Here is a 144,179-nt window from a genome sequence, read left to right as displayed (position 1 = left end):
ATCTGATTTCATATTTTATTTTCTTGTTTGAGATCAGTCTGGTGCAGAGGTATTTCATCCCATGAAGGGGATTCAGTTCATCTTGCTTACACAGATGTGGGTAAGAGTGAGGGTTGCTGCTATTTAGACTTAAGAATGAAATGTTATTTCTTATTGATGGAATGTATTTTTATATTTCTGTGCACTGTATTGTGCTGCTTTTATGGTTGTAACAAGCAGAATAAAGTATTTATTAAACAAAAGTTATTATTTTTCCCTATACTTTACCATAGGGAGATCTCTGACCAGTGGTGGAGATCTCTGACTCCAATGAAAAGTCACATGTAGTAACTTTAAACTTGTAAACTCCATCTGCACGTAGGTCAAAATATACACACGGAAATGGTGAACACCAAAAAATTGCTGAGTAATTTCATACAAGAGTTAATATATACCTGTAAACTTACATTTGTAATTAGGGCCCTATGTGCTTTCATTACTGATTATTTGGTAGTTTTAATTGGGCTACTTGGGAGGACATGTATTTCAGCAAGAAAGCTATGTACGTTGTAACCAGGAGATCTAAATTAAAGTCCATTTCGCCACTTTTATAAAATGGTGTGGAGCAGGGTCATTTTGGTTCCACCCTTACACGTCACAAATATGCAACATATCCATGCTCTTAGCACTACATACTCTGTGTGTATTAATGTTATTAATGTAAAGTGTTGCACTTAAATTCAGTACTCAAGTGCATTCACTGTAGAACTAGAGATTCATATATACTGTGTGCCTTAGCCTTATTAAAATGAAATGGACTCCTTCTAGATTGAATAAAACCATCTTCATACTATTAAAATGTATTTACTTCAGAAACAAGAAAGATGTATGTAAACGTGTGCATTAATATTTTCATATATACGAATTTATAATGTCGTTTTCAGTCATATTTATACTCAGGTATTCATAGTTGCATTACATTTACTTAAACTGAAACATGAATCTAATTTGAATTTATGTAGTGACATTTTAATTTTTTTGTAGTTACATCTGCACAAATGACACATATTAATATGCACCATTGAATTCCGCGTTTAAGCTTGACATAAGTAGGCCTCTACTTCTTTCTGCATATAATACTGCTTTTCCATTGTAGCTTGCGTGTCTTTTTCTTTGCAGGTACGGTCACATGGTTTGTTAGTTTTTAGAGTAGTTGTAAGTGTACGAGTGACAGAGAGCCTGAGAAGAGGACCTTCACAAAGAACATGAAGAGCCAGAGCATTAACTGACAGTTCCTATTCAGTAATGTATTGATGAGTTGCAGGTACCCAAGTTCGATATTGTTCATAGAACTGGTCTGGGAGAATTTGCTAATGTTGCAGCTCACAACGTGAGAACGGAAAAGACAACTGAGCCACTGATGGCGTGAACAAGCGGGGTTACTCAGAAGATTCATGTAATATTAACTGGTGTCCTCACAAGTTGATGTTGGCCACTGTTTCTTTGGACTTTGAGAGGTACAGACCTCTATGCTTTCCCCTTGGATTATTTTGCTGAGTGTAGCTTAGGCTAACACTTATTTTTCTATCCGTTGAAGACTCTCAATTGAGGTCCTGAAATGTTGATACCTTTCTGAATTCTTCCCTTTTTCTGCATGACACCAACTTTTTTAGACCCTTTTCGATGTAACCACCCTTGATGGTGCTTACTCAAAATTAGATGACTTTAGACATTACTCATGTTTAGGAGAGAGAATCAGAAACTTTACTTTGAGATCAAACCCTATTGTTAATTTCTTGTAATGCTGTGACTGAACTTCTTTTTTTTCTCATGCTGATGCACCTGGACTTCTTTAGGAGATTTGTCTATCCCATTGTTGTCCTGTAATCTACTGCATGGTATTGAGATTTATCTACATTATCCTGACTGTTAACTTGTAATAAAACTTTTGAACTTTATTCTCTGATTGTTAGTCCTCATTGGGTAGCCAGATGGGTTACACTGTGAATTAGATGTTTTTGATCAATGCTAAATCCCTTCACCTCTCAGTCGACAAACAAAAGACCCATCAGATAATTAATGGCAAGAGATTGGCCCAGCGCTGGATCAGGTGCAATCCTGGAGAATACACCATGCAACCTTTACTTGACTCCAGTGCACCCTTGGCCTTGCCCCTGCTTTATCCCACCCTCATGTCTTAGTATGTTAGTCCCCCAAAGTTTAGGCGCTGCCTGCTCTGCTGAACACATGCACCAGTTGTTAACTTACAATTTTATCGCCTTTCTTGAATTTTATTAACTGTTAGTTTTGGTAAATAAGGTGTACCAGAAATCACCATTTCCTGACCTGTCTGCTCCAGGTGGAGGCCACTCTCAGTGAGTATAGCTATCAAAGGTTATTAGTTATTGCAAATGAATATAAAATATATTGAACAGAGATCAGATTTTATGTAGGTGGGGCTCATCTTTATTAAACTGACTGAAATCACTAAAGGTTTACTAAAAAGAGGAACAGATAAATCTAAAAGCCTGGACGGAAGTGATGAAAGAAAGGCTATCTGTTGTAAACTATTCCTAAGGAAGCAGTGGCCTAGCAAGTCTGCTATGGGCACTAAGGCAGGTAATTAAAATGCCCCATTCCCTGTTTTCATGGTAACTGCTACACCTGAGGGGCTGTGGTCCTCTATGATCCCTGACTGCACTTTCTGCGCTATTAAAAGCTACGACACTAGAACAAGATGGCTTTTTTCCAGTAAGCAGGCATTTCTGCAAGCAGCTTGAAACGTTTTCGCCTCTTTTTGCATGGTTGCCCCCACTTTTTGCCAAACTGCTGATGTAGTTTGACTGAGTGAGCCCTGGGTTTCTGCCAAACAGGTACCTGGGGTTTATGTTCTTTCCCTAAACTGCATTAAAGACAAAACCCAAGTGGCACTCTTTGGCCACAGATCAGTCCCTTCTAAATGGTATACCAGGTACCAAGGGCACTATAGCCAGGGAAGGCCTCTAAGGGCTGCAGCACTTATTGTGCCACTCTTAGAAGCCCTGTACCTTTACACCCAAAACTGCCATTGAAGGCTGCGTGTTTTGAAACAGAACAAAGTGAAGAGTCGACATGGCACACATCCCTGTGTGCCATGCCTACAACCCACTGCCCTGGCATAGGTAAGCCACCCCTCTAGATGGGTGCACTATACCAGTGGTGAGGTTACAGGTGCATGAGCCCTGTTCCCCTACAATGTCTAAACCAAGTGCAGTAATGCCATCAAGAGTATATGGTGCTGGGAGTTTGTGATTATGAACTCCACAGCAGCATAATGGCTTTACTGAAAACTGTGAAGATTGGTATCAAACTTCTCAGGACATTAAACCCACACTGATACCATTGTAGGATTTAATGAAAAATGCACTCAGAGGGCATCCTAGAGATATCCCCTGAAAAACGACCTAACACTAGTGTCTAGGCTGAGTGGCTGCTCGCCAGCTGCCACCACCAGACATGTTTCTGGAACCCTGGGTTGAGAGCCTGCTGCTCTCGGAGGTATGAAACAATGCATACTCTGGGACGAGGTGCAAAGCCTCCTCCCCCAGGATGGGCAGGTTCCACAAAGGGGAAGCTTCAAAGGCTTAACGTCTTTTTAACCTACCCCAGCCCTTTGCTGCTTACAGCAACTGGCTCCCAACGGCTTGACCCTCACTTTGGGCAGAAGAACCTGCGGGAAAACCAAGTGAGGAAGGAAAGTGTGTTCACCTTTGCCAACCCCACCCCTCATGTGGGGGAGGCGAGGTGAAGCACAACTCTCAGTCCCTTGCAGATGGGGGAACCCAGTCAACCAGAGTGAGGCATTTGCCCCCCTCTCACTAGAGGGTTGCATTATAGGGGGTGCACCCACCCCAAGGAAGGGACTCATTGGTCCCAACCTTTTCTTACCTGTAACACCTCTAAATCTAGTATTTAGGGGTAACCCTGATCCTTGCCTCCTTAGACAAGAATCGACCAGAAGAAGAGAAGAAGAAGGACCGAAGAAAACGTGCTCAACTACGAAGAGGAGGACGCCCAATGACTTGGACCCAGCCCTGCTGGCCTGTCCCCACCTCGAACCTGCTCCAGCCTAATCCCGGTGTGTCCTGCAGCCAGCAGCCTCAAGAACCGGAAGGACCTGCCCTCCCTTCCAAGCCAAAGACTTTGTCTCCCGTGAGCACAGGATTTGCTCACCCACAGAATCTGGCTCCGGCAAAATCCGCGAGTCTGCACCACTCTACACCTGATGACTACGGCCCGAGTTCGAGTGGCCCAACACCACGAGGAGGTCTCCATGGCCATCCTGACCTGAGATCTGATGATCTCTGATCTGCCTCAAATCTCCAAGCAAAGCCTGCAGCCTCTTTCTGAAGGATCAACCCGAACGCGACCGAAGCTGGTAAGGAAAACCCGACGCCTAAAGACACCCCTGCACCCGACGTCCCACTGCCATGAATGGCCCAACTGACGGTGTCCCAGCATCCCTAGGCATCCCAGCTTACCTCTCCAACTGGTGGTCACCTCCAGAAGATCTTCAGTCCGAGCCATGCAGTCTTTGTTGCACCCGGAGAATCCCCATTAAAATCAACAGGGCACCCGACGCCAAACCAGCACCCTGTACCCAGCCGCCCCTGCGCTACTGCGGGTATATTTTGGGTGCTAACTCTGATCCCTCTTTACCCTGAACCTGACACCAGGAGCTTTGCTCCCACAACCTTGTGGCCTGCTCGTGAGCATCCACCAACTGGAGGCCCCCTATCCGCAAATGGATAGCATTGGGCCTGAGCATTCTGCACCCGGTCGCCCTAGTGATGCGGTGGGTGCTTTAAGAGTGCATCCTTGACCCTGGGGGAACCCTGGTTCTAACCCCAGAATACCATCTCCCACAACCAAGTACTTACTTGTTAACCGATAACCACATTTCTCCATAGGAATACATTGACTGTTTTTTCTTGATAATTGTTCCAAGTGTGGAGTTGGTTTTGTATGAGAACTTGAAAAACTGCAAATAACTAAAAACTGCTTTACTTGTCTTTTCTCTAGGAAATGTCCTAGTGTGATATCTAGGCATATCACAGTAAGTAGAAAATATGTTCTATAAAGTGATCTGAAAAGTAATCAAAAGTAATCTAACAGTAATTTCCACTGTATTGAAAAGATTTACAAACCTGTAACAAAGACATTTTCATTCAGCTTGCTTCTATTATTCAACCTGCCTTGAGAAGTACCATTTTCACTTACCTGTACCAGACTTGCTTGGTTCTACAAAATAATACAAACAAATTGGACTGAATTCAGTGATTGAGTGTGTGACATAATTCGCTGCCTGAGTGTGTACAACAAATGCTTAACACTACCCTCTAATAAAGCCATACTGCTCGCCCACACTACCTCAAATAAGAGTGTAAGGTGCTATCTACTTTTCCCTCAGCCTACCTTTGGGGTTCCACTGGACTGTGCACACTATACCTCATTTTGGTATAGTATGTGCAGAGCCAGCTTCCTACACACTCACGTGTAGATTTGTATTTATCTAATGCCTGGTACATGGGCTTACCTCTGCTTGGAGCTAGGCCGTGGGCACATCGGATCTCCGTGCCCATTTTTGTGTGTTGTGCAGTTTTATATAGGAGGTATTGGAGCGCTTTACATGAGCACCAGTTACGTTACACAAGGTCACTTTCCCTGGCTTCTGATCCATTTCCTTTTACAACTAACTCCCCCTTCCTTTCACCTCGTGTGTGCCTTGAGACAAGATGGCAGAGAGCGACCCTCACCCTCAGTTCACTCAGATTGAATCACTCGCACTCACGATATGACACGTAAAAGTCACGTTGGCATTACATATGCCGCCTAAACACATGCCATTTAATGTCACTGATTTAGAAAAAATGATGACTTTTTTAAATTATAGAGACAAAGCTCGCAATCGCTGTATATAATTATCAGATAAATATGGTGTTCAGAGATGGCTCTGACATGCAAGTATTTATTTAGGTATCTGCGCGGCAGGAGGTAGAACGTCGGGCACGTCCAGTGCGTGCATTAACGCCGACTCTTGCTCAAGCGGCGTCTGCCAGGAAAGAGAGAAACAAATCGTCTCTTGTCACGCACGGCCCTGAAACGCGCCGATGCTGTCACTACTCGCTGCTCTTGTTGGAGCAGAGCCGTGCGGTTGTGGGGAGAAGGAATTCTCTTAAACGTCTTGTCTGGCCGCCAGCTCCGATGCGCGCGGCATTCGCAGTGTAATCTCTGCGTCTGGGAGACCCGGTAACCCCCGTGACAGCCGGAGCTCCGTCAGAAGTGGCGTTTCCCGCTTCCTCTGGGCCATAAACCGCCTCTCCTCGCTAAGCCGTGTTTATTTTTCTTCTCCTTCTCAATTTGCCTAATGGACCCGAGCCCCGAGTCTCTAGTAACACTCGGAGAACGTAAACTATGTTAATTCCCCGCAGAGTTTAGTCACAGTTAAGCGCTCTGGGTGAGTTTGTTTGACTTTCATCTCTGTTGCTGCTGCCCGGGTCCAGGGACCCCTGAGCCTGAGAAAAGAAAAGCCGAAATGCGCCTTCATTGCCCTCTCGGATTAACAGGCTGTGTCAAGTTTACGTGTTAACGGTTTAGCAAAACAACCATATTGTTTGAAAATAAACAGCAAAGGTGCTCCGACCTGTCCTAATTACGTGGCCGTCTCCTCCACACACAATCTGGCTTCGGTAATCCGATCTCATGCACACCATAATGTTCTACTGCTCTTGCTACAATAAAAATGTTAATTTAAAGCACCCTGCTGCACCCTCAGGCCAGGCCCCATTTACATTTATTACCTGAAAAACACCAATAAGACTTTTTTTCCTAAATAAATAGTGACAAGCATCCACTTGAAGTTTATAGCCCTATTATGTGTTTGTATGAGTCAAATAAAAGCAGGCTACCTCATGTAGGGTGTGTAGTTGGGAAGGTGTTGCTTTTTTGTTTTGAGCGTACATGGGCTATGTTGTCCATGGTGACCACTGAGGTGCTGTTAAGGTGTTGTGGCACGCAGTGCCTGGCGGTGTGATGGGTGAGGGTATACCAGAGATGGATACACAAATTGTAATTATAATACAGGCTAACCCACTTAGCCAAGGGGCAGTGGGATGTTATGTGCCCACACTCAAAAAAGGATAAGGTAACCAGAGACTGGCAAGTATTCCATACAGTGAAAGGTGCCAGGCAGAAATGCTATTGAGGGGTTGGCCTAGGGCGGTGGACCTCAAATCTGACAAATCTGGTTCGAGTCTCAGCAAGGACGTGCAACATCCTGTGATTCTGGGCAAATCACTTAATCTCCCCGTGCTTGACCAAAAAAACATTAAAAAAATGAATGTGTCCTCATGTAACACAACGCTCGTGTAAAGCGCTGTGATACCCGATACCTTAAGGTGTTTCAAAAGGGTCCTGAAAATCCATCTCCTTAACAAATACTTTCCTGACCAACGTCAACTAACCTAGACTTCAACATCTGAGTTTACTCCTCTCTCTTGACATTCAAGGATAGTTGGTGACCGGACTGTGTTAACCACCTTATCTTCCATGCTGTATTTTTTTTTATCCCTGGTTTTGCTTCCTTACTGCCTGCCTACTATGTAATGCAATTTCCGTCTGTTTTTCTTTACAGTATGTATGTAAAGCGCTCTGATACCTACGGGTCAAGCTAGTGCTATATAAAACTTTTAAAATAAAAAAAGGTCAAGTTTGCGCTATATAAAACTACGTAAAAGAAAAAAAAAAAGGATGCCACAAGGACAAGAATGGGAAGTGGTGACAAGAGATGTAGCCATGTATTATTTGATTGTATTTTTTTAATACTGTCTGCCGCTGAACAAATGCACCCAATGAGGCGGAAGGATGTGGAAGAGCAACAAATCAATGAAGGCAGGGAAAGGAGCAGAGAATATACAAAGTTTAAAAGGCCCAGATTCACCTATTCCTTTTGGCCAAAGGAATCTAAAATTTGAGTAGGGCTTCATGTCGTAAGGCCTTCTCAGGCTCCCTCAGGCTCTCTATGGCAGGCGATCATCAGTCGGGTGAGTTCTAGCCCGTTGTAGCTCAGTCATCAGCAAGAGGTGTACTCTTATATGTGAGGGTGAGAGATGAAGTGCATGGTTGGTTTCTGCATAGACAGTGCAAGAGCGTGTTATTCTGCTGTCCTCACCCTTCCATGCATGTCCAATTCTTTTAGTGACCCGTAGAGGATCTTGTTCTTTCTAGTTTACATAAGGAGGCATCCCCCTGAACTTCTAGAATTTACCCCCAGAACAACTTTCATTATTAGTAGTGAATGAGATTCCACGGTAAAAAACGAGACAATGCAGTGAAAGGAACTTACCCTGATTTCATTGTTTCAACCAGCCAGCAGCATGGTACCAATTTAATTGTTCTCAATTTGCTCAATCTTATATTGAACAGATGCTTGTAAACTTGTAGGAGATGCATGCGAAGTAGCACATCTCTAGCACCAGTGGCTCCTTATTTCCCAAATACAGGGAATCTAGCACTCCTGTCATACATGGGTGTGTGTTTTCTGTGTGTGTGTGTATGTGTGCGTGCACACGCAACAAACACTTCTGCCACCTGTCCTGTAATTGTTCTTTGTGCCAGGGAAACAGGCACTACTGCTTTACATGCGGTGCCTGTTTTGCATGTCAGTGAAGCTTGGTGAAACTGGTGAGCAGCTTTTCCCTTTGTAAACAAGCATGGGGAAAGCCAATAGTATTGGCTTATAACCAGTGGCGGCTCCTCTGCTAAGGTGGAGGAGCTTTGCCCCACTGCCTTCAAGCAGGAAAGGAAAAAATAAAATGACAATAACGTAATGTTATTATCAATTAATTTTGTCCTCCTGCTGCAGCAGCTTGTGTAAGGGGGCGGGGCTGAAGAGGAGGGCAGGGAAGGAGGTACAACCCTCCTAAGTGCGCAATGACTGTTTGGTCAGCCCTCTAGGGCCGCCCATAAACAGTCATGCGCACTTTCCCTGCATTGCAGCCTGCATGGAGAACATGCTCGCTCCTACAGCCCCTAGTGGCACTCAGACCAATCACAGCGCTGACGAGATGAGAGCAAGAGCAGAGACGTGTGGGACCCAGCGGGAAGGTGTTTTTTCATTAAATTGCGACCTGCATGCCCCTTACTCCCCCACACCCACCTACACCCCCCACATGCTAGCCACACCATCCGCGAGCCGTGCCGGCTACAACTGCTTATAACTGAAGTGTTTCTTCATTGATTGTTGTGTTTCTTTGTGTGATTTTATGGACTGATGAGTGGCGAATCCAAGAATATGAGTGGGTGAAGGGATGCATGAGTGCAAGAAAGAGTGAATGAGGGCGCGCTTTAAGAGTGACTGAGTGTCTATAGTCACCATTCAATGAAGAAACACGTTCAGTTATGAGTCAGACCTATTTGCTTTGCTGATGTTGATTCATATATGTTTCAAACTGTATGGCTGACTTCCAAGAAGAGTTGAGTGTTCTTTCTCTGTGCCTGCTCTAGATTTGAGCACTGTGGAAAATGCTGCTGGAATGGAATGGATGATCTGGAATAGCAATGATGTGTAGAAGAATAGGTGTTCTTTTAACATGACTGTTCTGGCTCGTATGGACTGTGGAAATGGCAGAGTAGCCTTTTCCCACCTGTGCCATGGAAAACCATGAATTCTGGAGAAGATGGTAAGCTCTTGTCATATCCCCGTCTTTGAATAGAAATGGGTGACGAGCAGATAATGAATTATTTTGGTATTCTGTATTGAATTATACAGGGTCATGAGGGTGAATGCATGTTGTTTTCACATGCTTAGCATGGAGTAGTGTATGCTAGGGAGAAGGCTTGTTTGTCTTTTCATATTCTGCCTTGAAACATCCAGGGCTGTTGAGAAGCCTGATTTTAGGTCAGGTATCAGACAGCTTTATCTGTTTTGAAGAACTATTGTCGTAATTTCACAAAAAAGTACAAAAAGAACTAGTATAGAAAATGGGTGGGCTTTCTGTCATACCCTATTCAACTATTAGCTTGTCTGGTCAAGCAGCATTCAGGCATTGGCTCTAAGGGTTGTCCACCTCAACTCATGGCATAGGTGTTTACACATGTTTCTGTATGTTTTCTTTTAGTGAGGAGGACAGAAGTAGGTCCTCTCATGAATTACTCTTGCCCGTTTCCAGCAGTTGGGGATCCTCTACAGTGGCAGCGACTCCACTGCTGCGACCCTGCTCATGGCAAACTCCCACCCAAATGCTTTTGTCTGATTAGAGTGCCAGGCAGCTCGTGCAGCAATTGGCAACTCCTCTTCTGCACCTTCACTTCTGCACCTTCACTTCAAGGCATACTCCCACCAGTCTGGTGTTGCTTGTTTAGTGCATTTATTGCCTCCTCTGATGCTCTGTCGGTCGGGCCTCTTGGCCCACAATAAAAAAAAAAAAATGTAAAAACAATTTGTGGCTCCCTCCTGCTGCCACAAGGCTGCTGCACACACAGTTCACTGCTCTTTTTCTACTGATGCCAGTCTGTTGCTCACACAGTAAACACTCCCTGCTGCTCTTGCACAGAGGGCGCACATAGTGGCAGGGCTGTTACTCACACATTGGACATGTCTTGCAGCACACATAATGCTTCCACACATGTTGCTGACAAATGCTGCTTAAGAATTCATACCTGTCGGCTCTTCTTCCGCAATGGCAAAGCCTTTATGTCTGCTTTTTAACTGAAAATGCTCCCTAGTTCTATTGGCTTTGCAATACTTGCTTTCTTTTTTTGCATGCTCTGGGACACAAGGTCTTTGGTGAAGGCTGGATAATGCACTGTCAGACCTCTTTTGGGGGTGACAGTACATGTCGGCAGGGACTAATGGGCCATTGCTATAGTAATTTATGTCATTTACTAATGGTGTCCTGTGGTCCACTCTACTATGGCTCTGTAAACTGTGCCAAGTACAATCCTTTCTGCATTTGACTTTCAGAGTGGCAAGGGTGAGAAGTCACTGGTTTCCTAGGGATGTGGTGCAGGTAATAAGAGCTCTTAACTCAGCAGTCACCCAACAGACACACTAACATAGTTTCCAGCTCAGTGCTTATCTTGCACGTAACAAGAAAGTACTTTAATTACACAATCCAAAGGAAACAGTTTGAATCAACATATAGGGTTGCAAACTAAGTTGAATTAAAGGGTGAGGCACAACACCCCTTTCCTCCTTCTGGCTTCCCTCTTACTCTCACTATGGTCAAGACTCTGTAGCTACTGTCCCCAACACACTATGGGGTTCAGCAAGATTTGACTCAGGTGCAGAAGAGCTCAGAATCAACAGACTCCCATATTTTATGTAAAAAGAAAGTACATTAATTACACAGCAGAACTAAGTACTACACAATTTGATGAAACAACATACAGGGTTGCAAACTAGGTTGCATTAACAGTGAGCCACGACACCCTCTTCCTCCCTGTATCCTACCAGTATCCCCCTTCCACTCACTACAGTCCCCAGCACACTACAGGTGAAGGCAGGACTAAGCACAGGTACACGAAGGCTCAAATAATTTCACAGGTCAAATGGGCAACTCAGTTTAATGTCTCTTTTCCCATCATCAGAGTGAGTAGCAGAATCAGCTGTGTGCATCTCATCGCTTGTCCCTTATGCAGACTAAGACCTGCATTTTACTTCTGGTTATTGAATTAGTACTGGGTTTGTCTCCTTCAGGGGCCATGCAGGCACCCTCTTCGGGATGAAGTTTGTGGGGGAATTGGTGTGGAAGATTGGCTTCATAGGCCCTTCATGCCAAAAGAAGACAGATGTTTTGGTGTGGCAGTGTGGATTTTTGATTGACACTCTTACAGTTATGTTATGTTATGTTACATATATTTGTAACGCGCACAGATACTCATGAGTGTCCCGGGGTGTGGTTTCTTTATGACAGTTACAGCCTCTTGGCTGATCAGTGCTTCCTGTTAGTACGAAGACATAGCTTTCACTCACAGCAACATCATGGGCAACACCAGTCAGCATCGCTGTGCCACCACACCGCTGTCTCTCTCAGCCCTCTATGGGAGCACTGGTAGGAGGACTTGGGGCGTGCCTTTACCGAACCAGAGTGGAGGGCTATTCTAGAGGGCCCCTCCTGTGTACCTCGTAATCAGTGATTCCGCCAAATACAGTTCTTTGTACTCCATTGTGCATACCTTACCCCAGCCAACATTAATAAATACTTCCATCACACAGACACAGCCTGCTCCAGATGTCACTCAGCCGATGCGGATATTTTACATATGCTCTGGCGATGCTCAGAACTCACCACATACTGGAGCGGAGTAGGCAACACCCTTTCCTAATGCACAGGGCAAGATATTCCTTTCCGCAGGGAGGCCTACATTCTTCATCTATTTGGGAGGGGGAGGAAGCACAGAGCCACTTCCCGCTTCATAGAACTGGGCCTAGTCGTCTCAAAACGCCTAATCACTAAACACTGGAAGGCACCTTGTGCCTCCCAGTTTGTGGTGTGGCGTCGCTCCTTCACTGGGCCAAGGTGGAGAGCGTTGCCCTGCACAGGGAGGATCTGTTGGGATTCTGGAGGTTCCCTCTAGACACGGAGTGGGAGGCTATTCTATCGGAGCTGAAGACCTCTGATGAACCAATGGGGGGGCTCCTCACCGGGAAGAGTCGATACCACAGAGGGGGAGGGATTGCGGACGGATGGGCCTTCCTGAATGCACCGATATAGGGGCACAGGTGCGACAATCCCACATCTGAGTCACTCATAGAGCTAGCTGGTACACTTGGGACTGGGCATGGTGCATCTACGAGGGTGGACTCGGGGTGGGCAAGGTCATGCAGCTTTGTGCATACAAGTTCTACCCTTCCTTCCTCTTACTTTGTCCTCATTCGGTTAATACCCGCCTCCACAATTCAGGATTGTATGGTATCACAAACAAAAACCGTAAGTGTTTTGAGTAACGTCATGCTGATATAGGATACATATGCCACACCAGTGTCCACCTGCACGAACAGCTCTTTGTATCCCTCTGCAACCATGCATTGTGTTATTGATTATGCGCTGTTATGTACATTGGCAACGTGTTGCATATACAAGATTTAGCTAATGGCTATGTACCTGTTGAAAAAACAAAAATAGCAATAAAGAGATTTAAACAAAAAAAATCCTGGGCAACACCAGTGTCCTAAGCTCATGGCAAACCTTCAGAAGACACAGTATACTTGTCCTGGTTCACTAGTGTGCAGCTTACATTGCAAACCCTCCCGGACAGTTTCTCCTCCTGAAAGACCAGGCACACTCCTTCCCTCTCTCAGCAGGGGACAGGCTTCTAGAGACTTCAGTCCGACCCTCAGCTCCTCCAGAAGCAAGTGTAGACTTCAGGTGATGTTCTTCACCACTGGGAGAGAGTCTGTCAGGCAGACAAGAGCCCTGGTATTCTGCAGAGCACTCTCTTTCTTGGTCCAGAAGAACTTGGATCTGGAACAAGGTGGGCTAGTTTTGATTTCCTATTATAAAACATTTTCAGGCATGGGTTGTAGATACACTGTCTAAGGTTTCAGAGGTTGCTCTCCAGACAGCCTTTGTGTAAAGTGATGGCTCTCACAGCAGGTATAAATGAGGCTTGCACTGAGCAGGAGTATCCGAAATAAGGTCACAGTGAGGTCTACAAACCATACTATCATCAGCCTTCCTTAGACAATAATCAAGAACAGGCAATAAGGTCAGGCCCTGCCTAGAAACCTTCTCACCTTGAACAGTAGAGATTGCAATCCCAGCCCTCATCCCTTCCATCTTCCAAATGACAGTGCTCAGGAAGAAGTAATCAGCAGCTTTTGCTAAATAGGTCACCATTGACCTTCTAAAGGTAGCCCTGTCTATAGCCTCCCTCACTTCAGTGTCTGGATTTCTATTCTTCAGCTACAGAAATGTACTTCCACTTTTTGGGGGATGATGTCCTCATCCTCCATCTTGTGCCATGCTAAAACCAGGGGAATCCAAAATGAATCCCACTGGCCCTAGTATTCAGACTTGTACAATCAGAGTCCTTCTACCATACACGTGCTACACATTCACTGCATGCACACGGGATGACAGTGCAAAGGTTGTGAGTTTCCATATAAGTGGAACTTTACACAAGAGCAGCCAGTAGGCTAGCCTCTCCTTAACACAAACAAAAAACTCTGGTCACTCTATAGATTCAACTAACACAGCACGCTGCCACCAACACTTTAAGTTATGCAGTAAGTAGTCTAGTGCCCACTAAGAGAGAGTGCTTTGTGCACTCCTCTAGGTCACAGAACAGGTTCTGAACATCACATTAATATTTGATTTATATTTAAAGGAGCAGCCCAGTGACAGCATCAGATGAGATGATGAGGCCGTTAAATTTATCATTTCTGGCAGATCTGCATGATATGGGAGAGGCCTGGCACCAGCCTCAGGGGAAGTAGCAGGGGCTGTCATTAGCTCGTTGCTGGGTACTCTGCATGAGGAAGAAGCAACTTGACAGCAGCTTCTGAGAGGTGGCAAGAGCTCTGAATTGCTTATAATGTTTTAATTTGCCACTGGTAACAACACAAGCTGCAAGTACAACTTAGTATAAGAAAGCGATTGTTCACACAACCCAAAAAAAATAATCCTACCATAAAGCCAAAAACAAAACAAAAATAAATGGAATATTTTTACCCTATCATCAATTTAGACTAGAAAAAACTGCAGAAAATTTACTCAATGGCGAAATGCTACAGGCTGATACCAAAATGTGATGGACAACCCTAACACCAACTTGTACTTACATACTGTTGTTCACGGTATGGTAGACATCTATTTCAATAGTAATCGAAGAACATCATAAACAAGCATTTGCAATGCAATTGATCTCGCCTTTGGGACCTTATCTGTATTTAAGCATGCAGCACATTAGCCTGGGTGAGGAAAACTCTACTGTTCTTTAACATGGTGGAAAGTAAGCACCAAACTGCGTGACATGCCAGGTATGGGAACACATGGAGAGAAATATTGCCTTTCAGAGGGAAATGGTATAGTCCAAAGATCTGTTTTTAATATAAAATCAGGGCTTTCGGTGGTCATATATCTGTAAATACAAGATTTGAAAAAAATATCATTGTCTATGGGTGCTCGTGGAAGACGATTTCTATGGACTGGAATCTAAAGATTGCTAAAGCGATTCTGGTATTTTACTAACGTCTGCTGGTCGTTTTCTATCAAGAAAGTTAAATAGAGGCAGTTGCCAGAAAAATCTAAAAAAAAAAAAAAGTCCCTCAGCAGAAAGCAATTCTGGTATTTTACTAACCTCTGCTGGTCCTTTTTTACTAAGCCAGTTAAATAGAGGCAGTTGAACAGAAAATAAGTCCCTAAGTGGAAGAAGACAAGTCCTAGGGCTGATCTCCAGAGCCCACAAAGTACATACACATATAAGTATATATCAATATATAAGTATGTACTAAAGTACATACAAGAGGTCTTGAATGCTCGACCTAAAAATATAAGGCACTCTGGTTGACTGCGGGCATTTTTCTCCCATCTGCCAATTATGCACCATGGTCTTAAGGTGAATAGAAAATTGTCCACCAGTGTAGCATGTTGAATTACTTCAAGTCCACAAGCCCTATAGGAAGGCTCGCAATGATTTGTATAATGTCGCTGATGTCATCAATTATGTAATTTGAGATCTCATCAGTGTTATTGTCAATGATATCATTTAGTATGTCATGAGCAATTGAATTGCACGAGTGCATGGCCGGGGGGCAAGTTACAGTGAGCTCAGTAAACTATAACTGGTGAATTTAATTTTTTTTGTTTTTTTAAAAACATTTTTTGTCTTGTTTCAACTCTCAACTAAGTCACTTTAGCCTTTGTTTTTTTCATTTAATTTCTTTTGTATGTTTTTTTTTAATGGAAGATGCTGTGACCATGCCTAATTTTAACATCAATTTAGCTTTTGTTTTTTTCATTGGAAACAAGATTTTTGATTTGTTTATAACTTTTGACCCCACGTACGTATTTGCACACAATTTGGCAGTCGCTTGGTATAGTCAGCCTAAGGTTGGTGTGGTAAATTTCAATAGAACTGTGTATGCAGTCGTTTTAAGGGATGGCAGGATGAGTTAAGCCCCGCTCATAGGAATTTTTGCTCGTGTCTACACATCGAACCTGTGAATGGATTTGCATAAAAGTAGAACTGTTCAGCTCTGTGAGGTAATTCAGTAGTTTTTGAGATATAAGCCTATGAAAAAAAATTGCGAGTGGGCTTTAAAGAGCTTCCACTTTTATAGATCTTTGCCATTTGGGATTCACAAATCATTCATGATTCGGGTAAATAAACAAATAAAGTGATCAGATTGGGCAAGGAATTGTTTTTTCTTCTGTCTTCTCTTTAGGAACCGCAGTTTTAAAATGGTAACTACTGTCCTGAGTTATCGAATTTGCTTTCACAGAAGAAAAACTAGTTGTGTGGCTGCCTTTTCAGTACGCAGGACACTGTCCACATATCTTGAATAGAAAAAATGGCATATGAGAGAGCAGGATGGGCAAATCCTGACCATCAGGTCATAATGGGGTGCTCGTAAAGCCCCCTTTTTACTTTTAATGAAAATAATAACGGCAAAAATATAGCAGGATTTGCAATTCTGTTTTCAGATTTCACAATCCCCAACATCTAAAATGGTGGTTAGGGACTGCAAGTCAGAAAATAGAATTGCAGTTCCAAGACAGGCTTCTGGTCATGAAGCTTGCCTAGGATTTGCAAATCAGAAATAAATATTTATGGCATGACCGAAGGTTAGGCTCCATAGGTTAACCTTATTCCCAGTGGGGGGTGACAACCGAACCCCGGATAAACCTGGATGAAGGCTATACGCAGTGGTGGGTGGCCTTCCACGGCGACTTAGAGGCGGCCTCTCCATAGGCCAGCCCGGCACCTACTCCCTGCTGTGCAAGGCAGAATCTCATGTGTACAGGGGATTGGTCTGTTTTGGGAGGTTCCGTGACAGGGATGGGCCACCTGCTGCAGGTTACAAACAAAGCATCACCCAGCGTAACATGATATATAACCGACAGCAGCACCGTCTTCCATAACGGGCATCTGCATCACCCAGCGTAACATGATATATAACCGACAGCAGCACCGTCTTCCATTACAGGCATCTGCATCACCCAGCGTAACATGATATATAACCGACAGCAGCACCCTCTTCCATAACCGAAAACAGCACCATCTTCCATAACTTAGACTGCAACTAGCACACAGCAGCTACATATTACATACAACATAACAGAGAGCTACATAAGACCTACTAGGCAACAGTAGCATAGTACGCCATAAAAGCAGCTGCATAACGTAAAAGCTATGTGACATTACATAAACTGAGGTTATGTAACATAATAGCAGCTACATGTTATAGAACATGAAATAACATAGGACGGCAGCTGCACAAGAAAGAAAACAGCTGTATAAAATTAGATTATTTTATGGACCGGTTGTCTAGGCTATGTTACTACTGACTAGATTGACAGCAGGTACATAATATTACAAGCAGTAGCCATCTTGCTGCATGGTGATGCTGCAGGGCTCTTCAGGGGCGTTGGAATCAATGGTGCAGTAGGTTTTGGGTTTAGGGTACCTTCTGGGTGCGTTTACTACTTGGCATGACATTAGAGGGGCCCATGACTCCCTTGCTGCACCACAGACGCTGCCCTGGTGCCCCGCCCCCAGCCTCCCACTTCCGGGGCTGTTGGCAGGCGGGGGTTAGTCCTGTAGCAGTGAATGTGCTGGTAATGTGGGGTGTCGGGCACACTTCTGGCTGTGCCTTTCAGGCCCATCACTGGGCGGACTGGTCTGCCTGCCCTTGTGGCCTGGCGAGGATAATCAAACATGCCCGAAAGCCCCTGCCTTGCTCAGAACAGAAAGAGAACTCAGCCGAACAGAATGGTGAACCTCTAGTGTAAGGAACTGTGGAACTCGGGATGAATCTCTGCACCCTCCAGAAACGGAAGCATGAACATCACCTGTCGAGCAGTGTCCGCCAAGGCTGCGTTGACATGTTCGTTCATTGTTGGGAACACGGAGTAGCTTCCTGAAGTGAAAGCGGCTCGCAGATGGTATAGTGAAGCCTCGCACAGAAGCTGTACCTGCTAACGCCGTCTCAGATCCGCAGGTCGCATGCTTTGCAAAATGCTGATAACTTTGCGCTCTGCTCGCTACAAATGTACCCACACAGCTGTATTGGAGGGTGTAGACAGGCAGAGGATGCTGCTTTTTTGTTTTTACTCAGTCTAAAGGCGCTCTGTGGACAGCGAAGGCAAAGCGGGAGACCTTGCTGGACCAACATGGCAGGAGGAGCCAGGGAGTGTCCAGACAGGATGCACTCTGAGCTCGCGGGATCAGAGGCCCTTGAGCTGAGCAAAGGCCAGGCTTCAGCCATCAGCGTCTCCCCATCGCTACCTGTCCACAGTAGCAGCCACACACCACTGAAGGCTGCCCCGCCCCCAGCAGCGAGCTTGCCCTGAATCTCTGCCAAGTGATGAGTAACGTGGCCTGGATGGCTGCCAGGTTTCCCAGCCTTGCCAGACGCCGAGGCAGTTGCATCAGGCTGACCTTGCGCTTCCTCCAGCGACCCCACAAAGAGTGTGCCAGTGAAGGCCGCGCTGTGTAAAGGCAGCCTCCTCTGGTGCCGGGCTGGAGGGGGCTTTGGGGAGCAGTGGCAGCGTCTCCTCCCTGCACTAGCCTACATGCCCGGGTGAATAATGCCCAGATTAATTCCCTACGGAATTGTATTTAAAGTTTCATTTACCTCTACATGCGGCCCTCCGTTGCCTCGTATCACACTGTCCAGGATGAGCCAGAAGACAAATCTTCGATTTTTCTCACCAATCCTTTTATCATCCATACATGGTTTATGCCTTTTCTGACTTTTAGTGAAATGTTTTGTAGGGGTTTACTAGGGAGCTTAGATATATAATGGTAAGTTTTGGTGTAGCAAAGCCAGGGGGGTATATGCAATATACAGGGCTTCGAGTAAAGACATTCTCAGTCAAGGTAGTAATTAGCTGCCATCACTTCTATAGTTAGCAGTTTCTCCGTCGCTTTTATGTTTCACAGTTTAAAAAAAAAATGTAGGCTAAGAAGTTGATTCTTTAAGTTGTAAATTATTTACATCCAAACTAGACTAGGCGAGACAGGACATACAAATATGAGAATGTAATCGAGCCATTTACGTAAGGCCTTGCAGATTATATTAGAAACCTTCATAGTATCTTTAACAAGTCTGTAAGCGCTCGCCAGGTTGACGTAGATTTTTCTCTTTTTCTGTAGTCCCACTTGGACGGCCTGCTTTCCTTCTGAAGTAAAAGGTTTCTTATCTTTATGGGGCCATGTGTTTGGCCCCATAAAGATGAGAAACCTTTTACTTCAGAAGGAAAGCAGGCGAGGCCGTCCAAGTGGGACGGCAGAAAAAGCCAAACTTAAACGTCACGAAGAGTTCTTTTCCAATGGCTGGCCACCGTTTAGCATAAACGGTGACGCCAGCCAATGGAAAAGAGTGGCGGGGCTTAAAGCCCTTTACAGAAAAATACCCAAAACATTCAATCTCACCAGCGAGACTGAGCATGTGCGCAGCCCACGCAGGCGAGACCTAAAAAACTAATTTACACAGTGAAAGAGGGGAGCAACCAAAATCAATGAATCCACATAGCAAGAAAAAAATGCTGGTAAAGTAACCTATTATCCAAATGAGAAAGAAATAAAAAATCGCCCATTCGGCCAACATGCTCATCATGCAACAGTTTGGTAAAGCAGTCCCAAAATTCAGCCAAAGTGGACTTTTTAACACTGAATACATTAATATTTGAACCTAATCCACAATAGGATTTGATAGAGATGCAGAGGCTTATTTATGAGAGCCTTGCTTCACTTTTGCACCACGTAAAGTGGTACATAGGTGACACAGGGCTCTCATAAAGATTTATGAAGCCACACAAAGCCACCCTGCATGACTTTGAGTGGGCTCAGAAATAATGGGTAAGGCGACACAGTGCAAATCGCTGCGTCAGCTTACTCTGCACCCGAGAGGCATTCCATGAGCGTTGCGGTGGGTTTTCCCATGCAACACACATGGAATTTGACGCTGCTCTAGACTTACAAAGTGATGTAACCCTTGGGAAGCTCCAAATTCGTACTCCTTCCGAGGTGAAACGTAACGAGGAAAAATATGTTTATTTCTCCTCATTTTTGCCTCTTTAAATTGGAGCTGCATTCTACATCACACATAGAAAGAGGAAAACGCGTCTTTGGATTGTTTTTGTAAGTGAAGGTTGTGAGAAAGTGGCTCTGTATATACTGATCTCAAATAGGTACAGTGTGCACAGAGTCCAAAGTCCCCAGAGGTTTTGCAGAGGTTAAAGTTAAATATAACCTTACTCTCTAAAGTGGTAGCTTGGTCGAGCAGTAAGGCAGTATCAGAGGACAGTGTAAAGCATTTGTTGTACACGCTCAGTCAGCAAATGGTCTCACACACTCAAGAACTGAACTCTAGGCCAGTGGTTTATATAAAAAATATATGGTTGTTTTATTTTAGAACCAACAATAGGTATCAAAATATACTTTCTCAGAATGAGATGCTTTAGTTAAATTCTTTTGCAATATGCAATTCACTTTTGTAGGTAATAGTTACAGGTTGTTGCAATAGGCAACACAATTTCAAACACAATAATACATTGAGCTCAATGGGAATTTTAAGTTATGTGCACTTGATTACTTTCAGGATTACTTTTCTAACTCCAGGACTGGATCCTAGATTCAGTCCTGGGACAGTTCTTGGAAACAAGTGAGTAAATTCGGTTAAGTTACTGTTCTGATTTTTAAACAATATTTTGCTATTTTTAAAGTTGACACTTAGAAACTTTTTCTGATCAAATTACCAATGTTATCCTATGGAAGGAAATTCACTTAGCAGGTAAGTGGGGTTATGGGTACTTTTTCTAGTTCAGTGTTGGGTCCTGGATCCAGCACTAGTGTACCAACTGTAAGCAGTTGAGAAACTGCGTTTAAGTTATACGGGCGATTTTTAACGAATATGTATAAGTTTGCAAAATCGACACAAGAAATTTCATAGAAAAACAGTCAATGGTTTCCTATGGGAGAAATTTCAAGTTACGGGTAAAGTATGTTCTCGTTACTTTTGTAATCCAGTGCTGGGCTCCTAGGCTCAGCACTGGGGCATCTATCTAAAACTGGTAAGTAATTAAGTTTTCACAGTTGGTACGATTTTTAAAGAATATTTGTAGTTTGCAAAAATCGACACTTAGAAGAAATTTCACAGAAATACAGTCAATGTTTTCCTATGGGAGAAAATTGAGTTAGTGGTAAGTACGGTTGTAAGTACTTTTCAGGGTCAGTGCTGGGCACCAAGATCCAGCACTGGGATCTCTCCTAATAGCAGGTGAGTATTTCCATTTTCGTTACTCGGTTGACTTTAGGTGAATATTTTAAAGTTTAGAAACTCCACACTTAAAAAGAAGAAATTTCAGAAGAAGCCAGTCAATGTTACCCTATGGAAGAAAAGTGAGTTATCTGCTTTTGGGTAAGTACACGACTGGCAGAGTTAAGGGTCTGGGCATAGACTCAGGGGTCTCCCAGGGTCAGGTAAGTACAGTTGGCACACCCTCAGTGGCACAGGGGCAGCCGGGTGCAGAGTGAGTTAGGCCCAATGTTATCCTATGGGAGGCAGGGGTCCTTGGTTGGTGGCTGCTGACTAGCAGGCCACGCAGCTGTGGGAGCTGAGCTCCTGGTCACTTGCTCAGGGCAAATGGGGAAGTATGTAGGAGTAGAAGTTGCACTGCCAGGGCCACTCGGGCGGTTGGGTGCAGGGTGCTTTTGAGCCTTCGGGCGCTCAATGGATTTCAATGGGAAAGCTCAAAGACGTTCAAAGGCTGCAAGCTTGGGGACGAAGATTCTTCAGGTGCCACCACCACTTCGAGAGGTAAGTTGGGTAGTTGGAGGGTAGGTAGGTACCTAGGAGTCGGGCACAGGGGGCTGCAGGGCGTCGGGTGCAGGGGTGCCTTTTGATGTCGGGAAATCTTACCCTCTGTTGATCGCGGTTGGGGGGGTCCCTGGTTCTGAGGCTGCAGGCGTCGTCAGGAGCGTCGAGGTGGGTCCTTGGGTGCCAGATTCGGGGTCACAGTCGCCAGGGGGACATCCTCGGGGTCTTTGTCCACTCCGGCACAGGCCAGGCTTGGCGGGTGCAGAGTGTGCAGGGTTCGCGGTTCCGGGCTGATGCCAGGGGTTAGAAACTTGCTTTGAGCAGAGCCACTGCTCATGGGAGTCCCAGATGCTCAGAGTCACAAGGTAGCCAGGTCCTCCGGGGTTTGTGAGGTTGCGGCCACAGGAGGTGCCGGGATTTAGCAGGAGCAGGTTTGAGGGTCGACAGGCCGGTAGGGCTGGGGCCAAAGCAGTTGGTCTCTTCCACTTCTTAGCAGCTGCACAGCAGGTCTTCTTTCTTCTTGTTCTTCTTTGCTTTTTTGGAATCTGGAATCTGAGGAGAGAAAGGTTCAGGGTGCTCCTAAATACTAGATTTAGGGGCGTTACAGGTAGGTAAAGGGCAGGGACCAATGGGTCCCTGCCCTGGGGTGGGTACACCCCCTATCCTGCCACTCTCCTGTGGGAGGGGGGCAGTAGCCTAGTCCTGATTGGGTAGGGCTTCCCATCTTCAAGATGGCGAGAGCCCGGAGATGTGCTTCACCTCACCTCCCCTACCTGAGGGGTGGGGTTGGCAGAGGCTGGCACATCCCCTGTCCTTACTTGGGGTTTCCTGGCAGTCTTTCTGCAAGAGTGCGGGTTAGAACCGGTGGGGGCAGTTGCTGGGTACAGCAAATGGCCTGGAGAAGCTCGAAAAGGCAGCATGCCTTTGAAGCTTCCCCTGCCCATCCTGGGGAGGAGACCTAGCACCTCGCCCAGGATGTGCATTGTTGCAGGCCCAGGAGAGCGGGGGCTCTCCACCCAGGGGTCCAGCAACATATCTGCTGTGTGACAGCCTAGGCAGCCTCTCAGACCAGATGTGGATTGTAGGTTTGGTTTCAGGGGACATCTCTAAGATGCCCTCTGTAGTGCTTTGTATATTAAATCCCACACTGGCATCAGTGCGGGTTTAATGTGCTGAAAAGTTTGATACCAAACTTTTCAGTCTTCAGTGTTGCCATTATGGTGCTGTGGAGTTCGTGTTTGACGAGCTCTCAGCACCATATACTCTAAAATGGCAGCACTGCACTTACAGTGCCCAGGAATGGACCCGGGTACTGTAGGGGCACAGGGCTCATGCTCCTGCGCCCACACCACTGGCATAGGGCACCCAGCTAGAAGGGTGGCTGATGTATGCCAGGGCAGTGTAGGTTGTGGGCATGGCACACAGGGATGTGTGCCATGTTGGCTCTTTGTTTTGTCTTCTACCCAGACACTCAGCCTGCAAGTGCCGTGTGTTTGTGTCAGGGTACAGGGCCTCTAAGGGTGGCACAATAAGTGCTGCAGCCCTTAGAGGCCTTCCCTGGTCACAAGGCCCTGGGTCCCTAGGGTACCATTTACCAGAGGCTGACATGTGGCCAGGGTTTGCCAATTTGGGGTTTTAGGTTTTAAGGGATGGAACATAGGCCCTGGGCACCTGACACACTCAGTCAAAGTACAGTCAGCAATTCAGCAAAAAGTGGGGGCCTACCATGCAAGAAAGATGGCACTTTCTCACACAACCTCCCCCCCCCCCCAAACGAAAGGTGATGAGACTAACCTTGCCCTATGGAGTCTTCATTGTCTAAGTGGAAGAACCTGGAAAGTCCATCTACGTTGGCATTGGCAGTGCGTGGTCTGTGTTCCACTTCAAAGTCCATTCCCTGTAGGGAGATGGACCACCTTCGTAGTTTTTGATTTTACCCTTTCATCTGCATTAGCCATCTGAGAGGTCTGTGGTCAGTTTGAACCAGGAAGTGAGTACCAAACAAGTATGGCCTCAACTTCTTCAGGGACCAAACCACAGCAAAGGCTTCCCTCTTAATGGCACTCCAACGCTGCTCTCTGGGGAGTAGCCTCCTGCTTATAAAAGCAACAGGTTGGTCTTGGCCTTCATCATTGGTCTGGCATAGGACCGCTCCTATCCCTAGCTCAGAGGCATCAGTCTGTACTATGAACTGCTTGGCATAATCTGGAGCTTTTAGAATTGGTGCTGAGCACATTGCTTCTTTCAGGGTGTCAAAAGCTTTTTGGCAACTAACTGTCCAGTTAACCTTCTTGGGCATATTCTTGGAGGTGAGTTCTGTGAGGGGAGTTACAATGGACCCATATCCCTTCACAAAGCTCCTGTAGTACCCAGTCAAGCCAAGGAATGCCATGACTTGGGTCTGGGTTGTTGGAGCTACCCAGTCCAGGATGGATGTATGACGTTACAACGCATGCTGTTACAACGCATGCTGTTACAACGAAAGTTTTACAACGCGAGTGCATTGACAACGCAGGACATTACAACACAAGTCTTTACATCGACTTGCACTAGATGGCGTGCTAACATTAAAAAAGTGTAATTTACTATTCCAACTCCAGTCCACGTAACAGTAGGGAAGGTGTTGGGATAGTAAACTACACTATTTTTAATGTTAGCACGCCATCTAGTGCAAGTCGATGTAAAGACTTGCGTTGTAATGTCCTGCGTTTTCAATGCACTCGCGTTGTAACAGTTTCGTTGTAATGGTAGTGCTTTGTAAAAGTTGCGTTGTAAAGGTTGTTCCCCGTCCAGGATGGCCTGGATCTTGGGTTGTAAGGGCTGTACCTGGCCTCCACCTACAAGGTGGCCCAAGTAAACCACAGTGCCCTGCCCTATCTGGCAATTGGATGCCTTGATAGTGAGGCCTGCATTTTGTAGAGCCTCTAAAGCCTTCCCAAGGTGGATCAGGTGATCCTGCCAGGTGGAGCTAAAGACAGCAATATCATCAAGATAAGCTGCACTAAAGGATTCCAACACAGCCAGGACATGGTTCACCAACCTCTGGAAGATGGCAGGGGAATTCTTTAACCCAAAAGGCATCACAGTAAACTGGTAGTGCCCATCAGGTGTGGAGAATGCTGTTTTCTCTTTTGCTCCTGGGGCCATGCCAATCTGCCAGTACCCTGCAGTTAAGTCAAAGGTACTGAGGAATTCGGCTGCCCCCAATTTATCTATCAGTTCATTTGCTCTTGGAATAGGGTGGGCATCTGCCTTGGTGACAGAGTTGAGCCCTCTATAGTCCACACAGAACCTCATCTCTCTCTTTCCACCCTGTTGATGAGGTTTGGGGACCAGAACTACTGGGTTGGCCCAGGGGCTCTCAGAGCGTTTAATGACCCCTAACTCCAGCATCTTGCTGACTTCAGCTTTGATGCTTTCCTTGACTTGGTCTGACTGGCGATAGATCTTGTTCTTGACAGGTGCACTGTCACCAGTGTCCACATCATGAGTACACCAGGGGTCAGGGAAAAGAGGCTAGCATACTGTTGCAAGACTTGCTTGCAGTCAATCTGCTGTTGGGCAGAGAGGGTGTCTGAATAGACTACACCATCCACTGACCCATCTTGTGGGCTGTAGGAGAGGAGATCAGGGAGAGGTTCACTCTCTGCTTCCTGTTCCTCATCAGTCACCATCAGCATGGTGATGTCAGCCCTGTCATTGAAGAGCTTAAGGCGGTTCACATGGATAACCCTTTTGGGTGTCCTGCTAGTTCCCAGGTCAACTAAGTAGGTGACCTCACTCTTCTTTTCTAGAATAGGGTAAGGGCCACTCCATCTATCTTGGAGTGCCCTTGGTGTCACTGGCTCCAGAACCCACACCTGTTGCCCAGGTTGAAATTCAACCAGTGCAGCTTTTTGGTCATACCAGTGCTTCTGAAGCTCCTGGCTGGCCTCAAGATTCGTGGATGCTTTTTCCATGTACTCAGCCATTCTGGACCTTAGGCCAAGCACATAGTAGACTATGTCTTGTTTGGGCTCTTGAAGAGGCCTCTCCCAGCCCTCTTTTACAAGACAAAGTGGTCCCCTCACAGGATGACTAAACAGAAGTTCAAAGGGTGAAAAACCTACTCCCTTCTGTGGCACTTCTCTGTAAGCGAAAAGCAGGCATGGCAACAGGACATCCCATCTCATTTTGAGTTTCTCAGGGAGTCCCATGATCATGCCTTTCAATGTGTTGTTGAATCTTTCACCAAAGGCCATTGGTTTGTGGATGGTAGGGTGTAGTAAACTTGTACTGCACTCCACACTCCTTCCACAAGTGTGTCAGGTAAGCAGACATGAAGTTGGAACCTCTGTCTGAAAACACTACCTTAGGAAACCCTACACTGGTGAAGACACCCAGGAGGGCCTTGGCTACTGCAGGAGCTGTAGTAGTCCTAAGTGGAATTGCTTAAGGGCAGCTAGTACCATGATCCACTACTACTAGAATGAATTTATTCCCTGAGGCTGTGGGAGGTTCGAGTGGACCCACAATGTCCACACCTACCCTTTCTTTCAAAGGGCACCCCCACCACTGGTAGTGGGATTAGGGGGGCCTTTGGGTGGCCACCTGTCTTGCCACTGGCTTGACAGGTAACACAGGAGCTGACAAACTCTTTCACCTTTTGGTGCATCTGGGGCCAGTAAAAGTGACCAACTAGCCTTTCCCAAGTTTTGGTTTGCCCCAGATGTCCAGCTAGGGGGATGTCATGAGCCAAAGTTAGGAGGAACTCCCTGTACTTCTGGGGCACTACCACTCTCCTGGTGGTGCTAGGAGTGGGGTCTCTTGCCTCAGCATACAGTAATCCCTTTTCCCAATAAGCTCTGTGGGTACTACTGACATCTCCCTGTGCTTCTGAAACAGCTTGCTGCCTCAGGCTTTCAAGAGTGGGACAGTCTTGCTGACCCTGGCACAGCTCTTCCCTAGAGGGTCCCCCTGGGCCCAAGACTTCAACCGGGTAAGGGTCAAGCTCCATGGGCTCAGTTCCCTCAGGGTTATCCAAGTCCTCTCCCTGTGGAGAGGGTTCCTGAGTGTTCTGCTGTACAGAAGCTGGTTACCCAGTCTTCTTACCTTTTCTCTTGGTTGGTTGGGCCATTATTTCAGGCTCCAGACCTACTTTTTCACCCTTCCTCTTGCTCTGTGTTCTGGTTTGCACACACACCAATTCATTGATGCCCAGCATGGCTGCATAGGCCTTTAGCTCAACCTCAGCCCAGGCTGAGGTTTCCAGATCATTTCCCAGCAGACATGCAGCTGGCAACTTTAGAGAGACCACTACCTGTTTCAGGCCAGTAACCCCCCCCCCCCCCCAGCCTAATGTCACCCTGGCCATGGGGTGACTAGTGGTAACAGAGAAAGCATTGGTGACTGGGTAAGACTTCCCAATCAAATATTGCTCAGGGGAAACCAGTGTGTCTCTCACCATAGTGACACTGGCACCTGTATCCCTCAGAGCTTCTACCCTAGTTCCATACACCCAGGGGTACTGCAAATATTTCTTTAGGTTGGGTGGCCACACAGCTACAGTGGCAAATTCCACTTCTCCCAGTGAGACTAGGCTTGCCTCAGTGTGTTCCCATATTTGCTCAGGGCACACTTCTGATCCTATCTGTAGACTTGCTACCCCAGGAGTAGCTGTACTGGGTGCCTTTATGGGTTTTGTTGTAGGGGCAAGATTTATACAGTTAGGTGTCCTGACCTCTTACAGTTATTACAGCAGGCCTTTAAGGGATCAAAGTTCTTCCCTCTATAGGGTTGAGGAACATAGGGAGTAGTTTGGGTCCCACCCCCCTGAACAGGTTTTTGTGGCCCTTTGGAAGGGTTTTTATCTTGGGGATTCTCACCACCTTTCCCCTGGGGAGGTTTTGTGACCACCTTCTTCTGGTCAACCCCAGTGGCTGTCCTTGTCACCCTAGTCTTGACCCAGTGGTCTGCCTTCTTTCCCAATTCTTGGGGAGAAATTAGACCTAGGTCTACCAAGTGCTGATGTAACTTTTCATTTGTGAAATTACTCAATATATGTTCCTTCATGAACAAATTGTACAATCCAGTAAAATCATGCACACCATGTTCAGCTAACCAACCATCCAGTATCTTTACTGAGAAGTCTACAAAGTCAATCCAGGACTGGGTCTGGGTTTTGTGAGCCCCCCTGAATCTAATTCTATACTCCTCAGTAGTGAATCCAAATCCCTCAATCAGAGTCTTCCTCATGAGGTCATAGGATCCTGCATCTGGCCCAGAGAGGGTCAGAAGCCTGTCTCTGCAATTACCAGAGAACAGTTCCCACAGGAGTGCCCCCAGAGAGGTTTCTTTACTCTTCTTATTTCACAAGCCCTCTCAAAGGCTGTGAACCATTTGGTGATACCATCACCTTCCTCAAATTTAGGGACAATCCCTTGGGGATTTTAGGATCAGAAGTTTCCTCTCTATCCTTGTTTTTATTATTGCTGCCACCATTGATGGGTGCTAAACCCATCTCTCTCCTTTCTTTTTCTAGAGCCAGGAGCCTGGACTCTAGATCCAACCTTTTGGCCAGCTTTGCTAAAAAGCTGTCCTCTTCACTGGTGGGTCCCCCAGTGATCTCTCTGGTACCTGGTTCACCTGTGTAAACTCTAGGTTCCCAGATGCTAATTCTTGGATTCGAGGGTATGGGGGGCCTTTCCTCCCTAGGGTATAGTGTTGGGGGGTTATTAGCCTCCTCCTCCTCTTCCCTTTCCACATCTGACTGGCCATCACCATGTTCAGATGGGTGGTCCTTAGTATACTCAGCCAAGATCTCCTGGAGCCCTAGTTTGGTTGGATGCAGGCCCATTGGTACATTTTTAAGTTTGCATAGGGACCTCAATTCCTTGAAAGACAAGTGTAAGTAAGGTGTGAGGTTGAGCTCCTCCACCAGGTCCATGTTATTATTTTCACTAATAGCTGGGTTTGTTTGAGTCATTCTAACCTGACAGTTCTAATCCTCTACCCTGACTATAGTGACTTTTATTTTTCTAAAATTCTAATGGGACTTAAGCAAGGCCCTGACAAGACTTTTAGTATTTTGGAAAAGACCAATCAGAATTCTAAAGGCAATTTTAAGAGTTCTGTCGTGTGATCAGATGGTAACCAAGTAGTCCAACAAATGAAAGTTTGTATCCCACCGCTGATCCACCAATGTGAGAAAGTGGCTCTGTATATACTGTTCTCAAATAGGTACAGTGTGTACAGAGTCCACAGTCCCCAGAGGTTTGTCAGATGTTAAAGTTAGATATAACCTTACTCTCTAAAGTGGTAGCTTGGTTGAGCAGTAAGGCAGTATCAGAGAACTGTGTAAAGCATTTGTTGTACACACTCAGTCAGCAAATGGTATCACACACTCAAGAACTGAACTCTAGGCCAATGGTTTATGTAAAAAATATATGGTTGTTTTATTTTAGAACCAACAATAGGTATCAAAATATACTTTCTCAGAATGAGATGCTTTAGTTAAATTATTTTGCAATATGCAATTGACTTTTGTAGGTAATAGTTACAGGTTGTTGCATAGGCAACACAATTTCAAACACAATAATACATTGAGCTCAATGGGAATTTTAAGTTATGTGCACTTGATTACTTTCAGGATTACTTTTCTAACTCCAGGACTGGATCCTAGAGTCAGTCCTGGGACAGTTCTTGGAAACAAGTAAGTAAATTCGGTTAAGTTACTGTTGTGATTTTTAAACAATATTTTGCTATTTTTGAAGTTGACACTTGGAAACTTTTTCTGATCAAATTACCAATGTTATCCTATGGAAGGAAATTCACTTAGCAGGTAAGTGGGGTTATGGGTAATTTTTCTAGGTCAGTGTTGGGTCCTGGATCCAGCACTAGTGTACCACCTGTAAGCAGTTGAGAAACTGCGTTTAACTTATACAGGCGATTTTTAAGAAATATTTATAAGTTTGCAAAATCGACACAGAAGAAATTTCATGGGAAAACAGTCAATGGTTTCCTATGGGAGAAAATTCAAGTTACCGGTAAAGTATGTTCTCGTTACTTTTGTAATCCAGTGCTGGGCTGCTAGGCTCAGCACTGAGGCATCAATCTAAAACAGATAAGTAATTACGTTTTCACAGTTGGTGTGATTTTTAAAGAATATTTGTAGTTTGCAAGAATCGACACAGAAGAAATTTCACAGAAAAACAGTCAATGGTTTCCTATGGGAGAAAATTGAGTTAGTGGTAAGTACGGTTGTAAGTACTTTTCAGGGTCAGTGCTGGGCACCAAGATCCAGCACTGGGATCTCTCCTAATAGCAGCTGAGCTCCTGGTCACTTGCTCAGGGCAAATGGGGAAGTATGTAGGAGTAGAAGTTGCACTGCCAGGGCCACTCGGTCGGCTGGGTGCAGTGTGCTTTTGAGCCTTCGGGCGCTCAATGGATTTCAATGGGAAAGCTCAAGGACGAACAAAGGCTGCAAGCTCGGGGACGAAGATTCCTCAGGTGCCACCATCACTTTGAGAGGTAAGTTGGATAGTTGGAGGATAGGTAGGTACCCAGGAGTCGGGCACAGGGGGCCGCAGGGCGCCGGATGCAGGGGTGCCTTTTGATGTCGGGAAATCTTACCCTCTGTTGATCGCAGTTGGGGGGGACCCTGGTTCTGAGGCTGCAGGCGTCGTCAGGAGCGTCGAGGGGGTCTTTGGGTGCCGGATTTGGGGTCACAGTCGCCGGGGTGACGTCCTCGGGGTCTTTGTCCACTCCGGCACAGGCCAGGCTTGGCGGGTGCAGAGCGTGCAGGGTTTGCGGTTCCGGGCTGATGCCAGGGGTTAGAAACTTGCTTTGAGCAGAGCCACTGCTCATGGGAATCCCAGATGCTCAGGGTCACAAGGTAGCCAGGTCCTCCGGGGTTGTAAGGTTACTGGCCACAGGAGGTGCCGGGATTTAGCAGGAGCAGGTTCGAGGGTCGACAGGCCGGTAGGGCTGGGGCTAAAGCAGTTGGTGTCTTCCTCTTCTTAGCAGCTGCATGGCAGGTCTTCTTTCTTCTTGTTCTTCTTTGCTTTCTCGAAATCTGGAATCTGAGGAGGGAAGGTTCAGGGTGATCCTAAATACTAGATTTAGGGGTGTTACAGGTAGATAAAGGGCAGGGACCAATGCCACTCTCCTGTGGGAGGGGGGCAGTAGCCTAGTCCTGATTGGGCAGGGCTTCCCATCTTCAAGATGGCGAGAGCCCGAAGATGTGCTTCACCTCACCTCCCCCACCTGAGTGGTTGGGTTGGCAGAGGCTGGCACATCCCCTGTCCTTACTTGGGGTTTCCGGGCAGTCTTGCCGCCAGAGTGGGGGTCAGAACCGGTGGGGGCCAGTTGCTGGGTACAGCAAATGGCCTGGAGAAGCTCAAAAAGTCGGCATGCCTTTGAAGCTTCCCCCTGCCCATCCTGGGGGAGGAGACCTAGCACCTCGCCCAGGATGTGCATTGTTGCAGGCCCAAGAGAGCGGGGGCTCTCTACCCAGGGGTCCAGCAACATGTCTGCTGTATGGCAGCCTAGGCAGCCTCTCAGACCAGACGTGGATTGTAGATGAGGTTTCCGGGGGCATCTCTAAGATGCCCTCTGTAGTGCTTTGTACATTAAATCCCACACTGGCATCAGTGCGGGTTTAATGTGCTGAGAAGTTTGATACCAAACTTCTCAGTCTTCATTGTTGCCATTACGGTGCTGTGGAGTTCGTGTTTGACGAGCTCTCAGCACCATATACTCTAAAATGGCAGCACTGCACTTACAGTGCTCAGGAATGGACCCGGGTACTGTAGGGGCACAGGGCTCATGCTCCTGTGCCCACACCACTGGCATGGGGCACCCAGCTAGAGGGGTGGCTGATGTATGCCAGGGCAGTGTAGGTTGTGGGCATGGCATACAGGTATGTGTGCCATGTCGACTCTTTGTTTGTCTTCTACCCAGACACTCAGCCTGCAAGGGCAGTGTGTTTGTGTCAGGGTACAGGGCCTCTAAGGGTGGCACAATAAGTGCTGCAGCCCTTAGAGGCCTTCCCTGGTCACAAGGCCCTGGGTACCTAGGGTACCATTTACCAGGGGCTGACATGTGGCCAGGGTTTGCCAATTTGGGGTTTTAGGTTTTTAGGGAAGGAACATAATCCCTGGGCACCTGATTGGCAGGAGCCCAGGGCACACTCAGTCAAAGTACAGTGAGCAATTCAGCAAAAAGTGGGGGCATACCATGCAAGAAAGATGGCACTTTCTCACACAGGTGCCCTCTGCCTAAATACGGTGCATTCCTGCCCTTTCACTTTGGGGTAGGGTAGCACAGCAAGGTGCCTTGCTGCACTATCCTAAACCAAAAGGCCATAAATGAGGCCCTAAATGTATGTCCTTTCTTCACAGGATTAGTAATTAAGGGGCAATGTTTTAGTTTTTTCTTTATTGTAAGTGAGAACAATCTATTTCCATCCATCTGTAAGATGTACCACAAAGAAAGCAAGATTAAGTTGCAGTTATGTTGTTGTAGTGTTGTTTCTTAGCTCACAAAAATATCATAGGATATTCAGGGGTTGTGTGAAATAGGTCTAGTAGAACTGGTGAAAGAACTAGAGATATATAGATTACAAGCAACAAACTAGAAGTGAGAGAACTTTCAGGAGTTCTTGAAATTAAAAAATGACAGTTTCTGAAAAAAGGAACTTTTAAAATGATCACTAAAGTCAGTTCCGGGATGTTTTAAACTGAAAGCAGGATATAATTGCACATATGTGAATGTAAAGTTCTCCTGGTCAGGAGGAAGGATGGCACTGTACTGATGGACAAATTGTTCCTGGCACTGATTTTGCCACCTCTGAGGCTAAGGGTCGCAAATGTAGTGCCAGGGGTCGCAGCTGCGACCCTTTTTAACCTCCTAAACAACGTCCATGTTTTCAGGCTGTATTCAAATGATAAAGTTTGGAACATGATAGTGTTATTTGTTGGACAGAGTACTCTAAAATTTTGAGTTATTTTCGTTTTCAGCAGATGGCCAAGCAATTCCTAGTTTCCTTCAAACGTAAGACATATTGAAGGTAACATCCCTTTTAGTCCGTAAGAGTGAAATTAATAGGAGAAAAAAATTATACAGGCCCGGCTTTAGGACAGTGCGGCTGATGAGGCTGCACTGGGCGCTGACGTGGAGGGGGGTGCTGACCTCAGGGGGGGGCGCTGTGTTTGGCAATAACTTATGACTGGAGAGACGAGGGGCACTTTTGTCAGGAGGTAGTAAGAGAATCCGAGGAGGAGGTCATGTGGGAGGTGCCAAAAACTATTGTCGCACCAGGCGCCACCAGTGCTAAAGCCGGCCCTGAAAATATATCCTAGTGAATCTGACAAGCAGGTATAAAATAGTTTCTAGGTTATACTGTGGTGAGAGGATTGTGGCGTAAGGGTGTTGTACTGGACACGACCTGAATAAGTAAAACAGGGGAGTAGGAGATATGTGTGTCTAGAGCACACAAAACTGAATTCCTGAGTAAATTCACGAGGTAGAAAGCAATAGTTTATTTATAGTACAATATTTTTTCTGAAAAAATGTAAGTCCGAAATAATTTATATTCAAGCCCTGGGAAAGTTTAACGCCTTTGAGAATTACTATTTTAGTGCTTGCATAGGATTAACTGTCCTAGCAGGACTAATGCTGGTAGACTAATCACTATCCCAGTATTATTCACTCGACAGCTTTTAGTGCAACATTGATTTGTTTACAAATTGGGAGCTGAGTTTCGTCAAATTGTTTTTGCTGTTTGTCTGTCTGAGTGACAGATGTCTGTGGAGTGTTGTTCAGAATGACCTTGTAACAGCCAGAGCTGAATCACTTTTTCACTGATTTCCCTGATGATTTCTTCATTGCAATGTAGTGTCTGAAGTGGATGAAAAAAGAAGAGTTCAGTCAGTTTCAGTCAGGATTTGGGAGAGATAGGGGTGAGTTAGTGGAGAATGTAAAGGACAGAGGCCAGTAGCCACAGGTTATGTAGGTGACCCTGGCAGAAGCCTTTGCATAAGTAGCCCTGGAGTAGCTCATATTTTGAGAGCTATATGTTCAATTTTTTTTTTGTTTGAGTTAATTAAAACCACAACAATACACTTTCTGATAAAAATGGAAAACTGCAATAAAAAAATAGTTTTTGTATAAATCCTAAAAAAGTCAGAAAAATCTTTTGTTTGAGTTATTAGCCCTCAACTTTGTATAAAATATCTTAAATCTATTAATTAATCTCTTAATAATATACTGAAGTTTTCAAAAGTACATAATTGACGATTAATTAGTCCGAAGCATTAATTAACACATAATCCGCTGTAGGAGCGAGAATGTTTCTCCAGACGTGCTTGCCCTGCTCTCCATTATTGTCAAAATACAAGGTTCTGTCTCAAGACCAATCAGTCTTATTTAATGTTAGGGTACAACGCTCAAGATTCATTTTTAGGTCTCGGCTAGCGAAGGCTGCGCTTGCGCAGGCTCGCTCGCGAGACATAATGACTTGGAGAAGAGGGGCTTGAACCCGCCCCTCTTCTCCCCTGTTCTCCATTGGCTGGCCTCTTCAATGCTGGCCAGCCATTGGAGAAGAGGTCCGTCACTCCGAACAGGCCCCGTCCTTTTCGGATTCGGAGGCGTGTTTTTTCCAACTTTTCTAATTATCTCCTCCAGCCAATGGCAAGAGGAGAGAAAAGCAAAACACGCCCCCGAAATCGAAACCGCCGCTGCCTTTCTCCGAGACATTTCTGCTTCGCCTCGGAGAAAGGCGGTGGTGTGTTTGTACTCCGGGGTTACTTTCATTTTAAACACGCATAACTAGAGGCACCAGGATGCGAAGCGCTGACAGCTGAAAAGCCAGAACCGGCTATATATCTCGCAAACACGAAACTGTGCTTCACCAATACTGCAAATCTGAAATAGTAAACCCGTGGTATATACAATTTACCGTGTGAGAAGAACACGGGTCTCTTGTTGGCTGAATGCACTAGAAACGCCCTTTCATTAATTGACGGAGGTGTTTTAAAGCCCGAGTCTTCGAGGCCGCGGGCCTTAGCACACCTGCGGGTTCTGAGTGCCGGCTCCTGCGCGCCGTTTCCTCTCGTCATGAGGTCTGTCTGCTCGCCCCGGCACCATGGCTGTCTTCGGGGCCTGCCTATGCGGGCGAGGCGGCCTACATGGGTGCCTGTGCATCCCGCGGAAGGTGTTTCTGGATCACATTGTCCAGGTAGGAGAGCCCCGTCTGTTCAGCTACGAGGGGGGAGGGGAGGGTGTGATAAGATAGTGCTGCTGCAAGAACATGATGTTTAAAGGGGCCTGTACTCACAGGTACTGAGTATCGGCACTTATTTTTCTTCTGAGTACCGGAACTTCTCCAGGCCTGAGGAGAGTGCCCGTACTCACCCTGGTCTGTCAGGTTTTGGGCACAACGGTCACATGAGCTTGCACCCGCGGCCAGCGAGCAGGGACTGCTTCAAATGTGGCGTGGCGTCACCCTCGACCCTGCAGGGTGGCAGACACAAATGGAATTACCTGTAAAGCATTAGTCATTGTATATTTTCCCTGATAGAGCCAGTTTTGCTTTTGCTCTGAGGACCCTAAATAATTCTTAACCCATTTTTAAAAATAAGTTTTCTTTAATTTATTTTTAGCGTGGGTGATGTATTGGAGTCTGTTGCAGACATATGGCACAAAAGTGTTTGTTTTTCAATACCATGTGACAGCCATAAAACCAGTTTCTTTTAGACCAAAACAGGACCTCACATATCAGAAATCGCAGGAGGTCTCACAGATTATAAACAATAATGTCAGTGAACTGCTGCTGAATTATAATCCTGAAAGCACACGTCACTATTCATGAATATTAGATGTAAATAAATTTTGAATTTCGACGTGTGCCTGTGCACTGTGAGTAACCTGGCCAAGGACGGCATGAAAGTGCTGAAATTGTAGCATACGTTTCAAAACTGTTACAAACGAGGCCTCCCAAAATACGAGTGGCCGAGGGCCCCCAAAATTTAAAATGCCCCTGGGTGCAAGCGAACATCTCGAGGACCGCTCGCCACTGCTAAAGGAAAGCCAGGGTCCGTACTCACTGGTTCCTGCAGCTGCTGCTCCCCAGCCATGGCAGGGTCCAGAAACAGGCCCCTCATCTCAATAGCGACTGGAGAGCTTCAACATGGCGGAGTGCATGGGACCTCGCTGCCGACAGACGCGGACGGGCTCTTGAGGACAAGATGCTGCGCCGGCTTCGGGAGTGATGAGCAACACCTTCCCATGGCCATATATATGCTCGTGCCCTGGCACTGATGGAGCGCAGATTAAGCTGCAGTCAGTCATTTGAGACATCTGATGCCTCATGCGAGATTAAACTCCAGGAAAGCATGTTATGTTTCACTGTGAAACAGTTTCCTATACAATTTTCGCGTTCTCGGCGTCATGCACAATAAAGAGAAAGGACATCCTTTTAATTGTCTTTAAATGTCAGTCAGGCGGTGTTTCTTACGCTCTTTCTGGGGAAGAAAGCCTTAGGAGCCAAATACAATTTTTTATGTTTAAAGGTCGTTTTTAGTTTGGTACACTATAAACAAGGATTCACCTGGGGAACAGTGTCGCTTAAAAGTAGCTAGACTAATCAAGTAAGAGAGGAATGCATTGGCCAGTACTGGTCACAAGGGCATTTTCTTGCTAGAGCCCTCTGCAGCAGTGTGGGCGGCCTCCCCTCCGAAACAACATATTGGGTCGCACTGAGGTTGCTGCATGACGAGAGGTCCGTCAGACCACGCATCACATGGCCACAGAACTGGAGCTATCGGCATAAAACATCCCAGAGGAACAAGCATTTACAATGCAATGGTCTCGGCATTGTTTTTTTTTTTTTTTTTTTTAAAACCTTTATTAGAATTCCAGAGAAATACAAGTATGGGCCTACAACCAACAGGCCGGCCGCTAAAATGCAGTGTAACCCTAGGCACAGCTGAACATTCACATCGATGAAGCAACAAAAAAGGGGGTCACTGGAGAGTTAATCATCGCAGTCGGCCGCAACCGCAGTCCATAAACAAACAAGAAAGGTTTCACATTTTTAGGAAACGAAAAACAGCAAACACACAAGGCAGAGGAAATTAATAGCAGTAGCATGTGCCCCTCGTATCGAGGGAGTAATCCAACCCGGGTAGACAGAGGGGGGGGGGGGGGCAAGGCCGAAGAAACCAAATTCGCATGTCGCAGGAGCATACAGGAATGCGCGGGCTAGGGAGACAGAGCGGCATCTATCTCACACATCTGAGGCGGGGCGCATATACCTCCACGATAGGAGTTCCAGGGACCCCACACCTTAATCCACTTCCCAGGCTTGCCTCTCGCCACATACACCGTTTTCTCTCTGAACATACACCAGTCCATGTGTTCTTCCCACTCGGAGACCGTGGGTGGCCTCTGGGAGCCCCACAATTGTGCAATGTCACGCTTCGCTACCATATAGCCCAGAGTCACCCATTGCGTCTGCGTCACATTGTAATCAGTCGGCTCCCAGACATTCAGCAAACATCTTCGTGCCTCCGGCAACAAGGCAACATGCGTGACTTCTTCTAACACCGCATGCACTCTGCACCAAAACCGAGTCACCTCCGGACACTCCCACAGGATATGGAGGAAACTCCCCAGGAGTCCACAGCCTCGCTTACACAAACCATCCACCGAATACCCCATACGCATCAGAGCAGGCCCCGTGACGTACACTCTATGGAGTATTTTAAGCTGGACGAACCGCAACCGGGCCGGGATAGCCACCTCTTTCGGGGAGGCCACCGCCGACACCCAATCCTCGTCGCCCAGTTCTAAACCGTCGGCAATCCATGTCTCCCGCAATGAAGCCAGCAAACCCATCCGATCATTAATAAGCTTCTTATAAATCAGCGAAATGATGCTATCCGGCACATAGCCGTCCAATATCCTGTCCTCCAACGGGGAATGCTCCGGAATAGCCGCCACGTCCGAAAACACGGAACACAAGGCATGATGGACCTGAGCATACCGATAGTATTCCCTATCATTCAACTGGTATTCAGTTTTCAGCATGTCGAACGTCTTAAATTTCCCTTTCGTCCAGAGATCCCCTACGGTGCTGATACCAATCGTATCCCACTTATCAAAGCCTTTTGTAGTATACAGATAACCCAAACGCTGGGACGCATACAATGGCGTAGCCCGAGTCAAACGATCCCTCTACCCCGTCGCCGCATTTGCTGCATGCCACACCTGTACCGCGACCCGCGTCGGGCCCGTCAACCGCGCATCAAGGGACCCCGAGTATAGCGCTCGATTATAGTCTCCGCCCGGCAATAGCAATTTGTCCATCTCAAAGGCCGGGTTCAAAGCAGGGCCATACATCCCGTGATTGACGGCAGCCAACTGGGAGGCCCAGTAGTATCGCTTAATGTCAGGGAGGGCGACCCCCCCATCATACCACGGTAAAGTTAGTTTGGCAAGAGCAATCTGCGGCCGCCCATCCCAAAACAATCGACGCTGGAGACACTCCACCTCCCGAAAATAATGGGCCGGCACTACGTCCATGGTGTTCTGCAGGGCGTACAAAAAGCGTGGCAGCGACATCATTTTGAACAGTGCTGCCCGGCCAAGTGGCGAGAGCGGCAACCGCCGCCAACCCGCCACATCCACCCTTAGGCGCTGAAGGGGGGGGAGGAGATTCCGTTCGTAGCGGGCCACCGGGTCCAGTGTTATAAAAATTCTCAAATACGTAAATCCCGAAGGCGCAATCTGGATAGGGCACCCCCGCGGAAGGGGGGGGGGGCCTCCCCGGAAAGAACGTATACACAGGACTTAGCCCAGTTGATGACCAATCCGGAATTGCGACCAAAGGAGCTCAAAACATCCACCAACACAATGAGCGATTTGCGCGGTGATGCAAGATACAAAAGGATATCGTCCGCGTATAGGGAGACCCGATCCTCGTATTTCGGCGTCCATCTAAGGCCACGCATCGAGGGTTCCCACCGCAACCACTCCGCAAGGGGCTCCAGACAAAGCGCAAAAAGAAGAGGCGACAGTGGACATCCCTGTCGGGTGCCCCTACCCAAAGCAAAGGGAGCCGAGACACGTCCGTTGACCACCACCTGTGCCAGTGGATTGTCATAAAGCAATTTCACCCAACCGATAAAACCCGGGCCAAAACCAAACTTCGCCAATGCTGCCCAGATGTACGGCCATTCCAAGGTATCAAACGCCATGGTAGCGTCCAAGGACGCCAAAATGGCCGGCTCACGAATGAATGGAGCGCGAGCAAGGACGCCATGCAATCGCCGCAGGTTCAAAGCGGTATTGCGATGGGGTATAAAGCCGGATTGATCCTGATGAATCAGGTCGCCCACAACCCGGATCAGACGATTGGCCAGTACCTTGGCGAGGATTTTGGGCTCCGCGTTTAACAAGGAGATGGGCCTGTAAGAAGTACACCGATCCCGCGGCTTCCCCTCCTTATGGATAACCACAATAGTAGCAAGACGTTGGTCAGGGGGGAGGGAGCCCGCCGCCTTAGCCTCAAGGAACATGTCTCGGAGATAAGGCGCAATCACATCTGGGCGCAACTTGTATAATTCGATGGGAAGTCCGTTAGGACCCATGGCCTTACCCGAGGCAATAGAGCGAATGGCCAAAGCAATCTCATCTGGCGACAGGGCCGCATCCATCAATACTTTATCCTCATCAGATAGGGAAGGCAGAGTAATGTCTCGAAGCAGCAGTCGAGAGTCTTCCTCCGAGCGCTCTGAGACCGAGAGTAGACCCCGTGAAAATACTCCGCGAAGCAATCAACTATATCACCGGGGTCCGTCACACACACACCGTCCACCCTCTCAACCTCCGGTACCACTCGACTCGCTCTCTCCTTCTTATCCAACCAAGCAATCAACTTCCCGGCCTTATCACCCATATCATACAAAGGTCTTGGCATTGTTAAAGGTGGAGCTATTGGCATTGCTCATGACATTATTTTTGTTTTTGTTTTTAAAACATCTCTCTCTCTCTCACAAAAATAAGACTTATTTTTGTGAGAGAGAGAGATAGAGAGATGTTTTAAAAACAAAAACAAAAATAATGTCATGAGCAATGCCAATAGCTCTAACTTTAACAATGCCGAGACCATTGCATTGTAAATGCTTGTTTAATACATGTGCATGTACAGAAAGGAACTTTGGGTCCAAGCCCGCTATAATTGCGGATCTGCATGTCCTTATACCTCTGGTGTTGATGGCGCGTTTTAAAAAAGTGGCTCGTGCTTGTGATAGTTTTGGACATATGCAGACCAGGTGAACGAAATCCTCTTTGCTGCACCCACATAGTCTACATTCTTTCGGCCCTTTGTAGACCCATGTTGGCTGATCCGCGATGGACGGCAGTTTGCCTAGACGCAAGGCCATTAGTTGTAACTCTTGATAGGCCGAGAATATGATATTTAGATACTGGGCTTGGGTAAGTGTCTTATAATTGGTGATTACCATCCAAGCGTGTTTTCTCTTACTGAGGATGTTTTTGTTGACTAGCAAAGAGTGAAATTTTGCTGATTTATTTATAGCTTGCTTGAAGGGTGAATAGGACAAGTTGGTTTCCCAGAGCTCACGTGTACAAGTTTCTCAGAATGCTTTTTTTAGATATTGGTTGTATGGAGACTTTTCATCTTTCTCTACTTCCTCCCACAGAGCCTTATTCAATTCCGATTCTCCTGCATTTTGCTTCAGGCTATACCATTGCTTAATGGTTGCATACATTCTCCCCAGCGTTTCGTTGGTTACCCCAAATTCTTAACCTCACCTGCGCTGGAGATGCAGCCTGATGAATTTGAAAAACTCTTTTATAAATTGAAACTTGAGATTTGTTTAGCAGGTCGGCATCTTTCCCGTGTAATGCCGTATTGCCATACGATAATGTTGGTCGCATTTTGGCTTTTATTACTGCTAATAAGTGTTTAAATGATGGTCCCTTCAGTTGTTTTGCTGTATTTTGAGAGCTACAATAGTTCTCTCTCAGGCATACCTGGAGAGCAGTCCAAGGACACTGAGCTGAGACCATAAAGGTGTTTCAGTGAATCACCCCTCACTTAACAGTGGAAATGTTGCTGGATAGCTGGTGGAATCTGAGTAAAATAGTTCCTCAGGTGGTCTGCCAGGATTCCACATGACTGAACAGCATATCAGTGGACAGTTAGATAAGGCTGAAAGATGATGATGGATGAGTGTCAGGAACCAGAGCAGGAAAAGAGCAAGAGCAATATGTCAGCAGTATTGGACTAGAATTTCAGACAGTCTTACACTGCCAGATGGGCAAGTCTGAAATGGGCAGTGTGGGGGCCATTTGATTTTAGGTAGAGCCTGGGCAGCGCATGCGCTGCTCTGGGAGGCATGCTGTATTTAGGCAGGGACATGAAGCTCCGCCCACTCTCTGTTCATATTTTTCATTGGCTTCTGTCATAGTCCACTGTAAACTGTGGCTGTTCATTGGTCAATAGGCTTAGTAGTCCGTCCTTAGTACCGCCTTGTCTCATTTTGTAACCTCCCATTGCGACAACCCCTGTTACATGTTTTGTTACTCAGTAGGCTTTCATTACAGCCTCCAAGCACTATTTTCTCAAATAGCTTTATCAGGCAGGACACGCTCTCTCCTAATGCTTCTTAATTTTTAAAAAATATTTTATAGCACGGGCGCCGAACGCATTTGCAATACAATAGGTCTTGCATTTGTAAGAGCTTAAGCTATTGACTTTGTAAATGACAATGCCTTTTATTTATCTGTTTTAGAAACAACACACATATAAAAGTTATTGTCATTTACAATGCCAGTAGCTCAAACTCTCGTAAATGCAAAACCGATTGATTTTCAAATGCTTGTATGGCCCTGTGGCTGTTACGGGCCAAAAAAGCAGCCCACACACTTGCTCTTCAAGCTAGCCATTCTAGGATGTGCCAGACCTCCAGACTGACTGATATTCAAGTACAACTCTGCCTGTTAAATTCACCACAAAACTGGCCAAGAACTGCTGTGCTACAACCAAGACTGGCAGAAGCCATCCCTCCTAGTACAAGGATTTTAAAAGAATTAGGCATACTGGCAACTCCCAAAGAAATGGTTAGCGAGTTTAATAGCCACCTTAAATACCAACTGACAAATATTGGCACGAGTCCTATCCAGTCAACTCATGAGGTTGTTCAGTCAGATCTCTGGGTGATATTTACCTCGCTCCCTAGTACAAACACCAGGATGACATTTTCTATATCCTGGAGTCCCAATCCCCGGACATATTATTACTAACGGAGACGTGGCTCACTGAGGAGTCCTCACCGGACATACTCTTGGAAATTCCCTATCAGTATTATAGTCTGATAACTAACAGGACCACTGGGAAGAAGGGGGGGGGGGGTGCGTGGAAGCCATTATTAAGAAAAATCGTCGATTTCTTAAAATGACCCCCCCTAGATTTACCCTTGGTGGAGAACTTGGTCCTCCACCTGGAATCCACGATTTTGTCCCTTAATTGGTACTGGTATATAGACCTTCTAAGTATATGCAGGAATTCTCCTAGACCTTTGCAGAATCAATTGCACCTCTAATCATAGATAAGGCCAATGTCATTTTGATAGGAGATTTCAATTACTGGGATATTGAGGAAAATGGGAGGCAGCAACCTAAGGCTCTTACTGCTGCCCTCAGCGATTTAAAGCTGGAACAACCAGTAAACCTCCCAACTCACATCAAGGGACACATTCTGGATCAGATGTGGACCACTAGATTACCGGTAAGGGATTTGTGCATAAATCCATGTTGATGGTCTGATCATCATCTGATTTCATTTTCTGTGCTCCTGCCTAACTGTAATAGCCCTTCCTCTGGAGCGGACATCAGTCCGAGAAATTGGCCTCGGGTCAACATCAAGGCATTTTGCTAGGAACTCGGAAGATCCTTGCCTGGATTTAAAGAGGATGTTGAGATTTTTTAGCATGATATCAGGAACAGGCTGAGGGAGGCCAGCAATGATCATGCCACACTCTATAGAACTAGACCATCAAGAACACATGAGGCTAATAAATGGTTTTCGGATGATCTGAAACTAGACAAACTTAAGCTCCGCCAAGCAGAAAGGAAATGGCGGTCTAAGTACTCACCTGACCTTAAAATTAAGTACATTCAACATCTGAATAGTTATAAAACCGTTCTAAGGCAAACCAAAGTGAGCTTTTTTACAAACAAATCATGAATGCCTCTAATAAAGCTAAAGAGATATTTAAGATTGTCAGCATCAGTTGCACCAATCTACAATGAGTGGTGTCCCTCCTGCAGCACAGCCACTAATGTGCAACAAAGTTGCAGTTCAATATAAGTCAAGAGTTTCAAATAAGTTGAAAATAAATGGTTTATTGATGATAATTCACCAAACGATAATCTTCATTGTAATCATGAGATTTTCAGTGGTACAAAAGTTTCCAAGATTCAAATTGTTTAAAGCAACTGGAAAATAATCCTCAATGCATTTCGGGAATATAATTACCCTTCATCAGGAGGAATCCTGAAAGAACGTAAAAATAGGAGTGAAATGAGGCGACTTTATTTAAGATTGTCTCAGATTTATCCAAGCCAGACAGAGTTACTCTCTCAGTCACTCCTACCCAAAATCTGTGTGACTCTCCCAACGCGTTCTTTGTGAATAAAATGGAGGCTATTAAAAATAGCATTCCTCCTGGCCTCTCACACAATCACTTACCATCAGATGATGGGAATAGCCACATGATCTCTTGCTTCCCTCACATATCGTTAGATGATCTAGTGAATTTACTGACAAAAGTCAAATCAGGCTCACCAAACAATATCTGACCCACAAAGGTCCTGAGGGCGGTTTGTACCCTATTCACTGACCTAGTAAAGCTACTACTTAACCAGACCATCGATATTGGGCTGGTGCCCAGAGCGTTTAAGAGAGCGATGATTGTCCCTATCTTAAAGAAAGCAGATCCTACGGATTTGAAAATCTACCGCCCTGTCTCCCTCTTGCCATACCTGGCAAAATTACTTGTGGCTCATGTAGCCTGCCATCTTTTCTCTTTTATAGAAGAGTCCGATTTCCTGGACTCAAGTCAGGCAAAATTTAGGCCACCACACTCCACAGAGGCAGTGATTATGTCAGTTGTAGATGACATGCAGAAGGAAGATGACAATGGCAATACTCAAGCCTTGGTGCTATTGGACCTGTCTGCGGCTTTTGACGAGGTCAAACATATCATTCTGGCTGACCGGGTCAGGGCCATAGGTTTTCAGGACTCAGCCTTGAACTGGATCATCTCTTTCTTGAGTGTGAGGTCAAAATCGGTTAGGTTACCCCATTTGTGTCATCTGAGATACAAGTGAATTGCGGGGTACCACAGGGCTCCTTCCTTTCTCCTCATCTTTTTAATATTTATATCCGCCCCCTTGGTCAATCACCTTACGAACAAGGAAATCAACATTTTCAATTATGCTGATGATATGCAATCACTATTCACAATTAACGATAGCCCCATGTCTAAACAACAATTTCAGGACAAAATACTGTTCATCTGAGATTGGATGAACAGTAATCATTTGAATTTGAACTCCGATAAAACGGAGAAAATTATCACAAAACGTAAGATAGATTATTGGACCCCACATTTTGGCCCAGCGAGAAAGGTCCCACTCCATTTCCTGAAAAGGCGGTAAAAAGCTTCGGGGTCATCATCGATGAGGAATTATCATTTAAGCAGCAGATAGGAGTGGTGACCTTGGCAAGCTTCTGCCAATTACGGCACATGAAAAAGATAAAGAAGTTCCTCACTAGGGAGGCTCTGAGCCAAGTACTAATAGTCCTAGTCATATCTAGAATTGACTATGCCAATTCTCTTTACCTGGGTCTTCCTAAAGCCCTGGAGTGCAGACTCCAGTTAATCCAGAACCAGGCCACTCGGTTGATATATTATCTGCCCAAATATGGCCACATCACCCAAGTGACGAAGGACCTTCACAGGCTGCCAGTCACACAGAGAACAATGTTTAAGGTGTGCTGTATGGTCTTTAAGGCCTTATATCTGAATTGCCCTGCCTTCGTTAAAGCGCAGATCATCAAACATTGCACCACCAGAGAACTGAGATTCAGTCATCTATATTACTTGGTGGTGCCCTCCTGTTAAAAACTGAGGACTGAAGGGCGTAGGTTCTCTGTCACGGCCCTTCGAGTATGGATCTTATGTCCACTTCTAATTACACAAGTTTAGGCAACTCTTGAAAACATGGCTATTCAAACAGGCTTACCAGTGACGTGGAACAAGGCCATATCAGCAACCCCACAAATAATGGGACACCCAATAGACCCTAGATGGCTTTGGCAGTTCAGTATTAGCAGGTAAATGTGCCTACAAGGGATTTGTTCAAGGATATTTCAACAATAGTTTACACAAAGCAAACAAGTTCAAACAGTTGATGCTCGCGTAGCAGCTGCCGACTGCTACGCGAGCATGAACTGTTTGAACTTTTCAGCATTGTAATGCAGATTTGTTATCTGTTTTCACTCTAAGGAGCCCGAAAACAGCTTGGTCGTTGCTTTAAGTGCCTACGATTACTTTATGCTGTAATCAACAAATCGTTGTCGTCCAATAAATTGTGGTTCTAAAATACTAAATAGAATCACTACCTAATGTGAAGGGTCTTTTTTAATCAACATATTCAATGTCCTGAAGATGGTATAACGGACAGAGACATAATGAGACTGAAACGTCGACTATTACTCCTATTATTTACCTCAAATATACTGTAAGCAATGTTTGCTTTGAGTAAACTCTTCAAATTGCCTTGAAAACATTTTGTGAAAAGGTATCCACAACTGTCACTGTGAAGGATATTTAATCTCACGTAATCCTTACTTCCCGGCTACATTGTGTTGTTTACATGTACCCTGTATAATTGAAAAATTTGAATCAATACTAAATCATTTTTTGAATATTAACATCCGTGTTTTATTTAATTCTTTTCTTAATGATGTACTTATTGATAAATTGATTGAATTGTTTTTTGAATAAGTTAATTGTGAGTTACTTGAATAGAACTTACCTAAATCGATTTATTCAACTATTGTTGAAATATCCTTAAACAAATCCCTTGTAGGCACGCTTACCTGCGCATATCAGCAACCCAGCGCCTAGAGACCGTCTGGTGAACGTACGCTCTAGAAATTGCCCTTAACATAACATAACATTAAAAAAAGCACAACAGTCACAGGGAAGAAAAATGGACTTAATGTGGCATAATGAATAACCACATATCCCTGAACGTGAATATGCGTTTGGTTTGTTTGGAACATATACAAATCAAAATTGCAAACATGTTTTGAAATGTCCAGTATTAAGAAATGTTGCCCAAACTGGGGTAACACATAGGTAAAGAGGAACGGTTAAATACATGTTGAGGCCTTCAGAACCTGCGGCATTTACAATTCAGTTGCCTGCTAATGTTTAATAAACAGTCAAGAGAATGTTTTATGTCCAAAGAAATTCGTGAGAACAATTATATTTTTATGAATTATACAGCACTTAATGCAGCTTATGTTCAGTAAGAATGATTTTTCTCATCATGCACAGAATGGAAATAAAAAAAATGACAGTATTTGAAAAAGCAAAATAAGCAAATCAAATCAAGGTTTTGTCATCCGGGGTTAACACAACATTATTTCTTAGACATGACACATAAATGCTATAACATTCCCAATGAGTTCAGGTAAACGTAGCCTCAGAGATATTCTTGACAGTGACTTCCCATCTACAGTTATCAACTATAAAGCACCAATAATTTAAAAAGAAAGGGATTGGAATTCACCAGCACTATATGTAGCACAAAGAATTTTAGTTTGTGGGTTGGAAAGCTTTTTATAAGACAGCCTGTAGCATTATGGAGGAAATCCACCATTTTTGCATGGCCACTTCCGATTTGTCACCTTTTTCTGGACCAAAATTGTGGCTGGTATTAAGATTGCGTATTGTGACACTACAACTCAGTACCACAGTGCATGCACCCTTGCCCTAAAATATTATTGGTAAAATTGTTTTCACCCAATTGATCTATTTAAATTTCCTGTATGGGTATAGTAAACAGTGCAGAACATGCACTAATGGCATGTGAGTTAAAATGTAGGCTGCTGCGTGTTTTCTTTTTCCAAATAAATCTCATTTAGTTTTACATTTGACAACGTAAGACAAACCAATCAAGAAGTAAGTCCCCTCTTCACCTCATCGTGATGCAAATTGACTTTGCAGGTGGATTAGAGCTGGTGATGGCTGAGTAAGAAAGTGCAAGAAAGGTGACAACCAGGACGTCTTTCGTTTCAAGTGTTAGACACACAATAAGATAGTAGTATCACAGTTGGCATGGGAGATTTCCCTCCTATTCCACTAAACATAATAACGTCAAACATCTGGGACAGTTATATTACGGGCTACTGCCCGGGAGATTAGCCACCGAAGGGGGCCATTGTGACTCAAATTTACCATCCATTTTGGCCAGGCTCCATGTCAATTTCTCCATGGAGATCAATATTGAATGGCTGCCACTCCATTCCTGTATAGAGGGTATTATTAGAGTCCTTCAACATAGCGCTAGGAGTTGCATCACCGCTAGTAACATGTTAAATATTAATATCCAGTCTACTTTAGGCAAGGTTGCCATTTCTGCTAGGAGACCCAAAACAACAATGGCGGAGTAGAATTTCAACAGATATCCCAACACCCCCATAATGTATCTAAGAATGTCCTTCCAGTAGTATGTCAACTTGGGATAGGACCACCACACATGTAGGAAATCGCCCTTCAACTTGCAACCCCACCAGTGCAAACCATCCGACATTCCTTAAATTTGCTTCCATTTAACAGGCGTGACATATCACATTGTCATAACCGTATACGTCATTTTGCTGTTCTGCACTCTCCTGCAAATTGAAGTAATGTCCGACCATAGCTTCTCCCAAGCTGCCTTGGGGATGGCGGTATGGAGCATTTTCAACCATTATGTAATGTAGGATCAATCTTTGTCAGGGTACATCTTAGATAGGAAAGTGTAAATGTGAGATATTAAGCATCTGAGGCCTCCATATCTAGTACATAGTTTCTCCCAGGCTGTTAACAGGTAGCCACCAGTTTCCAAGTCAGGTGTAGGACTCAGTGTCGGAGTTGGAAATATCGTAAGTGTTCAGTTTCTTGTAGCTGAAAACCCTGTTGGCATTTTAAGAAATCCTTGACATTACCTCCTTTAAAGAAGTTTCATAGCATGCTACGCCCCCTCTGTTCCACTGTGTAAACTTTCCTCCAATTGTCAGAGTTGCCCAACAGGGGCATGTAGGGAGACGGGAAAGTGGTCAGGTCGCTACTCTTGGTGAGGGCATCCCATATGGTAAAAGTGGTTCTTAAGAGCTCCAAGAAATAGCAGACAGTGGGTTGAGCATGCCTAGGTAGCCAGGGAATTACCCACTTTACCTGCCCCTTAACGGCTGCGTCCATGTGGATCCAGTAAATCTCGGTCGCAAAGAGCGACCATTCAAAAAAAGATGCAGAGTTTTGCCGCTATGTAGTACTTTAGAATGTCTAGGAGGCTAATGCCCCTGGACGCTCCGGGATCATTCATTATTGCCCTCCAGACTGAAGCCCCTCAAGATAAAGCGATCCATATCGCTGTATAGCCTGGAGATCCTACTCCAAGAGGGTGGTCAGAAGTGTCTGTAAAACGTAGAGCAATCAAGGCAATATTTTTTGTTTCACAGTATCTATGTAAGGGATTTGTAAAGCGCAGGAATCACCCCCGTAGGGGTATCTCCGCGCTATAATAGAGAGGAAGTCAGACAGACATGCGCAGACACTGATCAGGCCCTGGATAATTCCGTCTTCAGGAGTTTCCTGAAGCGGAAAAGACTGGGGCATTTGCGCAAGTCCTCTGGCAGGGTGTTCCAGTATTTCGAGGCCAGATAGGTGACAGTTTTGTCTCCTGTTCGTATTTTCTTAAAGTGGGGGACCACTAGCAGCCCTTTACCTTCCGATCTAAGACGACGATTCGGACAATAGACTTTAAACTTGTCTGCCAGGTAGCTAGGGTTCGCACCATACATTGCTTTATGGGCGGGTCAACAAAGCTTGAAGTTAATTCTCTGGCGGATAGGGAGCCAGTGGAGTTGTTTTAACAATGGCCCTGAGGAGGTGCAAGGCGGTTTTTTGAGAGCCAGGCGAGTGGCCACATTTTGAACAATCTGCAATCTGCTGAGAAGGGATTCATTTGTAGATGCCAGTAAAGCATTTCAATAATCTAATCGGCCAATAATCAAAGCCTGAAACAAGGTTCTACGTACATGAAATGTATAGGTGCTGCCACCTATGGAGGTCATTCCTAATGGTGTTCAGCAAGTGGATGTAGTTGGTGGTGTAGAGCATGCGATGCTGTGGCATCAAGTACACACCCAAATATTTCAGCAAATCACTCAGGACTCACCGGAAAAGAGCTAGAATTGTTAGGGTAAGTTTCAACTCCAGTGATTGTCATACTCCCAGCATCTCAGATTTAGCCAAGTTCACCTTCAACCTGGACATCCTCTCAAACATTTCCAAAAGATCTTTCACCTAGAGAAACAACCGTATCGGGCCTGTCAAAGTCAGGAGGACATCATCGGCAAACAGGTGGATGGTTTGTTGCAAAGGGCTTTTCTATAATTCGGCCTTCTTCCTTATAAGGAGCCACAAGGGGTTCAACGGTCAAAACAAATAAAAGCAGTGTGAGCAGGCAGCCCTGCCGCGTCTTCCTTATAAGAGGGATTTCTGCTGAGGTTTCTACATTTAATAGAACATGGGCCATTGGGTACAGATAACTAGTGTCCAGCCAGGTTAACATCCGGGGGCGAAGCTCACTGTCTCTGGCACCTTGGTTAGAGAGGGCCAGCAGACCCTGTCAAATGCCTTCTCTGCATTCAACAACAGGACCATCCCAATATTTGGCTTTCTCTATTAAGTGTAAAACTCTCCTGATATTATCAGTGGCCTGTCTGGACAGATAAAGCTGGATTGACCCAGGTTTATAAACTAGGGCGATTGAGGGAGAATCCTATTTGTGGGTACCTACATAAAGGTTTTGGCATCTTAGTTAGATAGCGCTATAGGGCAGTAGGCTCTGCAATCCTTGTCAGGCTTTCCAGGCTTGTAAATCAACGCAATAGTGGCTGCAGCCATTGAGGGGGGATACCATTCGGGAGGATAGGAAGGAATTGAAGAGGGCCACCAGAAATGGAAGAAACATGGACTTATAGTGCTTATAGAACCAGTTTGTGAGGCCATCCTTCTCCGGTGCATTGTCTTAGTGCAAATCAGAGATAGCATTCGTGATCTCCTCCTCAGTTATTTTCTTCTATTTGATCTCTGTTGACTTTTGTAATGCGGGTGAGTTGGGCCTCTACTTCCTTCCTAAATACCGGGCCTGCGCTATAAAGCGAGGCATAACAATCTCTTAACACATGGAGTTTATCAGAGGTATTGTCTATGACTACACCCTCTGCCCCATGCAGGGTGGTAATTTGCCTAGAGGCCACCTGCTCATATGGTCTACGGGCCAATAGTGATTCAGTGTCATTGGTTTTTTCATAGAATTTTTGGCGTATGCACAGCAGGGCTTTCTCTAACTTTTCCATCATCCATAGGTTCAATTTGTCCTTTAATGCAGTCATGGCCCAGAGATTCCATAGGGAGCCGGAGGTCATATGACGCTCAGTGGCGTGTTTAAGTTTTGCCTCAATGGACGCCGTATAAGAAGTTACTATATGTCGCAGAGATGTCCCTTCAGATATACATCATTCCCTAAAGACTGCTTTGATAGCATTCCACTGTGTGTTAGCCGAAACATACCCTGAATCATTTTCCTGAAAAAATTGAGGGATCGCCCTTTAGAGGTCTTGCCCCGTCACACTTCCACTCAAAGGGGATTTATCAATCCTCCATACCAGGTGTCTTTGGGCCCTGTCCGTTGGGCCCCCTCCCAGATGACCATGGCATGGTCTGATATTGCTATCTTGCTATGTGTAATAGTATTCATGACTTCCTGTGTATCTTTGGTTCCCCAGATCTGGTCTAGGTGGGAATAGAACCTGTGGGCATGCAAGAAGAATGTGAATTCCCGGTCCCTTGGGAGTAAACCTCTCCAGATGTCCGTCAGACCATAATCGTGTAGGACCTAGAGTAGCTCCTTGGATATTAAATCATATAGAAATCTGTCTTGGGGGTATCTATCTAGAGTCCCGCCTATAACCACACCCAGAAAAAGCTAACAGGGTCCCAATCTCCCACTACATGCAGCAAATTAAGAAGATACGAATCCTGATTGTGGTTTGGTGTTGTCCCTCTAGGTATGTGTACCTCCCGTCATCTCTATCTTTAATCACTCGCACCACATTGTATGAGAGATCATTGTGTTGGGTGATTATAACCCACATTTTAATTTTTGTGGAGGCAACAAATTGTGTGGGAAAGAGCCTAGATTTCATCAAGGGAGTGTCCGTGGATCTCAAATGAGTCTCCTGTATACACATTATGCCCTGGCCAGCTTTGCATTCTGCCTGCTATACTTTATGGTATTTAGTTAGAGGATTCAGTCCATTTACATTCCAGGATATTAGTTTTACCATCGCACTGGGACATAAATGCAAATATGTGTAGATGCGTTCTGTGTCGTACCACCCTGGAGAGGGCCGCTGCGCCCCCCAGCAAAGGACTGTTGGGTATTTAAGAATCCCCTGTGAAGTGTAAACATCTCAAACAACTTCCCAGCTCTTACCTACCCTCCCACACTCACCCCTCCTTTCCAACCCCTCAAACAGTCAAGTGGTTGCAACCCCATTGCCCACCCAAAAGGGAGAGAGAACTGAAACGCCTCCCACATAGTGATGAGTCACACCACAGATCCTCCAGCACCCGCTCCACCCCACCCATGCTCTAAAAATAATCAGCAGTTCCCCAGGGGCTATTAACTGTACCATATTACAACATTGATACTATCTGTGGTGAGATATACCACACAACAAAGAGAATTTGAACAAGTAAGAACAACATGTGGCCAATGGTGCTCCATTCCAGCTCTGCAGCATGGGCTTCAAGTCCATAAGTATCTTATCACTTCCAGGTTACCAGGCGGGACATTCCGAGTTTCTTCCTTAGGTCACATTCATTTCCCCCTTTCAGAGGTGATGCTGGGCTTTCTTGTGATGGCCCCAAGATTGCCTGAGATTCCTCTGCAGTGCGTACTGTGTGAGCTTTGGCATTTAGGTGAAATTGCAAGGCAAATGGGAAGGCCTATCTGTAGCAAATTTGTGCCATTGCAGTTCCTTCCATTACTTTGGCAAGGGATTGTCTCTTATTAAGTGTGGTTTGAGAGAGATCTTGGTATATCTCAATCTGCTGTTCCCGGAATACAATTTGATTGGGTTTTCCAGGCTCTCTCATTATTGTATCCTTTAGATGAGAGGAACCCAGTTTGGCAATGATATCCCTTAGTCTTGAGCGAGGAACAGGGCTTGGTACCCCTACTCGGTGTTCATGGACAATAGGTTTCTCCTTGGTAGCCTTTTTGCGAAGAATAGTGCAGAACAGATTGGCAAAATACTGAACTACTTCATCTTCCTTCTCATTTTCCACTACATGTTGTATGTGGATGCTGTTGCAGTGTGATCCATCTTCGAGGTTCGTATACTTCTCCCACAGCATCCATAGCTCATGGTTCACCTTGCTGCTTGCATCCTGCAGTTTCTCAAGCTTCTTGCTCATCGTCATAATATTGTCTTCTTTGGTTGCCAATTTCTTCCCCAGTGCTTGGATCTCTTTAGTGACCTCCAAAAGGCCGGAAGCGAGGTCTGCCTTTAGTGCCTGCATTTGCATCATCGCCATATTAACTTTTTTGTGATGATGGTTCACCAGTCCAACCCGGAAGTCCTCCTTCTTGATGGGAACTCCTCTGTCCCCTTTCTTGGAGGACATATTGGATTCTGGGTACTTATAGGGGGTCGTGGGTATTGGGAGCACAGCTTCAATAGTAGTGTGTCCCCAACAGTCCACCAGTGCTCACTGTTCCCTCAAATTCCTAGGTATGGGCAGTGAACCTGATTAGAGTTGGCACTCAGGACTTAATGACTCTGGCCTATAGGGCCTTGCACGGCAATTGCCCTCGCTACCTGAAGGACAGATTATGCCCCTACAAGCAGAATCGGGCGTTACGTTCTAACTCTCAGAATCTGCTACACTCCTTCCGTTTCAGAAAATCACATCTGGGTGGTAGATCCTTCACGGCCAAAACTACCACACTGTGGAACCATCTGCCTAGCCATTTACGGCTGGCAATTTCAGAAGCCTGCTTTCGTAAAGCCCTGAAAACATGGCTCTTCGGCTCAGCTTAAGGGCTTAGGAGGCCAGTCTTCTCACCTTTGTATGTCAATCTAGCTTCCTCTACTGCTATAGCGCCGGGACAGCCCTGTTTGGGGTAGCTGTCGCGCTTTACAAGCTTCAGTATTATTATTATTATTATTATTATTATTATTATTATTATTATTATTATTATTATTATTATTAGGCAGAAGAACACTGCAGTATCTATTCACAGCCCCCAACATGAGTACTCTGCCTCAACTCTCCAGATCCTCCATGAGAGGACCCACGATGATTAAGGGCCAGCCTTAGGTTTCTATCAGTGTCTGAGGGGGGCAGGAACACACTCTGCTGCGCAGTAGCAGTAGCAGTAGCAGGTAGCTGCTCGCTGGACACAGTCTTTGCTCCGAGACTTGCTGCAGCATGGCACACAACCTTGAGGAGCCTCGCAATGCAGAGGGTAAAGCTGGCCCAAAGGATCAGGTTTGGAAGTGCTGCAGCTCCAGTCGGCACCCGGGAATCGAACAAGACCGAGCCTCTTATTACTCATTTGCTGTCATGGGGCCAGTGCTCCCATATCCAGCTACACACCTCACTCCGGCCTCACTTGCATGCTGCGCTGTGGAGTGTAGGCACAAGATGGTGATCAGCAACAAGATTCACCGCAGGGGCTGCCTCTGAGGAATGTGCTTCGTTGTGGAGGTTCAAAGGCTCACAACAGGGTCCCTGGGGATCCGGGCAGTCAGACCTCCTCACACATACGGCTCAAGTGTGGCTTGGAGCTGCGTCAGAGAGGCTGAGCACGGGGGCCCAGGGTGGGAGCTCATTAACCAGACACCATACCTGCCTGGCTGCAGGCCATGCCTCTCCTGCTGTGTGTTTTTTAACAACTCACATATATCACAAAAATATATGGCTGCCAGGAGCACCACCGTATTCTGCCGAAGCTGCAGTTTCAAGGCACTGCAAAGCCACATGGCAAAGAAAAGTGTCTTTGCCATGTAAGAAAACCTCTTTTTGGGTCTGGTGTTAGCTAAGACCTTTTCATATTACTAAAATTACATGTATAATATACATAATTAAAGGGGCTTTCAGCTGCCTCTCTTCATCCATTGGTCTTTTGTTGTCATCCACATTTTGCTTCTGCCCAGTACAGCATATATCATGGCGCAATGGGGCAGACTACTCCAGACACTGGTTAACTACACTTTGAGTGACTGCATTTTGATCTCTCACAATGAGCACCTCTGCACCCAAGGTAGTTCCCTTCAGTGCCAGTGCTTTTGTTTTTACTTTATAATTACTTTAGTTTTGCCTTTGTGTTTGGATCCTGAGGTAAAAGCAGGATGCTTTATGCCAGATGTGAGCACAAACCACTTTCCACGCTTTATCAGTTCCTGTCTCCTGCCATTGCTGTTATAAATTCCTTTTGGAGTTTCTGACTGCTGCGATTTCACAGCATAACAGACTGTATTAAATTGTCCTCTCTTTAATCAGTACACAAACCTAAAGCTTCTATGTTACACATGTGACTCATAAGTGGCAATTCTTCAGAACATGTTTATTCTGGACTCAGTTTTACCAATGGTTCTTTAAAGCATGTTTCCCAAGTGAAAACCAGCCTTTATCATGTTCATTTTGCAGCACTTGCAACACTTTTTAAATTTAGTTCCTTCTTTCCTCTCTTTTTTATCTTTTTTCCTTCTTTCTTTTTTCTTTGTTTCCTTCTTTCCGTTATCTTTCTTTCTCTCTCCCATTCTTACTTTCTTTCTTTCTTTCTTTCTTTCTTTCTTTCTTTCTTTCTTTCTTTCTTTCTTTCTTCTTTGTTCTTTCTGTTCTTTTTTTCCTTCTTTCCATCTTTCTACCTTTTGTTTTAATTCTTTCTTTCTTTCATTTGTGCCTTTTTTATTTCTCATCTCTTTTCCTTTATTTGTGGTTTAATTTGTTTACTTTCTTTCTTTCTTAAAGGAAAGAGGCTGGCAGTCAATAGCAGAACGATTGGCTTTTTAGGTCTGTGTTAGCCAAGGCCTTTTGATGTTAGTAAAATTATCTGTAGGACATATTTACTTCTTGTGGATTTCAGCAACACTTCATCCAACTTTTCTGTGGTTGTGTCATTTACGTTTTTCTCCAATGCATTCAAGCATGCATCAAGGGGTGCATTGTGTCACCCCACTTCAGCCATTGGCTGACTTCAATATGAGTTATGACAGGCTTACCTTTCACAAGGAGCACATCCACACAAAAAGTAGTTCCTTTCAATGCCCGGGAGTACTATGATAATGTGTGCTTTTTGAGACCAAAAAACGTTTTGCATTTAGTCAATGTCTTTTTTTAGAATGACACTGTAGCTTCCCAAACAATAAAGTTTTGCAAAACTCATGACAAAACAAAACACAAATTTCCAAATAGCTGGAGCAAAACATTCGACCTATTGGCTCTCCTGATGCTTATTATATATTAATGTCAACCCAAAGGTGTACCCTATAAGCCCACAGGACAGGGTGCCTAATATTTATAAAAGAGGTAAACTCTGTATTTGAAATAGAATAGTTGCCATCACAGTGATTACCAGCCAGGACGCTGTTTCCACTGTGCAGGTTCAGCTATGTTTGTCATAAGACCAAATGTCTGGTGCTGGCTCAACCTTAGAGCAAGTGCACTTTGGAACTCGTTGCTCGAGGAGCTGGTGCAATTAACTGCGGTGCGGTGTTCCTGAGCGTTCTCAGTAGATGGTTTGATGGAAGCAATGTATGAATGTGTATAGTACACTTTTTGCGATTGCTAGGGGGTGGTAAATGACGTACCTCACAAATATTAAGGAGGTTGGTCGCAATTTGCCACCCCCTAGGAATCGCAAAAATTACGGGGATGGTGGCCTGCTGAGATCAGCAGACCACCATGTCCGTAATTGCTTTTCAATAAAGCAATCTATTTTTTTTTTGTAAAGCAGCCCTTTTTCCTTAAAGGAAAACGAAATGCTTTACAAAACGAAAAAAGAAAAGTTTTCTTTTCATTTTTTAAGAGCAGGCAGTGGTCCATTGCTTTTTGACACTGCCCCAGATTTACAAAGCTGAGGCAGCGCCAAAAACTTGCACCATGGAACAACAGTCATTAGAATGGCACAATGAGGAGAAATGTTTTAGTTTTTTGCTTTCTGCAGCACACATAGAGGTCGCAAATTACCATTATTGATTGTTTATGTACAGGAAGGTGTCCCTTCCTGTCCATAAACAATTGTCCCTGCAGCACATGCACCCTTGCAACAAGGCAACCGGGGGCATCTGCTGGCAGCTTTTTTTGCGCCAGGGCTAGGGAAACACAGGGGTGAATTTGGCACATCCCTGCAATTTGAAAAGGTTGGAGTGCGGTGCTGCCAAATTTGGCACAGCTCCACGCTCAGACATTTTCTAGTGAATATGCCCCTTTGAGTGAACATTTCCCAGTCATCACCCTATCGGACTTCCCTATGGTCAAGTGAGGTAAAAAACTGTTGCTTGTTTGATTTGCCACAAAAGACCAGATAACAATGCTTTAATGGGTAAAAAGTACCTGTTTTTTTACTGTAATCCTATTGGCTGATGGTCAATATATGTTCTTAACTTCGCTCCGTTTTGGGAACAAAAATAAAGGAGGGTGGTGACTATGATGGTCTGATAAATTCATTAGCTACATATTCTTCTAAGAATTGTCTAAAATACTTTGCTTCTAGTCCTGTAAGTCCATAAACAGAAGTACATAGTATATGTGCCAGGTTCCAAATCAATCTTGCAGTCTTCTTTCAAACAGATCATGAAAATTCACATGACAATATGGAAAGATAGGCGTGCAGACACAAATAGGAGTTGGTGTTATTCCTGCTAAGGCCTTTGAAGGCTGATTGTGACCTTGCATTTTACCTATCTTCTATAATTTGTGCAATCATTTACATTGCTTTCCTGTCCAATCAATATTAGGATTATGTAGGATAAACACGGCATGCCCAAAATTACCTAAAATAGCAAGGTATCAATTAGATCAAAGCAATTTTCATCACAATAACTTCAAAAACATAAAGAAGAAATCATGTGTGTATGCAGCCATAACCTCTCAGGACTTTCTTTTTGATCAAAGGTATCTATCATGATTGTGCAAATGCAAGGCCCATACTTTTCCCGGAGGCTCCTAAATCTAAATGTTCTGAAGCAATCTTATCATGTCCTTTGGCTAAAGTAATTTTCATAAAAATTATCAAATGAACAACTGACCGTTGCAGAGTATTCACTGTCCAATTTTTAACTAACTGATTTGCTTCACTCGATAAGTTAGATCTCTTCATTGAGGAATCCAGTTTTCCACTGGCTGTAACTTTCCGATCTGTGTTGTTACTGGCACTTGATTCTTAGAAATCCGAGGTTTGCTTGAGAGCCTTTCACAAAATGTACAGGTTTATCACAGAATGCACATCAATGGATAATTACACTCCACTAATGAGATACACCATAAATTCAGCTCCAACAGAAGTGATGTTAGGATCCTCACTTCCCTCAACCCACAAGTGACCATGTAAAGGATATTTCTGCTGGTCAGCAGTAGGCATGAAGAAAGGGTAATGGAAAAACAGAAAGAGAAATAAAGACCCTGGATATCTTTACTCCGCCTATTCTTACTGCTGGACTCAACCTGCACTGCAGAGGTATTTATCATTTACAGTAAGAAATAACTCCTAATGTTTGTCAATTAAGTTACAGTTCCCTATGTCTACCATGATATATGATATGCCTTGTGACAATCGCATCATAACCCATTTTTATGGCTTAGGAAAACGTTATGAATTCCTAAAGCAGAAAGATGGCCTAAACCTTTGTAACAGATGAACAAAATACCCTGAATTATAATATATGTTGCTATATAGATTACTAACTTAATTGAATTGTAAATCAAGTCTGTGATTTGAATAATTCTCAATATACACAGTTCATCAACTACAACAGAAAGAATACAAATTAGTACAGTACTTTCACTTCCGACAATATACATTCACTTCCCATCTCTGGCAACACCTAATACCATACGCAATCCAAGTAATATAAACATGGTCTAACATTGAGCATCCACTAGTTCCTCTTGTGAGCAAAGAGCAATTGAGTTCATTCTGCTGGGGAGGATGAGCCCAGTCCTAAATGTCTTTAATTAAGAAAACTCTGAAAGAAGATGTTCAAAATATTCATTCAGAATCAACTTTTAATTTGGATACCTAATTGCAATTTATAGTGGAAATAAAACCTTGGAATACAGATATTTCAGTCAAAAGGCTTTTATTTTCCATCCCGTCACATATTCAAACAGCCCATCTTTTTGCCATAGGCAAGATCTTATTCCTTTTGTCAAGTGCACGCAGTGGTTTTAAGATCAATGCCTACAGGTAATCTGGTTCATAGTTCATTTTTAATAGCCTCCCACTCAGTCAATTATTTTCCCTGAGCTGAAACTATAGGAAATCACCACACCTTGGGCATTAGTGGCTCCTTCGATTATGCATAATCCTTCACATGGGTGGTGCTTATGTCCCAAATATAAATGCATGTTTACGGTTTAAATTCACATGATGTATGAATTGATTTGAACATTTTGAGCAATGCAGCTTCAAGTATTTAAAGTGTATCACCAGCTTCATTCAAAAACAAACATATGACAATTACAGATCTGAAACATCGTGGACGTTGAGTCAGACCAAGTATTACTATACCCAAAACCCATTAAATGCACACGTAAAACCTTTAACCAGAGGAGGAAGACACAGTATACTTTTCTTGAACAGCTACTTTGTCCATACACGCTCTTAGGGTTCAGAACAAAGATGGAAACATCTGCTGAGTGAACCTTTGTACCTTTTTGGCAGACTGTCCATCAGGGACACCTCGCCTCAGTGTGGGGTGGGGGTCCGCAAGTCTCACTTACCCACATACCACTCTGTGATATTTAAGGGAAGGCCTACCCCTTGCTGACCAATGACAAGGTCAGCTAATGAGAGAAGGTGGTGGGATCTTCTGGTAGCCCCCCCCTCAGATCCTTTTAATGTTCGGTGCGTGTGTGTGTGTGTGTATGAATGTATGTGTATGGCACAATTAGTGCTGCAGGCCTACTAGTAGCATTTCATTTACAGGCCCAGGGCACATATATTGCACTGCACTTGCGATTTATCAATAAATCAAATATGCCAATCATGGTGAAACCAAATGCCATTACATTTTAGACACAGAGGACATGCACATTAGCACTGGTCAGCAGTACAAAAGTGCACAGAGTCCTAAAGTCTGCATTACGAAGTCAAAAACAGAGTCGGAACAAGGCAAAAGGTTTGGGGAAACCCTGCAAAAAGAGCCATTTCCAACAGTGGGTGTGTGTGTGCGCTCTTGGAATGGATGGGTCTGAGTGAGTGTGCATGTAGATGAGTGGGAGTATGTGTGTGCCTGTGTGGCCCGCTTGCCCCTTGCTCAGCTACATCACTGCCCGCCATTGGCAGCCATGTGTCGGTACTCACGTCAATCCAAAGGCATGCATTGTAGCTTGGAAAAAGAAGGAAATCACATTTCTTACATAGGCCTATATTGATGTGCAGAGGGGTTGTGGAATAGAGATGCTCTTCCAAATGTATGCTGGAGAGGTTCACGTCACTGGGTCATGTCATAGAAGCTGCTGTCACTCAGTTGAAAGTCCACATCTCTGTGCTCAAGCTCTGAAACCATGAGCCAGCCAAGAGTTTTCCTAGCCAATCCAAGGTCCCGCCACATTCCCGCAGACCGGAATGGTTGTGAACACCTTGCTCTAACAAAAGTTTTCCCTGCTCCGTGTAATCACGAGCAAAAGGCATTCATTAGAGGGGTTATTTTCATTCTAACATGTCATTCAACATCTTGTGATACATGATTGTTCATACTAATTCAAATCTGAAAACACAATGCAAACCAAATAAAGTATTATGGCAAACAAAAGCAGAACTATCATTATAACAACTGCTGTTGTTTACACAAATAGTGAATAGAAAGATCGAATAATGGTTTGCATACACGAGTGTCACGCTTTCCTTGTATGTGAATGCCTTCTTGATGGAGAAGGTAAGGAAATGCACCATTTCAATATGTTATTTAATTCATAGAACTAAACTAGCCAAGCAGAGTGTCAGTATCAGTCTTTATTGCTGGTGTTCGTAGCCGATGGTGCATGATTCACTCTTTGAGCGTATGTGGAAAATTAGAAGAATCCACTACAAACCTTACCCGTACATCATTCCATATCACCACTAACTTTGCCTTAGTGGCGCTTCTACACCAAAAGGTTGTGGGTTATTCCAGATAAAGTGCAAAGAACTGGGGTGGAGGTCTCCCTTTGGGAACTTATATGAAAATATAATAACAATTATTTATTTAAAACTATTTAAATATAATATAATTATACATGTGAAAGTTAAATAATGGTAAATTAATAAAATGAACCTGGCACGAATAAAAATAAGTTATAGGATAATAATTCCCAATGTGTAATAAGTAATGTAAACACATTAATTTAATAAATATTAAAATAGACACAATAATTAAAAAATACATACACTCACCAATATTTTTATTTACAAAACAAATTGTATTAAACATTTTTGCAATTATGTATTTAATTAATTTAAATACTTTAAATATTTTTTTAAATAAGGTTAATGTGTAGTTTCTTGTTACAAATAACTGTATTATTAGATTTAAAAAGAAAATGATTCAATAATCAAATTTGATGTTTATTACTAGAAAATGTATAATGTAAATGTAGAACTAATGTAATTAATTTAACATTGATTCATATAGAGTTTTATTTTAATGTTCTGCCTCCATTGTCTTCTGTGCCAATGTGTTGTGTGTGATTTACTCTAAGGTTGGGTTGGAGTATATTTACACCTGTTTTACCACCAGATTAGAGCTGTAGTAACTTCAGATATGTGTTTTCTGAATTGAAATGGTCCTACTCTTTTGTGTGTTTTGTAATAGAATTTCCCTCCCAAATCCCTTCTTAAATTTCCTTCAGAGCACCAGTTCTAGATTTATTATTCCTCCTTTTCTCACCAATTCCCCTGTTTCTCCCACATTTACTCCTAAAATGTATACCTACATGTTAGGAGACCTCCGCCACAAGGGCAGATATCCCAGTACAGATATTGTAGGAGAGGAAGAGGTAAAATCTCTACCCATAGGGAATACAAAATACTCACACATTTCCTGAATTCATCCTGAAATATGGATTAAAAAACTATAATAATACTCCTTTTTGGTCTTCACAGGTTTAAAGATTCAGGACTAGCGCTAGAATAGAGGATTTAAGTCCAGGCAGTTATTATTGAACCATAACCAGATATTAAGTAGCCTCAATGAATCATCCCTACTGTGTCATAAGTGCAGTGTTCAGATGCCAGAGCACATGCAATATGTGGTGTTAGCTCAAATTAAATATGTACCTCATACGGGGTAGAAGATGGCTTTATTTTTCTTTTCCTCCGCAATAGACTGCAAATGCCTCATCTCATGGATAACCTGTTTTCTTCTGTCTAAGCGGTTTTCTGGTTTAGAGCATTTTGAGGTCAAACAGAGCACAGATGGACTCTCACCCATGTCCACCAGACTCATATAAGAATCCATCAGAGGAAACAAAGATACAATCTGCATGTCACTACAGAAGTTAACAAGAGTTGAAGTTACATTGTAATTCATTAGCTTTAAGTAACTGTTGTATTTAGTTAAATGTGATAACATGCTTTTGTTGCTTGGCAACATCTGGCTTCCACTTCTGGAATCCGGTGATGTGGAGTCCAGCAGACGGAGGGCAGGCGTTGCGGGGAAGGCAGTTTCTGGAGGTTGTATCCTGTCACCAATTAACCTTCTTGCATTGCAACCCTTGAGTATTACTCTAATACTTAAAAAATGGCGACAAGGATGGGCTGAAGGCAAAGAAGACGTCAAAGACACAAGATTTCAGCCAAGTTATGAATTGTGCATTCGGCGCATTTGTGTGAAGACTCGAGGAGTTGGGAGCACGGAAAAGATGCTCCTTTGACGTAGAAGACCTCCAGCAACTGTAGTGTTCCAAGGGAAGTCTTCACTATATTTTTGTGAGTAAAGAACAAAAGTTGTACTTACAAGTATACGCTACTGACATCATCGTTTCAACGGACGGCAGAAGCGAGAAGAGTGGAGACGCGAGATCCGGCATTGTTTGAAGAGACTCGTTCTCTTCCTGCGCGACGAAGGAGGCGTGTCAACCTTTGTTTTCACGTACTGAATCGTCACAGATTTTCAACGTGACCTTGCGTTCAAGGTCGGATGAACGTGCGGCCATTTTGTTTACAATCCACATCGTTGTGAGCAACGCGAGCAGTGCGCTTTAGCAGACATTGGTGTTTTACGACCGGTTGCATCGACGGAGCACAGAATCGGAGAATATTGTGAATATAAGGTATTTTTTGGCCAATTTCGCGCATTTGTAATAAAAGCTGTTATTTCAACAACAGTAAATTACCATCCTAGTGGATGCATTCAAGTAACACATACTAAGTTGGACAAGCTTATTTAAAGTGGCTCAGTGATAACATTTATACGTAGTGGCAAAGTTTATATAAACATGACCTCTCAAGTTATTGCTCCACCTCCTACCTTTCTTCAAGAACCCGGTTCACCGCGCATGGCCTGGGAGGATTGGAAGGAATCTTTCACCACTTACTTGGAAGCAATTGGAGGAGAGGATTATGTACATAAAAGAAAATTAGCCATTTTAAAGCATCATTTGGGTGTGGAAGGAAGAAACGTATTAAAGACACTTCCCAAACCTTCTACCTTACTATCTAATGATAATACTGATTCTGATGATGAAGAGGATTCTTATGAATTAGCTCTGACAATGTTGGAAGAGAACTATGGCAAGAAATTAAGTATTGTTGTAGAAAGACATACATTTTTTTCCCGTAAACAACTACATGGTGAAAAAATTGAACAATATGTCGCAGCCTTAAGAAGACTAGAAACCACGTGTAGGTTTAAAGATCTCAGAGATGAAATAATAAGAGATCAAATGATTAACGCCACCAACAACAAAAAAATTCAAGAAAAATTGTCAGACTTGATTGATCCCACTTTGGAAAAATCTATAAGTATAGCCAAACGCATTGAAAACACGTCACTATATGTTAAGGAATTAACGGAGGTCGAAACTAAAGCTGAATCCAATTCTGCCAAGGTGTGTAAAATTAATGATAAAAACAAAAAAAGCATTGCAACAGAGGAAGTAAATCGCGATAGGAAAAAAAATGCAACAAGCTTCAACAAGATATGCTACAGATGTGGAAGTAACAGACATACATCTGATGCCAGTTATTGTCCTGCAGCTAAAAGCAGATGTTATAAATGTAAAAGGATTGGTCATTTTTCTAGAGTTTGTGAATCATCCAATTCCTTTCATGCAAAAACTGTTATTAATGCCATTAATGAAACAGCACCCATTGAGTCAGGTGAAAGTGATATTGAGGTTTATATGATTGATGAAGTTGATGACATTGTCTGTGTTGAGGATTACAATCCTCCTAAATGTAACATATCTGTTGATGATAAAGTACTACCAATGTGGGCAGACTCATGCTCACCGTTCACTTTAATAAACAAACAGAATTGGATAGATTTGGGTTCGAAGAATCTCCAAACTCCTGACGTCAGTCCAGTAGGTTATTGTGGTAAAAAATTACCTGTAATTGGTTATTTTTCCTCAAAAATTGGGTTCCAAGGCAGAGAAGCAATAACAAAACTTCATGTAGTTGAGAAAGGGAAATCTTTACTTGGGTGGAGGGAACAAAAAGCCCTTAACATAATTCTCAACCCTAATCACCCATCGCAAGTGCTTTTAACTGAAGCTCAAAAAGAAATTGAATGGGTGTCAAATTATCCCAACCTTTTCAAAGAAGGTCTAAGATGTTTGAGAAAATGTAGACATTGTCTTATTCTCAAAGAAGGTGCAATACCAAAGGTTCACAAAGTGCGGAATGTGCCATTAGCGTTGAGTGAACCGCTTAAAAAAGAATTGAATAGATTATGCCAAGAAGGCATCATAGAGCCAATTGAAGCCTCTGAATGGCTTAGTCCAATTGTAATCGCACACAAACCCAACGGTTGTATCCGCATGTGTGTGGACTTAAGAGATCTCAATGAATGTATATGGGTTGATCGCCACCCCCTTCCCCATATTAATGATATGTTATCCTCTGTTCACGATGGGAAGTATTTCTCTACTTTAGATTTGACTAGTGCATATCATCAAATTTTATTGCAACCGGAATCCAAGCACTTAACATACTTTATCACTCCTGAAGGAGCGTTTCAATTTGTTCGCATGCCTTTTGGGTTAGCCTCCGCCTCAGCAGTTTTCCAAAGAGTCATGCAAGGAATTTTAAAAGGCATTTTTAAAGTCCTTGTGGTTCAAGATGACATTTTAGTGTGGGGAAAAGATAAAATAGAGCACGATAATATGTTAAACACAGTATTAGAAAGTTTGGAAGTGGCTGGATTGACCATTAGCTTAAAAAAATGTAAGTTTCGTGAAACTGAGGTAGACTATCTAGGCCATACGCTGAATCAAGAGGGGATCAAACCTAGATTACAATTAGTGGCAGATTTAGAAAATGCACCAGTTCCCCAAAATAAAGACCAACTGAGATCTTTCTTGGGACTTGCTGAGTATTACTCAAGATTTATATTCAATTTCTCCAATTGCGTGTTTCCGTTACGTGAATTAATGAAAAAAAAGCAACATATGATTGGTCTGACAAATTTCAAAATGCCTTCGAGGAAATAAAAAAAACCATAGCAAATGCGATTTCCTTAAAACCTTTCAATGTGTGTGATAAATGCATTATTGTAACAGATGCAAGTGGGTATGGGCTAGGTGCAGTGTTAATGCAAATTCACGATGGCAAGGAAAGAGTGATAGCGTTTGCATCACGAACTCTTAAAGGAGCTGAAGACATGTATTCCACCATAGAAAAGGAGGCGCTGGCATGTTGGTGGGGAGTACAACATTTCCGGAATTTTATATGGGGCACACATTTTGAGTTACATACGGACCACAAACCGTTAGTAGACATATTCTCTACTGCTTGTGCAGCTAGAGCTAGTCCACGCATAGCTAAATGGATTTATAGGCTACAAGAGTATAATTTCTGCATTAAGTATGTACCTGGTGTAAGAAATGTGAATGCAGACTGTTTGTCACGTCTTCCGATTGAGAAATCTGAGAATAGCGAATATGATAGATGTGTCTCAGAAGGGGAGGACTGGATTGTAGCCAAGATAAGTGATGTGTGTCACGCTATAGATGAATCGGATTGGAGAAGAGCAATCTTAGAAGATGTTGAGCTAAAAAAAATTGTAGAGTGTCTTCCAATGAGTGAAGGTTGGAAGTTGCACAATGATTTACTGACTTACAAGGAAGTATGGTGTGAATTGTCTGTAGTGGATGGCATCTTAAGGAGAAACAACAAATTAGTTGTTCCTTTGTCTATGAGATTGAGATTATTACAATTATTACATGAGGGACACGGCGGCATGTCCTCCATGAAGAGGAAGGCCAGAGAAGATTTCTGGTGGCCAGGAATGGACAAACACATTGAAAGATTTGTCAGAAATTGTGTTTCGTGTTCTCGTAGTGACAAAACACACGGAATTCAAGAAACTCCCATCCACCACGTGGTTTGGCCGAAGCAAGCTTGGGAAAGATTAGCAATCGATATTTGTGGCCCATTTGAAATTCTTGGTGTTGGGTGCAAATTTGCCATAGTACTAATGAATTACTTTTCCAAATGGCCAGAAGTGACTTTTGTGCGTGAGGTTAAATCCAACAATGTAATTGAATTTTGCGAGGAAGTATTTCGAAGAGAAGGTTGCCAGTAGAAATTTTAACTGATAATGGCACCCAATTTACTTCTAATGAGTTTGTTGTATTTCTCCAGAAATGGGGCATACAACACTTAAGAACTCCTGTCTATCATCCCAGGGGAATGGTTTAATTGAACGCTTCAACCGTGTTTTGGGTGAATGTGTACAGATGGCTTTACAAAATAATCTGGATTGGAAGAGTTCAGTAAAACAAATGTTATAGAATTACAGAACTACCCCTCACTCTGTCACTGGTGAAACTCCTTTTTGTTTACTCAAAGGCAGGGTTTGATGTTCCTTTGTTGTTCCAGGATGGATGGGAAGATTTGGTAAAAAATTAATTGATGATGGTGTCATTAGATCCAAGGTTGAATGTTATCAAAGTTCTTATGTGCGGAGGCACAATAACAAGTTGATAAAAAATCCAAAAGTATTTGTTGAAGGTATGTTTGTGAGAGTAAAATTAGGGACAGTAGTGCATAAAGGTAGTTCAAAGTTTTCTGATCCCAAGGAGATTCTTTCTGTGAATGGTGATTTCTTAAAACTTTCAGATGGGAAATGGTGGAATTCTAATCGTGTATCCATATGTAATGATACCGAAGTGCGTGAGTGGATAAAGGGTTCGCCAAATTCTACAGAGTCTAATTCAGTCAAACGCAGTGTTCCTAAGGAAGATCTCATCAAGGGAGTAGACACTGAACCTAAATCTCTGTTGTCCAAGGCCAGAGAATCCAGCACACGTGTCAAAATACCACAGAGAAAATTTTCTGATTATGTTTGTAACTAGACACACCAATGCATAATACAGGGTTCACTTTTGATGTCAAAGTTGTATGGCATTTAATATTAAAAAAAGAAAAAAAAAGGAAAAAATAGAAAAAAGGAGGATATGTTGTATTTAGTTAAATGTGATAACATGCTTTTGTTGCTTGGCAACGTCTGGCTTCCACTTCTGGAATCCGGTGATGTGGAGTCCAGCAGACGGAGGGCAGGCGTTGCGAGGAAGGCAGTTTCTGGAGGTTGTATCCTGTCACCAATAAACCTTCTTGCATTGCAACCCTTGAGTATTACTCTAATACTTAAAAGTAACAACAGTATGTCTACAATGAAACCTTAACCAACTGGGCTATCTTACATAAAACAAAAATCTGTCGCCTATAAACTACTCACTGAAGAAGGCACAGTACTCCATCTGAGCTATTTTATGATGATTTCAATCTATGATCAGACATTTTACACAGATCTTTCACACAAGTGCATTAACCAACAGAGTTCTCATACCAGTGTTATAGTATAACCTGAAATACACTGGAAACTGATAACTGCAGAAATTGTTTCTTTGATTCATTAAGTTAGTACAAAATAAAATCTGTTTGTGACCATGTTAATTAGCAAGAACAGCTTGACTATCACATTTACCTTGTGTCAATATCTTTATTGAACGGGTTTGTAAAATAAAAATGTATGAATTGACTGTTATCGACTCCTCTTCTCATTCTTCTTCTTGTCATGACTCCACCCCTTTTGTGCCTCCAGGACAACACATTTTACAACAGTTACATAGGTTGACAAACCTTTGATGTTGAATGAGATTAATCAGGAGCTGTGCATCACAAATTACTATCATAATCACTGGTCTATATCCAGTCAATGATGAGAGTTTGTTATGAGTTAATTGATAGCTGCACCCTCTTGTCAAACCCTACCTACCTGGTAGAAGCTTTAGGTCTGCAGGGGCCTTTCTAGCTATCATCCCCCACTGTGAAAAGAACTCATATGGGAGGCTGCTACTTATTCTGTCTGGCTTTCAAACAGTGAAACACCTTGCCCCTGGTACTCAGACAAGAAAGCTCTGTCTTGAGCTTTTGAAAAAAACTTAAAACCAGGTTATATAGACTGGCTGAATGCCATTTTTAGGTCTCACGAGCCAAAGGCTCGAAGAGACATTTTATATGTGGGATTTTCAAAGTGCTACCCACAGTTTTGGCTGGCATAAACCTTGAGTGCACGTTGGCATGCACGTGCACAGCTGCTGCTCACACTCCCTCCTCCCTTCTCCCCTTCCCTTTTCGTCAGCTTTGATCAGGCTCCTCTGTTGCTGGCATTCCCCCCTCCCTTCTCGCCCAGCCCTTCTTGTCACCTCGGCTTGTTTAACACAGCTGCTGCTCGCACTCCCTCCTCCCTTCTCCCCCTCCCTTTTCTTCAGCTTTGATCAGGCTCTTTCTTTCCCTTTGTTTTCTTTCCTTTACCTTCTTGTTTGTTTTACTATTGCATGCATCCTTCTATTCACGTTAACTCATTACTATTGCATGCGTTTTAACTTTTGTTTACATTTTTTGTTCGCATTTTGAGGCACGTAGGTTTTGTGGTGATTTTTTTTTACAAGGTTGCATGTGTAGGCTTGCGTTTTTGTATCGTGTACGTTAAGGCGCATCGGTCGTGTGGCGTTTTTTTTTTTTGTTTGCTTGTTTTTTTTGCATCACACTTTCACTTTAAAGCACGATGCAAAAATAAATACGCTGCTGTTTTCGTAATGGTAAAACTGTATTGCGTATAATACCCTGGTGCTTTGTTTTCTTGGTAGCAGTGATGGGACCGTCTCGGGCAGGGGGCGCGTGGACGTCCCTGAGGTAGCAGTGATGGTACAGTCTCGGGCCGTCCCTCCACTGAGGTAGCAGTGAACATAGTATCGGTGGCCAGGGCCCTGCGTGCTAACACCGGGGCACACAGGGTTAGGAGACGAGAGAGAAACTCTCGCTTGTTAACTCTCGGGCATGTCCCGGCTGCTAGTGGGAGCTGGGATTGTAGTTGGGCGTGGTGGACACTTCCAGTGACCCGGGAGCCCCTCCAACCACGGCTGTTTATTACAGTGCTACTTCGATGGCGTCCATGAGGTACTGGACTGGAGAATGTGCCTCTAACTGGCCCGGGGCATGACAGGCCACGGTAAACATTTCAGATTGCGCTGTTGCCTGACTCGAGCGTTCAGTGCGGGTTATTCGATGCACTTGATGATCCTATACAAACGATCCGCACGTTCACATTAAACTACGCACCCTTAGCACCAGTTACATGTAAAGTAAATACAGGTGGGGTTCGTAAGTGTGTAAATGAGCTGTTACGAACAAAAAGGCACACTATTTCATTTGCATGGAAGTGTTTACGTAACGCAACCCTTCAGCTAGAGAAGCCCTCGCCTCGGACTGGTGCGTAGAGAAATAAACCTCTTTTCTGACTCAGTCTCGGGCGCGTCCAATAAAGTTATGTTTTGATGCTATAGACTTGACCCACTGAGCTTTGTGTTTACCTAGGTGAATGTAGTGAAAGGAAAATGCCTTCAAAAATAGGGCCCTGCCTTTCTGGCCAGCGTCTCAGTGCAACACCTCAAACTGTCAGACTTAATACAGCACGTCCACAGTTTCTAAGCGCTGAAAATACGAGATGCCATATTACACAGTTTAACAATACCCATTTTATTTGCTGGGAAGCTGTGTAGGCCTTGTCTGAATTGAAGTAGGGGAGCTCATTGAAGGCTCTGCCCACCTTGCAAGGCTCGCAGCAGCTGCACCCCGCGGGCCCCTTCACTGGATACACCTCGAACCAGGCGCGCAACACCCATTGGACTCACAGGGCTTCAGCCCCCCCCCCACCCCCCCGTCGTGTGTGGCAGCCCGGGATGAGACCGCTTCCCGGGCAGACACAAAGCCGTGCCCGAGCACTTCACAGGTCTTTAAAAAGACCATTTGCATGTTAATGAGGCTTCGCTGTTGTTTCACCCCCTCTAAGAGCCCCTGCAGCTCCACTCTGCCTAGATTCAGCCCCCCCCCCCCAAAATCAGCGCCACTCTGCCTACTGTTTAAAGATTCAGCCCCCCCTCGAAATTTTTGCTTTAGCCCCCCCCGAAATTTGGCTCTAGTTGCGCCTCTGCCTCGGACCTCATCACACTAGCAGCTGCTGCGCTCCATTCAACAGCTTCCTACACGTTTTACACAGTTCGGTTTTATTTAAACAGGTTCAAGTTGCTTGCGCGGTTAAAAGCTGCCCTTTATTTGGTCTGTTGTCACTTTCGTTCAACAGAAGAGTGAAACACGTAAATAACCCCCTCTCCCCCCAAAAAAACTTACAGTTGGGATTGTTGTACTTGAGCCGCTTTTCGTTCTAGGAGGGGCTGGGTCCTTACATCTTCACCACGTACTTTTCAAGCGCAGTTTGTGTAGTCTTCCATAATTCCCGAGTTTCCATTTCTGAGCGTTCGATTCATTCTCGAACATTGCTGTTTGAAGAATAGTGCACTGTGGTGTAAATGGAGTAAAGGTATCCTTAAAACGTCCGGGACTGCCCGACATTATTATAGGTACGACACTGTTTAAAATATTTTTTCTGTTAAGATTTCGTGTGGCAAGACGAAGAATCTCGTAAAAACGAATATTTTTCTTTTGAAGAATAGTGCACTGTGGTGTAAATGGAGTAAAGGTATCCTTAAAACGTCCGGGACTGCCCAACATTATTATAGGTACGACACTGTTTAAAATATTTTTTCTGTTAAGATTTCGTGTGGCAAGACGAAGAATCTCGTAAAAACGAATATTTTTCTAAGTGTAGAATTAATCAGAGCTGAACCTCACCGCTGGCGTCGGCTATAAGAGTTCGGATCCCCCAAGGTAAACTCAGCGTTCCATGCTTAGGAGGTTGTTAAATCCAGTACCTTTAAATTGGAGCTAATAGTAACAAATGGTCTTTAGCGCTTAGAAAAGGCAAAATCGGTGTTAAGCGCTATGTAAATATCACACCATTGTTCTGTGAAGGTTATTTGTCTGCAAATATTAACATATCGCGGATTCCTTGTGCTCTTTAAGATGCCAGGGCTAACAAGCATTTGCAATGCAACAGGTCTCGCATTTTCGCGAATTTAAGCTATTGCCATTGTAATTGACAAAGCCTTCTATTTATATTTTAAAAACTAAAACAAAAATAAAAGGCAGTTATTTGCAATGTCAATAGTACAAAGTAGCGTAAATTTTCAAAACCAACACATAGATAAAAGGTTTGTCATTTACAATGCCAATAGCTCAAACTTTTGCAAATGCGAGACCTATTGCATTGCAAATGCTTGTTGAACTTGCCTCATAGGTGTTGCCTGAGTATGAAGTTTTAGCATGGGGACACTTCGGCTGAAGTAATCAAGTGCTCTGTAAATAACTTTACTATTATTATTATTATTAGTTGAAGGGTTTTATTATTTAAATCTTTTAGTATTTTATCTTTATTAGAATCATCATATAAATTCATCAATATCAATCATTAGTTTGTCAATAATCCAAAATAGTCATTAATAATCATTAATTGCATTGAGCGCATTCCATAAAGGAAAATATCCCAACTGTACGAATGAGGCAGAAAGACGTCAGTCAGAACTCATAAAGAACTCTTAAGTGGAGAGAGAGTGAGAACAGAAGTGTAAAGCTTCTGCATAAAAGTCAAATATATATCAAAAGCTGAACTTCTCATAAAGAAAGGTCCAAGAAACTCATTAGAGTTTCAGACCAACATAGATTAAGGGTCCGTGGAGTGGCTTAAATAAGGAAATCTGAGCTTACTCTAGGAAGACGGAATAATGTAGACAATACATTTTATCATTGTTGCAGTTTACAGGTTCTTCTTTCTTCAGCCAACCAATCAGTTCAGTTCATAAACTTTATTCGGGTAGCTTAGTACCCATAAAAGCACAGCATCATTGCTAATTGAATAATAGGCGGAGAGTAAGAGAATACATGATGATAAGTGAATTGCAATGGTATAAACCATAACATTATGGCGAATTAAATAACAAATTAAAGAGAAATTCATTGATAATAAATAGATTACTATGGTATAAAATATCAGTTCATCCAGCAATTATACAAAGGTGTTCATACATAATTAAAACTCAGGGATTGGACATGGTCTTACGTGCTCGAGTGGAGATTCTCAGAAATGTGCTTATGCGAAAGACCAACTCTTCATCAGCCAGAGTGAGTATACACGAATAGGCAGTATCCAAACTAATAGGCCTCTTCTTTTAAAAAAATGGATATAAAAGCCACTTTATAAATTTCATGTAATATTTGCAGAAAAATAGAAAATGTAAGTTTGATTAGCCACTCACCCCGTCACATGGACTTGGTACGTGATCAAGATTGGGGTGGTAACCAAGAGGGAAACACAATGCAAATTTAACAATTCCTGCTCTTAGAAGGAATAAGAGGCTCCTTTCCCAATGACTCATAGGTAGGGTGAGCTATATAGGTAGAGGATGGTGATACTGTTCTATATCAAAAACACATGAGCTCCACACTGTGTGGAGGAGGGAACAAGAGGCACGGGGTTTTAGGAGCTAGCAGCCTCCAACTATGAATGTTTAACCACAAAAGAGCTGCTCCTAAAGTGATAACCACTATAAGGTTTGAGTTATATTGTGAGTGGGGACATCTCACAAAAATTTACGGACTGGTCTCACACACCACCTGGTGTCATGCTTCATCATTGACCAGTCCTCACCCTCTAAAACCTTGGTTTGATAGAGGGCGGGCATACACCTGACGACGGGGATGCACTTCTAAACTAAGTGGGGGCCCGTGTATGAGTGAGTGAGATTAAAAATCATTAGAGTTATCCTCATTGTGTTTTTTAATGTGAAAGGTAACTATATGATATTTAAAAGCAGGTGACGATATGTGGGGGAATTAGTGTCCACTAACCGTTGTGTTTAGAGGTCGACATGTTTCTGCCGTCTTGGCCCAGGAGGGTCCAGGGCATTCATCAGGACCTAAATATGTAAATGGGGGCTCCGTTCTTACCAAAAGTGGTAAGAGGGTACCACTGTGTTGGCGTGATAACTGTCACACTCCACAATTGGATGGCTCCTAGATTCAAGCCTGTAAAAGAAAATGTAGGGAGAGAAAAAAAATATAAATCCAGACCGTAGTAGTGCCGAATACATGAACTCAATACATGCACTGATCCAGTTTCTGTGTGAGTGACTACTCATGTGACGTGCCACTCAATTTGTGTACATGATGGGGATGCAAAGGTGAGAGCACGTGTCTCACTGTTCTTACCCTAAAAACCAAAGCTACTGGCCCCATGAGAGGAGGGGAGAGGAAACCCCTGTTTGTCAGAACCTGTGGAAAAAACATATAGATCACAGCTGGCGTGAGAATTATGGTTTTTCAAGTACAAACACACAGAACATTCATCCTCAATTGTGCTAATTGCCCCAAAGTACTTTCATTCAACCCGATCTCATTCACACCCTTACTGCCTCAAGGAAAGTTTCCTGTGTGGATCCTAGGCGACTGCTCCCGTTCCTCCCCGGTGTAGGACTGGGTGGAGAGCCGTTGTGCTTTTATAGTCTGCTCACTTAAGCAAATTGGTTTTAAGTGGTGCTAAGTGAAATCAGGTGCGTGGTTTCCTGTGTCCCTGGAGGGGAAGCCTGATTCATCCATGGCCGCACTGTGCACATGCTCAGTGTGAATAAACCCGGAGCACTACTTCCTGTGTCCTGAAGCGCGAGTGCCTGGTTTCAAAATGGTGGAGTTACGCACATGCTCAGATTAGAGAAGTGAAGCGCGTGACGGAAATCACTGAGGTGAAGTGCGTGGTGGTCCGTGCCCTACGCGACAGTGCCTAGTTTTAAATTGGCAAAAGTACATGCATGCTCTTGTGTGCTATTGGTGCGTGACTGCCAAGGCACCCGTTGTGGAAACGGGTGGGCGGCCAATTACTGTGATGCAAGGTGAAATTCTACCTAGATTTTTTAGCTGCCCAGAGGGGCGAGATTTTGCAGAAGGGGCAGAAGTACACGTCTGCTCTGTGTGTGACTGGTGCGTGACTGCGAAGCACCCGGTGTGTGAACGGGTGAGCGGCTGATTGCCCAGAACAAAGGGGGGGTATTCTACCCAGAGTCTAGAGCTGCCCAGATGGGCGATGTTGTGTGTGTACTAGCGGGCAGTATTCGGTTGGACTTGCTCTGATGCTCTTGTGCAAACAGGTATTCCAAAGGAAGATCATAATAAGGGTGATAAGGGTAAGGATGTCAAATGTTGGGTATTAGCGCTGAGTGTCTGCGCTATCATTTCTATTCATGCGTTAAGCCTGGGTGAGAGACGGTTCCAGCTGGGGAAGGATGACTTTGGAGGGCATGTGGCCTATTAGCCTCACGACTTCGGCTTAGTTTAAAAGCCAGCTAAGTGTGATAATTCCAGGTAGACTCAGCCCATCTTAAGTAAACTCATTTAAGACAGGGCACTGCATGTACCGATGGTTTCACGGTGTCGTGTGATGGTATACCAGGTACACTCCATCTATGTGTTAGTGTGAATTAATCTACTGGTGGATGTTAGAGGTTTCAACGCCCCAATTGGAGCCACGGTATTTCATCGTTGAGCCCTTTGTCCCAGGTTCGTAAACGGAACACCCAGCGTTGTTCTCTTACATGTAGGGCTTTAGTGAGGTCAAACTTTCGTTTTTTCATTACTTCCAGAATGGTCCATTTCAGGTCTGTGTCTTTATGGTTTTTTCAGTGAAATGACGAGTCAGTTTGGTGTTGGTCTTTTTACACCGAATCGTGCTCCGATGTTCATTGATACGCACTTTGATTTTCCTGGTGGTCATGCCAACGTATTTCAGGTCGCATGGGCAGTTCAAGAGGTATACGACGTTCTCCGTATTGCAATTACTGAATTCTCGCAGTTGCCAAGGGATCCCCGTTCCTATGTCTACCTCCTTGGTATAAGAAGTGAGTGCGCAGGATGTACAGTTTCCACAGGAGAAGTGGCTGACGGGCTGTGGTTGGCTCCACAGGGTTTGTTGTTCCTCTTCTCCGGTCGATGGTCTCTTTGCGTGTACTAGTTCGTCGCGCAGACTCCTGTTCCTTCTAAAGGCAAATAAAGGTGGCTGCCACTGGTTTCCAGTGCTATTGAGGATGTGCCAGTTTTTTCTCATGATTTTTTGTACTTTGTTTGAGATCGGAGTGTATGTCGTAACGCATACTGGTCTTTTGGTGTCTCCTTTTGTTATATCCTCTAGTAGTGACTCTCTTGGATTGTTCCTGGCACGTTTCCTTGCTCGTCTCACCATTTTTCTCGGGTAGTGGCGTTCTAGAAGTTTATTTTCCAGTTGTTCAGCCTGCTCCTCAAAGGTTGTTGTATTCCAGCAGTTCCGTCGGATTCGGAGGAACTGACCTACCGGGAGGTTTTGTCCCAGGGCCCTAGGATGGTAGCTCTCATAGAGAAGTAAACTGTTTTTATCTGTGGTTTTGTTATGAACCTTTGTTGTGAATCCTTCTTGGGTTATGGTAATGTCTAGATCCAGAAAAAAGTGCGTGGTTCACATCAATCGTGTGTGTGAATCTGAGATGGGTGTCCTTGGAATTGACCCATTGGACAAATTCTGTTGCCTCTTCCTTGGTTCCGTGCCATACAATCAGCACATCATCAATAAAGCGTTTCCACACCTTAAGGTGTTTCAGGAATGGATTATTAGGATTGTAAATGTGGTCTTCCTCAAATTGTTGGACATAGAGACATGCCATGCTTGGGGCAAAAGTGCTGCCCATCGAAGTACCGGTAATCTGGTGGTAGATGGTGTTTTCGAATTCGAAAAAATTCTCAGTTAGTGCTAATTCAGCACATTCCATCACAAAATGTTGGGGAGTGATGAAATTCCACTCCATGTTTAGAATAATTTGTTCCACCACTTCCAAGGTTCGTCTCTGTGGTATGCTTGTGTATAAGGCCTCTATGTCCATTGTTATGAGAAGGTTCTCTGTAGGATCTATTTCCAGATCTCGGAGAAGGCAAAGGACATCCTTGGTGTCCCTAAGGTAGGAATGTTATTTTTTCACAATCGGTCTGAGGAACCAATCGCAAAACTGTGAAAGAGGTTCCAGAACTGATCCAATCTCGGTTACGATGGGTCTTCCGGGTGGGGGGGTCCGGTTCTTGTGGATCTTAGGGAGCGTGTAGAATCTAGGCATCCTAGGTTCCTCATTAATAAGGAAACCCGCCTCCTGTCTAGTAATCTAATCATTGGTGAGGGCCTCCTCTACCATAGTTTTGATTCTCGTCATGAGGGATGTGGTTGGATAAATTCTGTGTATGGCGTAACTAACTGTGTCTGAGAGGAGTCTTTTACACTCTTCTTGGTACATCTCCTGGTCCATAATCACAATTGCTCCCCCTTTGTCTGCGGGTTTTATCACAAGATCGTGGTTGTTCTTCAGACTTTGCAGTGCTGTGTGCTCATTTTTTGTAAGATTTTGGAAACCCTTGGTACTCTGGAAGTTGATCCCCTTGATTTCGTTGAGTATTGCTTCTTCAAAAGCTAGTACTTCACATGAGGTGTTCTGGGCTGGTGGTTGGAATGTTGACTACTTTCTAAGTCCTGTTGTAGTTTTTTCTTCTTCAGTCTTATCTTCATTATCACCAAAGTAATCGCGTAGCTTAAGTTTTCTGAAGAACTGTGCAAGTTCTGTGTGGAGTACAAAGGCGTCATTCTTTGGTGTAGGGACGAAACCCTGTCCTTTTGATAGGACTATTTCCTCATCAGTAGTCAGATCATGCTTGCTGAGGTTAACAACCACCCACCATGGTGGTGACCAGGAGCAAAGGGAGGGCGAACATGCCCTCAACAAGCAGGGAATAACCAACATTGTTAACCTCAGCAAGCATGTTTTGACTACTGATAATGAAGACAAGACTGAAGAAGAAAAAACTACAACAGGACGAGAATCAAAAATATGGTAGAGGAGGCCCTCACCAATGATTGGATTACTAGACAGGAGGCGGGTTTCCTTATTATTGAGGAACCTAAGATGCCTAGATTCTACACGCTCCCTAAGATCCACAAGAACCGGACCCCCCACCCGGAAGACACATCGTATCCAGGATTGGATCAGTTCTGGAACCTCTTTCGCAGTTTTGCGATTGGTTCCTCAGACCGATTGTGAAAAAATCCCATTCCTACCTTAGGGACACCAAGGATGTCCTTTGCCTTCTCCGAGATCTGTAAATAGATCCTACAGAGAACCTTCTCATAACAATGGACATAGAGGCCTTATACACAAGCATACCACAGAGACGAACCTTGGAAGTGGTGGAACAAATTATCCTAAACATGGAGTGGAATTTCATCACTCCCCAACATTTTGTGATGGAATGTGCTGAATTAGCACTAACTGAGAATTTTTTCGAATTCGAAAACACCATCTACCACCAGATTACCGGTACTTCGATGGGCAGCACTTTTGCCCCAAGCATGGCATGTCTCTATGTCCAACAATTTGAGGAAGACCACATTTACAATCCTAATAATCCATTCCTGAAACACCTGAAGGTGTGGAAACGCTTTATTGATGATGTGCTGATTGTATGGCACGGAACCAAGGAAGAGGCAACAGAATTTGTCCAATGGGTCAATTCCAAGGACACCCATCTCAAATTCACACACATGATTGATGTGAACCACGCAATTTTTCTGGATGTAGACATTACCATAACCCAAGAAGGATTCACAACAAAGGTTCATAACAAAACCACAGATAAAAACAGTTTACTTCTCTATGAGAGCTACCATCCTAGGGCCCTGAGAAAAAACCTCCCGGTAGGTCAGTTCCTCCGAAACCGACGGAACTGCTGGAATACAACAACCTTTGAGGAGCAGGCTGAACAACTGGAAAATAAACTTCTAGAACGCCACTACCCGAGAAAAATGCTGAGACGAGCAAGGAAACGTGCCAGGAACAATCCAAGAGAGTCACTACTAGAGGATATAACAAAAGGAGACACCAAAAGACCAGTATGCGTTACGACATACACTCCGATCTCAAACAAAGTACAAAAAATCATGAGAAAAAACTGGCACATCCTCAATAGCACTGGAAACCAGTGTCAGCCACCTTTATTTGCCTTTAGAAGGAACAGGAGTCTGCGCGACGAACTAGTACACGCAAAGAGACCATCGACCGGAGAAGAGGAACAACAAACCCTGTGGAGCCAACCACAGCCCGTCGGCCACTTCTCCTGTGGGAACTGTACATCCTGCACACTCACTTCTAATACCAAGGAGGTAGACATAGGAACGGGGATCCCTTGGCAACTGCGAGAATTCAGTAATTGCAACACGGAGAACGTCGTATACCTCTTGAACTGCCCATGCGACCTCAAATACGTTGGCATGACCACCAGGAAAATCAAAGTGCGTATCAATGAACTTCGGAGCACGATTCGGTGTAAAAAGACCAACACCAAACTGACTCGTCATTTCACTGAAAAAAACCATAAAGACACAGACCTGAAATGGACCATTCTGGAAGTAATGAAAAAATGAAAGTTTGACCTCACTAAAGCCCTACATGTAAGAGAACAACGCTGGGTGTTCCGTTTACGAACCTGGGACAAAGGGCTCAACGATGAAATACCGTGGCTCCAATTGGGGCGTTGAAACCTCTAACATCCACCAGTAGATTAATTCACACTAACACATAGATGGAGTGTACCTGGTATACCATCACACGACACTGTGAAACCATCGGTACATGCAGTGCCCTGTCTTAAATGAGTTTACTTAAGATGGGCTGAGTCTACCTGGAATTATCACACTTAGCTGGCTTTTAAACTAAGCCGAAGTCGTGAGGCTAATAGGCCACATGCCCTCCAAATTTATCCTCCCCCAGCTGGAACCGTCTCTCACCCAGGCTTAATGCATGAATAGAAATGATAGCGCAGACACTCAGCGCTAATACCCAACATTTGACATCCTTACCCTTATCACCCTTATTATGATCTTCCTTTGGAATACCTGTTTGCACAAGTGCATCAGCATCAGAGCAAGTCCAACCGAAAACTGCCCGCTAGTGCACGCACAACATCGCCCATCTGGGCAGCTCTAGACTCTGGGTAGAATAACCCCCCTTTGTTCTGGGCATTCAGCCGCTCACCCGTTCACACACCGGGTGCTTCGCAGTCACGCACCAGTCACACACAGAGCAGACGTGTACTTCTGCCCCTTCTGCAAAATCTCGCCCCTCTGGGCAGCTAAAAAATCTAGGTAGAATTTCACCTTGCATCACAGTAATTGGCCGCCCACCCGTTTCCACAACGGGTGCCTTGGCAGTCACGCACCAATAGCACACAAGAGCATGCGTGTACTTTTGCCAATTTAAAACTAGGCACTGTCGCGTAGGGCACGGACCACCGCGCATTTTTCCTCAGTGATTTCCGTCACGCGCTTCACTTCTCTAATCTGAGCATGTGCCTAACTCCACCATTTTGAAACCAGGCACTCGCGCTTCAGGACACAGGAAGTAGTGCTCCAGGTTTATTCACACTGAGCATGTGCACAGTGCGGCCATGGATGAATCAGGCTTCCCCTCCAGGGACACAGGAAACCATGCACCTGATTTCACTTAGCACCACTTAAAACCAATTTGCTTAAGTGAGCAGACTATAAAAGCACAACGGCTCTTCACCCAGTCCTACACCGGGGAGGAACGGGAGCAGTCGCCTAGGATCCACGCAGGAAACTTTCATTGAGGCAGTAAGGGTGTGAATGAGATCGGGTTAAATGAAAGTACTTTGGGGCGATTAGCACAATTGAGGATGAATGTTCTGTGTGTTTGTACTTGAAAAACCATAATTCTCACGCCAGCTGTGATCTATATGTTTTTTCCACAGGTTCTGACAAACAGGGGTTTCCCCTCCCCTCCTCCCATGGGGCCAGTAGCTTTGGTTTTTAGGGTAAGAACAGTGAGACACGTGCTCTCACCTTTGCATCCCCATCATGTACACAAATTGAGTGGCACATGTCACATGAGTAGTCACTCACACAGAAACTGGATCAGTGCATGTATTGAGTTCAGTTATTCGCCACTACTACAGTCTGTTGTTATATATTTTTTCTCTCCCTACATTTTCTTTTACAGGCTTGAATCTAGGAGACATCCAATTGTGGAGTGTGACAATTATCACGCCAACACAGTGGTACACTCTTACCACTTTTGGTAAGAACGGAGCCCCCATTTACATATTTAGGTCCTGATGAATGCCCTGGACCCTCCTGGGCCAAGACGGCAGAAACATGTCGACCTCTAAACACAACGGTTAGGGGACACTAATTCCCCCACATACCGTCACCTGCTTTTAAACATCATATAGTTACCTTTCACATTAAAAAACACAATGAGGATAACTATAATGATTTTTAATCTCACTCACTCATACACGGGCCCCCACTTAGTTTAGAAGTGCATCCCCGTCATCAGGTGTATGCCTGCCCTCTATCAAACCAAGGTTTTAGAGGGCGAGGACTGGTCAATGATGAAGCATGACACCAGGTGGTGTGTGAGACCAGTCAATTACTTTTTGTGAGATGTCCCCACTCACAATATAATTCAAACCTTATAGTGGTTATCACTTTAGATACTGTTCTATAGACATATAACTAATAACAGAAGATTTCTTAGATTCCATACCAATCCTTTCTGTATTATATAGTGAATAAAGGGCATCTCTAAGCTCTTTTTTGTGCACGGTTTCAACTATGCTAGGGTTTAAAAAGATGCATTCTTTGTTAACACCGTGCAGGCTTAGGTGCACTCCAGTCAACCAAGGGATATTCATCCCTTTCTCACACTTAACACAGTCAGTAATAATCTCTCTAGTTAGGGAGGCGGCCTGATTCTTTCAAACTGATAACCAAAAAAGAGCAGTTTGAGCATGTATAAAATCTGATATTTAATTAAGATTGAGTTCTCTGTGACAGATATATTGTGAATTGGAAATTGAGATGCCCAACAGTTTCCTGCAAAACCTGTTTTCTTCCTGTTAGATACAGGAACTGTTCGCAATACCCCAAATCTCCGCCCCGTACGTGGCTACTGGGACACATTGTAATTTAAACAATGTTTGAATGGCTAAAATAGCGCCAGTGGTCTTTCGGCGGGGAAGGCTAAGAATTGAGTTAATGGCCTTTGAGAACTTTCTCCTGGAGTGAGCGAGGTGCTCAGTTCAGGAGCCGTTCGCAGCAAAGACCAACCCAAGATAGGGGAATGTGCGGGTGCTTGTCATTTCTGGCTACCCACAACAATAGAACTTAGCTGACGTTTCCTAGGGCCACAGGACATTAAAAATGATTTTTTTAAATTAACGCATAGGTCCAAACTATCCACATGTTTGACAAATGTCTGTACTAAGATACGCAGAGAATTCGGGGTGCGGCCTATAACGACCGCATCATCTGCGTATAATAACACAGGAAGAGTTTTCCCATTGATTGTGGGGACGTCTTGGGTCGAGGTTTTTAACAATTTATTTAGCCCATTAATGTAAATAATAAAAAGGAGGGGGGCCAAGAGACAGCCCTGTCTAACCCCCCCTTCCTACCTTAATGGCTCCCGAGACCTCTCCACCCATGCCAATCCTCACCTGTGCCTGGAGATCTTTATGAAGATATGCTAAAAAATGTACCAAGGGCTCATCCAGCCCATAGGCCAGAAGGATAGTCCAGAGCTTTGACCTATTAACAAGGTCAAATGCTGAGGAGAGATCCATAAATGCCAGATAGACTGGGGACTTCTGCGCAATGGTATATTTCCCAATTACCAAATTGAGGTTTAAACATTGTTCATTTTTACCAACCTTGCTACGGAAGCCTAACTGGCAGGGCTCTAAAATGCCATTTTCCTCTGACCAACCTAAAATCTTGTTGTATAAAACTCTTCCCAATATTTTTAGTGTATTGTCGATCAATGAGATCGGCCTATAGTTGCTAGGCAGAGACCGATCCCCCTTTTTAAAAATTGGAACTATGATACTCTTGGCCCACGTATCGTGTAGCGAGGCTTATGTTAAGTTATTAAAAATATTCAGAAGACGCGGGGCCCAAAATTCTGGTTTCCATTTTATTAAGTCTATTGGTAGCCCATCAGGGCCGGAGCTTTGTTCCCAATGCTCTGGTGGATAGCCTCTTCTACTTCGAATATAGTTATCTGTATGTTGGTCAGTGGACCGAATTCATACTGATCTGTCTCTGGTGAGGGGGTGGCATAGATTTTTGAGAAGTGGTTTTCCCAAGACTCACGAGAAATAGTACAGCTAATAGGGGTTAGTAGCTGATCCATGGATCGAAGGTCCCTTACAGCGGACCAAAATATATTGCCCTTTTTAATAGTGGCAGCCTGTGTTAGAGCTTCTCAACGTTCATTTAAAAGGGCTCCTTTCCGATTGGAGATCGCTGTATTATACTTCCGCCTTGCCAATTACACATCTAGGGCGAACCTTGAGTTAGATGACAATGCCCTGCGCAAGTTCCTATTGGCCTCTGAACACTCACGGTCGAGCCATCTGGGTCCGTTTTCTATCAGGGGAACAGGTTTCGACAGGAGGGTTTTAATGGCCAGACATAGTTTGGAAAAATCATGAACTACCTCTGTGTGTGAGGTTTGTAATGACAGGCAAGTATTAATAAGATGCATGTTGTCCTTCACTATTGTCTTAAACAGTTTGCCACTATCAGCACCCCTCCATATTAGCCTTAAGTTGTCAGTTGAAGGCATAAGGTTTTTAGCCCCGCATTCAGAAGAAAACACGGGCTGGGGTGCCAGTCTCAATACTATTTTGATAGGGTTGTGGTCCCCATGATTCGTAGCAATGACCATTAGTTGATCCTCAAGAAAAGAGGAAATAAAGATAAAATCTATAGCTGAAAAACAGCCCCTTCCCCTAACTGTTGGTAGTTGGTGGTTGGTGGCATTTATAGAGCCCACCAAATCCATAACATTGGCCAGGTTATATGAGCTCAGGAACATGGCCAGCTCTGCACCCCTACGAAAGGGGGGACCTAAATTACATGTCTCCACATCATGTTCTATGTCTATGAGTTTCGCATTAAAGTCTCCACCCAACAGAATCCCAATAGACCTGCCCGAGCTTTGCTGGCAATCTAAATTAGAAATAAAATCAAAAAGCTCGATAAAATTCCTGCAAGGGATGGAATGAACATCATTATTATAAAAATGTACCAAATAAAAAGAGACTCTCCTTTGGTAAAACACAACTTGGTAATTGCGGCTATTAGTTAATAAAACCTTAAAGCTCCCTCCGGCTGTGATGTTAATCCCAATGAATAGGCCCCCCGATGGTCGGCCCAATTTTCGGCTGGAGGCTGCTACGCTAAAACAATGGAACCCTTCAATATATAGATCATGAGCGGCCCAGGTCTCCTGGAACATGAGTATGTCTTGTTCCTTTATTAGTCGCAGCCAGTCCTGGTCGCCAACCCTAGACTGTAGTCCTGCTACATTCCAACTTAAAATACTCAGGTCGGTTCCCACATTGGCACTAGCTGAAACTGGCTTGTCATTATGAGATGTGAGTATAGTACCTGGGGGATCCGCCACATGGTCCTGTGAGTTGGCCATCAATGGTGGTTGTCAGTCCTGGGCATCTAAACTAGAAAGTGCATTAAACCTATTGGTTACCACAGGCGGTGCGTAAGCATCCCTAATCGGTATAAATGGTGGTTTGTAAAAATAACCTAAGGGGAGCGCACAGATGCCAGTGCTTTGTATGAATAATTGCTCATGGATACTTAGTAAACGGCAAACCATTTGGGGTCCACGGAAATTAAGAACTATACAGTCGCCGTTTATGTTCTTATCCGAATGGCCAACCCACCCTACTCTTCTGGCCACAAGGATTTCGTTCCTATGAGAAGGGTGAAAACCTTTGTTTACATAGCCAATCTACAGATTTATTACAGAGGTCTGCCCAGGACTCCCTCTGGCCCCCAGCAAGATTAGGAATGCCAGCCAGGACTAACACATAGGGACTTGAGGCCGGGGGTAAGCTCAGGACATTGGTATTTGGGCTCAAACGTGTACCCCTAAAACAGTCCGTAGTATCCCTGCTTGAATCATTCGCAGTGGTACTGGGCTGTGGCCGATTACAGTAACTACTACCTCGATCCAAGTTTAAATTATTTGCATTATGCACTCGGAGCATATCTTGACTATTCCTCTGCTCAAGAGTGGGATTAAGCACATGGAGTTCATTTGGGTTACGACAAGATGTACGAGGGTTAACAAGGGGAGTATCCATATCCATATAAGGGACAGTGCTCATCAATTGTGGATCAGACCCATGTTTGTTGGCCACAGAGATTATAGGGATCCCCCCCGACATCATTGGCAACATAGTTCACCTTATTACCACTTAGATTGTCCATTGTAGAGTCCAAGCGCTTTAGTTTCCCCCAAAGTAAATTAAAGTTTGTGTCGATCACCTCCTTGATGTTAGCCAATGTGGTTTCAAAAACTTTCATTGCAGAACCTGCAAGTGCGGCTTCCCCAGCAATGTCTGTATTGATCTCATTACACAAAAGTTCTAGAGTAGAGTCTGTCTGGGTGGCTACAGAGTTAGTAGTAACAGCCACATGGTCAGTTCTACTGCTGACAGATTGGCATCTTTTTGTGTTTTTAATTTTGGTCTTAGGTGTGCCGACATTTCTCTTCCTTTTAATGGGTTGAGCATTTAATTTGGCATTCCTTTGAGACTTCACAACCTGTGCCCTAGTGTTAATATAGGACACACCTGGGGCGGTCATATTAGGTGAATCCAAGCTTAACGGAGATGAATTTGAGGAAACAGGACAGGTCTTCACTGGCGATGAATTTTGTGGGTTTGTGTGTGTTGCGCTGACAGAAATAGGGCCACCTAATGATAAACGGGACTGTAGAGTAGCAGGGTCCAGGGACAATCGCCTCTCGGTCAATTCAATTTTATGCGTTAACAAGGACTCGGCACTCACAATAAATGCATGTAAGGTCCCAGCAACTCCTCTAGGTTTACTCATTTTGTAGTAACGATTTTCAGGTGGCCCAACTGCAAGACCACTAAACAATGCAATGGTAGACAGGGAGTAACGAATAACTTCACGTTACCTTGAGGCTGGGTAGATAGGGTGAGTGCCTGATGGTCAATGCCAGTGGGGTGGCCCAGCCCGGCCTCCTCTGGCCCCTGATGGGCGCAGATGGGCCCGCCCTTGGCCAGGGCTTTGCCCGGGCACGCCCGCGTGCATCTCGCACTGCGGGAGCCCTGCGTCCTTGTTGAGCGCCTCCAGGCACTTGGGCTCAGCGTGGGCAGCGTACGCGTCGCTATGGATGCCGGGGCTTGTGGTCCCCCGGCCAGGTTCTCTCTCGCAGCCAGAACCGGGACCGAGAATACCCCCTGATGACTCTGATAGGCGGTGGCAGCAGTCCACAACAAACACCCGAGGCAGCAAATCAGGCAACCAATCATCTTTCAATGCTTTCATGGGATCAGGATCACTTCTTGTCTTCTCACCGGGTACACAATAGCTCCACGCACATCACTAATAAAACTTACCATCTAGTTGCTTATTTTTAGACTATTTTTAAGCTCTTTTTAAAAAACAAAACTATCTTTCTAAACAGCCTTTTATTCAGCATTTAAGCGAATATTGTGTTAAGTAGAAACAGTTACAGAATTAGAAGAATTAGATGAAAATGTTTATACAACTAATATTCTACAATGGGAAAGTCAGAGAAATTACATTTTATATGAGCTCATCACTTTCAGTTTTGTCTACTTGTCAGAGAAAAATGTTGTTTCAGCTATTTAGGTCTAGTATAGTTAAATATGATTGTCTAGTACAATTTGTCTGCATTTTATTTTCATTTAAGCCTACATGGTAATTCTGCACATTGTTATAACTACATTATTTTCTCTAAACTATTAAAAGCTTTCCCAATTCCCCCTCTGATGGTTACCAAACAATCACATGTTCTTCACCAATTAATCTTTAGAGTTCACTTTCATCCTCAGTGGAGTCAGTTCACTTGCTTTTCAGACTTTCATTTTTCTTCAATCTCTTGTATTCTCGATTGATGTGGCAATTGGATTCTAAATCTTTTTTTTATTTGTCTGTTTATTTCTTTAGCCTTTCTTCTATTTAAATAATATCTACAACTTCAAAAAAGCTAATTCATGTTAGTAAACCAAACCCTACTATTAATATTGGCACAACAATAGCATTTTATGATTCCTCATCCAACAGTAGCAACCCAGTTCCAAATGGCAGAAACCCCTGTCCTTAAACGTTTTAAAACACTGGTTGTTTCTAATGGTTCTAATTCAGTTCTTAAGTCTGAAATCTGTTTGGCGAATTCCAGTATATCTTTACTCTCATTGGGTATGTAGGAACAGCAATGCTGGTGTTTCAGTGTTTTGTCAGTTTGTTAACAACAGTTGAAAGTTTTCAGATTTTCTCATCATTCAGGATAACTCACACTGAGGGAATGATTTCTCCAAAAATGTCTCCACATACCTCAGTTCCATCACTAATGTTACTTGTGTGTAGGCGTGATGGTGTCATTACTAGGTCATCCATACTATATACACAAGCAAATACCCTTCCAATCAGCTGGCAATTGGAAGTAAGCATCCTGTACACAAACAAAATAAACTCCTGGTACGACTGATTCTTCTCCTTGCAAGATTTGCCATTTACCTCTGTAATTTCAAATGTGTGCTCACAATTATTGACTCCCACAGATATTTTTCTAAACTGGTTCTTGCTTTGAAAACGCATATTTTACACTTTTGTCTCTTGTCTAATTTCATCTTTGGATAGATTATTTTCTTTTTAAAATCATCTTCTTCTTTCTTCCAAAACATCCTCTCGTCTATTTTACTATGTGTATAGTTTGAATTTTCTTTCCTCTAGTGTCATAATGAATGCTTTCTCTAAATGTCTCTTTAGGCAGGTTAAATTGTTCTTCTTTGCCTTAACTGTGTCAATAGGTAGGTATAAAATAATACTAGGCTGTGTCCATTTCATTTGCATGTGGGTGTAGATTAATGCTTCTCTCCATTGGAACTCTTGAAAGAATCATTTTATCATTTGAATATTTATATTCACATTGTGCTTGCCTATATACAAAACTAAGCAATATATATTACATGTGATTGCGTATGATAAAGGTATATGGTGGTATGTCAACTCTTCTCCAGCTGATGAAGGCATATTTGCACAGACATAACAGTCCTTTGTATCAATAGCCTAAGCTATTCCTGAACTAATCTAGAAGAAACATTTGTTGAGTAATCCTCTCTCATGTGACCTACATTAAAGATGCCTTCAATTCTGCCTCATCTACTGTATGTGCAGGTGTCATAGGATTAATAGTAGAAGTAATCTTCCCTTTCTCTGGTATGAAATAAATCACTAATAACACTCTAGTACCACTAATACTACTACTAAAATTGCAATACACATAACGGTCTTGCATCTAGCCCTATGTAGGACACCCATGTTTGTCTGCTGTCAGATCGTTGAACAAAACTGTAACAGCAATAATAAACAGTCCGTTTCTTGACTTTATTTAAGCAGCTTCTTGGATTTTTCTTTTGCAGTTAGTTTGTTTATTTACAGTAGTCTTCATATAGTCATACCTATCCCTACTTCTTTTTGTAAATGTGTTATCCCTACTGTTCTCCAGCAGCCTTGAGCCTAGGGAAATCTTTTTTATTCTTTACAAAACATCCATTTTAATCTCAGTCTTTTTGCACTTTTCTCCTTCAATGATGTCTCTCAATTCTTTTGTTTACTCTCAGAAATATTTTTATAAAAGATTGTTCAAATTTTGTCTTTACAATGACGTCACAGGGGTTACAACTGTTCTGATCTCTAGTCAATAAAATTTGATATTAATGTGATTAGCACCTGATTCAGGTGCAGAATACCTCTGAAAAGGCACTCTTGCTCTTTTTGATCTTCTTGGAGTCTGTTGATTTTCTGCTTCTGCATCACTTACCGCTCAACACTGTTTCTTCAGTGATTGTTAGCGGTATGTGTTCAACTGACACACCCAACCTCAATTTCTTTTGACCATGACTTTGTTGCCATTCATCATGATAAGAGACTCTTCTTGATTGAGAGCTTGTCCCTTTACTCAGATCATCTATGTGTTTTGGTGTTGTCTCAACTGTGGTCTCAGTTTGAGATCTTGTCTCTTCTTCTTCTTCTCTTTCTCCAGAAATTTCTATGCCACTTTGTGAAATCACGCGAAACTGGATTGGTGCGACTGCCAGTAATTTTTCACCCGTTCTTCTTCTTACTGCTGTGCCTTTTGCAGTACTACTCTTGGTACTTGTCCAGCTTGTGGTGTTCCTGCCACCAGCGCTCTTGGTTCTGGTTCAAAGAACACTATTGCTTCATAAAGATTTCTTACTCTCTGAGTGTGCAATCCATGCACCCAGTTTGGTATTCCGGCACACTTAACAGCAGTGTTCGTGATGAGAATCACTTGGAAGGGGCCTTAAAATCTCAGTTCCAGGCAACTCTTCCTATCATGTTTCTTGATCAACACCCAGTCACTGGGACTGAGGTCGTGGCACTGTTTGATGCAGATTTAGGTTGGCAGCGTCAACCTGCTTAGAGACAGATTACAAAACATCAGGCATTCCTGTGCAGTAATCAAGTATCATGTCATCTGTGATGTTCAAAAGTGCATTCAAAGCTACAGCAGGCAGTCTCATTGCACGGCCCATCAAAATCTCAAGAGGGAATAACCCTGTCTTCCTGTAAGGGATACTTTGAAGGCTCATCAACACCAAAGGCAAAGCATCTGGTCATTTCAGAGATGTAGACGCACACTCATTTTCCAACCGGGACTTTATAGTTCCATTTAGCTGTTCTACAATTCCAGAGTCTTCTGGTCAATAACCACAGTGTTTCCTCTGCTTGATCTGTAAATCTGCATAAAGCATTCTTAGGACCTCATTGTTGAAATGAGACCCACGATCTCACTACAGAGAAACCGACAATCCAAACATCGGTATCAACTCCCACAACAGCACTTTCACTGCAGTGAGACTGTAATTCCTCCAGATTGGGTTGGCTTCCACCCATCAGGAGAAAATACACACTATAACCAGAATGTATCTCAACCCATTACAAACAGGCATCTTGATAAACTCCATCTGCAATCTGTTTAAGGGACAACTTGATCTCCCTACATGACTTGGTGCAACTGGTGTTCTTTTGCCAACATTGCTCTGTTGACATGTCACACAGCGATGACACAATTCTCCTGAAATGCTTGCATTCTGATCCTAGGGTTAAACCAATTCTGTCTGAATAATCTCACAATTACATCGCTCCCTAGATGTGTTGGGCAATTGAAATGTTGTGTCATGGGAAACAGTAGACTGTCTGGCCATCCATCCATTGTCATGTAGTTCCTCGTTTAGACAACATAGACTGTGGGATTGGTGTCCAGATGGATTCCAGACACCCCTACCAGGTATGTTTGCCTGTATACCAGTTAGCTCACAGCGCCACTAGAAACCCCTCTTACCAAGGAGAGAATAGTTCTTGGCAACTATCAAACATGACAACTCTGTCCCATCAGGGATCGTGGAAACAGTGCAGTACTTTTCGCTCAGTTACTCGTGCTCACTTTGTCTCAGAGAGATCCACAGAATAAACGGGGGGGACGTTTTCAATAATCATTTATTGAACCAGCATTATTCTAGTGTAAAATAGGTATGCTGAAACAACCATAAGACAGAAGCAGATATAAATGATTATAAGCACCAACAGAGTAAAAGGATGGCAGATTTCTACCATAGTGCTAAAACGATGAATACAGGCAGGTATAAAAATACATGACAATAAAATGCGTACTCCTACGATGCAATGCTAACTAGATGTACCTCAGTGTACCTAGCATGTATGTTGGTGTGGAGCCAAGAATCCCTCTAGGTTAAAGTCAACCCCATTACCTGAGGTGATGGACTTTGGGACCCCATCTTGGTCTCGAGATAGACACCTTGCGAGGGATGTCAGACCATTGCAAGCTGGAGTGTCTGCATGCAGGAACCTCAGCATCTTGCATCCGTGTCTCAGCATGGAAGTCCTTTTCATCCTCTCACTGCCTCAGCAAAGATATGTTGTTTATATACGCAAAGTGGTACCCTCAGGGGATCTATCTTGCTGTGTCATGTCGGACTTAGGATGACGGCAGGAATGAACCTTATACATAGTTATTATGCAGGAGATGGTAGCCCTGCTGAGTTTCAAAGAATCCTCATGCATAATGAATGAGGCTAGTGTACAGAGAAAACCCCACGTCCTCTAAGCAGTACCGTAACTAGGTAAAATTCTGTCCCAAGAACCGTTATGTGGTGTAATAGTAGGGGAGAATATAGGTGAAAGGGTAGGTTGCTACCTGAAGCCTATATTGGGGTACCTATATGAAACATAACACAAACTCCTCATCCGACGGGATGACATACTAAAATTATAATGTACTTCTAGGCATTTGTACACAAACAACAAATTAGTCCAAAACATTATTGCGTTAAAAATATCTTAAAAATGCTTACAAATGCTGAAATCGTATTTTAAGCGGTAGAAGTCTTACTAAAATATGTTCGTATATATGTTCGAACAACTATGAGTGTCTGAAAGCCATGCAGTTCAGCAAAAAGTGTCTGTTGTTTAGAATTACAAATTTGGTTGTTTTGAAAAAGGCCAAATTTTTCCCAGCACACGATGAGCCAAATGTTTGTAGGTCCTGGCTGGGAGATGCAATATCACTGTTGCTTGCCATTGCAGACGAAGGTCCCTGCAACACCTCACAGATCAGGTCAATCAAGAACAGATGGTCTACTGTGTTACCCACAGCTGATGCTGGGGAAACCTGTGTGACCTCCAAGGCTTGAGTACTTGTTGAGGAGATAGTATCAGTTCCAGCAGAAGCTGAAGCATCCTGTGGTGGCTCTAAGAATGCAGACATCAACATGGGAATATGAACAGCAGTATATGGGTCGTTATCGGGTCCAGTAAAGCACGTCCGGTGGCCCAACCGATGGAAGTGTTAGTCAGAGATCCAACACGTATTCTTGTCAGCAGAACAGGCATCGGAGGACAGGCAGAACACAATCGATCCAGATTGGTCTAAATGACAGGAACCAAGACTAGCTAAGTTCTCGAAGGCAAGGTTTGCCCAGATGGAGTACCATGTGATCACGGTACCGGCGCTCCAGGAGCATTTGTTCCATCTCCTTGGTGACTGAAATGTCCATTGCATAGGAGAAAATTGCAATCAGGATTCCTGATATTAGGAACAGGATCAGCGGAAGCCCTCCAAAAATGCTTCAGAATACAGAGTGTATGAAGTTTGGAATCACCCCGAAGATGGTCTGAAAGGTGCTTAACAGTCCAGAACCTATGGTCATAAATAGGTGTACTATACCCATCGTATCAGACATGTTAAAGATACATTGTACCATTTCCGTGAAATGGAAAGGGCAGTTTGTTCGTACAAGTGCCTGCATCTCAGCTGAGGACCTTGCGACCTGAAGATCAAAAGTCTCTCGGGCGAAGGTTAGGGGCACGGTTTTCTGTAAGAGAAGGGCTTATATTCGGCTCAGAGTATCAAACCACATAAAGGAAATATTCAACGAAGGCCATAACGGCACCTCCCTGACTGTGTGAGTCGGTGGAAACAATACTTTCCTACAACAAGTAACCCTGGAGTCTACAGTGACAAGATATGCAATGCCCAGAAGCATCCCACAACAACCTTGTTCATTCAGCATCATTTAACTCCCATTTGAAAGCAACTTGAACATCGGATTAATCACAGTAGCTGGAGACCCTTTCAAATGACAGGATAAATTTGCAACTGAAATGTTACAGGCCCCGTAAAGCATGATATCCTGGCATATGAGAGATCCACTTAAAGAGCTCTCGCAGTTTGTACCACTCAGAAAAACTTCCACATCCCCACTCCTATATCGAAATCTGTATGGTAATTCCCAAGATTCCTTGATGAATTCCCTACCCATTGCTTCATATCTGCCGCCTGTTGTTGTTCTAGGCAATACTGAAACTGGAAAGTTGTGACCAGTAAATGTATATCGCCATGGATTAACCATTTTGTGTAGGGTGTCTCTGCCACAGTGAAAGGTAACTGGTCCAGTTTTTCAATACGCAGCATTGTATATTTGTCTCCCCTTTGTGCCATAGTTATCTATTTTTTAGTTAGATTGTGTGTAGAGAACAAAGATGTACCGTTTATAAATTGCCAAGGCACATAACCAGCGTGCAATGATTGCAGAGTCCAGCTTAATAACATAATAGAATGTAGCTGAGACTGTCCGTGCTGTAGTGTGGACAAATCCTCTTCTAGTATATCTATAGCGCAAGATACAATGTTGCCCAGTGAATAAATCCTCAATGTTAATATAGTCATACTATTGTCAACTACAGTTAACGCCTTTTCTAGGTTAATTCTATCTATTTTACCAAGTCTCTCTACCGCTTCTTGTTGAGATATTTTCCAGATTTCATTATAGACAGCGTATAAGAAACATTTCTGATGTGGCTTTTGGGAAGCTAATAAAAAATCCCTAAAATTCACCTCATCTGATAATAAGGATAAGTACTGTTTAACCTGGGACAGTGTTGAGGTCTCTAGCCAATCGAGGCATAACTTCCCAACACCGTATGATGTCACCACCTCCGAATGTTATCTTTGCCCATAGCGTTAGTCCGGCCTATGGATACTAAACCCTTCGGTGGTACCCTGGAATCTTGTTGGACACCTATTTGTGTCATTGGGCCAAACTAACCATCCCTTCCAATTGGGGTCTGATGAATTGTAATGTATGCTGTCATCTAGTATATCCCCACCATGTGTTGTAAAGTTTTGCCATCCCTCAAAGTGTGTTGGTGAGTGTATCCGAGGTGCGTTCAAATCCTTGTTTTTGGCTAATACAAGACAGGAACTCTGTTGCACAGTGTCATTCAGAAATATTATCTGCTGTGGAAGAGGCACGCTTGAAATAGTGCTTTTGTTCCCTGAATTTGCCATTCCTATGAACCCCAGACTGATTTTATGTCTATAGTGTCCTTCCATAAGTCGAAACCCTGTTCAAACAGTTGGGAAATAAAGGATGCAGAATACATCTGTTTGGTGTTAGTTAGCATATTTTTCTGTGCAGTTGTAGGTGCAACCTTATAATAATATGAGGTCGGGTCAGAAGTGTTATACCCTGAGAAATAAGGAAATTTCTGCCCAAACGTTTTCGAACTACCCTTTGGCGGAGTCGGGTAATGTTCCCATTGCTAGTATGTAAAAATATTACGTGGGATACTGGATTTGTGTAAAAAGTGATGACCACAATGATATTAACAGTACATAGTGTCAAAATCAGATGTGTCCTCTAACACTTCAGTGCTTGAAAATGCAGCGGATTGTTCTAAATCAGACAACATATTATTTACAGTTTCAAAATCCCAATCGTCAGAAAATGTACTGGCGGTAATGATATCATTTAGAGAAATGTTAAATATATGAGGTATTTTTAAAAGTTCAGTGTTACCAAATACATCATAATCAACTCTGTCCCACACTATACCATCAGGTATTGGAACAGCTGCAATGTTCACGAAGGACTGGTCTCTTTGTTCACAGTGAGAAGATGTATGAGGTTTCAAGACCAAGTTCACATTTGATACTGCAGAGCGTTCTGGGGAATAGTTTCCATTAATGGGTAAGCAAAAGACAGTCACTAGGCCAATCCAGAACAGAAAAAACAATATTCTAGTTGTTATCCAGAGCTGTAGCAAAGGTGATACTAGGTAAGTCTTTTTCAGAAAAATGAAGAAGTCATGAAGTTGTTGTTTGTCGGGAAACTTGAGCTGGCATTGTTTCAGGTTTACTGGGATCCAGAGAGAAGGTATCAAAATCGATGAAGTAGCCAGATGGAGTTTGATCTATTTTTGGTAGCTCAGCAGGTTTTGTTGAACTTGTAGACGTCTCTTGTAGAGGCATTTATGTAGATGTCGGTGGTAGGCCGAATTGTTATTTGCCTTTCATTTGTGTCTTGAAGTTCTGTTTCAACAGGAACGAGTTCCATTTTATTGTTGGAAATTTCATCATTTTGTATTGGTGACTCTTCAAATGCTATGAGTCTTTCTGTCTGAACCTCCTGTATGGTACCGAGAGGAGAGCATCAATTACCCAATAGCCCACGAGGCCTACTAGTCAGTATCGGCCACATAGTGTGGGTTTGATCAGATCGATGGAGGCAAATCTCTTTTCGTTTCTGCCGGCGAGAGGCGGAAGAAGTACTATTCTTGTTCCTTTGACAGCCAGGACAGATACAGGCTTTCTGTATGATGGCCCAAATTCTTTCTTGTCCACAATCTTTTCTCTGACCAGATCCCCGACTTTAGGGATCCAGGCAGGTCTTTCCGTGACTGATTTGACTTCCCCAGTGGCGGTGCGTTTTACTTGCACGTTGCTTTGTAGTGCCCAGAATTCATTAAGATCCTGTAAAACAGCCAAACGTTTATTGATGTCAAATGCTTTTTCATCTGCCACTGTGCTTTCACAATCGAGATCAGGTACCAACATTCTCATTCCAAATGGGACTTCATAAGGAGTGACACCTCCTAGGGAACTTCTTGGCAGATTATTGAGTGCCTGCTGGACCCCATATAAGTGATTGACCCAACTACCACCCAAACCCAATACTCTTGCTGAAAAAGGGGAGAGGAGTTGGCCTAACTGCTAGGGCGGTTGACCTTGAATCTGGGGAACCGGGTTCGAGTCTCGGCAATGACGAAAAACATACTGTGATTCTGGGCAAATCATTGAATCTCCCTGTGCCTCACAAAAATGAATGTGTGTCCTCATGTAACGCAACTGGTGCTATGAAAAGTGCTCTGATACCTGATACCGGGTCAAGTTTGCGCTATATAAAACTCCGTAAAAAAAAAAAAAGATAGCCTTAAGTCTCAGTTTTTCCTCTCCACGACCGAATTTCCCTCTGGATAGTATGGAGAGGAGTACCGCAATGCAACACCCAAACATCCCATGGCTGCCTTGTAAGTCCTAGAGCTAAACGCGGGACCGCTGTCAGAATGTAATGTGCCAACTGCATATGTCCCTATGAGGACTCGCAAATCTTTTTTAACATTTCGAGCATCAGCCGAGCGCTCAGGCCAAACCTACAGGAATCTGAAGCATGAATCCACTGCCACCAAGATGTACTTGTAAGTCCCATCTGATTGAAGGGGGCTGCAGTGGTCCAAATAAACACAAGCGAATGGTCTGTCTGATATTAGAAATAGTGTGTGCGTGGGACGCGCCACGGTGGAACCCTTCATCTGCTGAAAGATGTCGCACTTTAAGAAAAAAATCTTCATCTGTTTCGCTAAACCTGGCTACCAATAGCGTTGTTCCAGTATAGAAACCGTCGCGGTAATGCCTGCGTGTGCAGAACCTAGACCCTTGCGTGCAGCTAGTATTAAGCCTAATCTGCGATCTATGTTTGGTATTACTCTCTCCCTCATTCCTGGAATTTGAGCATACGGAATATATTTGCTTCTAACTTGTAGGAGTACTTGAGTGGAAAACCCATGCTGTTTTTAGCTGAAGCAATGACAGCTACCTTTATCTGTCCGTTTATTCTCATTTTAGAACCAGTGATTGCAGCTACGGCATCAGTTCGTATTGCCCCTTTTGTAGCTTCATCGTCAAATGAATTCCTTTCTACGAAAAAACGTCATCACGTTGATGACTCAGTGTGTGTATCACGTGAGCTCTCGGTAGTTCATTTTTCAACTCAGCTACCTGTTCCCATAGCAATTTATGCTTAATTGGGCCACCTTTTGAGTTTTTAAACCCATTATGACCCCAGTAGTGTAGATATTCATTGTATGGCTAGACACAGTAAAAGGAATTGCACACAATCAGTGTGGGGAATTCCAGTAGTGGCCTTTGGAGGGAGTGCCGCGAGGCGGTGAGGTGGGGCACGGGAGGGGCAAGGTGGGGGGTAGTAAACTCCAGCTCACGGCCGATCAGAGAAATGCAAATAAATAAATAAATAAAATGAATTTTATTGCGCGCGCTGAAACGCATTTGGCATTTTAGCATGCGCAATGAAATTAGTTTTATTTATTTATTTCTTTACATTACTCCAGTCGGCCATGAGCAGGAGTTTACCCCCCCACCCTGCCCCTCCCCCGCCCCGCCTCACCGCCCCGCAGCACCCCCTCCACGGGCCGCTACTGGGGAATTCTCGATCTGTATTTATTAGAGCCAGTAACAGTGCTTTTAATTCAGCCACCTGTGCCGTGCAGTCTCCTAGAGAATGTGTCTTCGTACTGCTAGGATGGAACTTGCCTTCCTGCATACGACCCTTCACAATCGCACACGTGGCGCTGTATTGTTATTTACTTCCTATGGCTGGCTGAGCAGAACCGTCAATGTAAATAATATAGTCATACTGATCTAGAGGCATTATTTAATTCGGGAGAGGATATTCTTGTTCATATTGCAGAAATGCTTGTGTTTTAAGTGTAGAGTCAAATTTGTAATGTACATCTGTTGCAGTGAGAGAATTCGGCCATTGTATCCCTCTTGGATGTAGGACAGCCTCTAAGGCTCGTACTGGAGTCACGACAATTATTTGCTTCCCCTGAGCCAGTGCTCTTTCTCTCACTACAGCAGTCTGTACTGCTGTCAGAATTTTTTCTGTAGAAGCAAAACGCATTTCAGCATTTGTCTTCAAGTGTGATTTGTATGCTATGGGTGCTGTTTTGCCTTCATTGAAGGTTAGGTAAGTATACCCTGATTGACCCGCTGTAACACGGATCACCAAATTTGTGGTGTTTACACGTATGTGTAGATGTTTTGAAGCTTTCATCTCAGCTTGTAAGGAATGCAGAATATCTCTGTGCTCCTGTGTCCAATGCCTAGCTGAAAAATCAGGTCTTCTTAGGTAGTAGAAAGGTTTCACTTTTTCTGCGTAATCCAAAATGTATGTTCTGCCAAAATGTATGTTCTGCCAAAATGTAAAAATTCCAGTATGGATTGTATGTTTTTCAATTATTTAGGTGGTTGGAGCAGCACACACTTTTCTGAAAAGTTATCTGCCAGGCTTTTCCCTTCACTTGAAAGCTCATATCCAAAAATAGGACATTTAGGTGGGCTATTTTCAATTTTCTAAAATTTAATTTGTAGCCCTCAGAGGTGAACCCCAAAATGATGTTGCTCACCCTGGTCAAGTGATCCTTTAAATCATAATCCGTCAGATAAATATCATCTACATAGGACAATGCCTCTTCATCCAAATTATGAAGTAACTCTGTTACCCTAGCCGAGTACTACCCAGGGCTATTCCTATACCCTTGGGGGAGTCGACAAAAGTGACGCTGAGAATGCTGTCAAATATCTGCTTTCAGGCGCTATATTTTGGCAGAAAAATCCATTTGAGATATCTAGTGTTGTTTTGTATTTTTTTCCGGCACAATATTATTCATTAATGCGGCATTGTGTGCATTTTGTACTGCAAATGTTTTTGTGCATGTATTCAGATGTCTATAGTCTAAAACTCGACGATATGGATGATCAGGTTTCATTACGTGTAACAAAGGACTATTCATTGAATAGATGCAAGTTTCAGTTACTCCCTGGTATTCAAGTTGATCTAAGATCTCCCTGACCTGTTTTTCGTTTCTTGTTTTATTTGGTACTCTCTCTGTGGAGTTGGAGTAGTTTTTACTGGGATTTCATGGTGAGGTGGCTCAGCATCCCACCCAACAGGGTTGCGATATAATGCTGGAGCAAGTGTTATTGCCCACTCCTGCGCATATGTATGTTTTGAATATACTGAAACGAGGTCGGAAAAAAACGGTATAATTACTGTTTCTCCCTTTGGGCAATCCATAACAATTTCAGGCGGCCAATCTTTTTCAGCTAAAGGGATGTCATAGCCATGAGTCAGGTTCTCCCATAAAGAGACCTTTAATTTTTCTGGGTTTGTCCCCCTCCATTTGGAGTGTTATTTCATGTAACCTATGTGGGACACTTACCCTTGTATCAGGTGTCTCCACCATGATATGTTCATTCAACTCCGCTGTCACCAGAAATTCCATCAGGTTCCGGCAAGCTATTGTTACTTCTTCTGCGCTGTCTAGCATCGTCAGAGCCCATTCCCCGTTAAGAAGCTGAGTCTTCAGAATTCTGGGCATGTCTAACTTTAAGACCTGCTACTTTCTTCTTTTTAAATTGAGATTTTCATTTTGTATTCACTTCTTTTTTGGAAGTATAGTCTAAAGCGTGCAGCGTGTCTCTGGACTTTGTATGCTGTTCTTGTCTGTGTTCTGACCGTCCATCTCCCTCTCAGAGTTTTTTGATAAACCCTGAAAGGAACAAACGTGTATCAGTATCCTGATACCTGCCAGGTTTTTTTATGTTTTAATGTAATCATGATTCCTAAGGTTGTACCACCTTTCAGCGGGCTCCTGTTGAGGAGACCCACCCCTAGATTGTGATCTGTTCTCTCTATTCTTTTGTTTTTAAATGTTATCCCTTTTCTTCTTGGGACAATCAGGTGCTTGCTTGGTGTTCTCTTTTTCAGGACCATCCATGAGTTGAGGTTTTGTTGCTCTAGATCCCAAACTATCTTTACCTAATTCAGCATAGGTGTCTTCGATAATTTTAGGTAGTTCACGTTCCTCTTGTAAAGGAGTGAAATCCCTAAGGCGTTGGCGTATTGCCACTGCTGCTGCCTCCCCTTTTATGATTGCTAATATAATAACTGATACCTCGGCAAAATTTCCTAACAATATCATCCCTAAGTTCAGAGCAGGTTCTGCTCCATACACATTCTGTATTTGTCTTATTACATCTGGTATTACTGCTAATGAAGGGATACCATGAGTTCTGGTATATATGGCAGCAAAACCTGTACCCTAAGAGGTACAATCCTCTATCTGGGGAGCTATCCCCATTGGCAAGCAGATTGTTAGCATTCTGTGTTTTTCTTAAGGGCTTATGTGTGGAAATACTGCCTCTAGCTGTGTTATTTTTGAGCTGTCCAGAATGGCATTTGTTCAGGTCTAGAAGCCATTTTACCCATAACTGTGTGTAGCATTTGTGGTGTTATTTTAGTTGCAGATCCCTGAGTTTGTCCTGCTTGTGTAGCCCTTGCTGGCTGAAGTGTGAGTGTTCTCATCACAAACTGTGTCAGGTTTCTGTAAAGTTTTATTATTTCTTTTTGAAGTGGAACTAAGTCTGCTACATGCATTGTGTCAATGTCTGGATGTGATGTGTGTGCCGCTAGGTCTGGGCAAGTTTCTCCATCTCTTCCGAGCGGACTGAGTCTCACTTTTTCTTTTGTGTGTGGGAGGGCGCCTTTAAACCAGTTTATGTGCTCCTGGTATGTGAGCGGAATTTCAATGTCCTCATAAGGACAGTATTCATCTGGTGTTTCATCTTTAATATAAGAATGAAATGTGTGTGTTTGTGCATCTGCTTGTGGGAATTTAACCCAAGAATAGAATACCTCTGTTCTATATGATTCGTGTGCCTCAATCACGAATGTTAATGTCCCACCTCTAGCTGTGACTCCGAAGTCTGCTAGTTTTAAAGTAAGGGCAGTTCTGACATTTTCTGAAATGTTTATTTAATCTTCTTTGTCCCCCCTTCCTGCAACTGCACATTGTGTTGGTGCACTGGTGTCTTTGTCAGCCATTATTTTGATAAAGAAGACGTTTCTAGGAAACTGAGATAAGGTTTTTGGGAACTTTTTGTCCCTCAAGCTTGATAAACCTACCACCAATACATAGGATATGCATTCTCAGCTGTGGCAGATAGTTCCCTTCCCACTCCAGACGTCTCTGGGAAAATGTGAGTAGGGGTCTCTGAGAATCGCACAGCTGAACTACTCAGGTTTGACCGTTAAATAAGTACCAAACCAACGTTGGTGCGCCATGTCGTGTAGTTCACATAAACCTACATAGGATCTGCATGTTTAGACAACATAGATTGTAGGATTGGTGTACAGATGGAATCCAGACACCCCCACCAGGTATCTTTGCCTGTATACCAGCTGGCTCACAATGCCACTAGAAACCCCTCTTACCAAGGAGAGAATAGTTTTTGGCAACTATCGAACATGACAACTCTGTCCCATCAGGGATAGTGGAAACAGTGCAGTACTTTTCACTCATTCACTATTGCTCACTTTGTCTCAGAGAGATACACAGAATAAACGGTGGAGACGTTTTCAATGAGCATTTATTGAACCGGCGTCATTGTAGTGTAAAATAGGTGTGCTAAAACAACCATAAGACAGAAACAGATATAAATGATTATAAGCACCAACAGAGTAAAAGGATGGTAGATTTCTCCCATAGTGCTAAAACAATTAATACAGGCATGTATAGAAATACATGAAAATAATAAGCATACTCCTACGATGCGACCCTAACTAGATGTACCTAAGTGTAACTAACATGTATGTCAGTGTGGAGCCAAGAATCCCTCTAGGATAAAGTCAACCCCATTACCTGAAGTGTGGAACCCCTTCTTTGTCTCGAGATGGACACCCCGTGAGGGATGTGAAACCACTGCGAGCTGGATTTTCTGCATGCAGGACCCTCAGCGTCTTGCGTCATTGTGTCAGCATGGAAGTCCTTTTTCTCCTCTCACTGCCTCAGCAAAGATATGGTGTTTATATACCCAAAGTGGTACCTTCCGGGGATCTACCTTGCTGTGTCATGTCGGACTTAGGATGACGGAAGGAATGACCCTTATACATAGTTATTATGCAGGAGATGGTAGTCATGCTGAGTTTCCAAGAATCCTCATGCATAATGAATGAGGCTAGTTTTCAGGGAAAACCCCACATCCTGTAAGCCGTACCATAACTAGGTAAAAGGTCAGTCCCAAGAACCGTTATGTAGTGTAATGGTAGGGGAGAATACAGGTGAAAGGGTAGATTGCTACCTGAGGCCTATATTGGGATACCGATATGAAACATAACACCATCCATGGTCTTCTACCTGGTGAAATCCAAATATAATTTGCATTTTTCTCACATCGTGCTCCGAACCAACCCTGCTGTTCTGCTTCTGAAAAATCTTCCTGCACTCTTTTAAGATCTTCCCATGTATCAGCTATTGACAAGAACATAGAAAAAAGCAATAGCTTCTTCAGATTCATCTGTGTTAGCTGCGTTAAATATATATAGGCTACAGGTGGGTGCACAATAACTCTGCAAATCAGCTTCCAATGCATAGCCACTTCTGTGAGCTGCACATTTAACAACTGCAACTTCTCTAGGTAACTGTAATGCCTTTAGTAATTTTCCCACATGTTCCCCATTTTGGATGGGTGTGCCAAGAAAGCTTTCTGGGACCATAACGGTCCAAAGCTATGGACCACACCAAAGCCAAAGTGACTATCTATAAATATAGTGACTCTCATTTGAGCTGTTAGACTGCAGGCTCTTGTAAGTAACTGTAATTAATTCTGCAACCTGTGCTGAGGAAATACCTCAAAGCCATGAAGCTTCCACACCTCTTCAATTGTGCAGACAGCATAAGCTGTTCTTAGGGTACCTTCATTGTTTCTCAGACATGAGCCATCCACAAAGATTACATAATCAGGCTCAATGAAAGGTTCATCTTTGATGTATGGCCTTGACTTGGTGCATACATTTGTGACATCTAGACAATCACGTTCAACCTCATCATCTCTACAGTTCTCATTTACAGGGAGCAATGCAGAAGGATTTAGAATCTGGCAACGTTTCAATACAAATGTTTTCAGCAACAAGGATTTGCTGTTCATAGTTAATACTTAGTAAGTCTGCTAATTGTCATGTACTGGGATGTCCCCATTACTATGTTTTCACATTTCTCTATGCCAACCCAACTGCTGCCACTGATTTAAGACTGCTAGGCAGTCCTCTGGCTACAGGGTCAAGTGTAATTAAAAAATAAGCCACAGGTCTTCATTAGTCTCCATGCATCTGAGTAAGCACTGAGAGAGTGCAGCCCTCCCTCTCGCTGCAAAACAAGGAGAAAATTTCACTATAATCAGGTATTCCTAGTGCCAGGCCACAACAGAGACTTTCTGTCAGCTCTAGGAAGGCATTGAAGCATTTGTTGTCCCATGGAAGTGGATGAGATACTTCTTTGTGTGTCAGCCTCAGTAAAGGCTTAGCCACTAGGGAAAATTTTGAAATCCACTGTCTACAGTAGTCGACCATTCCCAAGAATATTCTTACTTCTTTCTATGTTCTGGGTGGGTTCTTCCTAAGGATGGTCTCTACTCTCTTTTGTGACACCTTTCTCATTCATTCTCAATGATATGTCCCAAATATTGGACTTCTTTGATAGTATTGCAATTTACTTGGTGAAACTTTATGCCCATTTTCAGCAAAATGGTTCAACAAAGCAATCGTATCTTGTCTACAAGCTTCTTGTTTTCTGATGCCACAAGTAGGTCATCAATATATTGCACAAGAACTGATCTGTAAGACATCTGTAGAGACTCAAGATTTTTCTTCAGACTTGATTAAATATCGATGGGCTCTCTGTATACCCTTGTGGAACTCCTCACCATGCCAAAACTCTCTCTCTGAATGCAAAAGAGAACACAAGCTGGCTGTCCTCATGCAATGGAATGGAAAATAAGGCTTGCCATAGATCCACAATGGTAAACCATTCTGCAATGCACAGAATTTGGAATAGGATGGTGGCTGGATTTGGTACCACGGGACAACATGGAACAACAATGCTGTTTATCTTTTGGAGGTCTTGAATAATCCAACATTTACCATTAGGCTTTTGTAAGCCCATGGTCTGAGAGTTACAAGTGCTCCCAACTATTTCTCTGAGAACCCCTTTGCTCAACATGTCTTCAATTGCTGGCATTATTCCTATTTATGGGGTCAACTTATATGGTGGTGTTCTTGGATACACAGCATTAGGTTTCAATGTAATTTGGACTGGTCCTACACCCTTGAATAGTCCAATATCCCTTCCTGTAAAATACTACACTTCTAGGTTTATGGTTCTTTGTAAGTCAGGGGGTGAATCATCTGCTGTTCTAACTGTATACAATCCTACAGCTGTTTCCTGTCGGGCCATCTTAAATTCAACGTCCTCATCAGGGTTCTCGAATTTGACACCATCTGCTGTTCAGTAAATAGTGCAATTTAACTTGCATGAAAGGTCTCTCCCGAACAGTTTTAAAGGAGTGGAATGGCAAACAATAAATTGATGGTTCTCCTCAAGTGTACCGATTTTTACAGGGACCTTTTCTGAAACTGAATCTGTTCATTTGTAACTCCTACTACTTGGATCTTCTTTCCCGAGAGGGGTAGGTCTGGGACTTTTGCTGTTCCAACAGTGGAATGGTTAGCACCTGTGTCGATCAAAAAGGACTCTTGGTGCCAACCACCTCTCCTACAAATGGTCCACTCTGGTCTACCTCTAAGACTGTGCCAAGTATGCAATCTATCACCCCCTCAACATTATCTTTATTCAATCAATGTATTTTGGGGAACCTTGCCTTTCAAATAAGTAATCACCATGTCGTACTTAGCCATCAATATAGGAGACAGTGCATGGGTATGCGCGCCTCTTGAGGGTTATGCACTTAGCCACTGTACAGCTATCTTACACTCAGCCCGCAAATTGCTTGGCACCACAATATCAAAGAAGGTATACAAATCAATCCACAACACTTTTTACATTTTAACAAACCTGTCGACTTGTGTGCACGACTTTACAAGACTCTCTCTCAATATAGGAAAATTGTTCATAAATGCTGCAAGATTGCCTCAGCTTCACAGTAAATGTACATACCCTCCACCTGGAATCTCTCCCAGAGGTCTCTCCTTCACCTGGGGGAGTGGGCGGTTGCTTATTATTTGCTTCAGCCGCCTGTGACTGTTTCTTTTTCTTTAGTGTTTCTTAGCCCATTTATTTTCTAACTTCTCAAAATCAGTCAATTTAATAATGCATTTTACTAATTCAGTAATATGTAATCACATTACTGATGAACGCATTCTCTCAACAGCTTCATCATCCAATTGTGCCCTAAAACTTTTCTGCAACAGGATGCTTTTTAAAATATAGACTTCATGTTTTTGTACCAATTCAGTTAATTTATCATTTGTGGCTGCTGCACGCCTAGTAATCTCTTTGCACAAATAAATTAACTATTTTTCTTGGTATTGATTTACATGTTCAAGATCTAAACACCCTCTGATTATTCCTTCTAATTCAATTTTTAATCTCGGGATATTTAGCAGCCTTTCCTTTTCTGGCTCTTGTGTAATAGGGACCTGATTTGCTGCTTTTCCTGCCTTTTTATTCTCTGCAAATTCTTCAAACTATGGGGGAAAATCCCATCTTCAAATAGATTTGTCTCGCCCTGTGTTATTGGTGTCTTAAAGACAATCCTTGTACCTTCCCTCAATGATCAAACTGTTTGCGGTGGTGTCCAGGCAATAATCTGTGAATTCTGTTATGTCGGGATAAACCTAGGGGTGGGCGGAATTTGCGGAATTAACCTTCGCAAATTATCGCGAGAATGTTTAAAATTATCGCAAACAAGCAGAAATATCGCGAAGATGCGGAAGTTTTTTTCCGGCACGTTCGCGAGATTTTCTGCATGGTTGCGGGTCGCCAACTTACCCATGTGGTTGCTTGCGGGCGCGGCCATCTTGTTTTGAGTTGTTCTCGCGGTGCATGATCGCGAGAAGAAAGACGTGATCGCGCGACGCATGACGTCACTGCGGGCGCGAACTGTCGCGAGACAGCGCAAATGGCTAAAAACAATACAACATCTCATGGAGAACGCGACCGGATCAAGAAAACTTGTCAGCGAACGCAGGGATTCAGGTAAGGCGATCGCGCGCGCGCGAGAATGTATCATTTTACAGCGCGAGCAAGAAACAAATTATCGCCAAGCTGCGGAAACCGGAATTTTTGACATTTTCGCGCTCTCCGCGGAACGCAAAAATGTCAAATTATCGCAATTTCCGCGAACGGAACGAAATTTTTGCCCAGGCCTAGATAAACCCTGTCGCAGGTATCTCTCCAACAGCTCCATGAACTACCGCATGTAGAACCATATTAATTGGAGCAGTTGTTGTAGAACTCTTTACCGGCTGTGCTGTTATTACCCTAGTAACGGGTGCTGGTACAGTTACAATAGAAGCAGTAACAGCTGGCGGTATCACTGTGGGAACAGTCTCAACTCGTGCAGGTACCACCTTTCCACAGTGGCAGAGAAGGGGTATGCCACTGTTGAATCAGCGCCCTTGAAACCTTTTGTTTCACAGCTAGCGTGGTCTCTATCATCAACTAAGGGGACAGTAACTTACCGAACTTAGGTTGGGTTTTAGATATCCCCAGGTATACTTTACTCTGAGTATTTGGTTGTATGATTGGGGTGCCTTTTACTATTACTGCATACATTTTCCCCAACCACAAGTAGATTAGGTTTCATTTTGCAGTCCTGAAGAATTGCCCAGATCACTAGCGACACTTGAGGCAAGAATCATGTTAACCGACACACACACTATTTTATGTGCTGCATGGGACCATTACTTCCACATTCAGCCACCTATTGCCTTTAAATCATAACAAGAGAACCCACCTATTAAATGTAATTGGGTATCTCAGCTATTTTGAAAACCACTAATTCACATTAAACCAATCTACACCTAGAGCACCACCACCCTACACCTCACATTGGCATCTCTTGCTCAAAATACCTCCGGCAAAAAGCCCACTTGAGGGGCCTGTTGGACATTACAGCGCCAGCCCAACCAGGAGCTACCCGATGATGAAGTACGACACCCACACAGGTGTGTGAGGGCACTTGCTTCTGAGCAATCAAATCCCCTGATCTGTTGTCTCAGTTTCCCTGATCAAGATCCTCCCTTCCTGGATACCTCTTGTATTACAACATTAGTTATAACAGGTTGTACAACTGGCTAGGTCATCTATAATGATCTTTGAATTTGAATTGCATTTGGGGCAACAGGGGCTGTAGCCACTGTAGCATTAGATGTCGAATTACTGTCAGTATTTGTTACAGGGCAACATAAGGTGGTGGATGCGTGGCTAACAATCCAAAATGTAATCCCTGCATCACTCTCATTGTCTGATTTCTTCCTATCTTTTTCATTCTCACTTCCCTGTGCTTTATTCTTTTTCGACTTATCAGATTTTTCAGTAGTACATTGTATAACATAGTTCCCTTGACTATGGCTGTGCTTCATCTCAGTTGTTCCTCATCCCATCGAGCAAATGGATAATTATGCATTGTTCTCCTTGCTGTGTTTTGATATTTCTCTTTCTCCTTAGCATGTGTTGCTTTCTCTCAAAGATGTAATGCTTTGTACTGTGTGGGTCTAGGTGGTGGTTCCTTTTGTACAATTATTCCCTTAAACACTCAATAATATTCAAATTAAATGTACCATATGGTGTGGATTTTAGTGAACCCTCATTTTCAGTGATCTTGCACCACTTACAAAGCCATAAACATGCATATAATCCTAAATTAATTGCCATATAATGTGCAGGTGTACCCTCTGGAGGTGCCTCTTTACCTTCCCAAACTGGAACTGTTATATCACCTCTCACCATACCCTTAAGAGTTTAAAAACATTTCATGGTTTCAATGTATTCCACAACAGCAAATAATGAATCTTTCAATCCACAAACATTTTGATTCTTTTTTCATGTGCATGAAAATCCTTTCTCCAATCCTGTTACAGTTTTCATTTCTGGAGACTCAATAGCCAATCTCAATGAGGCACTTGCAAAACAATTGACCTGTACCAGCGCAGCACTCTGTGTCGTCATCAACAAAGAGCAGCGCAACAGTACACTAACTAATAAGTCCCAGCGCAGCATACTATGACGTATGATCTCACTCCTCGCAGAAGTTCACCGACCTTTACAATTTTTTCGTGCACAGAGAACTACTATTCTAATCGAATTAAGAAATAAAAAATCTTTGACTGTTCCTCTAAAGGAAACAAAGCAATTGGAGAATCATATTTTTACGGTTTTGATGCCCTCTGACCTTTCCACACAAAAAAGACTTTTCAAACATGCCAATAAAATCTCGACCAGCAGAAATCACCTTGATCAATGCAGCTTCACCTTTGCACAGTAGGTTCCACTAGCATCAATCTATGTTAACACAAATACAACAAATTGTAATAGTCCCTATCTCAATTGTGCAGTTGACTGTACCTCACTACCTGCACCACAAGTGTTTAGCATAAATCAACTCTTATTTATCCATCCTGTGATCTTGAACTACTTCATCAACTTCTTCACAATAAGCATATAAACATTAACAAATCATTCAACATGCACCCTCCAACACCTCATGAGCAAAACACAACTCAACACGACAAACGTTGACAAATCATGACGCATAACCCTATTGATACTTACACCTCAAATGTTGTAACTGCCTTCGGAACTGCACCTCATCAGTCTTCAAACTTGTGCTTTGGGTTACGGGTCATGGGCATTGCCCTAAATCAGAGCAATTAATTACAGCTCCTATTTCTCAGAACGCAAACCATTCCTCTCGCTAACAGATTTGCTGAAGTGGGGAATCTCAGTGAAGTGATCGGTTTATGAGAGAATATATCACCTGATCTGGGAGAAATCCCCACTGCGTAGGTTGACGGACCTTTGATGTTGAATGCGATTAATCAGGAGCTGTGCATCACAAATTGTTATTCCAATCACTGGTCTATATTCAGTCAAAAATGTGAGTTTGTCAGAGTTGAAGGGTTTTATTATTCAAATCTTTTAGTATTTCATCTTAAATATAATTATCATATAAATTCATCAATATCAATCATTATTTTATCAAGAATCCAAATTAGTCATTAATAATCATTGATTGCATTAAGCGTGTCCCATAAAGGAGAGTATCCCTGCTCTAGAATGGGGCAGAAAGGTGTCAGTCAGAACTCATAAAGAGCTCTTAAGTAGAGAGAGAGTGAAAACATAAGCTTGAAGCTTCTGCATAAAACTCTAATATATATAGAAAGCAGAACTTCTCATAAAGAGAAGTCCAAGAAACTCACTAGAGTCTCAGAGCAACATAGATTAATGGTCTGTGGAGTGGCGCTGAATAAGGAGATCTTCTGAGCCTACTCTAGGAAGATGCAATAATATAGACAACACATTTTGGGGCCTATTATGATGTTGGTTGGAGTTTCCTCAGACCGACACTGTGGTGGAAACGGGACCGACCTTCCTCCGGTCGGCGGTTCCAACTGCCTAATTATGATGCGACCGCACATGGTGCGTCACATGCCCACATTTCCCTATGGGAGCATGTGTTACAGCTGTAAACTGGCCACAGTAGATGTTCTCATATGGAAATGTGAGGTTGTGTTAATCCCTGAACCCTGTGGCAGGCACCTCAAGGTACCTGCCACGGGGTTCAGGGATTAACGGGGGGACCATAGCTGCACCTTCGGCCCACAATGGAAAGGGGGCCCAGCTAGGGGCACCCAAACACACTTTCTGACAGAGTTTCCATGTCAGAAACCGTGCATCATAATCCGGACGGACTTTACAACGGACACCGTAATCAGCCCCTTTATCTTTGTTGCAGTTTACGGGCCTTCTTTCTTCTGTCAGCCAATCATCTTTCAATGCTTTGATTCACCGAGTACATAATAGCTCAACACACACCAGTTATGCAATTTATCAACTATCGGTTTCTTTTTAGACTATTTGGCAGCTCTTTTCATAAACAAAACTACTGTTCTATGAGGGAATCTCCAGATATATCTTTCTAAACAGCATTTTATTCAGCATTTAAAAGCGAACATTGTTTAAGTAGAAACATTTACAGAATTAGATGCAACTATTATTCATTAAAAAATATCTGTCCATGGGAAAGTCAGAGAAATACCATTTTATATGAACTCATCACTTTGGGTTATGTCTGCTTATCTGGGAAAAATGTTGCTCCAGTTATTTAGGCCTAGTATAGTGAAATGTGACTATCTGCTAAAAACTTTCTTCATTTTAAACACACTTTTATTTTCATTTTAGCCTACAAGCTAATTCTGCACATTATTATAACTACATTATTTTCTCTATACTATGTAATGCTTCCCCTCTACTAAGCCAGTCAACTTGCATGTTCATTCTGAGCAGGCCTTGACGGGCCTTCTATTCCACTGGGCATTTCCCCAGTGGGCTGGAGCCTTTGGGGGCTAGTTTTGAAAGCCCAGGGGTGCTCCTGGTGCCTCTGTCACATTACTCAGCTTCCCAGGCTAATTACAGCTAGCCCAGGGAGGCTTCAATGTAGGGGGAGGCGGAAGGGAAGCAAGGGAGAAGAGAGAGGAGAGAAAGGGAGGGAGAGAATGGATCAATGCAGAGATTGTTTGACTGAACAAAGCGAGCCCGCTGGTTTGAGCATTTTTGTCAAGGTTGGTTTTGGTTCCTAAATCCAGCCCTAATCCCGAGCCCACCTAAAAGCTGCCTAATTTGATGTACATGAATGATTGTTATTTGAGGGTTTTGTAGCCAAAATCGTTCTGAGTTTAGAAAAACTGTTTACATTTATGTGCTGTGTTATATGTAATTTTCTTTTGCAAGTAGTATATAACATTGTCATGAGTTCTAGGGTAGTTTATGAGGAGTTTTCAAATGGCAAATTCTCTAGTTGGAAAGTGGCCATTCTGTTTTGCCCTAACAGACAGCTAAATCATACAGAGTGAGGCAACTGTATTTCTCCAAACTGCAACATTTGTTAGGGGTGCAAAGCGGGAGGGTGAACAGGGGCATCTCTAGCACCATCACATGGGCATTGCCCTATAAACAGGGGACTTTGCCCGACTTGCCATGCTGCAGTCAGATAACAGACTCAGCATGCACTGGCACAGCACATTTAACGTTACGACTGGAGAGGAAAAAAACATTTTATAAAACAAACTTCATATTGAATACATATTTAAAAGCAGCTTTGAAGTCAGTACGACCACATAATAAGCCAGCTTTTAAAACAATATTTTTCTACTTTGCAGTTCAGAGCCTAAACTCACGGTAATCCTTCTTAAAAGCCTGAGTACATTTCTCGCCCATTAATGACTCTTAACATCTACGGGTCAGTGTTTTCTGGAAAGTTTCCTCAAATGACTGTCGGTCTGTTTCATTCCGGTCTAGTCCTGCAGCCCTCTGGCTAGAGTGTGACGTAGACTGAGGCGCTGTGGTGGTGATGCCTTCATGTCTCCTTCGGGGCAATTAGACACAAAATGATCAGGTTTTCCTCCTGTTATTCTTTGAAGCGACTGGTTTTTAAAGCGCATCACTCATATCTCTGCTTGTATCGCTTGCCAGAGTTCAGGGCTCAAGCTCATTACAGTGCATCTATCACTAACTGTGCTAAGCCTGATTGATGGCCTCTGCTACATTCCAAAGGCCGAAGGTATTTTCATTGAATGGCACTTTAAGGGTGGCCTTCTTGCTCTGCTCCATCCTAATGATTCATGGCCCATATTCCCTTGCCCGAGACATGTACAAAGAGGGAGGCTGCGTTTTCCCTTAGCTTGTTTTTAATTTCACTCAAAAATGTAACAACTGGCAATTCAAGGGAAAATCAAAGGGCAGCACGAAGGCTTCTGGGATTACAGATATTAGGAATGCAGCTTGGAAAGCATCTCCAGTGGCGCTCAATTTACAAGAAGCAGGGCACTTCCTGGCCGTGTTTGCCAAGTGCAACAACTCGAAAAGGGCTCAGTGGTAAAATAAAGGAAAACGCCGGCGAATCGTCAAAATAAAAAGAACAAGCATTGTCAAAGGCAGAAGGCTCGGGTTTGGCAAGCTGGCACGATAGGTATTTTTTTTATTTTTTACCGCAAGCTTATGCCACAAGAATAACAAATGAAAAAGAAAAGATGCAGCTGGCTAAACGTGGCAGCCATATGCCTAAAAACAAAATGGTAAATGTAATCAGCACACATTATCTTAAATGAACAATATGCATGCCTTCTATCGGGCAGGTGTACTAAGAACAGGTATAGAAACCCATGTTTTAATACACATAACATAAAAATATGATTTTTGTTGGTACAAAGAAAATGTATGATCGGCTTTGCATTACTATAACCTGAACGCATCGGTTAATCACGAGGGTGACTAAAAATATAAATACATTGTAAAGAATGTAAAAAAAAAATTGTGAAGTAAAGTTTTAGCCCTCCAGCCCTTAACGAACTGGATGTAGACATGCAATCAGGAAAAAGGATTCTGTTATATGTAGTGCAAGAAAGCAAGGCGTGAAGTGGGCAAAATCACCCCATGCTGTAGCGGGTGGCAGCAAAATGTGAACAGCAGTTTAAACAGACGAAAGACCAATGAATAAAGAGGGCTGGCCCAACACAACTATATGTAAATACATATTGGTCACTTTATCGAATACACAAAGCTGGTGAAACATGTCTCCAGCTACATCCAAAACAAAATATGCGACGATTGACAAGTGCAAATTAACATTGTTGTGGAAATTATGATGACATACATCCCAAACAAATAAGCAAATAAAGGGACACCGAGTTTCAACAAGTTGAAAGCTATTTGGGAAGGATTGGGGAATCTAACCTGGCCAACCGGCATGATTTCAGTCTGTCAACACAGCAGTACAGGACGCCTCGGTTGAATGGCATTTCTTGATATGACTTTTCCCTGCAACTCTTGCTTGCCAAGAGCGCCATGTTAGACTTTTTAGCCCCCTATCCACCCTCCCTCGCCCCCCGGAAGACATATTTCGAGGATTCCTATTTGGATCAACTTTTTTAAAAAAAATCCCTATTTTTCTACTAATTCAAACCCGAGGAAAACCATGACGCCAAACAAACTTTCTTAAATGAGGTCACAGAAAAAAAGCTAAAATACGTGTTACCTTCGACCCCAAAAACCCTTAGATGACCTTGAGGAAAGAGGGACAGCGTTAGGGGTAGGCAGAGTGAAGGTGAGAGGTTGAGATACAGGAATAGCCAGAAATAAGATAGAGAGAAAGTTCCCTTTCCCAAGAGGGAACCCTTTGCAATTGCCCACTTTGCCCATGCCTTAAAAGTAAAACAAAAAGGCACTCACTGCTAATCACAGCTTAGGAGGCAGGCTCAATGAAATAGGCAATACAAAACAATGGCCAACGTGCACACTTATCCAAATGTTTAACCAAAAATAACACTGTTTTAGCAAATTGTGCTCAGAACGCCAATTCGCCTATCCAATGGCGACGTAGGTAATTTGCCAGTCTATAATGCAAGCAGGACAATGCCGTTTGCCGGCGTGAGCACTTTAATGAGGGCTGTTCAATCAGCCATTTAGAAAGTTATTATCAAAATCATTGAAAAAGTCTACTCGAAGAAACATCAATGTTAACCAATCGATTTATTGGTTTGAAGAACAATACTTGTATTCAGTATTTTCCAAGTGAATGATATTCAAGACAGCTGGGAAAAACCATCCAGTATGTTTAAACGATATACCCAATGCATTTCGGGTCAAAAAAGAACCCTTCTTCAGGGGTAGTCTTTAATGGTCAGAATAACTAAAAAGAGAGAGAAGCAATCAATTGAGAGTCCTCATAATCATCTTAAACAACGAGAGATCATAAGCATCTATATTAGAAGCGAAGAACAAAGAGAACATGCAATGGATAACAAGGCTCGTTGAAACTGATCGCAAAGCGAAAATAAAATCGTGAGTATAAGCTCCAAACTATCAGAACGTGCCTGCGCTATACAATTTAAAACAATGTGAGAGAAATGTAAAGATAGTTCCTTTGTGAATCAAATAGAAAAAACTATGAGAGATGCCATGGTTCAGTATAAGGTGTGTTCGTAACAAAATGGTGCTCGTTGAGGTCAAGAAATCACCCGTGAACTTAACGTCAAGAATTTGAAAGTGTAAGCTCAAGAAAAAAAAGACCGTAAACGTACCCATTCAGAAGTTGTACTCGTATCAAACGGAAACACGTCACTGTCAGAGACGCGTCAGGAGCAGGAAGACATGTTAGCGTAGATGTGAAGAGATATAAATAGTAAAAAGAGAAGACAGATCGTCACGCTGTGGATAAGTGTCAAAGACATAGAAATGGGCTCGTGCAACAACAAAATCCCTCAATAAAGGTGTGTGTAAATGTCTCTTGAGATTAGATTGATGAAAGCTTTCATAGTGCAAGGAATTATTTCTGTCTGGTGGCGCTCGATTTGGTGAGTGAACTTGAATCAAGTTCACTCACCAAATCGAGCGCCACCAGATTAACTTCCTGGATGTATGTATTCAAATTGATCAAGGTTCTATCAAAACAAATGTTTACATTAAACCAACAGACAAAAATAATTCCTTGCACTATGAAAGCTTTCATCAATCTAATCTCAAGAGACATTTACCTTTCTCACAATTCATTCGTTTGAAAAGAATCACGTCTGATCCACAAGAGACTATCTCCATCATAAATCATTTCTCGGATCGGTTCCTTGAACGAGGTTACCCACCATGGATCCTAATGGAAGCTCAACAAAAACTCAACAACAAAGATCGTTTGAGTTTACCAAGACCCACAGGTAAACAACAAATCAACCCTCTTGTATGTGTTCTAAAACATTCCACTCAAGCTGGCAACATTAAATCAATCATCATGAAACATTAGAATATCATCCGCACTGAACCTGATCTACTGACCTTATTCCCAGAGAAACCTATTTTTGCAATGCAAAGGTCCAAAAACTTGAAAGAAATGTTAAACCAAATATCCGAAACTCCTGGGACAACATTCAAAGGTATGCAAAAATGTCAAAATTGCGTTCACTGCAACAATGTAATAATTGGTAACAATTTCATTCATCCAACAAAAGGTCATAAAATCGATTTACGCCATTCAAGTACATGTGACACTTCCAATGTCATTTACGCACTCAAATGTCCGTGCGGTAAAATTTATGTTGGCAGAACTGAACGAAAAATTAAAACACGAGTTGGTGAACATAAAAGCAATATTCGACTGGTGAATGAGAAATCAACTGTCGCTATGCATTGGAAAGAAGCCAAACACAATATTTCCCAACTTCGCTTTACCATCCTGGAAGCGCAAAAACCAAGATCCGACATTGATCCACAAAAATCTCTTGCACGTGCTGAATTTTATTGGACCAAAAAATTGCAGTCACTCCAACCCCTGGGCCTCAATGATCGAATTGAATTTAATTGTTTCTTATAATATGTTTTATGTTCTCTTTGATGATTATGTAACTTGTTTAAGTCATTTTCGTTGTTCCATAACCCACTTTATGGATTTATTATTAGTTTTCTCTTGTTTCTAGTCATAACTTTTCACTTCCAAGTCAACACGCGACTTTATTGAGGAATACTGTTGACACACGAGCCCATTTCCATGTCTTTGACACTTTCCCACAGCGCTATAACCTGTCTTCTCTGTTGACATCGACTATTAGTTTTTTCTTTTTTCCTATTTATAACTCTTCACTTCCATGTTAACACACACCTTTATTGAGGGATTTTGTTGTTGCACGAGCCCATTTCTATGTCTTTGACACTTATCCACAGCGTGACGATCTGTCTTCTCTTTTTACTATTTATATCTCTTCACATCTATGCTAACATGTCTTCCTGCTCCTGACGCGTCTCTGACAGTGACGTGTTTCCGTTTGATACGAGTACAACTTCTGAATGGGTACGTTTACGGTCTTTTTTTTCTTGAGCTTACACTTTCAAATTCTTGACGTTAAGTTCACGGGTGATTTCTTGACCTCAACGAGCACCATTTTGTTACGAACACACCTTATACTGAACCATGGCATCTCTCATAGTTTTTTCTATTTGATTCACAAAGGAACTATCTTTACATTTCTCTCACATTGTTTTAAATTGTATAGCGCAGGCACGTTCTGATAGTTTGGAGCTTATACTCACGATTTTATTTTCGCTTTGCGATCAGTTTCAACGAGCATTGTTATCCATTGCATGTTCTCTTTGTTCTTCGCTTCTAATATAGATGTTTATGATCTCTCGTTGTTTAAGATGATTATGAGGACTCTCAATTGATTGCTTCTCTCTCTTTTTAGTTATTCTGACCGTTAAAGACTACCCCTGAAGAAGGGTTCTTTTTTGACCCGAAATGCATTGGGTATATCGTTTAAACATACTGGATGGTTTTTCCCAGCTGTCTTGAATATCATTCACTTGGAAAATACTGAATACAAGTATTGTTCTTCAAACCAATAAATCGATTGGTTAACATTGATGTTTCTTCGAGTAGACTTTTTCAATGATTTTGATAATAACTTTCTAAATGGCTGATTGAACAGCCCTCATTAAAGTGCTCACGCCGGCAAACGACATTGTCCTGCTTGCATTATAGACTGTCAATGAAATAAGCACCTTAAACCACAATGCAACAGTCAGGTACGTTTTAACCAAAACGAAATCACAACCAACAGGACAACAACACTGAAAAATGCACTCATGCGTTCACCAACTTTTTTTGCTAACAGATTCAGCTTCAGCAATTTTTTTCCCTAGAAATATCAATGACATAACTTTTGCATATCCTGTAAAATATAGGAACATGACTTTAATGAATGAAGTGGCATTTATAGAGTGCATGGCTACCCATTGACATCCCAGCGCTAAGAAGTGAGAGAAGCTTCTGAGACTCATCTGGGGAAGAGCCAGGTTTTCAGCAGCTTGCGAAAGATCAGGTGGTTAGTTTCTTTTCGGAGCTGAAGGGGAAGAGAGTTCCAGAGCTTGGTGGCGTTATAGGAGAAGAGCCGACCTCCGCTTCTGGCTCTTTTGATCATTGGTACAGAGGCCAGGTGCAATTCATCTGAGCGTAAAGGCCTATTGGCTTGATAAGGTTTGGCCAGGGGGGGGATGATCTTAGGTCCATTCCCTCCAAGCAGTTTGTGAGTGATACAAAGAGCTTTGAAATGGACTCTCTCCCGAATGGACAGCCAATGTAGAGCTTTCATGGCAGGTTTGGCTGATTGTCGGTAGGGAATTCCCATGAGAATTCTTGCTGCGCAGTTCTGGATCATTTGAAGTTTAGAGAATACTTCTTCTGGGGCACCTAGGTAAAGTACATTGCTAAAGTCCAAGCGTGATAAAATAAGCCCTTGGACTGCAAGTTTCTTAGCTTTAAAGGGGAGCAATGGGAGTACTTTACGTAGCATTCTTAGAATGCCAAAGCAGGCGGCGACTACCTTTCTGGTTTGGACTTTGAGAGTAGGTTCTGAGTCCAGCCAGAACCCCAGACTTTTTATATTTGACTTGGGGATGGGTGCTGATCCCATTGTAGTCGGCCACATCATATTAGGTCTAAATAGTGACGGCTTATCAAGGAGCATAAGCTCTGTCTTGTCTCCGTTTAGCTTCAGGTAGGAGTGGTTCATCCATTTGGCCACTTCTTCAAGGCAAGTACATAGGCGGGATGAAGATGTATCTGGGTGGTTAAGTGAAACCACTAGTTGAGTATCATCAGCGTATGTTACGATATTCACTCCATAGGGCTGTATGATCTCTGCGAGTGGAGTCATATAGGCATTAAAAAGCGTTGGGCTTATAGAGGAGCCCTGTGGGGCTCCACAAAAAAGGGGCCAAGCTTGGAAGTGGTTTCACCCTCAAATACCTGGAAGGATCGCCCTTCCAGGAATGACATCAGCCAGGTTAAGGCTATTCCAGACACACCCAGATTTCTGAGTCGGTCAATCAAGATACGGTGATTAACCGTATCAAAGGCCGCACTCAGATCCAGAAGGATCACGGCAGATGATTTTCCTGAATCGAGAATTTTTATTGATTCTTCAATGACAGCTAGGAGAGCTGTCTCTGTGCCGTGACCGGGATAGAATTCTGTTTGGGTTGGGTGGAGGAGGTGGTTGGATTCTAAGTAGGCGGAAAGAGTGATATTTACATGTTTCTCTAGGATTCTGCTAATTCCCAGGAGGAGGGAAATAGGACGATAGTTGGCCAAGCAGTCAGGGTCTAAGGTAGTTTTCTTCAGGAGAGCTTTGACCATGGCTTTTTTCCAGGAGGAGGGGACTACTCCGGATGAGATGGATGAGTTAATCAGGTCTAAAATGACCGGGCCAACTGTCTCTGTTACTTGTTTGAGAATCCTAAGTGGAGCAGGGTCAATAGGTGACCCGCTTTTTACTCGATCAGCAGTGGATAGCAGACAATTATAGTCCATTATAGGAAAAGCTACTAAGCATGTATCCTTGTCCTCTATCTAGGGCTTATCGCAGTGGGTGAGATTGGGTTCTTCAGTGTAAGAGAAGGATCCATAGATAGTCTTGATTTTGTTGTGAAAAAATTCCACCATTTCATTACAACGTTGGTCTGAAATAGTGGGGGAGTCAGGGAGAGAGGGAACATTCATCAATTTCTTGACAATTTGGAATGTTTCACGGGGGGAGTTGGCAGAGGAAGCTATGATCTTCTCGTAGTAGAGAGCTTGGGTATTTCTAATTTCAGTTTTATAAGTTTTGATAACATTCTTATATTCCTTCTTCTTGACTGGGGAAAAATTCCTTCTTCAGCCTCTCTCTGTCTTTTTACAGATTTGTTTTAATTCTCGAAGTTTGGGAGTATACCAAGCCGCTTTATTAGGTCCTTTATGCAACTGAATTATTGTTTTGGGAAGGACTGAGTCTAGCGAGCTGTTAAACCAGTTGCCAAATTTCTCATTGACCGTTATAGGATCGGAGTCTGAAGCAGACCTAGATCTCTCCAGGGTTGATATCCAGGTGTCCAGTGGGAGTTGTGACCAGCATCAGGACTTAGTTTGTACCAGTCGGGTTGGGGGAGTGGCCTGGGTAGAAGACCAGGAAAATGCGATCAGAAAATGATCTGACCAAGGAATGGGTATGGGGGCTTGACAGGATAGCTTTTTCAGACCCGAGAAAATGGGGTCTAGGAGGTGTCCCTTTGAGTGTGTTGCGGACGGTACTTTTTGAGTGAGCTGTAAGGCCGCTAAGTCTGAGATCAATTTGGATGCAGTTTTAAAGGTTAAGTCATCGAAGTGAATATTAAAATCTCCAAGAATGGTGATGTTAGTAGTGGAACTTGCTAGTTTGGGAACCGTATCTGCAAGTGAGTTACAGAATTGGCCTATAGATCCTGGGGGTCGATAAATCAGGATCCCTGATAGAGTTAGCGTAGTGTGAATCCTATTGAGAAATGAAGGTTTTCACAGTCTAGAAGAGGGCTTTCAAAGGTTCTACAGATGAGGTGGTTCTTTAGAACGATAGCAATTCCACACCCTTTACCATTAATTCGATCTAGCCTCTGGATTATGTAGCTGGGCGGAAGAGCTTGAACTATGTCAGGATCAGGGGCTGTGTTTAGCCAGGTTTCCGTGAGGAATAGAGCATCAGGGCTTTCCTCCATAAGCAGCAGGGACACTTCCTCAGCATGTTTTGATAAGGAATGACAATTTAATAAAAATAGCTTCAAAACTTGGTGTGGTATAGCAGCATGTGTACTAATGGAAGTGGAGCGCTTGGGACTATAAGAGCAATGCTTACAATTGTAATTCCAGCAGTCAGGAGCGATGGAGTGAAGGCAGGCGGGATCTGGGATTAAGTTCAATTGTTTGAGTTGGTTTGCGCTGTACCGGTGTATTTCTAGTGGGAGACAAGCAGGGGTTCTGGCCCCTGGTCCCGGAAGGGTGCGGACGGGCGCGCCATTGGCGTGCCAGTGGCCCGTCCGCTGCGCGGTCGCATCATTGGGTTTAATATAGTCCTGGTAGGCTCAGCGACAAGAGCGCTGACCTACAAAGATGGCGGCCAAGTTATGCGGGCAAAAGTTCCCCCCTCAATTCCCACACAGAGCAATCAGCAATCAGTGGAAAAATACAATTTAAAACTGGCAGAGTAAAAAACGATTTTAAAAATTTAGTTTTCAATTTTTCTGGACAAAAACGCTGCTCTCACGCCAGGAGCGACTCACGCAGCTTCTAACACGCTGCGCGGTTGCGTCAACGGGCTTAATATAGCGCTAGTAGGCTCAGCGACTAGAGCGCTGACCTACAAAGATGGCGGCCAAGTTATGCGGGCAAAAGTTCCCCCCTCAATTCCCACACAGTGCAATCAGCAATCAGTGCAATAATACAATTTAAAACTGGCAGAGTAAAAAACGATTTTAAAAATTTAGTTTGCAATTTTTCTGGTCAAAAATGCTGCTCTCGCGCCAGGAGCGACTCACGCATCTTCTAACACGCTGCACGGTCGCATCAACGGGCTTAATATAGCCCTGGTAGGCTCAGCGACTAGAGCGCTGACCTACAAAGATGGTGGCCAAGTTATGCGGGCAAAAGTTCCCCCCTCAATTCCCACACAGTGCAATCAGCAATCAGTGCAATAATACAATTTAAAACTGGCAGAGTAAAAAACGTTTTTAAAAATGTAGTTTGCGATTTTTCTGGTCAAAAGCTGCTCTCGCGCCAGGAGCGACTCACGCATCTTCTAACACGCTGCACGGTCGCATCAACGGGCTTAATATTGCCCTGGTAGGTTCAGCGACTAGAGCGCTGACCTACAAAGATGGCAGCCAAGTTATGCGGGCAAAAGTTCCCCCCTCAATTCCCACACAGTGCAATCAGCAATCAGTGCAATAATAAAATTTAAAACTGGCAGAGTAAAAAACGATTTAAAAAATTTAGTTTGCGATTTTTCTGGTCAAAAACGCTGCTCTCGCGCCCGGAGCAACTCACGCAGCTTCTAACACGCTGCACGGTCGCGTCAACGGGCCTAATATAGCCCTAGTAGGCTCAGCGACTAGAGTGCTGAACTACAAAGATGACGGCCAAGTTATGCGGGCAAAAGTTCCCCCCTCAATTCCCACACAGTGCAATCAGCAATCAGTGCAATAATACAATTTAAAACTGGCAGAGTAAAAAACGATGTAAAAAATTTAGTTTGCAAATTTTCTGGTCAAAAACGCTGCTCTTGCGACAGGAGCAACTCATGCAGCTTCTAACACGCAGCACGGTCGCGTCAACGGGCTTAATATAGCCCTGGTAGGCTCAGCGACTAGAGCGCCGACCTACAAAGATGGCGGCCAAGTTATGCGGGCAAAAGTTCACTCCTCAATTCCCACACAGTGCAATCAGCAATCAGTGCAATAATAAAATTGAAAACTGGCAGAGTAAAAAACGATTTTAAAAATTTTGTTTGTGAATTTTCTGGTCAAAAACGCTGCTCTCGCGCCAGGAGCGGCTCACGCAGCTTCTAACATGCTGCGCGGTCGCGTCAACGGGCTTAATATAGCCCTGGTAGGCTCAGCGACTAGAGCGCTGACCTACAAAGATGGTGGCCAAGTTATGCGGGCAAAAGTTCCCCCCTCAATTCCCACACAGTGCAAGCAGTGCAATAATACAATTTAAAACTGGCAGAGTAAAAAACGATTTAAAAAATTTAGTTTGCGATTTTTCTGGTCAAAAACGCTGCTCTCGCGCCAGGAGCGACTCACGCAGATTCTAACATGCTGCGCGGTCGCGTCAACGGGCTTAATATAGCCCTAGTAGGCTCGGCGACTAGAGCGCTGACCTACAAAGATGGCGGCCAAGTTATGCGGGCAAAAGTTCCCCCCTCAATTCCCACACAGTGCAATCAGCAATCAGTGCAATAATACAATTCAAAACTGGCAGAGTAAAAAACGATTTTAAAAATGTAGTTTGCGATTTTTCTGGTCAAAAGCTGCTCTCGTGCCAGGAGCGACTCACGCATCTTCTAACACGCTGCACGGTCGCATCAACGGGCTTAATATTGCCCTGGTAGGCTCAGCGACTAGAGCGCTGACCTACAAAGATGGCGGCCAAGTTATGCGGGCAAAAGTTCCCCCCCGTAATTCCCACACAGTGCAATCAGCAATCAGTGCAATAATACAATTTAAAACTGGCAGAGTAAAAAACGATTTTAAAAATTTAGTTTGCGATTTTTCAGGTCAAAAATGCTGCTCTCGCGCCCGGAGCAACTCACGCAGCTTCTAACACGCTGCACGGTCGCGTCAACGGGCTTAATATAGCCCTAGTAGGCTCGGCGACTAGAGTGCTGACCTACAAAGATGGCGGCCAAGTTATGCGGGCAAAAGTTCCCCCCTCAATTTCTACACAGTGCAATCAGCAATCAGTGCAATAATACAATTTAAAACTGGCAGAGTAAAAAACCTTTGTAAAAATTTAGTTTGTGAATTTTCTGGTCAAAAACGCTGCTCTCGCGCCAGGAGCGACTCACGCAGCTTCTAACACGCAGCACGGTCGCGTCAACGGGCTTAAAATAGCCCTGGTAGGCTCAGCGACTAGAGCGCTGACCTACAAAGATGGTGGCCAAGTTATGCGGGCTAAAGTTTCCCCCTCAATTCCCACACAGTGCAATCAGCAAGCAGTGCAATAATACAATTTAAAACTGGCAGGGTAAAAAACGATTTTAAAAATTTTGTTTGTGAATTTTCTGGTCAAAAACGCTGCTCTCGCGCCAGGAGCGGCTCACGCAGCTTCTAACATGCTGCGCGGTCGCGTCAACGGGCTTAATATAGCCCTGGTAGGCTCAGCGACTAGAGCGCTGACCTACAAAGACGGTGGCCAAGTTATGCGGGCAAAAGTTCCCCCCTCAATTCCCACACAGTGCAAGCAGTGCAATAATACAATTTAAAACTGGCAGAGTAAAAAACGATTTAAAAAATTTAGTTTGCGATTTTTCTGGTCAAAAACGCTGCTCTCGCGCCAGGAGCGACTCACGCAGATTCTAACATGCTGCGCGGTCGCGTCAACGGGCTTAATATAGCCCTAGTAGGCTCGGCGACTAGAGCGCTGACCTACAAAGATGGCGGCCAAGTTATGCGGGCAAAAGTTCCCCCCTCAATTCCCACACAGTGCAATCAGCAATCAGTGCAATAATACAATTCAAAACTGGCAGAGTAAAAAACGATTTTAAAAATGTAGTTTGCGATTTTTCTGGTCAAAAGCTGCTCTCGTGCCAGGAGCGACTCACGCATCTTCTAACACGCTGCACGGTCGCATCAACGGGCTTAATATTGCCCTGGTAGGCTCAGCGACTAGAGCGCTGACCTACAAAGATGGCGGCCAAGTTATGCGGGCAAAAGTTCCCCCCGTAATTCCCACACAGTGCAATCAGCAATCAGTGCAATAATACAATTTAAAACTGGCAGAGTAAAAAACGATTTTAAAAATTTAGTTTGCGATTTTTCAGGTCAAAAATGCTGCTCTCGCGCCCGGAGCAACTCACGCAGCTTCTAACACGCTGCACGGTCGCGTCAACGGGCTTAATATAGCCCTAGTAGGCTCGGCGACTAGAGTGCTGACCTACAAAGATGGCGGCCAAGTTATGCGGGCAAAAGTTCCCCCCTCAATTTCTACACAGTGCAATCAGTGCAATAATACAATTTAAAACTGGCAGAGTAAAAAACGATTTTAAAAATTTAGTTTGCGATTTTTCAGGTCAAAAACGCTGCTCTCGCGCCAGGAGCAACTCACGCAGCTTCTAACACGCAGCACGGTCGCGTCAACGGGCTTAAAATAGCCCTGGTAGGCTCAGCGACTAGAGCGCCGACCTACAAAGATGGCGGCCAAGTTATGCGGGCAAAAGTTCACTCCTCAATTCCCACACAGTGCAATCAGCAATCAGTGCAATAATACAATTTAAAACTGGCAGAGTAAAAAACCTTTGTAAAAATTTAGTTTGTGAATTTTCTGGTCAAAAACGCTGCTCTCGCGCCAGGAGCGACTCACGCAGCTTCTAACACGCAGCACGGTCGCGTCAACGGGCTTAAAATAGCCCTGGTAGGCTCAGCGACTAGAGCGCTGACCTACAAAGATGGTGGCCAAGTTATGCGGGCAAAAGTTTCCCCCTCAATTCCCACACAGTGCAATCAGCAAGCAGTGCAATAATACAATTTAAAACTGGCAGAGTAAAAAACAATTTAAAAAATTTAGTTTGCGATTTTTCTGGTCAAGAACGCTGCTCTCGCGCACTTAAATAAAACACACATTCACACCAGCCAAGAACGTAGAAACAAGAATCATTGTTTATGTTTGCATTTGGCAGATTCAAGGACAAGTGGGTAACATGGGAGATGAATGCCTTTTAAAATATATTTGCAAAAGAAATAATTGACTGTGCAGAGTGGCCGAAACTAGGCGTGCTGCATATGGTCATAAGAGGCACCAACGTGCTTGTTTCTGGAGCATCAGTGAAATATCTACTCATCCTCGTCCAACAAAACAAGCACAACACGAAGAAAACAAGGAATAGAATAATCACAACATTGGGAATGTCCCAACCGATAACTGTAACGACCTTACACGCAGAAAGCCCGGACATAAAGAAAATCTCTAACAAGGCTAATGGTATGGACTTTTGAACAGTGAAAACATGTTTTCACACCATGGGGGCATATTCTCAAGGATCTATTGCCGAGTTATCGGCACTTTATCGCAGCGAAAGTCGCGATAAATGTATCGCCCTATTCACAAGCTGGTGCAAACAGCCGATATATCACCAGTTTACCTGCAATAGCATCCACAAAAAACATCGCCACAGATGACCCCAGCAACTATCGCTAATGAGATGCAGAGTAGGCGTTCCCGAGCAAAAAGCTGCAACAACACCACTCCGCAACATTCTCAACGACCAGCCAGATCGGCAATAAGATCTCAAAACATGCGATAAGGCACGTTAGCAACAGGAAATTAACACCTGCTCTGACCTGGTGTAAAGGTGGACGACAACCGGCACCAGTAAAGGGAGCCCAGTCCACAGCCACACCTGAAGACCAACAGATCCCATGGAGCCACTGATCATGCAGCTCGGAGCCCCAACAGGGCCACAACACCCACCGCCATCACTGCCAGGACCGCCCCCCCCGGATCCCCTGCCCCCCCGGACCACCGCAGAGGCAGCGCGGACAGCGGAATCTCAGGAAACACACCAGCCTCACAGACCAAACACCAGACAATGTCATTGCCCACTACAGGCTCAAAAGGACAACCATCCTACGCATTATGACCATCATTGCCCACAGGCTGACGGTACCAACACAGCGGACAACCAACATCCCACCTCAGACAAAGCTGCTGGCTGTGCTGCACCTGATAGCCTCTCGTACCTCCCAACCAACAACCGCCAGAGTCGGATGAGTCTCACAGCCAGCGCGATCCAAGTTCCTCACACCTGTCCTGGATGCCATCATCAGCTTGGTACCCCAGTACCCATACGTCACCCACAATGCGCAGGAACAGCTGGAGACCAAGCAAGGACTATACGCCATAGCTGGATTCCCGCACGTGTTGGGGGCAATTGACTGCACACATGTCCTACTTGTGCTCCCTGCCGACACTGCACACAATTACCGCAACAGATAGCACACGCATTCCATCAATGTGCAGGCAATAGTGGCATGTCGTCGCCAACTAGCCAGGCAATGTGCATGATTACTTCATCTTCCGACAGTCCATCATAAACCAGCTCTTCCAGGATGGCACCCATGGGAATGCACTGCTCGTTGGTAAGTACCAAATGAACACACCACACACCTCAACTCCACAATCATGCAACTCACAACTCTAGCAATGCACACGTTGCAAAATCACATACAACATGCCAAACAACATGCCCACCCACAAGACATGACAGCACAACTTACTGTGGCAACCTGGGCTAGCCATGTACATGAGACTTCAACAGCATGGTATCTCAGCCACACAATAGAGGAATGTGGGGAGAGGTGGGGACCAGGCATGTGTGTTGGAGGCAAGTGACCCATGAATGAGAATGTACACAATGCCAAGTGTGGCGGAAATGTGCTGGACAGACTGTAGTATGCAAACCACAGGTATATCCATGTCTACATGCACTGCTGGTGTTCGGAGTGTAGTGGACAGTGGACGCAACCATGTCACCCCAGCCAGTGGGGAAGATCGCGGAAATGTAGCTTGTGACATCCCCACCTGTAAGCATGTGCGGAGTGGGCATACGCCAGGCCAGCGTAGGGGTGGTGAATAAAAAGCACGTAGCTCTGGGCATGGTTTTCTTCTGGAATGCCCAACATGTCTACCAGGGCAGCGCCTCCCACCCCGCCATGAGGCCGACTCCATGAGCGGTGTTGCCTGCAATCCTGTGCGTCTGCTGCACTGCGGGCCGCTGGTCCCTGAACCCGTCTTGCCCGCCCCTGCGCAGCCAGGCCTCACTGCTCACCTGCCGACACCGGCCTGTGTGAAATATGGCCCACAACATGCTGGCGCAAGCTCCAATCCTGAGGCCCGTGACCTTGGCAGCCTCCTCAGACCATCACGACCTCCGTGACACAGGCCCTCTGTACTATTTTCTCGTTGATGTACTCTACCGCTGCCTCCGGCCTACACTACGGTCAAGTAGTGTGGTACTTTAAAATTTGGGACCGCGTAGGAGGCAGGGCCCTACCCCTGCCTATTCCGGTATTAGCAAACTGCGAATGGCCAATGCGGTATGTACAAGTGCTCTGTGTAACGTTTCATCGGTAAATGCACTGTGTATCCGATATTACACATTGACTTCGTGGGTTCCATCTTGGAGCGGTGGCCATCTTATGGTTGCCCTCACATAGGCTACACATTAAGGACTAGTACAGGCCTTCAGAACACATGTGCCTTCCATTTGACTCCTCTGTGACCTATGCGATTTGGCTCCACCGCCCCAGGTCAGTCCGGTCCCACGAGCTCCCCGTCCTACGGCCACCTGTGATTAGCATCAGGGTTTGACACACCATAAAGCCTTTTCATCCCACACAAGCCTCCGGCTAATCTCTTTCACACCTGACTCTTCCTGCTTTATGGCTTGTTTTACAAACAGGAGGTGCCCGTGTTTATTGGGGTCTGCTGATATCTGATGTGGGATCTGAGCCTCGCTGGGTAAATAATTGTGGGCTGGCTTAACTGGAATGTGGGATGGTCATCATGACTCTGCCTTTTCGTTTGTAATGAATACATATGAATGACCATATCGTAAAACGAGGAATGTGTGCCTGAAGCATGATATTTTGTATATAAGGAGAAGGCCGTTTCTGTAAGTTTAAGCAGTCTCCTGAGAACATACATTGTGTTGTACTTCTCGGATACCTGTAATTGGTCTGCAGCCAATAAACAAGATCTTTGACTTCACCTAGAAGACTCTGTGTTTCTGTAGGTCTGAAACAGGAAGAACCCGAAGTCTTAGGGTGTGTTCCCCTGCACCGCTGGGTTTTAAATACCCAGTACTTCAGTTGGCGCCCAACTTGGGGCGATTTCAGCGGTACCGGTCCAAGCCAGAGGTTCGTGAGGAGCTTCGTGTGGAAATTCCGGAGGAAGGCCGCCACTTCATCGACCCCTGCATGTCGACGTGATCCGAAAGTCTTTTCTGCGAGGTTCTCCGCGTCCCGACGGCTACGAAGGACTTCTGCCCTGATTAATCGCCCTGTTTTGGACCCTTGACGATTTGGTAGAGCGAAACAATTGAGAGAGTCTTCTGGTGACGCCATCGATCATCGATATTCAGTTAAGTATAAGTGGAGCGTTTCCCAGTTTGTTTGGTATCCTTCGGGAATTTGGTATCCTTCGGGATCGCTTTGATTTGGAACTTGCAAGTGCCAAAGCCAGAGGACTCGTGTATTCACGAGATTATCGTATTCGATAATCCTTTGAAGTTTGAAACTAGACTAGTGAGCGAAGATGCCTGGTTCTAGTGTATTTGGAAGTTTGTTTTGTTTGGGTTGTAAAAGGGATTCCCAATTAGAGTATTCGTGTCCGGTTCCTCCAATTGGAACTCCAACTTATGAGCTTTATGTAAAACATGGTGTGGGCCCCATTGCATATGACGAAGTCTGGATCCGATACACCAGAAAGGACGGTGTTTTAAAATGGCCCCAAAATGGTAGTTTCGATACCGATATCTTAGATAATTTGGAAGTTAAATTATTTAAAAAGAAAGCCCGGCCGGCGATGTTTGATTCTTTCCGCCTATGGCGAAAGGAAGCCAAACAGAAGGAAGTTAAGCTAGCGAAAAGGAATAAGAGAGAAAAAGGTATGTCAATGATGCAAGCAGCTGTGCAATTTAAAGATAATGAGGAGGAACAAATGAATGAGCAGTTACATAGACAGCGCAAACTAGGGATCGATAAATGTTACCCAGTTTTGTCACCCCTTGTACAAGATGAGACAAAAGAGAAAGAGAAAGATTCCCTAATGTCCCTTTTGCTAAGTTCACCACCCCCGTATGCGCAAAATGCCACGGCGCCTCCACAGCTCGTAAATATGCAGCCTCCAGTTAATGTGCCGCAAGCCTTCCCACAGCCGCCAGCTCCTCCTCAGCTGGCTCCTATCCCTACAGTGCAGCCCTCTCAAGGGCCGCCAGTTTTGTTACCTGTTGCCCCTGCGCTTCCTGCGACTTTGCCTAGTACACCAGCTGTCTCCCCTGGCGCTCTTCCTTACACTACCCAGGTACCTGTATCTGCACCCGCTTTTCTTCCCTCTGTCTTTCCCCCTGTTTTTGCCTCAACTTCTCCTTCAGCACGACAACGACTAGCTAATGTAGTTACTAGTTTAATGTCGCCTCTCTTTGGGTCATCTAATATGACCCCTGGTTTACAACGTAAGCAGTTGCGTAGTCAGCTGCCTAATCCTGAAGAGAAAGAGGTATTAGATCACATGGCGCGTAGGTGGATTGTTTTCCCTTCACTCTATGATGTGGAATCAGTTGTTAACGTTTTTCACCAATGGGACGCCCCAAAACAGAGGTATGTGTTTGAAAAATTGTGTGAATGCCTCTGTGAGGAATTGGAAGATCATGGTTCAAACTCAAACCCGCAGGAGTTGTGTCGAGTGCGATTTGATTTTGGAACAGGTACAATTGTGGGTCCCGATGTAGATAAAGCAGTGGCGACTTTACTGTCCTTCAGGAATGGCGATTGTCAACAATCATTGTTCGAACAGGAATTCCCTGTGGGGAAAAAGGTAAAAGCGCGCCAATATCCGATGCGTGAGGTTCCTCCAGTTTGGAGACCTGCTGATGCAAATGCTAATCCAGCTGTTCCAGCTCATTTTCAGCGTGTTTGGGTACATGTCCCATGGAAGCGTTCTGAGGTGTTAGCGCTTAAGCAGACATTGCCTGACCCCCGTAAAAACCCTGCAGGATATTATAAGGAGTTATCACAAACTGCAGACTCATGTGTCATGAATCTAGCTGACATAGATGTGCTGTTCGGGAATGTGGTTCCACAGCCTTTATGGGGATCCATTCGTAATACAGATCATGCACCAGAACTAGGGGGCACATGGGCTAATATCGTTGCTGCAGACACTAGACAAGTTGGTGGTGCAAAACCTGAGCCCCTCGTAGCAGAACTCCCTGGTAGAATTATTACCTACATGAAAACTATAATGCCCGCGATGCGCGTGAATTGGGATAAACTATCCGCATGCAAGCAGAAGAAAGATGAGACAGTGTCCGATTTCTTCACTAGGTTTGAAGAAACGTTTATCGACCACAGTGGTCAAGACATGAGTACTGAAGGTGGCCAACGGTTATTTGTTGATAAATTTGTGCAGAATCTACTTCCCGAGTTGTGTAAGAAATTAAAAGATTCAGAGAGTTCTTGGGCTGTTTCCTCTTCAGCGCAAATACTGGCTACTGCACAGTATTACGAAAATAGGGATAAAGACGGGAAGGATAGAACAGACAAGAAAACAAAAGAATTGAAAACGAAGGTCCTTTTACAGCAGGCTTATCCGCCACATGGAGGACAGAATAATTATAGGCAAACCCAAGGTATCTATCAGCAACCCCAAGAGTTTCAGAATAATCAGCAAATGAATGGGTATTATCAACCACGTATCCCTATAGGTCCCAATCAATGTTCATATTGCAGAGAGGAAGGTCATTTTAAGTATAGTTTTCCTAAATTGTTGCAGCGTACTAATAATGCGTATGGCACAAGTGGTAGAGGTGGTCAGCAAGCTCCTAGAGGTAGAGGGCGTGGAAATGTTCCCCAGAACGCGCGTCCTCTTCCGCCTCAAAATACGATAAATAGCTTTGATCAGCAAGCCAATGCAACTGGTAACACAGCTCAGTACTATAATAATGATTATTATGCAGAAGACGATAATGTGGAAGGTAATGATTACTAGGACAGCCGTAGACAGAGAGAGGGAGTTGTTTCAGTACCAGTGGATCAGAGTGGACCGTATGTTAAGGTGACCACAGCGGGTGTAACAGAGCCCTTTCTGCTGGACAGTGGTGCTGCAAAGAGTTCAATTATGCATTAAAAACTCCCTGGCGCGCCTTTGTCTGGCGAAATTAATGTTTCAGTAGGTTTTTCTGGCGCCCCAGTTAGAAACCCGATTTCTAGTCCTATGCCACTTTCTGTTGGACCTTGTGAGTTAAATCACCCCTCATCCTAACGACAGGTTGTGGTGAAAATCTGTTAGGGTTGGATTTGTTAAAAAGATTGCATGCAACACTATATTGTTCTCCCTCAGGAGTACAACTTACATTGGGTAAGGAAGTGATTTCCCCGATGTACTTGTCAAAGAATACATTGCCACCTGAATTGTCATCCCTTCCGGATGTCCTTTGGGCTACTGGTCCCAATGATGTGGGTCTCTTGGAAATACCGCCATATGTGGTCACTTTAAAGGCCAATGTCAGATTGCCACGCATTCCCCAGTACAAGATCTCCAATGAAGGTCAGAAAGCGTTGATAGCAATTGTCAGTGATTTGATTAAAAAGGGTGTAATTGAGGAAACAAGAGGCAACGTTTGCAATAGTCCTGTTTTACCTGTTTTAAAATGTACGGACCCTTCACAGCCACCTGTTTACAGATTTGTGATTGATCTTAGAGAGGTAAATAAGATTGTTGTGCCACAGTTTCCAGTTGTCCCTGATATAACTGCATTGTTAACTATGATTCCAGCCTCCGCTGCATGGTTCTCAGTGATCGATTTAAAGAATGCTTTCTTTAGCATCCCAATTGCAGAGGAGAGTAGGGACATTTTTGGCTTCAGTTTAGGAGGTCGAAGTTTCCGCTTTAAACGCGCTCCACAGGGCTACTGTGAAAGTCCATCAATATACAGTCAAGCTTTAAAAGCGCAGCTTGATGCACTTGTTTTACCTAGTGGCGCTATCCTTATTCAGTATGTTGACGATTTACTAATCGCCGCGGATACTGAAAAGATTTGCAAAGAAGCTATATTGTCATTGTTAAGCCATTTGTCTGCCTTTCATCATAAAGAGTCTCTCTCAAAACTGCAATATTGTCGACAAGAAGTGACCTACTTAGGTCATCTCTTATCGAAGGAGGGAAGGAAACTGACCCCAGAAAGAATTCAAGCCATTGCACAATTAAGCGTGCCAAGAACACAGAGAGAAGTGCGCGCTTTCTTGGGCATTACTTCATACTGTAGGCACTGGATACCAAATTTTTCTTTGCTGGCAAAACCTTTGTTAGCATTAACCTGTAAAAACACACCGAATCCTGTCCCGTGGTCTGAAGAGTGTCAGAAAAGTTTTTGGGAATTACGTGATGCATTATGTTCAGCTCCTGTGTTGGGTACCCCCGACTACAGTAAGCCTTTTACTTTGTATGTTCACGAAAAGGACGGTTGCGCATTAACAGTGTTAACACAGCCTTTTGGCGACAGACCGCGTCCATGCGCATATTTTTCGTCAACCTTGGACCCGGTAGCGAGGGCATTGCCAAGTTGTTTAAGAGCTACAGCCGCAGCAGCTATGTCCATTCGACAGTCTGCTGGATTGGTAATGGATAACACATTGATTATTATGGTTCCACATGCTGTGGACACATTGTTAAACAGGACCAAGACACAGCACTTAACTAGTGCTCGATTGTCAGGATATGAATTGACACTGCTGGCAAACCATATACACATAAAGAGATGCAACACGTTGAACCCAGCTACATTATTGCCGATTCCAGCAGACATAGATGAGATTGAGCAGCATGATTGTCTGTTCAGAACAGAAGAAGAGACGAAAGGGAGAATAGATCTTAAAGATACTCCCCTAACTGAGTGTGATGGTACCTTATGGGTGGATGGTTCGTGCTTCAAGCTTCCGAATGGTGATACGACTGCTGCATATGCCATCACGACTTTGCACACAATTGTTGAAACTGCACGTGTGCCACATAATTCGGCTCAAGCGGCAGAATTAATTGCCCTTACAAGAGCATGCATGTGGTCTGAAGGAATGAAGGTGAACATATATACTGACAGCCAGTACGCCTTTGGCGTGGCTCATAGTTTTGGGTAATTGTGGAAAGAACGTGGGTTACTGACTTCGCATGGAGCTAAAATTCAGAATGGCAAGTTGGTGAATGATCTCCTTGAGTCACTGACCCTACTGTTACAAGTTGCAATCATGAAATGCAGTGCGCACAAGAAAGTCACTGATGATGTTGGTCGTGGTAATGCGTTTGCTGATGAAATCGCGAAAGAAACAGCAAAAGATTTGAAGACTCGAATGTATGTTGCAGGCCCTGCAAGATGGGTTAATGATGTTGGAATGTGTGAAGACACGATAGAGAGTGTGAAGTCCCTTCAAGCTGAAGCCACAGAGAAAGAGTTGAGCAAGTGGAGAGAAAGCAAGGGTAAATTGGATGAGAATGGTTGTTGGATTGATTTGTCAGAACACCGGCGATGGTTGCTACCTGATGCACACGTGCTCCCAGTGGTTACTATGGCACATGGAATGGCACATATCAGTGTGAAAGGAATCTGTAAGTTGTTGGCTCCAGTATGGCAGAATGCTGGAATTCCCAAGTGTGCAGAGAATGTGGTCAAGAATTGTATGGTATGTTTGAAATATAACCCTGGTAGAGGAACCCCGACTCCGGCTGGCCATTTTGCGCCTCCATCATATCCATTTGAGGTTTTGCAGCTAGATTTTATCCACATGGAAAGGTGCAACAACTTGAAATATGTACTTGTTGTTGTTTGCGCTTTTTCAAAATGGATAGAAGCATATCCCCTAAAAGACAACACTGCTTTATCCACAGCCAAAGCCCTTGTGAAAGAATTTTTCCCTAGGTTTGGAATGCCAAGAATGGTGTGGAGTGATAATGGGAGTGAATTTGTGGGTCGAGTGATGAAGAATGTGTGTGAGGGGTTAGGGATAAAGCAGAAATTCCACGCTGCAAATCACCCCCAATCAGCTGGATTAGTAGAGTGCTACAACGGCACCCTGAAGCTCAAACTGGCCAAAATCCAGGCGAGCTCCGGTCTTAAATGGCCTGACGCTCTGCCTTTAGCACTACTATCCACAAGAATGACTGTGCATTCACGAGTGGGACTTAGTCCATATGAAGTGGTTTTTGGCCGCCCGGCCAATGTATGGGGTGTGCCAAGGCCGACAAAATTCAGCGAAATCGAACATCCAGTACTGCTTGACTATCTGTATGAATTGACGGCTAAATTGCGTGTTTTACACCAACAGGTGCACAATACACTCCCCCAGGCATTGAAGCTCCAGGACACCCTATCGACCCTGGCTCATGGGTGCTCGTGAAGAACTTTCAGCGAAAGAACAACGATGAGCCCCGTTGGATCGGCCCTCACCTCGTACTTCTATCGACAAGATCAGCGGTTCGAGTGAAAGGGAAAAAGAATTGGATTCACGGCGCCCACTGTAAACGGATATCTTTGCCTCTACCATACGACCAGTGGGTCCAGGAGGGTATCGCTGATTCTGAAACAGACACTGTACCTCGTTTTGTACCATTTAGTGATGCACGCGTAAGAGGCACAACTTCAGAACAAGAAAGTGACGATATTTTGCAAGAAGCTGTGCCACCGTCAATTCGTTTGGACACCACGGAGCCTGAACTCTTGTTTCAAGACCAGACAGTACCTGGCAGAAACCGATATAACTTGAGACCAAGGCCTATGAACAAATAAAAATTCCTTTCCCTTACTATTTTTGATATTATAGCTCTCCCATCTGAAGGACTTTTTGATTTTTGTTTTTCGAACCACCATCCGGGTTCAGCCGCAGGGTCGCGGTGCCAAGACTTTGGGGTACAGGCCGAAGACGTTAGGTCAACGGTTCTGGTTGGTCTAGGGCGTTCCCTGGACTGACAGGCGTACTCCTTAGCAGAAGATACTCACCCGCCGCGAGCGGCACGATTAGAGGATGGAGATTTTCAAGATGGAGAGACCCGGTGAGGAAATGAACTTTAAGACAAAAATATGTAGAATAATGAAGAGCAAACGTTCTGTATTATTATGTCTGTTTGTATTATTTAGTATGATGGTGTTTACTGTAGGTTATGTATTCTTCTCCTCTCAAGTACCATTTGCACCCACTGAACAGCCTATACCTCCTCCTACTGTCTCCTTACACTCTTTCCACCCTCTGCCTGAACACGAACAAGCTAGACGATCTGAGTTCGTAAACAACTCGTTTATCCAACTCCTGCACCAGCACCAGCTAGTTATGAATACAACCAATTGCTGGGTGTGTGGTTTAATGCCACATACCATTAATAAGGGTATCCCATATCTAGTGCTGCCGTTTAGCTATAATGGATCGTCCTGGGCATTCCAGACCATTTTCTTTTTGTATTAGATGCCTACTCCCCGCGACAACCGCGTTCCATCAGACCTAGCACAAATAATAAAGCCTTAATGAAAGGAGTTGCCGATATGAGCAGAGATATCGACGCATGCTCATCTATTCCCAAGGATGAATTGCGAGCTTATGTAGGTTGGAACGCGACGGGGTATAGCATTAGTCTGGGTGAAAGGCAGCGGAAAATTTCACCCCCAACTTGGGTCGTACCCCACATAGGTCGGTTCTGTTTACAAGGTAATGGTCAGAATCCAAGAGCTCAACTGGGAAAAAGTGACTGTACTGAAACGTACACTTTTCCATCACAGTTTTCCCCTGCGTTTTTGGCTGCCAAGGGTACATATTTTGTTTGCATTGACCGAGCATATGCATGGTTGCCCCATGATTTCTCGGGCACATGTTACATTGCAAACTTGCTACCGCCAACATTTACTGCTGCCTCTGATTATCACAAGACCAGAGTTGTAAGAGGCGTGGTTAGTAAGGAGGATACTGCCGGTCAGGAAGCGGGAGACTTCTTTCTGGGTTTCCTGCTGTTTTGGGGACCTATGGTCAATAGTAGGAACCTGAGACAACTGACTCGTGTCGTTGAATCCACTGTTAATGTAACGGCGGGTGCCCTTGGTAATTTGACAGCTGAGCTCCAAGCGGATCGCCTCATGACTTTGCAGAACCGTATGGTTCTAGACGTCATACTTGCAGACCGTGGTGGGGTATGTAAGGTCATCCAATCTAGCTGTTGCATTTTCATACCAGATAACGCTCCAACAGTTTATCAAGCCATCTCCAAACTGCATAAAATATCCGAATCTATTCACGTGGATAAAGGAGATTGGTCACTGGTGGGGTGGTTCTGGGAACTGATATCTGCCTGGGGTTGGAAGATTCTGATGGTCATTGGAATGATCTTGGCCATCCTTTTCCTGTTCTGTCTGTGTATACAGTGTGCTCCTGCGATATGTGGCCTCTGTGTTACATTATGTGTAAGGAAACCTGTATCGAGGGACGAGCTAAGTAATAGGATGATGCTACAGCAACATCTCCATGACTTCATGAATATAGACCTGGACTCGGATTGATATGAGTATAGTTATTGCCTATGTAAGGGCAAAAGGAGGGTCTGTGGTACTTTAAAATTTGGGACCGCATAGGAGGCAGGGCCCTACCCCTGCCTATTCCGGTATTAGCAAATCGCGACTGGCCAATGCGGTGTGTACAAGTGCTCTGTGTAACGTTTCATCGGTAAATGCACTGTGTATACGATATTACACATTGACTTCGTGGGTTCCATCTTGGAGCGGTGGCCCTCACATAGGCTACACATTAAGGACTAGTACAGGCCTTCAGAACACATGTGCCTTCCATTTGACTTCTCTGTGACCTATGCGATTTGGCTCCACCGCCCCAGGTCAGTCCGGTCCCACGAGCACCCCGTCCTACGGCCACCTGTGATTAGCATCAGGGTTTGACACACCATAAAGCCTTTTCATCCCACACAAGCCTCCGGCTAATCTCTTTCACACCTGACTCTTCCTGCTTTATGGCTTGTTTTACAAACAGGAGGTGCCCGTGTTTATTGGGGTCTGCTGATATCTGATGTGGGATCTGAGCCTCGCTGGGTAAATAATTGTGGGCTGGCTTAACTGGAATGTGGGATGGTCATCATGACTCTGCCTTTTCGTTTGTAATGAATACATATGAATGACCATATCGTAAAACGAGGAATGTGTGCCTGAAGCATGATATTTTGTATATAAGGAGAAGGCCGTTTCTGTAAGTTTAAGCAGTCTCCTGAGAACATACATTGTGTTGTACTTCTCGGATACCTGTAATTGGTCTGCAGCCAATAAACAAGATCTTTGACTTCACCTAGAAGACTGTGTTTCTGTAGGTCTGAAACAGGAAGAACCCGAAGTCTTAGGGTGTGTTCCCCTGCACCGCTGGGTTTTAAATACCCAGTACTTCAGTAGGTCACACATTGGAACTGAGTCTTGATTATACAATGGCCTAGTACACATATCAATGCAGAGTTTAAATCTCTATACTCCCTTCGATGTGGTGACACCAAGTCTGTGAATAGTATACCAACCACACGTGTTTGTGGGCCCTTGATGACTACGCCTTTGGCCTACACTGAGGTTCACCAGGCCTCACACCAATCCAATCCAGCCCGCACCAGGCAGGACACAGCATCGTCGCTTGCGAAACACCCACTCAGCTCTGGTGCTTCTACCTCCGTCAACCACAAGTTATATCAGGGTTATGTCTAATACGTTCAAGAAAGGGTTCTAAACAAAGGAGAAAAAGTAATGGGGAAAGAGGACAACCCTGTCTAGTGCCTCTTTGTAATTTAAAACAGGGAGAGAAATGGCTAATAACAAACACGCAAGCACGTGGATTAATATACAACACTTTAATATAAGACATACATTTTTGACCAAAACCAAACCAATGAATTGACAATTAATGCGGTTGAAAGCTTTTTCAGCATCGAGTGTGAGGGCAGCTAAAGGAGAGGTTATTAGAAAACAGTCTGGCGTTGTCAGAAGCAAGTCTGCCTTTAATAAAACCAGCTTGATCCAGCTTTATAAGGAGTGGAATGACGAGAAGCTAAAATCTTTGCAAAAACTTTACAATCATAGTTAATTAGTGAAATGGGTTGACAATTTTTACATAGGGTAGAGTCTTTATCTGGCTTGGGAAGCACAACAATGAGGGCCTCCGAAAAAAAAGAACCACATGCTTTAGAATTAGAAAAGCAAGAGTTAAAAAGCTCTAATAGTTTAGGGGCAAAAATGGTGGAAAAGGATGAGAGCAGTTTGACGGAGAAACCATCTGGTCCAGGAGCTTGGCCTTTTTTAAAGATTTAAGAGCATCAATAATCTCCTGAAGGGAGATATCTCTCTCTAGGGGTAAGAGAGTGTCAGATAGGGAAGGGGATTTAGGGATACCTTTGAAAAAAAGTCTCAAAATCCTTTTCAGAAGGAGTTGTATCATCTGTATATAGTAGTTCATAATAGGACTGGAAGGTATTTACAATTTCAGAATCGGAAGAGAAAATGTTATTATTCTGTTCAGAGCGAATAGGGCCAATAATTTTACGTTCTGATTTGATTTTTAAATAGTTGGCTAACATTTTCCCCGCTTTATTTTGGCCTCCATAAAATTTAGATGTAATTTTAAGGAGAATATTACAAGCATCGACAGTGGCAATTTTATTCAAGTTAGATTTGACTTTAATCAGTTCTTGCAAACTTGAGGAGGATTTTGAGGAGAAATAGTTATGTTCTAAAATCGTTATCTTTTGGAGGGTTGCGTGATATTTAGTGTTCAGTAATTTTTTTTCTTGCAGAATATGCAATAGTAAAGTCTCTAAAAGAGGCTTTAAAGGCATCACAATTTGTATGAACAGAAGAATCCGTGGATTGATTAAAATGAAAAAAAATCATGAATAAAGGATGTCGCTTCTGAAATAAAGGTTTGGGCTGATAGTAGGGAATTGTTAAAACGCCAACGGCCTTGATTGCAAGTGTTGAGGGACGTATCAAAAGAAGAAAACATAGGGGCATGATCAGAAACAAAAATAGAACCAATTTCAGAAGAGTGTATAGAAGGGAGCAATGACTTAGAAACTAAAATATAACAAATACGGGACATAGTGTGGTGAACATTTGGAAAAAAAGTAAATTCACTAGCGTCAGGATTACGTGTTTTCCATACGTCATACAAAGGACGAGAGGCGATGGCAGATTGAAATGCCTTGTGAGCTTTATCAGGTTTAAATTTACATTTAGATTTGCTATCCGAGAAAGGATCTAACCAGTCTTTAAAATCTCAAAAAAAGCTCATGGTCATTAATTCCAATTTTGAAACCGGGACCAGAGGCTCGGTCCCAAATTACACGCACAAAAATAACAGCGTGTCTAAATTGACAAGAGTGTGACACCCCACAGATAGCTCCATATGAGCAAGGACAAATTAAACTTTGCATCTGTAACATTAACAGCCTGGCAGCTAAAATGGTCGATTATGAAGTAGTTAATTACTTGAAAACATTAGACTTAATACTCCTCCAGGAAACCTGGGAAGATAATGCCAAGGAACTCCAAGGGTATTCCTCCTATTTCGTCCCGGCAACAAAGGTCTCTAACTTTGGTCGCCGTTCAGGGGCACTAATGATGTTGGCTTCAATAACTACAATAGGCTCAATACAGTCCATTGAGGCGAAAATCACACCACCCAATGCAGTTCCTGCATTACAGATAAAGCTCAACAATATGTCACAAGACGTTATAATAATTAACACCTACGTGCACCCCAAACAAAAACAAAAAGCTGTAAAGGAGCTGTCAAATGAAATAAAACGGATTATGGCTGAGCAAGACACCGACCACATAATCGTTGCTGGCAATTTCAATCTACACCTTTTTGGGTGTAGATGACGGCCTTGTGCACAAACTCACATCGCTTTGGAGGATACCGAATCAGGGCCGAGCAAATACTAGCCAACCTTCAAGATGGGCCAAATACCTGTTTCAGGAATTAGAATACTTAAATCTAATAGCATTGAATGGCCGTTTCTTGGAGGACAATACACCAGTTGCTACATATCATTCCTCAAAAATTTCCTCCTATTTAGACTACACTTTTGTAACACTAGCCATGTTCAATAAAATAGCAACCCTCAAAATAGGTGACAATGTTCAGAGCGATCACCTCCCACAGGAAGTACTGCTGAATGCGAGGCCGGCCGATATACTAGATATTTGGAACCCGATTGCAACTGAAGAAGTCTCCAATTTAAAGCGTTTAAGGTGCGGTGCTAACAACATTGAAGCTCTATCATCTTCTGCTAAAGCCCTATTTGAGAGAGAAAAAGAAACTGTTGCCCCAATTGTAACAGCATGGGAAAACTTCATTAAGACTGTAGTGAAGATTGCTATCTATATACGTACAATGCTAAGTTAGCACAACCGCGTTAGATGTTAGAAAGCCATCTTGCCGCTTTTGCTGCTTTTGCACACAACACTGTAGTTACATGTTATTAATTGAGAAATGCTTGCTCGACTTTGCTTCACATGAGAACTGTCTGTTGTTCACATCCCAAACAGTGAGCAGCGACCTTGGTCTGAACATTGTGTAAAGAAACAGTCTGGGTCGCTAGACGGTGCATGTTGTTGGGTTCAGGTTGATTGGCCCACTATTTAGCCATAACACGCACGCAGCTGCAAATACCTGAAAGTCGGGTGCTTTTAATATTGCAGTGTTGCATGTTTTTCATGACATTCGGAGGAAGAGCTTTCCCAGGAGCAGAGTCTAGCTGATCCTGTGATGGGATCCCACTAAGCTGATCTTTACGGTATGGGGTTCCCCATTCAAGCCTAGAGACGTTTTATTAGTCTAATAATAACCATATTAGTTTACTAGTGAAAGGAAGGAGGTTGTCATCCACTGTCATTTTATTATGATTACTCCTTTCATTTTCTATGGTATTGTAACTATGCTGATGGTTTTGATCTTAATCATTTGTCTGCTTATGTTAGCCAAAGTACTGCATCTTAGGACACAAGGTTTATAAAATAAACTCTTTAAACTTTACCGTGTCTCTGTTTATTCTGTTGTGGACTGATATGAGAATAATTACGAACAGGTATTTCTGATTCCCATCATTCCTGAGAATACCCTAAGTCGCTTGTTCTGGGTTGTCTATACATTGGGACCGCCGAGATAAAACTCGGATAACGAATGGGACACTGATGCTGGTCGGATAAGGGGTTCTGGGTTCTGAGGTGAGTTTTTGGTACACCACAATTCACTGAGGTCCGGGTTTCCTGTGCATAGTTCTGTGCATAAGCAGAATCCCTGCAACATGGCGCACCTAACGTTTGGTCTATTGATTTGAAACGCCTTAGTAGTGCTTATATTAGTCCACAACACCCTCACTCTGGTTTCCGGTTGACGGGAGTGACGGTTTAACCTACCTGTGTTTCGACTCATAGGTTCATTCAAGCTTGATCATTACAAAGTTATTTTTACTGAACCCCAGTGCTACTGTTGATATCGTTGATACTCTTTAGTGTGTCCTAATGGCGGTCGAGATAGCCGCGCATAGTCGTGCACCTCTACGCCGTCATTTGATGACGTATGGGGTGCCAGATGATGGGATGGCTGTTATTTTTGTGGTGAGCGCTGATGCGTCTTACCCGTATGAGTTGTTTTACTCTTGGGTGACTTTACCGGCAGTGGATGACGATGATACGTTTCATTCTTTTACTGCCACACAGCTACCTGCGGTCTATACCCCGTATAAGACACAAGAAATTTCAATCTCTGCCTGGCAGCATACCATTTGGTTTAATGGCGCCCTTCCCCATGCAGTTGCACCGGCAAGAATGGGCCCGTTGTCTATTGCAGGGGCCACATGGCCGGTGCTGACGGTTTTACGCCTCATACCCGCTATCTCACGGTGGCGGTGGCTGAGTTGCGGGTACTACACACAGCCCTGATTACAGTTCATAGGGCTTTAGTGCAGTACGTGTCACGCAACGTACAGGTGGGGGCACCTGCTGTTGCGGGACAACCAACGGACCACCACGCGGTGGTTATTAGTCCTGTTATGGTTAATTCGGTAATGGGCAAGCGCCCCCAAAGTAAGGATGATTTTCCTTATTGGCTTGCTGAGAAATTTGACCAACTGGAGGCGGTTTTTCCGCATACCACTCCTGTGGATACTCACCATTAGTTTGCCGAAAGACTTAGTCTCAGATATGGCTGATTGCACAAACTGGGGCAAGGTCTTTGCCGCGACCTACTCAAAGTGCTTCGGCACTCTGTCTATGTCTGTACTACCCTCCGTTATCAAACGTGTTCAAGAGAATCACGGTGCGGAGGCTGCTGTTGAATTAGGAATGAGGCTTGTCGGAGTGTTCGATGTGGTGGCTTCCATGGTAATGGGCAACCTCAAAGGCGATGCCATGCAGTTCCAAGTACTAAATAAGCTGGACAGCGTGGATGAACTCGACAAGCCCAAGGAGTTCGCTAAAATAATTGCGCAAGCCTATAGGCAGGTGGGCCGTAGTGCGTTGGGTGTTAAACCAGCCGTAATAATTCCTGATATAGTACAGCAAACTAAGGTGAGCTCGTCAACTAAAGACGAACGCCCTAATTTTCCTAAACAAAGTTGGCGAGCATAGAAAAAGGGGAAACAGCAACAGAAACAGGGGTCTCGTCCTGGCTTGCCCGTGCAGTCGTCCAGCGAACGCACATATGATCTGCGCGATCGATCTCGTATTAAGTCACCTGATAGATTTCAGGTTTCTGAACAACGCTCTCCTCGTTCTTCACAGGAAACATCGGCTTCACAATCCGGTGGCGGAGACCGTGGGAAAGGAAGGGGTGCCCAAAGTCGTGAGCAACCCCGCCAGACTGACGGCAAAGGCAAGCAGGACAAGTCTGCACGTCAACGACCCCCGTTTCAGAAGAAGAAAGTTGCTGCGCTAACAGCGAGGTATGCCACAGATGGTGCGGACACAGCTTCAGAACCTGAGATGGGCACTAACGCTGCTAGACAGCGCGGCGGAAGTTACAGTAGTGCGACAAGCACTGCGTCCATATCTGGTGGCGACCGCAACTGATACGTTCATAACTGTAGAAACTGCTGACACTAGAGTGGCTCCCCCTGACAGACTATATAATATAGTCCTTTTAATTGAAGGTGACATACAACGAACGATTAAAGGGATTTTTTGAGATAATCTGACCTCTTCATATGATATTCTATTAGCAGAGGCTGATTGGCCCCCGGCTTTCGTTTTAGATGCTCCTAGAGGGGAGGAAGTAATCCTCCCGTCCTTCGCGCACACAGTGCCAAAGGACCAAGCTAAAAAGTTTGCCGAGGAGTGGGCTCTGGTGCTTGCACCTGCGCTGTATCGTAATCAGGTAGGCTGGGATAAATTGTCCCCCAGTCATGAAATTCCGTTGCGGTCCACGCCCCAGCCACAACCCCAATATCCCATGCGTCGTGAAGCAAGACCTCACGTCGCGGCTATCCTTGAACAATTGGAATATCAAGGTGTAAGTGAAACGTGTGTCGCCGATGAATAATCCTTTATTCACTGTGACGAAGCCTGACGGGTCGTACCGCCTAGTTTTGGACTACCGGCATTTAAACTCTCATTGCCGGACATGCGCAGTACAGAATACCCACAATTCGGCTCTCGTCGATAGTCTCATGAGAAAACGGTTTAAAACCACACTTGACATTTCCAATGGCTTTTACAGCCATAACCTGCCCTCTCTTAGTAGTGAGTGGACGGCATTTACCTCGGGTGGCAAACAAAAACATTTCAGAAGATTACCGGTGGGCTATAAAAACAGCCCTGGTGTCTTCGCTGCTCGCGTGGTCTCTCTGTTAGAGAGCATAGACCCTGATGCGTACTCGTATGTGGATGATATTTATCTCACAGATGACGAGTTGGGACCGCATCTCCGTCGCGTTGATTGCATTATTGTTATTGTTTTGTTTGCAGACTTCGGTTACAAATTCAACTTTGCGAAGTCTCGCATTGCGGAATATACAGTGTTGTTCTTGGGATACGAACTCAACAATGAAGGTCGAGGCTTGGCTCTGCACTTCCTAGAGAAATGCGCATGCCTACGTGCCCCTACGACACTGAAGAAATTACAATCTCTGCTGGGCTTTCTGAATTTCGGTCGAACTTACATTCCAGATTATGCCCAGCGTATCAAGCCGCTTTATGCCTTGGTACAACCTACTTTTTCCAAATCATGTTGGCTGCCGGAGCATTCAGCTATATTGCAATCTTTGCAAGCTGACCTTCTTGCTTCAAAATACTTACTGACGCGTGATAACCACACTAACCTGGTAATAAGAATTGTGCCAGGCGCAGTGGGTTTCAAGTACTGAACGTTCAATGAGGGCGACACCGTCCCCATTGCCTACAAATCTCTCTTGTACACTTCGGCTGAACTGCGATTTTCCGCTGTCGAGAAAGTTCTGACGGCAGTACAGATGGCGATTCTGAAACAGCGAGCGCTATCGCAAGGCAAACGCATGTTGGTGGTAACACCATATCCTGCCCTTGAGGCGGTGACGAAAGCAAGTGTACCTAATTCTAAGGCTTTGCATCCAAGGTGGATACAATGGGCCACTTCCTTGACATCGCCTGACGTCACATATATCTTTGACCCGGCACTTCAGACTCAGGAGTTTTTGCAGTATGAATTCGTTCATCCAGCTCCTCTGTCTTTGCGCCCGCTCGAGGATTACCATTGTGTCATTTACACTGACGGTTCTGCGCAACCGGCTACTGGATCAAAGCATGCCTATTCAGCGGCCTGCGCAATTGTGGTCGGTACTTTCGTGAATGGTGAATTCCAATCCGATGTCGTGCATACGCAGTCATTGGGTGATTGTACCGCACAGTTGGCGGAGCTTCGTGCTCTGGTGCTTGCACTAGAGTTTGCTGATCCCCGAGTCACTACTCTTATAGTGAGTGACTCATTTTATTGTGTCCAATCTTACAACGACAATCTACATTTTTGGTCTCAGAATGACTACCATGATTCCAAAGGTAGCACGATTAAGCATAAAACGCTTTGGGTTCGAGTGGCAGAACTTAAAGAACATCTGTCTCTCGTGAATGTTATTCACACTCTTGGTCACCAACGAGTTGGTGTCCATGCTGTCGGCAACAGCCTAGCTGACGAGGCAGCAAAAACAGCAGTGGCGACATACTTAGTAGCAGCAGTTACAAGATCCAAAAGTAAGATCGATGATGACATCTTGGCAGCTATTGCTGCTACAGAGAAGGGAACAAAATATCCAAGAGGTTTCCCTTCTTGTTACCATTATCGCTTAAGTCCTGATAACGTCCCATTAGTGAGGATTAATGACAATGGTGACAGATTGATTCCCAACGCGGACTGCAGACCATCTTTGATATTAGCAGCTCACGAGGGCATGGCGTCCGCGCATGCCGGCGTTGCAGCTACTGTATCTCTGTTACAACAACGTTACTGGTGGTGCGGTTTATATAAACAAGCGCGTGCTTATGTTCTTAATTGTGACATTTGCTAGCAGATAAAACCTTCCACTGCGGCGCGCCCACCACAAACTCAGTTGTACATATCTAATAAACCACTGGGTTGTGTTTATTTAGATCATTGCGGTCCATTTACCTCTGATACTGCGTACAAATACATCTTGGT

This window comes from Triturus cristatus, chromosome 10, assembly GCF_964204655.1.
Source record: "Triturus cristatus chromosome 10, aTriCri1.1, whole genome shotgun sequence".
In the NCBI taxonomy this organism is placed as follows: domain Eukaryota; kingdom Metazoa; phylum Chordata; class Amphibia; order Caudata; family Salamandridae; genus Triturus; species Triturus cristatus.
The sequence above is the reverse complement of the archived record's forward strand: the minus strand, read 5'-3'. Positions refer to the sequence as shown.